Here is a 114,408-nt window from a genome sequence, read left to right on the forward strand (position 1 = left end):
GTCATTGTTGCTAGAAGAGCAAACAAAGAACCTCAAGAAAGGCAGAGGCAGAGCTCCTTCACATCTTCCTTGTGGGGTCATGATTGGGGGAGGCATTTCAGGGGGCCCTTAGTTTTTGATACAGTAGAAATTTGGTCTTCATTTCATGGGACACTCGCAGTACTGAAATTGTGTTTGTGTTTCCATACACATTTCTTCACCAAGTGAAGACACAGAGGGGCAAAAACACACCAGAGAAAGCTTCCCTCAAGTTCTTTCTTCCTGATTTTTTTTGTTTGTTTTACTTATTGTAGGGCTAAATATTGATTTTTCAGCTCTGAAAAACTGAAGACATAGCATCTTCTTCTGCCATGTTCTCAATATGCTTAAAATGAAAAAAGCACTCCATGACCACATTTTTCCCCTACAAAAATGTGAGCAATTAGCACAGCAGGTTCTCAGTTCAATATGTATAATTTATTGCAAAATGTATATAATTGGCTTGGCAGACAGCAAAAGCACCAACACAAGCATAAACCTTTTTATGATTCCATATGTAATACTGGATGTTGATGGATTATTACTATAGCAAGATGTCATGTTAAATAACTGATGCAGATGTACAGTAGCAAATTAGTGGGTTTGCCATTTTCATTAAAAAAAGAAACAAACAGAAAAGAATTCTTCACATCTTCGTTATTTATTGAAGTTGGAGGTTTTTTATGCACTCACTGCTGGATCATCTGGGTGTATTAAACAGCTGAATTCAATATCACATTAAACTAAATTGCCCACAATGGGCAGCTGCCTCATTTCACTCCTCTTAAAAGTCCAAAATGTGTTTTCTGAACCTGAGGCATTTGTCTTCTTGCTGAAGGGGTGTGCTGATTAGCATTTCACCAGAGGGAGAAGCCATGGGGGACGTGTCTTTCTGCTGCTAAGACCCAGGCCAAAACATTCTCAGTGCAGGAGAGAGGACAGGGATAGTAGGAGAGGTCAAAACAGTGCTCCCAGCTTTGTCTTTGTGGACCTGGTTTAAAACCTGGTAGGCAGGGAGCATCACGTGCTGTCACTGTGGGGCTGAGTCTGTGGGTAGAGCCACCCTCCTGGACAAGCTCAGAAGCCTCCTAAGTCCTCTGGCTCCCAAATACCTGTGTGCCATGTAGGGGTGAAGAGCAGCACAGGTTGCAGCCCTCCGGCTTCCTGCTCAGGTCTTGGGTGGCCCCACAGTGTTGGATCATGGCTGGGAGCAGCAGGGTGGTGTAAAGAGGGATGTGTGGGGCCTATGTGTGTGTGCGTCTGGGCAGGGGGATGTGCTGGAGGAGCCACCTGGGTTTGCCTAGCTCACTGCTTGGACCACATCCCTTCCCTGGGCTTCTCAGTCCTGCAGGAAAGCCTGAAGCCCCTCAGGAAAAAGCAGGAGCTCCTGCAGCACCTGTCCAGGCTTGGTCTCTGGGGCACATCCAGCAAGGTGGGCCAGACAAGAGACTCCCCTCCACTCCTTTCCTGCTCCATCTTCCCCTATGTCTTTTTCCATAGAGACCACAAAGGGCTCAGATATTTTCCAGCCTCTCTGGAGGTGTCCATACTCCTCTGGGCATTTCTTCCTGTCATCTGTGAGGCTCAGACCCAGATGTCAAAGCCCCCATGCTGGTGCCTGCCAGACACTACCAGAAATACCTGTGTTTCACACCAATCTTCCTACATCTTCTTCTATATCTTCTACATCTTCTTTGGTGTGTCCTCCTTCTACATCTTCTTCAGCCTCTCTCTCATCCCCAAGTGGATTTTCCACTTCATTTCCCACCTTTTATATCTTCCTCCTCCCTTAGCCCATTTTTCATCATCTCTTTCCAGTTGTCTGTTTTCTTTCTTCTCCTATAATCCTGTACATTTGGATAATTTTCATTTGGACTGTTTAACATAACCACTGAATTTGTGTTTTAGCCTTGTTTAGCAGGTTGGAGGCTCCTTTTTCTGTGTTATGTTCTACATTTTCTTTTCCCTCTTAATATGTCAGCATTAACAGACTGGGACCGAGCTTCATTTCAGTGGGAAATTTCATCAGTGATTTCCATAGGAGAAGAGGGAGAACATTCAAAATGTGAGAGGCTAAACCCAAGTGTCTGGGTTTGTCTGCTGTCAGATTTCCCAAGCTTCTCCATGCTTCCAGCATCTCCCAGCTCCAAAGGGACCTATAAGTAGCAAGAACAATGTTACTGAAAAGCAGGCCACATTTCCTTAAGTTACAGAGATGGAGGCAGCATCCTACCTGGTTTGTGCCAATGTGTCAGAGGAGGAATCTTATCCCCAGCGTGCCGCTGCTCGGCATGGTGCCCAATCCTTCTGCCACATTTACACACATCAGTAGTATACTGGAAAGGAAGGAAGGAGAAAACCTTTTTTTGCCTTCCAACTTCTTTCCAGGAGAAGCTTATAGAGGTCCATACGTTCCAAAAAAGGCAGAAATGTCTCTCCCATCCCCCAGATTACCTGGCTGTGGTGCTGCCCCACAGTAGTGCTCTGAGCATGTGTATCCTGGGACGTGCTGTGGACATCCCTAAACAACAGCTGCGATGGGTGAAGTGATTCATCCACATAGATAATCCAACAAAACAGCCTGTAATGGACATTCAGTGATATGCCAGAAAATACAGTTTTGCTGGCAGGATTTATTCTATGACCCTGCTCTCTTCAGTGAGCAAAGAAGGGAGGGATGTGAGGCATGCCTGCAGGAAGCCTGCACAACCTCTGCATAGCCTAGGATGGCTGCACTGCCAAAGCACTACTAATGCAGCCCTAGGAATAGGCAGCCCAGGTTGCTTTCAGCCTTGGCATGTAGAAAGAGTCCTACATTGTGCTCTGATCCCACTCAGGTGGATTTTATTCTGCAGCTGCAAAACACCTCAGAAAAAGAATCCAAACTGATCTCAGGAGTGAAAGAAAAATAGAAGAGTAGCTGGTTTTGGCTGAGGCTGCTTTATCAAAGGGTGTCTCTTCCAAACCCCTCTGTTCAGGAACGGTCCCACTAGAAAAAGCCTCTCTTTCCAGCTTATCCTTTGTGCAGCTGTCGCTGTGCTGTTCTTTGTTCATGAAGTTACCGGCATCTGTGTCTCTTGATGTGATCTAGAGGCTCCCACTGTTTATTTCAATGTAAATATTTTTTTTGTTGAGAAACAAAAGGGGCTGGAAAAAGGGAGGTTATGGGAATATTCAGGATGAGATAAGGAATCTGAGGCAGAAAAGAACACACCAATTACCTCAGCTCACATGCTCATCTGCCAGATGAAACCAGTTTTACCGGCTGTTGCCCAAAGGCAAAACACCACAGGGCTTCTGATGTCATGTTGGCCTTTGGTTATGAGCCTGGGTAAATGCGTACCTGGCAGAGAGAGAAAAAGGGCTGTGCTGCTTAATGTCAGCTTCATCTATTTATGTTCCTCTAGCATCAATTAAAAATATCTGTCTCATTCTGCCTGCCTGCCTGCTACTGTGGTATTTGTTTTCTTTCCATAGCATTGCAGATTGCCTTGCCTTACAGTTTACAACAGTGAGAGCTGGCACTTGCCTCTGGCAGGTCAGAGGATGAGAAACCATTTCACTTTTCCTCCACTCTGTCTTCGTGTGGAGCAGCAAAGGTGTTTGATGGGATAGTTGTTGTGAAGGGGTGATGTACAAGTCCAGGGCTGTTGTTAATTTGCAGTGCTTCAATAGCATTAGCTTTTTCCTTAGGATTTAAATTTAATTGGTGGCATTGCTGGGACAATATAGTGCTGTAGATCTGAAGTGTGTTCTGGGTACTCATCTATCTTTTTTTCTTTATTATATTAACTTTCTTTTTCTTCCCCCCTTATTTTTTTTTTTTTTTAATATCACCAAGACCCAGTGAAGCAGATTTTATATTGCAATAATTCTGCGTGTTTTGGTTATAAATATCCCAAACCAAAGTTAAGGGTTTTTTCATATAACTACCAAAGCAAGTGTCCGCTTCAGCTCAAATTGAAAGGGACATTTTACACATAGAAGTTCATATGTGGGTGGTAAACAGCTTCTGTCCTAAAACACATTGCAAATATTCTACTGTGGCACAGACCAACAGCTTTGGTGAAACTGGTGATATCTGACCTAGACACAACAGTTCCCTGTGCTAATTGCTATCCCTGGAACTTAACCAGGTTCTGAGCATCCAAGAAATCCCAGGAAAATCAACTCTTTTGCCCACAGCAATATAAAACATGCTTCCAGTTTGTCCTTGCATTCCTAGCTGTGTCTTTGAGAGCAAATAATGCCATGAAGTAATTTAAAAACAGAGGAAGTTAAAATCAGTAACTTCAGCAATAGCAGAACAGACAGTTTCCTCCATCACAATCTCCCATCTAGATTTTCCAAGCAGACTTGCAATTTCAGTGGTTGCCTTGGCAGGTGCCCAGTGTGATACGCCTGAAAGCAGCCAGCCTGTCTGAGAGCAAATGTGCAATGATTTTGAAAAATCAGGGTTCTTCAAAAGTTCTCAAGTTGATTGTCAAAAACTACTAAATATTTCTCATTTCTCTTCCTCAGAATGGCACACTCTCAGAATGGCAAATGCTTCATGATCTGAAGCCAACACAACAGCATTGGTGTATCACTGGCTGGCAACAAGATCTGTTTGAAGGGATGTTTTAAAGCAGTCTGCAGTGCTGGAAGGTGGCTTCTTCTGTACTGCTTCTAGCTAGGATGTGCTGATCTGAGCACTCGCCAGCATAATTTATTTATTAGGACTTCATACTATTTTTTCCCCCCATTGACACAGGATTAAAATTAAACATCCCTAACTGCACAAATGAAAGTCTAGCTTAGCTCACTCAGCTACAACCACATCAGATATGTGTGTAAGTGATTGCTGTCTGCTAGCTTGATCTTGCTTTCGTGTACAGGCAAAACTCCCCCGAGATGACTCCCCTGAGCCAGAGGTTCAGCTGAAATCTGACCGTGCCCAGAGGTGGCAGTGATTGGAACAGACCAGAGCAAACCTTTACAGCATTTGATTCTCCAAAGACTCAGTCAATAGCTGCCATTGATACTAAGGGGGGCTGTCATTAGGACTGAGATCCTTGGGAATGCATTGATTCCTCAGCCCCATCATTTCACTTGCCAAGCACAGTGCTGCACCCACACGCAGTGAAGCTCAGTAAGTCACCTCTTCACAAGCTGCTGGAGAGGAGATGCATTCCCAAGCCATGCAGCTGCCTGGCTGCTAAGTGCTGGAGGCACAAGACAGCCACCACCAGCATGGCCTGTGGTCACTTGGGCTGACTCCACTTCACTTTTAGATTTTGTCCATATCAGTTAGCAAGTCTGAGGCTAAGGGAAATGGTGGTACCTTGCAGTGGTCTTATTCCTTGATGCTGCCTCTCCCAGAGACAGCCCAGGCAAACAGAAAATGTCTGGCTTACAGTCCTGCTGCCAATGCACAGCAACATCTCATAGGGGTGGCACTGTGGGGAGCCAAAATGCTAAGAGCAGCCCCCAAGACCCCCAGGACCCAGAAGAGGAAAAGCATCCCCCACCAAAGGTTCATTGTCAGGGAGGCAGCGCTGGCTGCTGTGGGTGCTGGGAAAAGATCAGGTGCCTGCAAAAACCCAGCTGGCAGGGAAGGCATCAGATGCAGAATAAAAGATCTCTCTGCATCCAGCCACTGCCATGAGGACATGGTTGACCCATCCCTGAAAAACCTTGCTGGGCCAGACCCAGCTCCTGCAAGCAGGCTGCATTCTGCCTCTCTGCCAAAAAAGTTTCTCCTGCTCCATGAAGCACTTTTATGCCAGTATCTGGACTGACAGGCATGAGTTTGGGGTTCCAACAGGGAAAAAGAACCCCAAAAGATACCATCAGCTTTTCAGGGAAGGGGTTTGCCTGCACATCTTCCCTTGGAGTCTCTGCTGCCCTTGCACCTGGGTGAAGAGTGGTGGAAAGTGGTCACCCATGCTAGCCATAGGGCAAGGGACCTGCTGGTCCTTTGGTGGTGAGTGTAGTAAAGAGAAGTCCGAGTCAGGCAGCTGACTTGTGGCATACTAGGAACATGCATAGTTCAGACTTGGTTGAACTGAGTCTGTAAGGGTGTTGTCAGAGATGCAAAGTGTTTTTTCAGGAGAAAAGTGGTGCCTACGAGAGTCCTTAATCTTTGCAAAGCATGGAAGTAAGCACAGTGTGCTGCAAGGAGTGGGATAGACTGTGGTGGACTACTATGCCAGTGCACATGTGGGCTTCCAGGGGAAACAACCCCCAGTGTTATCTAAAAGCTGAATGTTTCCCTGGGAGAGATCATGAAGGAGAGATGAAATATACCTGGAATATCATTGCTGGAAATATCATTGAATGCAGAACTTGTTGCCTTTTACATCACCTGCTTGAAACACAACCTCATCCTGCAAGGTCTGCTGTGTTCTTCAGACTCCCTCCTTTTGTGATAAGCAATACATGTATTACTTTGTCCACTGCTCCCTGTGCGTACATTATGTGGTGACATATGATGTGGTGATGACATTGAAACCACCTGTTGACTGTCCAAGGCTTGAAAAGGTGACCTGGAAATGGAAACTACTGTCACAAAAACCAACACATGGGTTGGTTTCTTGGTTGCTTGGCTGCTTGGTTGCTTGGTGATTACAGACTATGAAGGGATGGGCAAGTTGAGCCTGGGCAGTTTTGCTGCAAACACTGTGGTCCAAAGTTATGCTATAGATGTTGGGGTGTCCTCATTCATGGAGATTAAAGCCCACGATAGGAGAAGCCACCATGTTACTAATGTTTGCAAAAGCACAACGTATATGAAAGTACTTCCAGTGCTTCCATCTCCCCAGAAGTAAACAGAAATTAAAATGTACTCTAAGTTTGCACACACAGAATCATTAACTTTGTATAGTCAGGGACTAGAGAGAGGGAGGGAAGGGGGATTTTTGGTAGGATTTTTTTATTTTTTGCCCTGGGCAAAATTTTCAACATTAACTAATTAATGTTTATAAAGCACTTTGCATATATAGTGCCTTTCATCAGGGGATCTCCAAGTATTAGATTATATTATCTTGAAGGCCTCAGGCCTGTGCATACTAGCCCTATAAAGTATTAGCCTTATAAACTTTAGTAATTCACTTCGGGTTTTTTCCTGGGTTTTTTTTTTTTTTTGGTTGGGTTTTTAATCTTCCCTCTTCTGAAAATGTGCCGAGTATTTTGGCCGTGTATGTAAAAAGTGGTAAAAACTGTGGTGTCAGCCAGAATGACCATATGAAAATTTGGGGCTTTGTAATGAACTTCTCAAATCCTCTAATTGCCACCGTTGAGGAGTACCAACTGTGCCAAACTAAAATTCAACTTTAAACCCCTCTCATCAAGTAGGGCTGAGGAGGAGGCATCATCACTGGTGAGGGAAGCAGCTCTGACATTTGCTCTGGTAATGACAGTGGGGATAGGGAGAAAAGAGGAAGAAAGGGATACCTCTGATCTCCAGCAGCATCAGAAGAAACACCCCTTGCTCCAGCTTGATTGCGAGCTGGTGGCTCTTCTGTATTGCATTAAGTTTCTGTTACTGGTGTCTGGAGGCTGGGAAAGCAAGGATGGGCATGAAACAGCTCATCTGGAGTGTGTTCATTGCTCCCATCCTCCTGGGCAGAGGCAGGAGGTAGGGTACCCCAAAGCCACGACAACAGCAGTGAATGTCCCATGTGCTAAATCTGAAAAGCCTGCTTGGGTGTGGGCTCAGCGGATGACTCAAACAATCACTTAACAATAGCTGCTTGCGTGAGCTGGCAGGGATGAAGCCAGGTTCACAATGGAAAAAATGTGTGGGCATCTTGGCTTTAGCGAAACACACAGGGAACAGACTTGCTGCTGCATGCAGGAACTACCAACAGAGAAAGCAAGGCCTTGGGGAGCAGAAACTTGACAGGGACAAGGCAAAGGATGTCTTTGCCCTTACTTGCACATCTTACAGGTGGAATTCCCCCAGCTGAATTTAGCTGGATAAGGGCTGCTACTCTGAGGGAAAGGCTGAGCAGCAAATCCAGTCTTTTAAGGAGTCAGCGGTATTCAGAACTCCAGAACGGAGCCATCACTTGCGAGGCCATCTTGTCCACACTGAAGTGCTCTTTCATGAGTGAAAGTTCGCAGCAAGGATGGAAATCCCTCCCCTTTCAAAGGAGAGGGAAGTTCAGACTCATGGCACATGTAGCTACAACTAGACAGGTACTTTGTCATAGTAACAACCTGATAGCTCTTCAGAGCCTGCATACAGCGAAGAACATTATGGGGAGCTTGGAACAGGTAAAAGTGCTCACTTGCTGCTGGTGGACTGACATTCCAAAACTCAAAATATCCACTCTGCATGTGACTCCCAAGAGAGAGACAGTCTGGGAGAAGGATACAAGGATGTTGTGGGGAATGGCTCTCCAGACAGGTTGTGGGCGGCATCTGGACATGGGAAAACATATCAGGAAACCTAGCAAGTAGGAAACACTCACTGGGCTTGCAATGTGGATAAGAGCTTAGTATGCTAAGCTTTACACCTTCCACTGTGCACTCCTGGTCCCAAGGAAGAGTGGGAACTCCACAGAGATCCAGAGGGTGATCACTATGTGGATCTAGAGCAGCATTCAGATGGAGATCCAACTGTAGCAGAACTCTTGCTAAGAGGGAGCAAACAGAGACATTTTTGTAGTGTCCACATGCTTGCATCCCTGGAACCAGCGCTGTGGGAGAGCAGGAGGCTCAAGTCTCGCGTTGGTAGATGTCCTAGGAAGCATGGCCCACATAGCTTGCTCTGTTGTTGCAAACAAGAGAGGGTTGTGAGGGCCACCTGTACATTGATAGTGAAAGAGAGAATGAACTTTCCTGCTCTGGAGACACCACAATGAAGAGAGCTGATCTGGGAGCAGCCAAAGGTCCCATCACCTTGCTCCAACCAACAGTGTGGGCTGATGTACTCTATGTGATTACAGTGAGCATTGAGAGGGACTTCTGGTTTTTTCTCTCCCCTTCAGGCAGCCGTGGCTATAGAGAGACTGGGGAAAAGAGGAATCAAAGCAAGAACTACGTTGTGAAATGGCTGGGTCTGTTCTCCTGGGCTCCAACTGTGCTCTTCTCCCAGCATTGCCATGTATGCCGGACATATTTTGTTCTTCCAGCTTCTCCAGCACTTTATGCACTGTGTTTGACCCCTGCTGGCAAGTGTGTATTTATATTGGCAAATGAGTCCATGTACCAGATAAAGGGCCTCTAATGAGGCAAGCAGGCAGAGTTACAAAGGGTTGCTGCCACGAGCTGTCCACGTACACATTAATCTCACATCCTCTTTGATGCAGATGCTTCATTTACAGGTCAGGCTAATATGTCTGGTCCTTCAGGCCAGGATACTCCCATACTTGATATGCAGCAGGAGGAAGTGCTCGGTGCTATTGATATTACCTCCAACCTAGGGCAAGCATGGATTAATCCACACTCATCAACAGGGAGCAAGGCACCTTTTCCCTTTCACTGAACTCAGGAAGCAGACCTGCACGAGCACCTGGGGAGCCCAGAGCTGGGCATGACGACTCACAGGTAATCAGACGGGCTGTGAGTCATTCCTGCCCTGGAAACCGACCAGCTTCTACTCATCAGCTACCATTGCAAGAGCTGCAGCTCCTGTTAGATGTGAGTGGTTTTGCTGCCTGCTGGTTGCTGTCCATCCAGTTGGAAGTCACCGGTACTCCTCTTCCACAGGTGGGTGGTACAAGTGCTTTGGAGCAAAACATGATGCTTGGCTTTGAAGGAGAAAGGCTGTGAGGTTCACCCATTGCAGAGCCGCAACTCCACCCCTCACTGAAGCAGGTGCACTGCCAACTGCAGTCTTCAGCCTCAGCAGATGTGGGAGAACTGGGGCTCTTTGGTTGTTTTTCCCATTTGCATGCAATTCCCTCTAACTCCTGAATCCTCTCCCTGCGACAGGTAATTTGCCTAGCCAACAGGAGCTCAGGAAGAGCCATGCAGTCTGGGATTTCCCCACATTTCACACCAATGAGTCCCGACGAGTACGAGTCGGGATGCAAAGGCAACAAGGAGGCAACACACAAGGATGAGAGTGGCTTCTGTTGAAACAGAAGCGATGTTGGTCCAGCACAGGGAAGCAACACTATCGTGCTGGGCTTGGGTAGACCATCTCAAGGTGTTGTGTAGCCAGTCACCTAGGGAATCCTCTCCCATGGAGGTCATGCTGCTCCTTCAGTGGGGACAGCTGTAGCTGAGCAATTTGTAGCATGACCAAAGAGTTTGCAAGGACCAACATTGTGGCGCTGACAGTAACTGAGGGACTCCAGAGGGAAACAAGAAAGGACTTGCAGCAAAGCTGACTCTGCAAGGCCGAGTTGGGCAACTGCAGTTTAGATCAGTTATAGATCTAGAGGCCCTCAAGTGAGGCAGGAGACAGAGGAAGCTTCTCTCTCCTGCCAGTACATCCTTATTTGGAGGTGTGAGTGAAGGCTGCTCCCTGCCTGGGGGCCCAGGCGCCAACAACTTGGGCCACTTGGTCTAATACAAAGGAAGTTTGCCACAGCACTCTTCTCACGTTTGGGGGGTTTGGGGTAACTTTGGGGGAGGAGCTATTAATTTGTACCCCCCAATAAAAAAGTTTCAGCCTTGTCTTAAAGCAAGCTCCTGCATATTAGGGAAAAGCAATTCATGTCCCTCCAGAACAGGTGTTGCAGGTAACTCTCCCTACCTCGGGCAGTGCTGAGCTGGTTTTATGGCCCTGGCTAGGTACATTTTTGGACTATTCAAAGCTGTGTCTCTCTCTTATTAAAGTCTGAGGACTAAAAAAGGTGCCTCTCCTCACTACCTATCCACAGGGAGGAGAATAACCCTGGTGCAAGCAGCTGTTGCTCCCCACTGTGGCAAGGTGGGCACTGGGGCTTGGCTGTCCTTCCAGGCAGCTCATCAGGGATATGAGGAGTGATGTCCCACAGTCAGGGAGAGCACTGCAACAAGGCAGGCTTGGGGCATTTGGAGGGCATGACAATCATCTCAGGCTCCAGCACAGGGAGGATGGATTTATAAGCATGTGTAAGCCTTAACACCAGCCCACCAACACTCTATCCCCAAGGGAGGGCATACAGCTTCCCCTAGAGCATTGAAAACCAGGAGAGAAATACCCTTCAGGAATTGCCCAGATTTCATATTTGGAATTCAGACCACCAGTCTTGTGATTCCTGGAGATCTGATTCATGCTTTTTGAACGTGTGGGTTTGGCAATCCTGTTCTTACACTTACAGCCATTTCCCAATGCCTTATTTTCCCCAGAGGTGTTCTTATTTTTCCCTTTTTTTACTCTTGTACACATGAAATAAACTGCTTGGGGGTTAGGGGGGTTGTTACTGATAGCAAAACTCATCTATTAAATTCACAGTGAGTTGCTCACTAAATAACACCAAAAAAAATCCCCCATGATTTTATAGTCTAAACCAACCACAGCAGGTTGGAGCGACTCCTCATGGCTTTTGCTTTGCCTTGGGGCAGGATAGACTGGGCAAGGGTTTTTCTCCCCAAGGAGCAGCAGAAAAATGCTGCCCCCCCACTGCAGTCATGCTGGGGATGGCAGGCAAGCCCCGTGCCATCGCGTGGATGTGACCTATCTGTCCCTACACATTTTTGTGGGAAAAGTGAGCTCCTGTCCCCCCCACAGCTGCTCTGGGGAGGGAGGTCTGGGTACATGCAGGCACATAAGCCCCAAGGAGTGCTCTAAGGGCCTTTCCTGGGTTCATGAAAATAGGATGGTTTTGTTCTGGGAGATTTAATGTGAGAGGTTTGGGCCCACATTAATTTGGACCAGCAAAAAATCCATTTTTTCTTCCCATATATTTATTTTGTGCAGTCATAGAAAGGACTGTACCTTTATCACTGTAGATATCAACCAGAGGCATAAATAATATCATAGCTCAAAGAAACAGTATTAATTATCCAAACCGTGGGCTGAGCTCCATTTGTATCCCCTCATCCAGCCTGCTGTTGGCACAATGGAAGGCAAAACCATGAACCTATGGGAGTGGAGACTGTTTTCCATTTTCTCTGAGAGCTCCCTGCCCATCTGAAGACAGAGCAGAATGAGGAAGCAAAAGGATGAGGGAGAGGGTTTGCAAAGTGTCACCCCCAAAGCAGCTCCATACACTTGGAGGTCTTGCAAGATGTGACCTTTCAGTCAGTTTAGGATTCACAGCTAATTTCAGGAAAAGGCTTTGTTGTGGTAAATCTTAGAAAGGTGTAATATAGTGCTGTCCTTGGTCTACATTGCCTCAAGCAATGGTCCACGGACACCCACAGAGGATGGCATATTGGGAAAGGAAACCACCAAAAAATAGTTGGAGGGAAATCCCCAACACATGGTTTCAGCTGCTGAGAAGTGAGTGCTTCCGTCTCATGGCATTCTCTGTGATGCCGCAGAAGCCTAACACCAGCAAGTTTTTATTGGCATCACAGCAAAGCCCAACTTGAACAAGACATCTGAAACACCTTAATAGCCTAAAAGCACTGCAGCTGCCTGGGACAGCGTGCCTTCTTTCTGCAGGAGGTGCACACAGGAATCTAGGGAAGGAAAACTGCTCCACCCTGGCTGTCCTTCCCTGGGGAAAAGGGAACCTGCTTCTCTGATGCCTTGTCAAAAATGATAGCAGAGACTTTTGCAGCCAGCACTCCTCAAGGCTCTCAAGAAGTTACATTCAAGGTTTGGAAACTCTCAAGATCACAAATACCAGAGGACTGACACTGCCTACTCATTAACAAAGATAATGGGAGAGAAAGTAACTGAGCCCTACTTTAGCCCTTTAGTTCAAATTGATTTAATGTCTTGACATGCTCACAGGGACCCTCAAGTGCTCACAATTCCTGCCTGGACAACAGGTTTGCGATAAAGCTTTGTGAGCTCTCAGCTCAGACAAGGGGCAGCTGAGGAGTTGCTTGTGCAGGAGATGTCTCCTATGGAAGGCAATCAAAGCAGCAAACCTAAAGAAGGCTGAGAAGCAATGGTAGTCATCCAAGTGAAACAAATTATTTGAGGGATGGGGAGGAGAATCAGAGCAGCTATGGAAGCTGAAGAGGAAGGCAGGCTTTTGGGCAGAGTGGAGTGTCCAACAGCTGTGGAAGATGAAGGTGGAAGCACCTGGTCGGGGTGTTGGTCCATGAGCATTTCACTTGGGTTTTGACTCAGCACAGAAGTTCAAGTCAGGCTGGAGGGTGCCTGGATGAAGCAGACAGTTCCCTTGCAGTTCAGAATTCATAGAATCATCACAGTGGAGTAGAGGGCTGAATCACCTTCCTTGATCTTCCGACCACCCTGTTTTTGATGCAGCCCAGGATACAGCTGGTTTTCCAGGCTGCAAATACATGTTGCCTGCTCACGTCCAGCGTCTCATCCACCAGCACCACCAAGTCCTTCTCAGCAGTGCTGCTCAGTGACTCTATCTGTACTCGTGTCTGTGGTTGCCCCAACCCAGGTGCAGCACTTACACTTGGTCTTGTTAAACCTCATGAGGTTTCCATGGGCCTACTTCTTGATCTCATCCAGGTCCTTCTGGATAGCATCCTTCAGGTATGTCAGCTGCACCACTCAGCTTGGTGTCATCTGCAAATTTGCTGAAGATGTACTCGATCCTTCTGTCTATGTCATTAATGAAGATATTAAATAACACCAGTCCCAATACGGACCCTGAGGGACATCACTTGTCACTGACATCCTTCAGGGCTCTGAGCCATTGACCATTATCCTCCAGATATGATTTCTTATCCATCTAACAGTTCATCCATCAAATTGGATGGGGTGTTCTCTCTCTAATTTAGAGAGAAGGATGTTGTAGGATATTGTGTCAAAGGCTTTACAAATATTCAGTCAGATGACATCCATAGCCTTTTCCTTATCCTCTGATGTAGTCACTCCATCATAGAAGGCCACTGGGTTGGTCAGGCAGGACTTGCCCTTGGGGAAGCTGTGCTGGCTGTCCCGAATCATGTCCCTGTCCTACACGTGCCTTTGCACAGCTTCTGGGAGGATCTGTTCTATGATCTTCTCAGGCATGAAGCTGAGGCTGACGATGGGTACAATGTTTCCCTTTTTCCAGTCACTAGGGCCTTCATTTGGCATGACTTCTCAAATATCATGGAGAATGGCTTGACAACTACATCAGCCAGTTCTCTCAGGACTCTGGGAGGCATCTCATCGGTTCCCAAAGACTTATGTACATTCAGGTTCCTCAGGTGGTCATGCATGCACAGTACAAAACACTTTGTTCCCCAAGTCCCCATCCTGCTGTCCATCCACTTGAGAGATGTGGAAGAGAGGCTGCCATTGAAGACTGAAGCCAAAATATTGTTGAGTACCTCAGCCCTGTCCTCATCTGCTGTGACCACTATCCCAGCACTGTTTATTAGTTGGGGTACACCTTATATTTTCAAAACATCATTCTCAGTGCTTAAAACACTGAGAAAGGGTAGGGGCTGGGGAAAAGAAGGGAAGGCAGGCAGTGTTACAGCAGGTTTGTGCAAGGCACGAGCAGGGGAGAAAGAGGCAAAACTAAGGCAGCTGTGGGGGTTAAGAACTGGTGGGAAGGAGATCCAACGCCACAGAAAACAGGTGGAGGGGACAAGAGTGGGAAAGAGGAGCAGGGCCACTGCATCTTGGTCAGACATGCCCGGGGATGTTTGTTCCAAGAGCCAGGGAGTGTTTGTGCTGCATCCCGATGTGAGGAACTCGAGCCCCTTACGTATGGCTTAATGCCCATGATACAGACTGGCTTCTCCAGGAGACCTCCTCAAAGAGAGACGTGCCTGAGGAGGCTGGTGCCGTGTCGCATCAAGGAACACCCGGGAATCACGGTTCAGCGAGGGCTCACAGCCCCCAGCCAGGCCTCCCACCCGCCCCCTGGCCGAGAGCCGCCGCCGCACGGAGGGCAGGGCCTTCCCCAGGGGCCGGGCCGGGCGGGGCCGGGCAGGCCCGGCGGCCCCGGAGCGGCAGGGCGGTGCTGGCTCCTCTGGGCCCAGAGCCAAGCCGGAGCTTTCTCAAGGCGGCCTCCGCCAGCGCAGCCTCTCCGCCCTTGCCGGGCTGGGTCCCCGCGCAGGAGCTGCCGGCGGATCAGCGCCAGCTGCCGCCATGATCGCCCCTGTGCCACCCACACTGCCCCGGCCCTGTGCTGATTCGGCTTCTCCCGTGTGCCAGCTGCCGCCCAAGGCGGGTGACAGCTAAACAGGAATTTTAAACCTCTTCTTGATCCCTTCTTTAAGTCATCCGTGTGTTTCTGGGAGAGGGGAAAGAATCACCGAAAGAGGCAGCACCCTACCCCTTCCACTCTGCGAGGGCTGAGTGGCACCTCCCGCGCTTTCTTCCTTGGGGGATGCTGCACCTGGGGTCAGCTCGGCTTCCCCGCTCCCAGAAGAGCCTCAGGACCGCAGAGAGTTGAGCCTGTTAAGGAGAAAACGTCTGAAAAGGCAGACGTCTGGCTCAGGAGGCGGAGGAGCCTCACCCAGGTACAGGGAGGTCTGGAAGAGTCGGGTCGGGTCTCTGCAAACTTCTCATCCCTACAAAGTTTTTACTTGATCAGGACTACAGAGAAGGGAAAAAAAAAAAAAAAAAAAAAAAAAAAAAAAAAAAAAAAGGCTCCTGACTCATTCTCTTCCCAAGACTGCCCTAGCCCAGGGCATTTTCCCTGCCTTGGGAAGTGTTGCAAAATTTGAGCTTGCCCTGGAGGTATCTCACTAATTACTGGATATCCTGGTTTTGTGTAAGGACATAGGCAGGACCTTCCCACATGTTCTTCTTTACCGCATGGGAAAAAAAAACTCGAAACGCTGATTTCTGTTTCAGCATCCCCAGCAGACTCCTGTGAAGGGCTGATTGCACACTTGAGGGGATCTTTTTCTGGAGCCACCCTCCTCAGCTCTAGGGCATCACTCACGAACAGCTTCTAAGAAGTGTGGAATTTCAAAGGCAAAAATGAGCTTACTTTTAATATTTGCCCTCTGTACCTGACGTTTGGGTCACTTTCAATTTTTTTCCCCTGTAATAAAGAAGGGTAAAGCTTTCAAATTTGAAGCAAAGACTGAGCGCTGTGTGAGATGAAGCCTCTCTGAGTTTGCGCCACCCGCCAGGCAGTCTGCAAAGGGCTAAGGGATGGGCTGGTGAAAGGCAGGGTGCAGAAAATTACAGACCTGGCCCTGACAAGAGGTAGCACAAGCCTGATTACCACCTCAGCTTGACGCAAGGCAGATGCTCACATGGGATATAGCTCACATGGGCTATAGGCCACATGGGCTATAGGCCTTCAACCGTGTTTTATTCACATCAGTAGAGAAAAACTGCTTCAGCTACGAGATGCTGAGTAGCCCACACTGTATTTACACACCTCCTGCTACGTCTAATGTAGCTACACATCTTCTGCTTACTCCAGCCTCTTCTTTCAGCACAGGGCCACCATGGACAGCATGTGGCCCACAGCCCAGAGGAGCTCAGTTCTGTGCTGGTGATAGTACTTGCTACTCCTTCAAAGAGAGATGGGGTGATAACAGAGGGGTTTTCCAAATTTTAAGAGACATGAAATTAAAAATGAAAATTACATTGAGCAGGAAGCAATATAAGGATTTCTTCCCCAGTAAGCCTGCTTCATTAAATACACAGCCTGCCTACACATACTCGCCTGTTCTAGAAAGGTCCTTTTCTGTCTTTTCTCTAAAAGAAAGCCTCTGCCAGAATGCATGTAAATGTATCACTGAAGCTACTGAAGAGAGGAGCGAGCCCTGTTTTCGATTCTCTGTATGCATTCTCCTTTTCCTACCCTTCCTTCTTGAGACTTCCCGCTGATCAGCTCTTCAAGGGAGTCTTTATTCTCTGCCCAATTTTGCACAAAGGTATCAAAGGATTTTAACACATTAAAATTTGAAACCTCTTTCAGAAAGAAGATAATTTATCATCTCCTTCCTCCGTCTCTCCTTGTTGCTAAAGTTTCACACCTGGGAGCTGTTATAACTCAGTCTTTACATAAAGTAGAGTATTTCTTTTTAGAAGTTACTCAGCCATCCTTATACACACAGAGTAGATGGATATTCACACATAATTACTTGAAAAAATACTTCTATCCTCCCTTCCAGCTTCTAAGAACAGAAATAAGAAACACCTTAAAATAACTGTAAATAATAAACCCCGTCACACTAAACACTTCAAAGTGGAAGAGCAAATATCTCAAGAAGCTTGGGGAACTACATGTAATTATGAATTAGCGCTCAAAAACAGATAGATATGATCTGTCAGATAATTTTTCATTTCAAATAGATTTAAAAATACTATTCCCTGTGATCTGGTAGAGACAGTAACTGCTTACTGATAACTGCAGAGCAGTTATCAAACAAAGCCTGTGGAGCGAGAGCGTGGCATGCCAAGCTGCTAAGATGGGCTTCATGCCTTAGCAGTACCTATGCAGAAGACCCCACCTTTGCTCTCTCCCACCAGGGCGCAGCCCCAGGGGAGGTAGTCCTTCAGTGACACTGCAAACGGGCAGAACTCCGGTGAAGCACATGCTGGTCACCTCTGGGACCTCAGTGTGGGTCCCGACACCCCTCAGTGTCCACCTGAACCACAAAAAACAGGCTCTGTACCCTTTGCTAGTTCTGAGACAGACACAGGCGGACAATGAGACACATGGAAGAGCTGTGGGACTGAGAGATGGGTTGGGGAAGAGAATGGATGACCATCTCTGATAGGGTGTCCAGCAGGATCTTTGGATGGCTCTGCCAGGGAAACATCCCTTGGAAGATGGGAGGTACCTACTGCTATAAGGACCTTGTAGAAAACCTTTGACTGAAGTAGGTCTTAATGGTGGAAACACCAACTTCCTGCAAGGATCTTCCCATTGCAGAAAGTAGCAGCCTCAGGGCTGTGAGCTGACCTGTGCCACCATCTCCTTCCACTCCAGAATAACCATTAAAGTCCAGGATGAAAAGCCTTCTTTTCCTCCCTTCTTCACAGCAAAAAACCCTTTCAAAACCAGGCTCCTCAGAGGGGAACTGTGAAGCACGGGTTCATGAGGAGAGACTGGGTGGCAAAGTTACCAGCTAACATGCCAGAACAGCTACAGAGCAGGCAGTCAGTGACCAGCTCATGCCTGTAATAGAAGAGGAAAGAAGAGGCCATAGGAACAAGGGCTGATACATCTGAAAGGAAAAGATGGAGTGCATTGCTTATTCCTTCAGTGTTACAAAGCCAAATGGGGTGCTCGACTAGGTTACAGAAGGCTTGCACCAAGTGAAACACTGGCATTGTGGCCTGCAGACAAGGCCTTTGTATCCAATGAGGGAGGGAAAAGCCACTGCCATGTGGTAATGAGCCCAGAACCCAAAGTGGCAAAACAGACAGGTGTGCTGTGCTCTTCAGTCTTGGTACTCAGCTTTGCACCCCTCAAAGGAGTAAAGCTCTCACTACAGATTGTAGTTATTTCCAGAGCTACAGCCGTGGGACCTGGGAAAACAATGGCTACATACAGCTTTCAGAGCATGCGCAGACATCATGTGCTACGTGCACAGGGAAGAGCGTGCAGCGCTTGGCCTCAGAAACCCAGCAGCACTCATTTGAAAAGCTGCTGGGAACAAGCCTGTATCACCAAGTCCAATCACTTGGACTGTCTGCCCCTTCAGGACATCCTCACTTGCTTTAGTCTTTCTCTCTTCACCCCAGTGATTACAAATGAAGAGGAAAGCAAAGAACAGAGCAAAGAGATGAACCTGGAGAACAGCTGACAGCACTTTTGCTCAGCACAGTGCACTCACATGGCAGGACACAGGTGCCTACAAAGAGAGGGGGCCTAGAACAACTTGATGCAAACAGTAGCCTTAAGCTACTTGTGTCAAAGTGTCCAAGAGAGTGCAATGGCTTTGAGGAATCATCCAGCAATGTCTCAGGATCCCCTGCTACCTTCCTCATTAAACCTCGAACAAAGCTGCAGGGTGTGTTAGTGCACTCCAGCTAGGCTTTCCCATGGGGAGAAGGGAAAAGCTGGAGTAAAAGACAGTGCAAAGGGCTGGATTCAGTGCTAAGACTTGAAAATGGCAATAAAAGGAAAAACCAGCAGTTAGAGGAGAAACAGTACAGGCCCCCTTTTGTCACAAAGTAACACACAAAAATTGGCATAGAATGCTGCTGAGACACTAGAGAAGAGCAAGCAAAAACAGCTTCCCCCCACAGCTGTATACCCTTTTTTCTGAAGGATGAGCACTTCAGTGGCAGGAGTAGTTGCCCAGCCAGCTCAGTGCATCAGCCACTAGGGTACCAGGCCAGCTGGAAAGAAGGGGCTGGAGTAAGCTTTAGAGCCCTCCCAGCATCAGTGGCACACAGTTCCCCTAGGTTCCCAAGCTTGAACATGAGCACACTGAGAACTAAAAGGCAAGAGAGCATGAGAGCAGGTTTTGTCCTCATCACCTTATGACTGGGATTTCAGTATTCCCATAAAGGGCAGGGAAAGTGGGAGAAGCATGGAAGTGGACCCCTGGTGATGTCTCCTTTAATTCCTGATGTGGCTGAGCAAAGCCCAGGTATCTCCTAAATGCCACTTTAGAGGACACTTTTCTCAGCAAAGCTGAGCTCAAATGGGAGGCAGGATGAACCCTTGGCAAGGAAACAAGTATTTTCAGTTTTTGCACCAAGGACAAAGCTGTCCTTGTCTGAAATTAGGCCTAAGGACTTGCTGAAAAACCTTTTTGAAACATCTGCTACTCCTTACAGTCTAAAATTTTTGAATTTGAGAGGTCTTTTGAGAGTGGGCTGAGTTTGGACATGACACACGGGGGAAGAGAGCACACAGGGAGAATCTACTGGTGAGACAACTTGCCCTAGCAGCAATAAAAACATGTGATCTGCATCACAGGCAGGCCATAAAGACACCTGAATAATCCCTAATCCTTTAGATGTATCTATTTACCAATTACTTTCTCCAACATATTGCACTTCAGTATTGCACTGGTTTCCAGAGAAAGAGGAAGTGCAATATACAGACACTCTTTGTGGTTCTCCAGTCTGCACTTAATTGTGAGTTGTTTAAAATTTAGGACAGTGCTTCCACAGCACATTGCTGAAGTCTGACACAGTTCATGCTTTGGCTTCTCAGAACATGTGCAAAGCTCTCACCTCTGCCCAGCTGTTAACAAAAACCCCACAACACAGTCTCTGTGCTGACTGAGAGAAGGAAATCAGACATGAGACGTTGCTTTTTCTCCCTGCCCACCCCTCCCTTTCAGCAATGCTTTTCTCTGTCACCTACTTCTGTTTAAAAGCCCTTCAAACAGAGATGTTCATAGTTAATATGTCACGTGAGGTAACCGTGTCAGCTCCTGCAATGGGCAGACAGCTGGGACTCGCTCTCCAAGTCACACCATTAGTCATGGTGCCGACGGATTCAGATGCTGAACCTCTCACATCAGCAAACAAAGTTACCAATTTATTATTTTTAATAAAATAATTAATGCAGTATTTAAAATAATTTTTAACATCTGATCAATAGGATAACAGTACACAAATATGGAAAATGCTGCACTTTACATAAAAAGTAAAGCTAAGCATTTAATTATACAAAACAAATTTGCCCGATGCCATCAATATCTTGCAAACTAGTCAAAGTACTGCTTATATATATATATGCTAAATATACATATATAAATAATTTACACCATTCATTTACTGGATTTTCTTATTACTGTTCCAACAAAAACCAACATAACTGATTCACAACTTTGTGAATTTGGTAACCATCTGCAGTGGTTCTGACAGTGCAGAATAGCTGTGTGAATAGTTGCTTCAAGTTTTGAAGCAGAATGCCAAGTAACCATAGGAAGCTTGTTCTTTCAAAGAAAAGAAATTCAGCAGAAAGTCATTCAATGGTTGGTTAGAGCATGGTGCTAATAATGTTCTGTGTTCAATCCTGTGCAGGCCGTTCACTGAAGAGTTGGACTTGATCCTTGGGGGTTCCCTTCCAACTCAGGATATTCTGTGATTCTGTGAATGCAGTCAGTGCCTTTCCCACTGGTGCACTGGTGCCTAGAGAGGCTACCTGGAACAGAGGCTAGACAGAGTGAAAGGAATAAAGCAGGTATTTATCAAAAGCCTTCAAAGGATACACCTTGGGCAGTATAAGAGCCTGGCTGTGGCTCTGCCCAAGATGGACCCAAGATGGACAAGTGGTCACGAGCTTTCACACTTTTGTACGTTTTACATATTTGGGGTTAATTCTTCAATTACAGCTTCAGGTTATGAAATTCCATCTTCCCAGACTGCTCTCCTCAGTTCACTGTTGTTTATACTTCTTGAAGTCTGAAGCTGCAACAGTGTCCTTGGTTCTCAGGCTGAAAAAGGATTGTTTTGCCTAACTAAACTGTGAGGAACACTTTACATGAAGTTCAGAGTTACATACTAATGCAGACTCTGAAAAATATGAAAGCTAAAACTTAAGGCATCACCACCAGTTCTGGGAAATAGCCATGATATACAGCGCTGTGTCATGGAAGGCAACATGTTTGGAGGCTGGGGAGGAGGGTGACCCAGAGGGCTTTCCTTCCACCACAAGCCAGTCTTTACCAGCAAGTAGATATCTTTGACTCTATTCTAACAGTCTTTATAATCCAGCATCCTCCTTCTCACTGAATGGAAACAAAGCAACTGTCTAAATACGTTCTATTTGAGAAGCTTCCCTGTTACAACACACTAAAGTATTAAAACAATATTCTAAAGCAGTGAATCCTGTGCTTTGCAAACACTGCTCCTCTCCAAGGAGAGTCTTCAGCTCCAGAGTTTCAATGCATCTCAACTTTTCCCTTTTTTGTAGTCAGAAGAGGTTTTTTTAGTATCTTTCCACACCTATGCTCAAGTTCAATGCTATTTTTTGATAAAAAGATATAACTGTTTCTTCTGTTTATCCTCCCTTTTTAGGATCTTTTACTCCTTGTATTTTTAGTAACTTCAAATTTTCCATGACCATCCAAGTATGCCATAACTACACAGTGTGATGTACTTCAATCACAAGAATGACTTATTTGTCCTCCTTCCCTCAGTCACTTTCTCAGAGGAAAGGCTGAGGGCAATTGAGGCAAAGTGTGGGGTAGAAAGGACCCCTCATTCCTTTTGCTTGCTACTTTGATCTCCACAAATGAGCATCCAGTACTAATTCTAAACCCAGAAAATTTAAGATGATGTTGAGTCAGACAGGCAATACATTAGCATGTTTACTGGCTGCTGGTTCATGATTAAATACAGTTGCCATGCTATGCTGTACCATTATAGTGGTATTTTTTTCCCTAAACAAGATTGGGTTGGAAGGTGGCACTACACATGGAACAGATGTTGCAGACTCTGGAGTACTCAAGCGAGTGACATACATAAACTAGGGACACTTATCAAGCCCTCAGAGCTTGTAAGACAGTTAAATGTAAGCAGATAGGTGCTTATTTGTGCAGCTCGGTGTTTTCACTGGTTGACAAACTGATTTAAGCCAAGTATTATTACAAACCTTACAGGTGCTAAGTTAGGTATTTAATAAAAATGTTTATCTGTAAACAAAGAGTTATCCTTACAACGGATCATTTTCCAGAAACTGGAATTTCAAGACAGTGCAACAATGCTTCAGTGTTTTCTTTGGCAGTAGACAGCACGGTGAAATGCAAGATTCAAATCACTTCAGAAGAGCACGGTACAAGTGCAGAGAATGCTTCATCTCCCTCTCTTGTTCCATGCAGAATATCAAGTCCCTGAGACAAACACGGGTTACTCTTGGACAGAGCATCTGCTTCGTAAGGCTAAAACGTGATGATCCAGCAATTCCATTGCCAGTCAAACCCTAAATGGAGGAGAGAGGAAGAAAAACCCATCAGAAACATTAGAATTTCATGTAAACAAGTTTTAACTTAAATGGTTGAATTATACTGCCTACTTGTATAAAACTAGCCCACTGATATTCAGCTTTCCACATGAAAAACCAGCAATCCAAAAATCCTTGCACATTAGATACTGAAAAAGACAAAGCAAGCGCTTGCCAGCTGGTGGTTTATTTCGGTCAAAGCAACCACAAAGTTCTTTCTTCCCTTAAAATTATATTAATATGGTAAGGTAGATAACTGCCATTTCCCTGAAGTCTGCTACACAGACTTGCACTGAGAAAGGATCAGCCAACTACAAAGAAGATACTAACACAGTACCTATGCAGAGCCTCGGGTTGTGCACAGCTCTTACTACGCTTGCTCCATCTCCGTCTCCATCTTGGAAGAGGTTTCCATCTTTTCATGTGGAAAACTGTCAACTATGAGCGCACCCTAGCTTTGGAACATGGCCAGAAGAAACTCTCATTCCAGCCATCCTCTGTGCTCTATCCTTTAAGGGGGCAACAAATACTCAGTGAAAGCATCCAGATATTCAGAACACTATCAGAGCCTATCCTATCAGTCAGCTGCCTTGCTTGGTTATAAAAATACAGTTGGTAGGAGATGATGATATTTAGTAATTTTACATTCAAGCTACTGGAATGAGCAACCCCTGCACTTTCCAAAATGCCTCAAGATTTATTATTAGGGGTAGGGAAGAGGAAGATTACCAACAGCAGCTCAATAGACTGGCTACTTATCTTGGAGCCAATCTGTGCTGCACAGCCAGTCTCCTATCACTACTGGAGGGTTCTTGGTAATGAATGTAATTTGTACAAATACGAGTGCTCAGTCTCTGTAACTTCAGCAAGGCAATGCCTGCCAGCATCAACACCACTTGGAGATGGTGTTGCTTGGATGCAGTGTTAACTATATCAATTCTTACCCTAACACTCTCTGCAAGACTTCAGCAAAATGACTTTGCCCACTTTGCTTAGAGAAATCTGTTTAAACCCCCCCATATATTAGAAATGACTACCAGTGCTGGACTACATATAGCAATAAATGCTACTGTTGTTAGGGTGGAAGCATTGAAATTTATTAAAAATATAAAGAGATTCACCAGAGAGCTCATGCTAGGCACAGAAAACCCAGGGCACGCTGCAGAAATGGAAGCTGTATTTTTTACAAGCAGCATGCAGGGTATTCAGCACCATTTCATTTGCTTTACTGTCAATACTATTAAACACTATGAAATGCCATCATTTGAAACTTTCAGTTTGTTAAATGACTTGGAACAAATGCGTGCGTGGGGAAGACTGCTGGCCACATTGCACAGAGGGCACTGCTGTCCTGGGAAGACACAAAAGGGTCACAGTTCAAGTTTGTCATATGACAACCCTGAAGGATCCAGGGAAAAGAGAGCTCTGCAATGCAGCTGCCAGCACGGGTTGAAAAGGAGGTCAGTCCAACAGGATGCAGCAGAAGGCCCGAGGCAATGTTATAAATGAAACAAACCCCAAGGGTTTTCAGTAACCCAACAGCAATGTCCTTTATAATTCAAAGAACTTTATTGAGGTGAAAGTATTTTCTCTCTAAATAAGTCATTAGACTAGAAGTCTTACGTTTAAAAAGACACCAAACAAAGCCACCTCAATCCTGTTCACTCTTACAGAAAGGAGACAGACGGCACAAATCCCCCAGCCCGCTTTGGAAGCTGTTGTAGCTGCAAGATGCTACAACAGGGCACAAGCACCAAGCTGCCTGAGTTTGAGCCAGAGTTATGGATTTGTTTATCCTTAAATTCTTACCCATCATGCCCAGTGCAGAGGCATAAAGCGATATTATGCTGCAATACCACATCCAAAGTCAGAGCTTATCCTGGGCCCTTGTTTACTAAGACAGCCATTCAGTTTTAAGTTTCCCATAGCATCACTCTCGCTTATCAAAGCTACCGAGCACAGCATTTCAGGGGGCAGGGAGCTCTTTTACAACCAACAGCTCCTACCACAAATTAAAAGAAAGTGTCCTTCTATCAAAGTATGTGATGACTTAAAATTAAAGAAGCAAACAGACAGCCCAGGTCATTCCAGTCCAGATAGGGACCATGCTGGGGAAACCACTTTTAAGTGAATTTATACAGTGGTGAGCACTGTCTCCTGTTAACTATTGTCTTCCACCGCTGTACTGAAACACTGTTTTTTCCTGGTTTTGTTTTGGAACTTGGACCAAGCAGTGGTCCAAGATCTGTCCACCCCAAAGAACCATCACAGATGCCTCTGTTAATGTCCAAGACTTTACTTAAGACATGCCCAACTCAAGCTTTCAAGGGACACTTTAGGGGAGGGTCCTCTGCTGCTCCACTTGAGCCAATTCCTGTTGGGCAGGAAGTCAACCTTGTCTGACCCTAGGCAAATCAATAATCCTCTCCTTTAGATCTCACATACCCCTTCCTCAAAAGCTTTTGAGACCTGAAAAACACCAGCCTGCTCCTTGCTCCCAGACATCTCTTTTATGCTCCTCCCATTTGGGAGCAACCACTTGTGTCTTGCTGTTTTGGGGGATTCTTCACTGCTAGTCTTCAGCAGACCTCAAGACAGCTTTGTCTATTTCTAGGGGAAAAGTGTTGCTTTTCAACCAGGTCACAGACACATACAAAGGTAAGAAAACAGAAAATGCATCCCTGTAGAATCAATTCTAGCAAAGGTAACTGCAATCAGCCTGCATCCCCCTTCTGCAACATCTAATTATTAGTGCTCCAACTAGCAACTTTTTTTCTCACACTTTTTTTTTTGTTTGTTTTGTAACCTTGAGGTTCCTGCCTTTCAGTGAACCCTCACCATGCTGCCTTCCTTCCAAAAGGGAAATGGCACAGAGACGTACAGCCCAGGAGGGCCAACAGCCAGTGCAGATTCTACCAGTCAGCCTGGGTATCACAGCTGACAGACCCTGTTTGTAAGCCAGGTAAGGCACTACAGCAGTGTAACTGCACCACTGTAAACCACCCTTCTTAGTACTGTGACCACAAATGGCTTAAAATCAGCCCCAGGAAGTCACAACAGCAGCAGTTCTGCTTTTGAACTATCCTCAGAATTGAGCCCAATCAGCAACTTTTCCACAGCAGCACACTGTCACCCTTAGAGCCTTTTACACACACCTGACAAAGATCACTTACACTCACTGATCTTGGCAGAAGAACACATCGTGGTGCTCCTGCTGTAGTCCCAAGCTGTTGAACAGCCAGTTTCGTTCAGAGCTTGCTCTGGACACCTGTTCAAGGATCTCTAGAGCTCTCTCCAGTGGCTGGATGGAGAATTAAATACCAATTCTCTGAAACTGGCAAGAGTGAAGTTAATACAGAGCCACCACTACCCCCTTCCTTCTAGTCTGCAGGGTACCTGGAGCTTGGCATCTGCAGGTTTGGATCATGGATACCAACAAGGATTTCAGAACTGCTCAGAGCTGTTCTACAGGCCTGACACAAAGCTCAGACAGGTCTGCAGACATCTTCCTCCCCACCACATTCCAGTCTGGTTCAGTGAGCTGTTCCTGGTGGAGTACATGCTCCCTTCCCAAATTCAATGACTCCCCACCAACCAAATTTTGAAATTTTAAACTCTTGGGAAGGAGACACTTCAGGGAGAAAAGTGTTCAGTCAAATGTTAAAAGTCAAGCCAAGAGTTCTCATTTCAAGTTTTGGTGTGGCATAAACACATCACAGTCCCAGAGCAAAGATCCCAAGAGAGCAAACTGTTATTGCAGTTCTGCTGCACATTATAAAAATACCACCAGCAGAAGGAAGCAAAGTCATGAGACACTTTTCAATGATATCTTCAAACACTGAAAAATGACAGCTGTGTGCAGCAGAGAGGTTGCTGAAAGGTGCTAAGAGCACCTAGTGAATTGAAGCAAAAGCATCCATGTTCAACCCCCATTTTTGTCACGTGTGGTCACACTGAGGTCAGTGATATCTAGTGTATGCTGTACTTGGTTTCCCAGCTGTAAAACACAGAACACGTTCCTGCTTCATAGGAGGAAGCAAGGGTTAAAAAAACCCATTAACCCGTTGTGTTCAAGCACTTAACTGAGTCTCCTCCAGGAGCCAAGGGAGAAAGACCCTATCAAAACTGTGACATTTTTGCTCATACACACAGGTGCCTAATCTAGGCCAGAGAAAACAAAGTGAAAGAAGTTGATAGCAGTTTGGTGGGAAGCCAGCCTACTGATACTGCCTATTCTAACAAACTTCGGTCTGACAGGAATACTCCCACATTCACAACATTAAAATACTACATGATTCAATATTTTTACAATTATTTTTTTGAAATAAAGTTGGTTGTGTTAGGTTGGGGTCTGGGGATTTTATTTTTCTTTAACCTTATAGACCATTAGGGTAGCTCAAGCCAAAGGCTGAAAGACTCAGATCTCTATATCCAGCCTGCTTCTTGTGCAGCTGAAAACAAACATGTATTTATTATATTATCTGCTGCTTACAAAAAAGCCTCACAGAGCTGTCAGGTCTATATGATAGAAAACTCCATTCAATTCCACATTTTTCTTCAGATTTCATTGCAACATTCCTACAAGTTCTTTCAAATGTAGGCAACAACGTGTTTTACATATTGAAACAAATTACTGTGAATGCAATGTCAGTTTATTCACTATTATGCCCAAGATTCATGTACGTGTGTCACTTCGTATGGGTACATCAGATGCTTAATCTGTACCTGGAGGTAATGAATCCTATAGAAATATGTCATGTTAGTTAATAGACAATTATTAAGCTGAAATTTCCTGGCTCTTTGCCACATCATTTTAAGCAATGTATTGTCAACTAAATTATAAATCTCTTGACCCTTCACATGTCATCAACATTTGTGTGTTACCAATATGTTCAGCCTAAAGCTACAATGCAATTAGTCATTTAAATTGCAGATATCTTTCACATATAAGAAGAATAAGTTCATCTCTAGCACAGAGAAGGCACGATATGGGCCAATGCACTGTATTTCTGAAGTGTGTGAATGGCAGTTGAGAATATTTTTGCCTATTTACATGAGGGAAAAATTCAGATGAAGTCTATGGCCCAGACTGACAGGAGCCAGGAAATTCAGCACAGAAACTGAAACTCTTTAACTGACAGAGCTGTGCTTTGTTAGGTCTTGAAACAGATAACTAAGATGCTTAAGACATTTTATAATTGCAGTTAACTTTTAGCTCCCTTCTTCCGCAAAGGTATGACCATGTCATAGACACTTCAGTTGTCCAAGAGCTTAAATAAGAACCAGAAATTGAAATCAAGAGTCTGCATACATTAAGCATATGCAAAATACAAAAAACCCTCACCCTCCAGTATCACTTAATACCTATGGGCTAGGAGAAGGGGTGACAGACAGAAAGAGACACAGAGAAAGTGAGGGAAACCACTGAAGTGTAGAAACAGATTTTGTAGCCTGGTTATGAACACCTACTTCTATATAGGTAGCCCAATTTTAAGTGATTGCTTTTAGATTAATTTTATGCAGCTTCTAAGAAAATACTTTAGCAGATTATCATGTACCTATGCCAAAGACCAGGCAGTGGCCTCACTGCACAGGGAGCTATCATTTGCTACAGAACCAATTCATGCCTTTAAATTCACCCTTAGTCATGTCCTTAATACCAATACTGAAGCGGATGAATTGTGCTAATATCTTCCCTCATCAGAAGAGCTTATGGCCAAAAAGTAGCAGTAGCTTCTACAGTTACAACTTACAAGAGCATAAACTTCTCCTGGAAATGCAAAAAAAAAAAGAAAAAAAAAAGGTGCCACTGGATTGTCACACACCAGAAAACACAAATCATGCCTCTTCCCCAGTCACTTGGAAGAGCTGGGTTTACTTCCATTCTGCAGAAAGGACTTGTTGCTCAAAGGCTTAGTTCTTCCTCAGTCAATCTAAAGAATATTTCCAAAGCTTAAAAAAGCATCGTGTACAGAATATGTTTAATCAACATGCAAACCAGCATCCCAAAATTGTAAAGCAAGAAGGGTAAGCTTAAGTTCTGCTAACAATGATCAGATGTGGCAGACACAAGAGAAGATGACAAGCTCATTTCCTCCACCCACAGTCAATACTAAAAATGGAACAATGACCACTGTGGTAAACAAGGCATTTCTCCCATTTCTGCTTGCCAAACTTCTTTGCAGAAGGAGAATGCAAGTGTGGACTGCTGTATTAGATGTGCACAACCCTGGAAGTATCACATTATTTTAAGTATGTTGGCCAGGGCTAGGAGTTTGACAGAAAGGAAGTATTTAAATGGCTCTGCACTGACCACAGCATATCAGCTCCATGATTTACTTATGTAGCAACTACTTGCAGTAGTTTAAGTTTCCACAGCAAAGCCAGACTACTTGTGACCCACAGGCAAGACCCCACACTTACTAACAGAGCAGCCAGTCTTGGCAGGGGACAGAACAGACACAAGCAGTATCTGGAAGGAGGAATTTCATTTGCCATTAGATCTGGCAAAAAGAAGGAAAAGACATGAGATGTACACCTCTGAGTCAGTCAGTGGAATCAATCCAGAAGAAAGCAAGTGAAGAACTCAGCACCAATAGCAGGGGCAGGAGAGACTGCATCACTTCTAAGTACTTAATGTGTTATCATGGAGCCAGAAAAGTAATGCAAAGCAAGCAGTCTACCCCCCAAAATTACACAAAACTACAAGTACCCTACTAAGTTTCCCTACACAAAGTAGAAGAAGGGGCCAACCACAGTATTCAGATGACGACCGTAAGTGTAACAGCTGGTCTTCTGAGTCTGCTTTCAGAAATGTCTGTAGACTTTCTTACCCCTTGTTGCATGATTCTGCACAAATACACGGCTCTCGGTTCAAGGCCAAAGATGACCTTGCACACAAGACACCTCTGAATAGAAGGAAAGAAAGTTTAAGGATTTGGAATTGTAGTGTTCAAGTTTCCAAGATTCCAGTTACAGTGGGAATGAGACAAAGCTGTTTCCAAAATGGCTTTGTCAACAGAAAAGCAGTAAAACTTAATAAAAAAAAATCCTTGACTATTTATCAGCATTGAAAACATTATGGGGCATGTTGCCAACCAGTAAAAGCTATGAAACAGAACAAAGAATTGGGAAAATGAGTCTGTGGTTTCAAGTTTACTTTTTTCTCATTTGTTTTAGAAGTGTCCTCCCTTCCCAAGATGAGTTAGTTTTCAATTCTTCCTACCCTTTAATTCATTACTGTTTACCACATGCCCTCAAACGAGGGGAGGAGGAGAGGTGGGTAACAAATGCACAAACCCCAAGGCACAAATAAATCAAATCCAAAGGCCTCTCTTCTTCATTGTATCCAGAAGTGTCCAGAGGGATAAGAATGAGAGAGTTGAAGATATTGCCACCTCTGGATTACAAGTAGCACCAATTAACACATTTTCACAATAGAGGGATTTTCTTACCAGGGTTTTCTCAAATTACTCTTTCTGAACAATACCATTCAAATGTTAAGTTGCAGTGAAGAGAACATGCAAAACTACCCAAACTAGTGTTTCCAACAAGAAAGGAAAAAGAATTCCCATTATACTGATGCCTTTTCTTTCTTTTTTTTTTTTAAATTAGGCCTAGAGCATTAGCCTTATTTTTTCATTCCATGACCATCATGGACTTGTCCCTACTGCTATTTCAACTTTAGAGATACATAAGCAATCATGGCAATATATAGATTATTCTTTTTATATTGCTTTTAGGTCCAAATTAGTTGTCAGGCACTCCTCTGGACAAGAGCCTCCTTCTGTACTTGTTACACTATGAGGTGATGAGGCTGCTGGCAAGCAGGATTCTGGCTGGAAAGCACATGCTTGTGTCATCACATGTTCTAGTTACCACATTAAAATGGAAGACTTCGAAAGACCAAGTAAAGCACAATTTCAGACATCAAAATAAGATGAACGTGCAGGAATCAGTGCTCAACTATTTTGGGAAAATGACTTTTCAGAAGAGGAGCAAAGCCCAGTGCTGGAGTATGGAGAAATAGAAAACCTTGGGCTGAAGAATCATCCCAGTTAAACACATATACTCATTTGTGGATAAGTTAGCATACCATGCTACTTAAAATGCTGGTTTGAGCCCTTCACATTTACTGCAACAGTAGATAGCAGATCCAACCAACCCAGTCTGCTAAACTGAACTTTCCCAGTGTCCATTACGTTTTGGTACTGAATAAAGAAAGGCAAATATACGATAAATTTGCTTACAGAGTTTCATTTTTTTAAATACATACTGTAACAGATTATTTCTTCTCTGTCTGCCCAAATACCTTAGGGCTTCAGTTTGCGTCAATAATTGCTTGAAACAATTCCTTTCCTTTAATTATTGCAGGAGGCAACCATAAAAAGAAGCTGTACAGAGCTGATATGGCCATAGGAGACACAATTGTACAAAGAACAGCATCCAACAAAAGTTGAAGTCATAGTTAAAAATATGAATCCGGTTAGCATCAGTGATTTCATTCAATAATGTTAAATATCATTCATATTTAGGAATAACTTCTTCTATCGTACCTGTCTACCACGTTATTAGGCTTTAAAAATAACAATAATAATAATCATAAGTAGTCACAGGAGTATTATGCACAGATTTGTTTGCCATTTCACAGTCTAGAAGATCTGACATTTAAGGTTATCTGAGAATAATGTGTCTGTATTTTGTCAGTATTTGCAATTTGAAATGAGAAATCGCATCCTGCCTGTTTAAGTTATTCTCAGACAGGTTGCCCAAAAAGATGATTTTAAAGATGCCCAAATGTGTATCCGCCTAAGGCCATATTGTATTTGCTTTCAGTTTCAAAGACCTCCTTTCATCTCTGAAGAATGGAATGTTGTTTACTGCTCAGGATGTTTTGCCATGTTATCATGAATGTCTTACAAATGTTCTGCTTCTTGAACTAGAGAGTGTTTGTCAAAACCATTCTTAATTCTACATGAGAAGTCTTAAGCCTTTCATAAATCCTGCTCAGATATATTGGGACACTTAAAAACATTTAAATCTAAACATCCTTCTCAAGGATTGCTATCCTATTTTTCACAGAATAGAAAAAAACAAATGGTCTGCAGAGAAATGCTTTCCAGTAGCATGAAGCATAAGAACTAGGCACTGGAATGCAAGCTTGCATGCAAGAAACAAAAATAGTTTCACTGTCAGGATTAGTTTCACCTACTGCCCTTACAAATCAGTCTAGTATGGCAACCTATATGAGCAGCTGCTTAAAATACAGCAGGTAAACTTGTGACAATGGAATGTTATCAAGGCTTATGGTCAGCTTTAGGTGTGTCACGTCCACATTCTTTTAAAGTGGCAAAGTAAATAATGGATCACCAGCTTTCAACAGCAACACTGTTATCTGTCTCACTTTGACATAATCTCATGAAGCTTTTAATAAAGCAGACATACCACAGATGATGAGAAATAACTGAAAAGTACTTAACAGGCAGACTTGTTAAATATTCAGAAACAAATCCGGCAATAATTACAGAAAACCACTAGGAAGAACAGGAATAGTTACCTGATAGAAGCTTGGGGGAAGATGACAAAAGGATGGGGAAAACTGCTCCTGTGCTAGACTGATTTTTTCAAGTTTTTCCAGTGGTATTATAAAAAAAAATTAACCATACACTTAGCTTCATGTGAAAGTGCATTAAAAAACTTCAAAGAAGAGAAGAAAAGCTTCTCAAAATCTGTGAACGCCGCTTTCTGCAGCTTGTTTAGAGACAGATTGCTTCCTTTCACTTGTGGTTAACAGGGAGTATTCAAAGATCTAATTCTGCATCCATGTCAGGGAAAAAATAAGTTAAAAATTCACTGAAACAAGACTATCTCACCTGCTTAGCAAGGCCTCTTGTCACAGTCTAGATGAAGAAAAAACTACATGACAGATACCACTACTGTCTCAGCCACACTGCAAATAACTCAAGGTCCTCCCAGTCTCCGCTATGCAAAATGACAGACTGTTTTCAATTCTACCATCTATTTAAGCTTCCCAGACAACAAAAATGAGAAAGACTTAAGGTTTGTCAGACAGGACAACTGTACCACCACTGCCTCCACACAAGAGTTACTGTCCAGGCTCCTGCTCAATGTGATTATGTCAGGCCAACCAGCCTTTCACTTGAGCAATACCGAGGACTCATGATAGAGGGGCAAAACTGGCGTAACACTGATTTCTCCCATCTCCAGCAAAGATGATGACCTTTAACAGAACTCAGCTGTCAGTATCCTCAGAAAGGACTTCTGCAGCCACAAAAGCTTCCCACGTACCGGGAACAGTTACTCTTCAGCACATTAAGAGATTTGCTCAGAAAAGATTTGTTAAAAGCACTTTCAGTATTCAGCATGAGCCACAGACAACAATTTGGCTTATTGCAGGAAGTGAATGGTCTAGCTTTACTGACCTATTTATTGCTTTTTGGGAGAACCCAGCCAAGGAGAGCTCACAGAATATTTGAGAAGACTCCCTATGCATTGTGCCTGGATAAATGTCCACAGTCAAATGTCCAATTAAGAGCCATTTCAAAAGCCATCCAAACCAGGCACTTTCAATTCAACTGAGGGGGCATGACAACTACCCACTGTGGAAAGGCCACAACAGCTTGGTTTACCCCTCCACCATAGATGGGAATTTCTCTGAGTCATCATGTCATTCAGTCCATTACACACAGCGCTCTTATGCACAGTCCTTCCTTTAACAGACAGTTACACACTCCCATCAAATTTACTAGAAACAATCTTTTCAAGCACCTAACACACAAATTAGGTTTCTTATAGGATGCATCAAACCATTTTGTGTGAGAGCATTCTCACTTCTCCCCACAGGGAAAGATAAATGTAGCTCAGTATGAAGATGTAAGACCATGCAAGTCATTGCAAACCACACCTGTACCTCAAGCCCAGATCCAATGTTTGATGAATCCAATGTTCTTTTCTTCCTTGGTCCAATGGCTGCCAAAGCTGTGAGGTTGGCTTCTCTTTGTTGCATCTGTGCTAATTCCAACTGTTGCATCTAATTTAAAAAGAAAACATCTACATTAATTATGATACACATTATGTTGAAGGTTCTTTTTATAACAGTTTCAGACAGCTCTGCAGCTCCTACAGAAACAATGTGTTTTACAGCGTCTTTCCCCTCTTTCTGGTCACTTTTGACAAATTCCAGTACTCAGTCATGCTTGGAGCCCTATGGAAGAACTGTGTAAATAACACCTTTTATGGAGATCACACTGTGGTATCAATGCATCCTGAACAGGAGCCTTGCAGCTGCTTCCTTATCTCATAAGGTTTGTTGTTTCTGGTAAACACAAAATCTTGTTCTGAACTGGTTTATGAAGCTGGATTAGTATCAAAAATTAAAGTTACCAGATTAAGTGACCTGTGTTTATTCTCATTTCAAAATCTCAATTCCTGACTGCACAAGCAAGATACCCAGTTTCCTCTATCACCTGAACCCAGCATTTAATATTGCCATTGTGAAACACTGTACTATCCAATTTAACAGGATGCTGCCAGTTGACTGCTAGTCTTTCTTTTCCTAGTACATATTTAAATGTTCAGGAACATCTGAAGCAAGTTAGAGATACATTGCATGTTTATTTTCGCTCAACTCCACAACTGTTGGACACTAAAAAAATCATTAGAAATGACTTTCACCTGGGTTAGGTAAACTTGGGATGGGATGGAAATCCACAGTAAAGAGGACTAAAATTAAAAAAAAAAGAAGTTTTATTCTTGTATTAGAATGTATGTAGATGCATTCTATTTAATAATTATCAATGCCAGCTGCTCTGGATGTCAATCTAGTCAAGTTTGCTGACAGACTGTCTTAGATCAGCCACCTTGCTAATACAACCACACCGCTTCCAGATCCACTAGCTCTCCAACTTGGAGCATGGGTGGAGAAGGAAGGCTTTCCAAACATAAACCCTGATGTCAGCCCTGGGATGATCTGACCTGCAACTAGCATAGCTCTGTAGCCCACATCCTCCCCATTCCCAGGACTTAGAAGATCATTCAGATGGGGATTCTCTGCATGGATGTGTGTGCATGTCTAAAAAAAATTAAAGTACAACCATACTATGGTTAGGAAAGCATCCAAATCTTCTCCCCTCCCCCATCATAAACCAAATAAACTTTCTGGACTTCCTCACCCAGTCAACACAGATAACTTTCTTACCAAGCTTGCAACACTCTATGATTTTGCTTGCTTTTCAGCTCTCAGAGATCCCACTTGGAGAGAAGAGCAGCTGATAACAAATGAGCTTGCAGCACCTACATGATATAAGTGCCCTACTTGCTACCCTTTATTTAAAGATGAATCCACAACAAAGAAATACTCTGGGGTTCAAGGAGAGTGTTTTGGGGAAGAGAGCTTTTGGCTGGGTGGTCTCTGGGTGGGTGTTGTTACAAGCCTTATTTTACTTCATGTAAGTAGACTTTAGTGATGGTGGCAGCTTCACATCAAGTACTGCAGTAACTAGGCTATTTAAATAAAAACAGTATTTGTGGGCAAGATTCCTAAAAGGACAATGTTCCCTGAAAGACAAACTGCTCAAGGTTTTTCAGCAGAAATCAGGGAAAGCAAGATTTTAACAAATATGTTGAGAATAGTTTTATCGGGTTTTGTATGTTTCAGTTTTGAAAACAGCACTATTTGCAAATCATCTTTGTTCATCCTATGTAGGCTTTTATTGTAGTAGTACTTGTTCAATGCTAGATACCATCATTCACTTACCACACACACTAGTCTTGCTTTTGTGTGTAGTGTACATGATTAAAACCTTATTTATCAAAATTTGCTCAGTTCAGGCAGCTTGTTTTTTATCCAAATATACAGGATTGCTTTCAAGAATACTTTACAGACTATAAACTTTCAAACTACTAGTATTTTGCAATTGTCTGAGGTTAACTCCAGGCAGCCTACTAGCATAAAATGTTTAAGATAAACTTTCTTTTAATCTCATCTACAGATTGAATCCTGTATCTTTATATTCAGTAACACACTCCAACCAATCAGAGATGGGGGAAAGTGAAAATAAATTTAAAAATTTTGAACTTTGCAAACTGTGAAAGATTGAGCCTTAGAAACCACTTAAGCAGGAGCAATAAAGTGCTTAGAATAAGCGTTAAATCTCAGCAATAAAATGCTGAGATTTTTTTGGCAGAGGCAGGTGCTGACTTCCAGCCTCAGCTGCCCAGGCCTCCAACACCTGGAGCCACCCCTCCTTACAGGCAGCTATGGAGCATCCCTGCAGAAGCAAAGCACTCCTTCCTGCCACCAGTGTAGTTCAGTCACCACCATGGTCACACGTACATCAGTCTTCTTGCCATGAGAAGGGGCATGGCAACATGCCATGCACGCAGCACTCCTCTGGGGAAAGATTAAACTCCTAAAGGCTCCAGTGAAAAAGAAAACCAGAAGGGGAAAGATGATTTGCTTTAATTTAGGCACCATTACACTCAAAGTAAAATGACTTTTAAAACTATTAAACGTAAGACAAAGCAATACAAACCAAAAGCCTTTATTAGTCTAACTGCGTGCTTCCATCCCTGGGAATCACTGGAAAACATAACCCCCTTCTCTATCAACCCTACAGAACACACACCAACCAGTTCTACTGTGGTTAGACTTGTCAAAAGCGTGTGGCTGCTGAACACCTCTGGCTTCAAGGAGCATTGAAATAAGCCCCTCTCTCCTTTTTACAGCTGCTGTTGAAGGGCAGCCATGGTCAAGAGTGAGGACAAAAGGCAGAGCTATGAATTAAATACCAAGAGGGTTTTGGGTTGGCATCAGCATGGGCTGGAGGGGACTGGGTGGGTTGAGGCTCTCATGGTGGAGCATCAGGATGCTGCTCTGGTTGAGGAGTGGGCAGTGCCTTGGCACCATCACCATTTATTTACCCTATGAAATTCAAGAGGACCAAGAGTGCTGCTGGCACAGACACACTGCAGGAGGGAGCAATGCTGCTGGAGGGCAGTGCTGGCAGAGGTAACAAAGGAGAGGATGACACTTGGGGGATGGTGTAAAAAAGATGCACTTTCTAGAAACATAACTGATGCATCTTCGACCAGGCAATTCCCAAGACAATGCTGGAATCACACGTCATTACCAACATCTGCTCTCTCCAATACATTTTCCACCTCCTAGCTAGTCAATGGATTTTTCAAATGATACAGGATCTCACCAGGGGTTTGGAGCAAAAAGAAAAAAATCACAGTCTTGTTGCATTCTACACATCTCAGGGATTTTTCTGAGAATATAATTAAGACAAATGAATTTATACACTTAATTTCTATAATGGACTCAACAGATCCTCATTAAGCAATATGGGCAGGCACCCAAATTACCCTGCTGAAGCCAGCAAAATCATCTTTTCATCAAGTTTTGTTCCACTAAAAATTGCAGATTAAGTGTCTAAACATTGTGTGAGCAGTTAAAAGCACAGAATAAGGAGAAGACAGGCATATAATGTCAAGGGATACCCGATGATACTGGCTGGCTAACTACTGCCAGATTTCCTAAACAAGATTAGGAAAGAGCAAGAGGTGACTATGCAGAGTCACATCTTTCTTTAACAGCTAGTTTTGTAGCAAGTAAGTTAGGGAAGAAAGATCACTGCAGTAAGGGACAGTACAAGTAGTATATACACTTTATTAAAATGTAGCATACAGAAGCTGCATGGTTTCCCTTCTAGAGGTCAGTTTGATTAACACTGGTGTCTTTGAGTACGATAGGATACAAAGAGAACTGTCACACCCAGGTGAAATCATACCATCATACTCATCCTGACAGCAGATTAATCTTTTTTCTTTGAAGACAGAAGTGTGTGATGGCAATTCCAGAGGAGTAGGGGGAAGCTGCACCATACATCAGAACCCCCAAACTAGCAGGCTGCCCCTGAACCTGACCTACTTCATCTGCTGCAAGATGCTGCTCTTCCATCACAACACAAGACCCCAACACACGCTCTATTCAAAATTCCTTCCCCAGGAAGGGCATTAAGAGGGGATGGGTTCCAGGTAAATGGCAAATGAATGTTCATGCTTCTTTCCCCTCCACTTTCTGGTTTTCACATGTGCTAAGAATTGCAGTACAAGAAGTTCTAAAACACTGTGTATAAAGATCAAATTGCTATGAAAACGTCTCAGAACTCGTAAAATAGTCTTTGTTGCTGCTGGCTTTTTTAATAATAAAAATAGGGTTTAAAGTCTGGTCTAGCAGCAAGCAGGAATCTCTGGGGTGACACAATAACCATTTTAGTTAATCTGACCTGCAGCAGAAATCAGGAAATAAGGTATGTTTTAAAGTCCTTCCTTATAGTGAAATGGCATTTGCAGCATGGCTGTAATCACACAAAATGAAAGGTTTTAAAATTGACCTCTCTGTTCTTCACTCAATCCTCTGAGAAAAATATTTCTTTTCCTGCTCACAGAAATTCTCTCATTTATGTCTCGTACCCCACATTTCAGAAAATACACAAAATCTATTTTTACCATTACACCAACAACATTTTTGAGGCACTTTATTATTAAAAAATAAATTTCAAGTTGCATAAGAAGACAAGAAGTACTTCAGCTATGAGATGCTGAAACTTTTACTTAAAGCAATACTGCAGATTGGTTTTAAACTCTTTTGGTTATGAAGTACATGACAATGTGATCAGAGTACCTGATCAGAGCTTCCACAATGCAAGTTATGCAAATCTCGAGGCTTGCCCTAAAGAGGAAGGATCCCTTAAACACAACTGATGAGAAGTATACACTGCTACAAATAAAGTCAACTAATTCACAGCAGCTAATTCATGATGTGTACAGCAGAAGGTACCTGTATTATCAAAGGTGAGGGGAAAAAAGAGTGTTATCTAGCTGAATTCAAGTTCACCTCAGAAAAGGAGTAAATTAAAGCCTTTGTGTCCGGTCACAGGTATTTGGCATAAGCTTTCATAGAAGACAAAGTACATGAAACATTTACTCTCTAGAGCCTCAAAACACGGTTTTACCAGGGAAGGTTTTTCTACAGGTAGAGTTGAGATCACCTGTCTTAGCCAGGGCTCACAGAGCAGTAGCAGGACTGAGGTTAAAGAAAAGACAGACAGGCAGACCTTGTCCAGCAGACAACATGCCAGCATCGTGCTGGCATGAGAAATTCATACCACTGTCTGCTTCTGCAGGCTCTCCAATATACAAACTACTAAGAAAAAAAACTGAGGAGCAGAGAAAAGATAGCTCTCTCTTCATCTTAACACTAAGAACTTATGCCTGGGAAAGAAAAAAAAAGCCAAAAAATTGTCTTAGCAATGCAATAACAAATAAATACATCCCCATGGATGTAAATGAGCTCAGAAGAAATGCTGGCAAGACAGATGTGGCTAAACACCACAATTCTGGACTTGGTTATAATTAATATAAGAGAAAGACTTAAAAATGTATATAAAAGATATTGGCTTTAATATTAAGTAAAAAGTGAGGATGTCTCCACATATGACATTACAAGCAGACAGAGTACAGGACAGATTAAATAAATATTTAAACTAACAGAAGAACTGGCAGGAAAGGAAACCAGGGAAGGCTGAAGACAACTTAATGTATGCCTAAGGGTTATGTGTGCTATCCAGCAATAAGTACATCAGGAGTAATAAAAGCACTAAAGTAGATGAACAAGAATTTGCAGGGGAAAAAAAAGAAATATAGGCATACAAAAGAGACAGAAGTTCCCAATCCTATCAACTTCCACAACAAAGAAACTAAACAATAAATTAAAAAATAGTAAAATTCAACCTAAGTCAAAGAAACCGTGATCAAATTTCAATGCCTTCCTTTTTCTAGCTCACATCTGTGAAAGAGAAACCTCAGGACCTATCTGAGCCTTTTACTGGCCTTTATTGTGTATTTTTAAATAACTAAATACAGAGGTACCTTTTTAGTGGGTCCATTTATCCCACTGAAATGACTTTTCTCTTTTTTGTATCCATTCTCTCTTTTTGACCAGCTTTTTCAAGCAAGGTTTCACTGGGTTTCATTATGTCCTCTATTTAGTGCTTTGAAAGTTGTCTACTGCTCTCAGTCACTTCTCTCTTCATTGTCTTTGGAAGAAAGAACTGCAATTTTTTTTTCACATTCCCTTTAAGCATTTTAAGGAACTTGAGAAGAAAATGAAAAATAAACCTTAAAATCTGCTTTCAATCCCAAGCCTCTCACACTGGTTGTCATAAAGCTCAATGAGCATTACTGCCTCCAGCCTCTACCTTTCCTATACAAAATTTTCTGCCCTACAGGTTGAATGCAGCTGAATAGCAGGCTTCTCATATGGGGGACATTCTCTGAGGAAAACTGACACTTGGAGGCTGCATATTTAAACATTTACCATCCTCTCCTCTTGCCTATAATGCAATTTCTTTTCTTGCAATTGCTTCCTTTCAAACTGTTTTAATTAGCCATACAATTAGTTTCCACTGACTTTTCCCTCTGTTGTAATTTAGATTTAACAGCAGAAAGGCAGAATAGCATGCACTGGTTTGAAATGCAGTCCTGACTTATAATAGAGCTGTATGTAATCCTGTAGGGTTTTTTTCAGGTTAATATCCCATAGTGGCAGAAAAGGCCCTACTACCATGGCTGTGTGCCCCAAGACCAGGTGCTTTGTCTGTATAAAAGGGTGCAATAAAATGATTGGGAGAACAACAGAACATTTTTCCAGGATAGCCATAAAGTAATCTACCCATAGGAGGAGGGGGAAAAAATGGTATTTTGAGTTGATATTTCCTAATATATAATTAACTCCATTCAAGGAAAAAAATCAAGGGCACAGTGACTTCCTGACTCCTTCTTTTGCCCACACTTGGTAAGAATTTCCTATGTGTTGGAGTGTGTATTTCCTTTTACCAGTTTTTTGGTTTGCTTAACCATTATCGATATATTTCGGTGCTTTCTAGGACACTTGGAACATGATTTCCCCTGTGCAGTCCCATCAGCTTGCCTCACTTGGAGGCCCAGGGAAGTTCTTGGGTATCTGGCATCCAGCATCAAGCTCTCTATGTACTTTCAGACACTGCTTAGCTCAATTTTGCTGCAAGAACAAGAAACAGACTACAGCACTCACACCAATGCAATGTATTCAGCAGGTTTTGTTTCAGATGCTATCATTTAGGAGAGGACTGTTCAATGACCATCAGCAGGCAGGTTTCTCCATCTCATCATGCAGTCCACCCAGCATTTCTTGGCAGACAACTCTCCAGATTTTCATTATCATTTTCTTTTTGTACTTTCAGCCCTACCTCTATTAGCAAATTTCTAATCTAAGGCCATACTTACAACTGGTTATATGTCCATTCTCTGTCTCTGAGAGAAACTGAGAAAAGGCTATTTGCAAATCCAAGAACACACTTAATGGAGTTCGGGGGGGGGGCTGTTTTTCACTAAAGATAGTTATTATCATCTTTCAGGCAGATGGTTTTAGGGTATTCGATGCAATGTCTCAGCTGCTCTTTTCTCACATTCCTTCAAAACACCAATATGAGTGTCACAAACAGACGTGGTTCACTTTGTAGCTCACCAAATAATCTAACACATCGTGGAATTTCTGCTCCTGACTTTCTACAAGACTTGTAACACACAACATCTCTGATGATTGCCCTTTGTAATTTGTAAGGCAACATTGCAGCTACTAAAATTTATGTCTTTGATTATCATGGGTTGCTTTTTTGCTTTTCAAAACATGCACAAGCAGTGGAAACACTACAGAACAATACAGATAATATAAATCAGGTAATGAAGCAGAAGGTCTTAGGATGTCACTGAAGGTTCATAAAAAAGCCAGCTGATCACAATGAGGTCTTGTTTTGCTTGCAGCATTCTGTACTTGCTTTTTTGAGAGGTTATAGTTAACTTCTACCCTGCCCCAAGAGTGGTCTTAAATAATTTGAACCATTGGGTCAAGAAGACTAGACAGAGAAGCAGCACAAAAGGAAAAAGAAGACCAGCAGCTTGAAAATGTGAGTTGGAGGCAGTAGGGCAAGCAGCAAAGAATCAAGTTACAGTAACTTGTTACCTGAGAATGTTAGAGGAAATAAGGGAGCTAGAAGGTTGTATGAAACAGAAAAAAAGATGGGAACTGCTGAGAAGATACTACAGAACAACTAGAATTCAGTCATTACCATGTAAGGCCAAGAACGCACTGGAATCATGATGGCTCTTTGTTTGATGTTTTCTATAGGGGTTGTTTCGTCTCTACAAAAACCCTAGGGTTTTGCCATTTTCCTCCCAGTCAGTTGATAGTAAAGGTATTGAATTTTCTCAGCATCTCATCTACTGCCGTCTTGTATCTGTGTCAAAAAATGCACGAGTGCGTCAAGCAGGCAGGAAAAAGGGAGTGGGAAGATCTGTGCAGTCACAAGTGAGCAGAGCTGCTGAGAGAGCAAGAAACAGGGCAGGCAAATCTGCTGTCCATCAGGTGCTTGCTCCACACACTCCTTCCCCTAGCTCAAGATGCAGCTGCTCCCCTTAATGCACTGACAGACGTGGCAAGGTGACACAAGGTAAGAAGAGGGATAAAGGTGGAAATAAGCAAAAATGCTCTCAGTAAAATATCTGTTCACCTGCTCAACCCCAAGCAGGTATCGTGCCCAGATATATTCTGAAAGGTCTGCCCAGGCTCAGCCTTAAGCTGCTTGAAGCCATTTTACAAAACACTCACTTTTGAAGAGGATGGACAGAAACACAAAGGAATTGGGAAAAACTCCTTCACCAAAAGGGTTGTCAAGCATTTGACCAGGCTGTCCTAGGAAGTAGCTGAGTCACCATCCTTGGAGGGATTTAAAAAGTATTTAGATGTGGTACTTAGGGACACTGTTTAGCGATGGTCCAAGACTTGGCAGTGCTGGTTTAACAGTTGGGCCCAATGATCTTAGAGGTCTTTTCCAACCTAAATGATTCTAAGGGATCAAAGTTTATATTTAGAATTATAGTACACACTGTTTAATACTGACATTTTTACAGGTCTTCTGGGATGAACTGTTCATATGGCTGGCTTGCACATTTGACAGTATCCTACATCTACTCAATTTAGGAAAGCTCATTTCAGGAAAGAGGATGAAAGCTCAGAAACTATAAATACAGCAACAAGAATCACATTGAGTGAACATTTTCTTTGTAACTGAAAGCACTGTAGAAAGTAGAACAGGAAATAGCAGAAATCACCTAAAAAAACTTATGGTTTAATAGTGCAAACATCAGGGACAATGAGAGGACTGCATCCTGTCAGTTTGAAGAGGCAGATAAGGCAGAATGAAAAACAGGGGTAATTTACCCAGACTGCAGGAACGCCACTGCACAAAGAGCTGGTCCGTGAGGAGAGCAAGGACAAAATTCTTGAGTGCACAAAGCAGCAGCTTGGAGCAAGCCTTGCAGCTGTCTCAGAAGGAATGTGCACTTTCCATAGGTATTAAAATCTGCTGAAACAGGTGAAAGAGGGAAATGAATACAGACTTAATTCATGGCAAGCTACATAGGCTAAGAATATAGGAAAGGAAATGACTTAGCACAGGGGAAGTTTGAGGCAATAGGTCATGCAAAAAGGATGAAAAGGTCACAGCAATTATGTATAGCCTTTTGGATAAAAGAATCCACTGCAGAGTCTCTGGATGTACTTCCAGCAATGTTAAGATGTTGCTTCCAGCTACTGGATGACAGCACATCCTGGATTTATAAGTATTCATTGTCAGGATGTACAGCCTGCATTTTGGGAAACTTTGCTTCAGAACATTCTACAGTGCCATTGCTCCACACGGTCTCCCCTCTCCCAGGGGGTCACCATCAACATATAAAAGACAGCTTTGAGGAAGGGAGGTCCAGATTAATTCTTAAAGAATTATAAGCAGACAATCAGATCAGGCTTTCCAGCAGATACTTGACTGGAGCGACCTGGAAAGGATCTGATTCCAGCTGACAGAGGAATCAAAGTTTCCAAGTTCGGTTCCTTAGGAGCAAACTATAACCACATGACAAGACAGACAGACAAGAGTAAGCCATTTCAAGCCTTTATCCCACTGTACATCATGCTTCTGTGTTACCAGTTTTAGTCTTGGGATATTTGTTGATTTTTATTTTGCTCTTATTCCAGTCCTATTCATGCTGGCATTTTTTCAATGCAAATGTGCGCTGACCAGTTTTCTCCAAACTGTCAATAAAGTGCTAATTTTTTCCAGCTGCATTTGCTCTCATTTCCACTCAATCTTAAGATGGTCTCAGATGAAAAAGCACCACTGGCACAGAAGGTGGGCGTCCCCCTTCTCCATGTGAAGCTTGAAGAACCTTCTGGCTGCCTCATTCTCTGGAGAACAAAGCAGCAGGACAGAGGGCAAGTGAATACCAACACAAAGATCTGTGTTGCCCCAAGAGGCACATCTGTCTCCTTTTCTTTTGGTGGAGCAGTTGGAGACTGTCACTCTGGGAGTGGCACAGCATGGAGAAACACACAGTACAAAGAGTGATGCAGGTTGTGTTAGTCTGGCACAAGACGAGATGCACTGAAGGAGGGGAACTCAACATGTATTAGAACACCAAGCACTAAACTTAGATGCCTTCTCTGCTCTGTTGGCTCCTTTTTATGTACACTACTATGCCACTTTTTAAAAGAGATTTCATGAAAAATATCAGTGAATCCAACCTAACCTTCTTTGTGTTCTAAATATGCAAAACACAGAATATTTTTCATGATCTTACACATTATTGTTCAGAAAACGAGAAAAGAAGCTGCATAAATTAATTACTTTGCAGTCTTTATTAAAAGAAAGTACATCTAGAAATGATCAGATGATGGAGAGGTAAAGTCACCTACAAAACAAGACAGATTAGCATCACCCACTGACTGTTGATCCTGGTGGCACTAGAGGCAAACTGGGAAAGGCTTTAGGGCAACTTTGTACTCACAAATTGCAGGAATGAAGAAAGAGTGGTAAGCAGAAATAAAGAATTAAAAGATAGATAGTAAAGCAAGTTCCTTCTCTCTCATTTTACAAATTTCATCTACTGTGGTGCAAATCCAGAGCATTGATTCAAATACTATTTTACTGGATTTCCATTTGTTTTGCCTGGGCTCCTACATTAATCCAAACAATAAGGGCCTTTAAAGCATTCATAAATAACCTGCTGCTGCTGCTGCTGGCACCTAGGAGCCAAGTGCAGCAATGTTAAGCAACAACAAATTTCATAGTTCAAGAGGCACAGTTAAGGAAAAAGGTTGCTCAGAAAATCACTCTCATTTAGCACAAAGATCCTTAAAAATTGCATGAAATCAGTCAAGTAACTATAGAAACCGATTTCTTCAGCTCTGTATCACACGTCTCACACCTCAATTGTCTTTATTATCGTCTGCTGTCAGATCCTTAATCAGAAATGTGAACAGGCTTGATGATTTATTCAGCAGGGACAAGAATCTGTAGGTCAAGTGAAAAATTTCACACACACATACACACGCACACACATCTTCAACCTTAGGTACTTTCATTTCATTCTGTTCCCAGTAGCTCTGGGGGCAACTCCAGTGAGATCCAATATTAAGGCTCAATTAAAATAAGCTCCAATTAGTGGAGCTTTTTTCTCTCAGGCTAGAAAAGTCAGGAAATGGATATTGGGAAATGTAAAAAGTCAGCTACTGAGAGGAGGCTGCAGACATAAATGAACTTATTTGTTGATTTCTACAGTTGCTATGCAGAGGCCTCTGGGAGTAAAAGCTTAACCAGTCTAAGCTATAAACTAAAACCCCTGCAGCTAAACATGAACTGTGTGAAACAAGGGCTCCATTCCAGAACAGAAAACTGCTGGGCCCAGAAAATTAAAAGCCAGAGGCGTTTTCCATTTAAAACTAAATCCCAGTACCGCCTCCCAGCCAAAGAATTATAAGCAGTATCAGATTTACAAAACGAACAATTACCCTGGAAAAATGTAGCCTATTGTACAGTCCCAGATGCTAAATCTCAAAGTTTCTTTTTTTTTTTTTTTCTAATCCCACATTATATTCCTACCAAGTGTACTGCTGCAGTTTACAAAGGACTGTTTCGAGACAGGACTGAAACTGCAAAAATAAAATGTTAAAAAAAAAAAAAGAGAGCTCATAATTCATTGACCTCATTTGAAGCACTGCCCTTGCCTGTGGCAGTTCCTGTCCTTCCCCAAGGCCTCTGCAAATGGTATGCAGCAGCAAAATAAACCCTGACCTAATTGCCAGGACAGGGCTGCCAACCTTCTCTCAACACACAAAGGCAAGCATGGTAACTGGAATGTCCTACCTCTTTCGCTTTCTGCTTTAACCGCAGTTGCTCTGGATCCTCTTTATTGGAACGGCTCTACCAAAGGGAGAGGAAAAAGATTGAACAGAAATTACAAACACCATCCTATCTGTTAAATATTTAATAAATGACAGTTTTCTCTGGTGACTGAAAGATTTAGCTCCAGGGGGGAATGCCTCAATCCAGACTGGCTTCCATCCCCCTCCATGCACATACGTGCACACCCCTCCTCATCTGGGCCGGCTGCCTCTGCTCTAGCCAGAGGCAAGATTAAGCTGAAAATGATGCTAACGCTGTCAGTCAGGTCCAGTCTAGGCATGATGTTGTTCATGTCAGCATCAGACACTTAAAAAGGACAAGAAGTATAGGAAAGAAAGGGAGTTGTACTCATGCAAGCACAACACAGTTTGTTCAACTCTAGATTAGCTTTCCACCCAAGTGGCTCCAGAATTAAGCATGAAACGAAACCAAAAGAAAAGAATAAACAGAAGATGGCCAAGTCACAGCTGATGAAGCAACATCTACAGTTGCAGGGTTTTTTTTCTCCTCTTCTTTAGGGAAGTGAAGAGAGAAGAAACTTATTCTATACTAGCAACAGCTCCATCAGGGTTTCATGGATGCTGTGGTACCAGCTCCAAGGTTAGCCCTCTAAACTTGTCTACAGAAAACAAATACACCAGCAAGGCTGGTAGATCTCACCAGGCTTCTGTTTCAGAGGGAAAAAGAGATACAGCAAGGACATTTTTAGATTTTTACTTCACTTTGACCAGTAGGAGTAATCTCAAAAGAGGAGTTCACTCCATCACACATTTCAAAGAAATCTTGTGGAATTTTTTAAAAACCTAAATATGTTAAATCCTTTTCTGTATAGCCTCAATTGTCATCAACATCATAGATTTTCAGTGACAGGGTTAATGGTTACTATGTTTAAAGCAGAAGTAGGAGAAACCTGAGGATGGTCACCAGTCTAGAGGACATGACTACTTCCTTGGAAAACTAGAGTCTTACCTTGGCTGCTCGAAGCAACATTTCACGTTCCTCTTCATCTTTTCTCTGCTTTTCTAGGTGATCGAGCTTCTCAAGAAATCTCAGTTGGGCTCTGGTGTCACTACATACGATGTACTTATCACAGCCCTGAAAAAAGAAGCTTGTTATACACAACCAGGAGCTAATAAACCTAGTGGGAACAATCTGAAAAGAACAACACTGTTTTTCAAAGCTGAAAAGTGTGGGCTGTTTCAGAAAGACTTCAGGTGGTAGGCAGTCATTTACACATCTCCTGTCTACTGCAGCATGTTTCCAGGTGTCTGTGACTAGTAAGAGGCTATTGAAAAAGTGGCATCAACAACATCCAGTCTATACTGACTATAACAGAAGTCTTCCCTAGCCTTAGACTAAAGACTGAAATTTTGTTTTAAACCACCAACTTCATATCCAGTAAACATGTTAGAAAAAAAAAAAGGAATTGTAAAGCAGCAGGGCATAATATCTTTTCTCCTTCGAAGAGAAAAAAAATTAGAATTTGACATTTTAAGTTTCTAGTGGTTTGTGTTCTAGTTTCAGCCATTTAATGCAGAAGTTGAAACATGCATCACCTGGTGTTTCCAAAAAGATGTTTTATTTATTGGAGGGGTGGTTTAGAACCAGTTATAAAGAATCTTAGAAGTGAAGAAGGTAAAATACATTATATACAGTTTATTATAGATTTAAGAATACATATTTTTGCTTCAGTGAATGCTTTCAAGTCCCAGGATGGTTTATGTTGAATGGTAACCTAGGGAAAGCATCTGGTCTAGCCACCTGTACAAAGCTGGGCCAGTGAATACTAATGATTAGTATTAGTCCAACAATCACTGGACACACAGGCATGGAAAGAGAGCTGAGGTCCTTTTGGACCTTGGTCCTTTTGTTTCTAAAGAACAGCAATCACTAGTTTATTTTACATTCTATTTTTGCCCCCACTAGCAAGCCTGAGTTGACATTTAGTCTAGCTCAGAAAGGCTAGACTAAATGTCTAAAGAAAGATCCAAAACATGGTCAACTGGCAATGAAAAGCTTGGTTTTATTACTCTGCTCTTGCAAAGACAGGCTTCTTGAGCCACACGTTGGCCAGAGGGCATTTAGGCAACACAAGACAAGGAGCCCACTCTAGACGAGGCGTGTCTGTGCCACCTGTCTGTACCACTTTTTAGTGCACATCCTACAGTTGTCTGCTTTCTGTTACTTTGTGAATTTGTTGGGGTTTTTTTTTCCTGAGAAATTTATCCTGGGGCTTTTATCAGCCAAACATACTATGTACTTTCAGCAACTCTTCCTTCTATCTTACCCCAATCTCACATTGTAACGAAACAACTCTGACATACAACTATTCTAAAAAAAGCACAGGATATTTTACAGCTGTACTTCAGGCAAGGTTATATGTTAAGTATATGGACTATCAGTGACTTCAGTTACTCAATTTGTAGTTTTCAAAGATAATAAGACTCTTCTTCTCACACGCAGTCATGCACTATGGAAAGACAGAATGAAAGTAAAAGTTTTCTTGCGGAGCACTGCTGTCTCCTAATCTGAATTTTCACAACTGAGTCAGCACATGAAATTAGTCCCTTTTCTGGTATTAGGTTTGGTCCTTTTCAATGAGCCACCTCAACTGTGGCTCAAAACACACCATATGCTGCAACCAGAGACTTTCCCAAGCAGTGCTCTGCAAAAAACTCCAACAAGCCTTTTCCTCCTCTTTTCTCTCACTGCTCAAGTGGGGTTTTTTTAACTGGTCCCCACAAAGCATATGCTATTTTTGAGTCACTCTCAGTACATCAGTGCAACTTGTTTTGAAGCAGCAGTTTATAATAATCCACCACCATGCCACAATCCTTTTAAAAGGACAAAGAAGAAAGCTGTAGTACCAGAAGATTATTTTTTCAAAAGTTTAGAAGTGTTTCGCTTTGGAATAGCCAGATATTTACACATTTCCATGACCCTATACCAAGCAGCAATGTAAGTCTCTCAACCAGAAGCTCCCCAATGCACTACCATGAGCTTATATGGGACAAGAGAGGTAGATCTGTAAGAGTATTTCAGCTCATCACCTGTTTTAAGATAGCTTATTTCAGCAATTTTTAAAAGAGGAAGACCTGCAGTTATATTTTGTCCTGCTCAATAAACTTGTCTGTGGTCATTTAGCAGGCAATTGCTGAGACAGAAAACATTACTTTGTACCCCTGTTCTTGACTTGTGGCCAGTGCTGCTATGATGAAGCATTATCACCCACATCCTATGGCCCTACAGATAACGCAGTTTAGTGTTGTGGCGTTTCAGTGCTACTGCATGAGGGGAAAAAGTTGTCATGGAGCATCATTTATAGCTCAGCACCACACCAGGCCTCTCAGAGCCATGAGCTCAGGGGCTCCAACCATAGGAATATGGCAGCTCCTTTCTGCTGGGATGAATCCACATAAAAACCCTTCCCTTTATGGTCTTCCAAAGGCTCTGAACAAGCACTGCAACAAGAGCTGCATCACAGACAGCAGCTCCCAACCATCTGAAAGACTATTTCTACTTCACATAAAGAGACCACCATCATAGTTTTATCCCAGTTAAGTCAGTGACTTTCAATTTTTTTTTCTTAAATTTAGGAAAAAAAGGGACAAAAGTTGACAAGTCTACACGAGGCATAGCATGAAGCTTTTATCCTGCCAATTCACTCTCTCTGCAGGGCTATCTATCATATGAAATCTGCTAGGCATGAGCTGAGCAAACTGGGAAAAGAGCTTCTTGAGTACAATCCCATGAATTACTGGCCTTTTTATACCAACTCCTACCCTAACAATAGTTACTCTGGTTTCACCACAACTCCACCTATTACTGTCTTTTTGTAATGAAGATAGGCCAATACAAAGCCTTATGGAGCAACCACCCAACCCTCCTGGAAAGGCTCTGGGAATTTATCTGACATAGATGTAGCCCACATTGTGCAGGGGTACCAATCAAAAGCCATGAGGGAAAAGAGAACAGGGGTTAAGCACCTCTGGGTGCAGATGGAATACAGGGCCGTATAAATACCTGTATTAATACATAACGGGATTCCAGCACTCTGCAGTGTTCTCCTCTTGAACTTAAGATTTCTAAAAGCCTGTCAGCATCTCTCACAATAACATTACTCACAAAGGTAATCCTGTAGGACACTCCTCTGTCACGTAATACCATCTTCCTAACAAAAGAGGGTATCTGTGCCTCCAAGATTACTGTGCCCGCTACTTCTGATTTTTTTGTTTGTTTTGCTTTTGAGAAAAGAGGAAAAGAAAGCCAGCTTATTGCAATCTTATAATCTTATCATTGCTTCTGGCAATTCAATCAGACAAAAACCTATCTGTTTCTCTATTGCTTTAGTTCAATGATAAAGAAACCAGCCCTATCCAGCCTACTGTCCAGAAAACATTTCCTTCTGTTCTTGGTGTCTGCAAGACACTAAGTTCTACTGGTTACTCAGGATTTCAGCTTCCTCCTCACTTTTGCTCACAAGCTCAATTGTACCTCCCACTTTGGAGAAAACAACATACATTATAAGCAGATTTCTGAAGTCTTTTCATACAAAACTCTGTACTTGTTCTGTATTGATTTTCTTTTCTATTACATCTTCTTCTGGCAAGGAACAGAATACTACAGCTGCTCCAGACAACACTCTAAATACTCAGAAGTTTCCAAATAGTTGCTCCTCTTTACTATTGCTGCTCCAGTCCTGAAAAGCCCATGAAAAGTGCTCAGTACAAAAATAACTCCTATTCCATCAGTTGGTTGCTCTTGTTAAATTTCATTAAGTATAAAGTTCTTGTAAAAAAACTCAAACCTGAACAAACAGGAAACTAAGAGTTGACAGATACATTTGCTTCTCACTTCTTTTTTTTCTAAAACAGCTTCACATTGAAAGAAGTAAGGATTGTTGCTATTGAATGGCAAAAGAAAAAAATGAAAGAGCTGGTTTGGCCAGTAAATCATCACTTCCCTTTTGCACCATACAAGCCTCTTAAGGGATACTAGCTCACTGGGACACAATACACTTTATACTGAATGAAGCTAAAAAAACTTAAGATGAAAAAAGTCTTATGATGAAAATGGCCTCTTGCCTTCATGGAGCACTTTGTAAAAGTAAAGCAATCAATTCAGTTTCCCAAGGCTTTTTACTGAGCCAATACTGCAATTCCACCAACAGTAAATACATATGGAAAAACTCAGGCCCCTAAATCAACCCATCATCAGAGCATTCAAATTTAGATTTCCATTTACCACGTAAGAGACTTTGCAGAACAGCCATCCCTGCTATGGAAGAGAAGAAACACATGCATTTAGTCTTATGCTGGGTTTTAAGAGCATGTGTCCAACAAGTCAGATGGAACAGTTATATGCTGGGCTAGACACAGCTGAAACCAGCCTTTGGTAGATACTGAGAACCCAAATGTTGCCTGTGATGTGCCCACACTTGGAAGAGGTTTACCTTCAAGGCTGCAAAGCAGGAAAACTTTGTGCAAAACTTGCTAATGATTTCCTTTACCTTGTGGGTTGATACTCTGTGCCGAGCAATTACAGTTAGTTTTTCTAGGAGCACTCGTAATCTCTCCTGTGTAGCGCAGGAGATCAAGTTCACAACATCAGAGTTAAGTTCCATAATGTCATGCCTTTTACCTGTGGAAGCAGAGAAAATCCATTACGTGTTTTAGTAGTAGCTGATAATTGAAATAATTAGCACAGCAGGTATTCTGTTCCCCCTGGAAGTCATACCCATTATGAATAAAGGTTTGGAGATTATGATTTTCCTGGTAAAGTCACAACTTCAAAGATCTTAGACATTACATTAATAAAACTTAGCCTGGAGCTTCAGAAAATATAGACATTGTTTCACTTAGCCTCCAGAACCACTCTCCTTGCAAGGTCATTTATAGGACAAAGTTAATAAGAACACAAATCAAGCTTCATGTTCAGGGAGGGAGAGAAGAGGTAGCTGTAGAAATTAGTGCCATATTTTGTTAATTCCAGTAATTAAAAAAATACAGAATTACATTTTGCCCTGCTTGACACCGTGCTTGTTAACAACTCATGACATTTATTTGACGAGCAGGAACAGGTTTAGCAGCGCACTCCAGGCACTCACTCGAGACCCTCCAAACTGCCTTGAGTGACCGACACGGGGCAGACAGACCCAGCCAGGGCAGAGCAGCCGCTTGGACAGCGCGGATTCCAGCCCAGCCGGGGTCATCCTGCCACCACCTTCAACCTTTTCTCTCGGGCTGCCGCCGATTCTCCACGTCTCAGCAGCTGCGACCGAGGCTGGTGGCAGCTCCAGGCACGGCTGTGCTGGCCCTGCACCCAGAGCTGGGCATCACCTCTGTGACCTTCCCGCGGCCGCAGGCTGCCGTCGGAGAAGCCTTCCTGTGGCTGACACCATCCATCACTCAGCGCGGCTCCATCGAGACACCTGGGCGGCAGCGGCTTTTCCCTGGTAGGCACGGCAGGCTGCAGCTCCACATGCCTCATACGCTGTACCTGTCAGAAGCACTTTTGCTTGCCCTACACTGCGTTTACAGCAGCTGTAATACTTTATGATGCAATATACAGCACGCCTTCAAAACCCATTTCAGTATTTACTGCCAAGTGAAGTGTTAAGAATGGATAAACAGCGCACTGTAAAAAAACTAATCACCTATTTCATTTGCTTTCGCTACTGTAACTGAAAATAAATGACAATCTCACAAGACAGGGAGAACCTAGAATGCTTTCCCAGATACAATCAAAGTATTCCCGTTTGATCAGTAAGCACTGGCCTGTAACTTCACTGAGTGCAAGCACTTTTAAATACTTCCTCTGCAGCTTCTCACTTGACTATCAGATTACCAAAACACCAACTAAAGACAAAATAAAATCCCCTCAAACCTCAAGACCTCCCTGCACACACATTTCTTAATCCAAAGATGGCTCAGTTCAAAAGCAGACATGGTAACTTTCTGAATTGCTATACTCCCTGGAAGCATTTCTTTCCTTGCTAACAAGCACTTATCATTTATGACATGAATTACTGCTATTATTATTATTATTATTAATTTAGAAAAACTACCATTCTAGCTGTGAAATAGCTAGTCTTCTATTTTCCATCTTTCAATGCATTGTTTTTACACCCACAACCAGCAAACTGTTCAATAAATACTCTCTATTTTTGCAGAGCTCTTTATTTTTCCTTATATCCACTTCCCACTAATGACTGACTAATCTCCTACTGAATTTTGAGAACATCTTCTAGGCACCAGGTCTGATGTGTATTTTCCCTTTGCCACTACTAACCCAGCATTCACTATGCCCCATACAGCTGGAGATGACACATCTGTCTGACCAGGGCAGGAGCACCAAGGTCACAGGTAGCACTTGCAGGTTACGTGCTTGTCACCGGCTAGCTGCTCACTCTGGACTAAGAACCAGTTGTGTGTGGAAACAGAAAGACATCGTGAACACGTGGTTAAGCCACTGTGACAGAATTGTGACTGCACATTCAGGCTTTCCTGGATGCTCAGCTGGAAAACTCAGTGTTCCAGTACAGCATGTACCGGGCAGAGGGCACGAGCAAGGAGCTGAGCAACATGCATCGAGTTTGCTGTCAACAGCAGCGGGACCAGCCAGTGTGTTGCTACCCAAATGTATGCTCCCTGCTTTGACACAATACAACACTGCTAAGCAACACTTAATATTTTGCCCAGAAGGTAACAGCTGAAACGATACCTACACTAGAAACTTCCTGTAACAGAGGCATTCAATGAACATTCCACAGCATTATTCACTATACAGACAAACAGATTCGACATTTCTTTTTGTATAAAATCAACAGACATTTTTTCCATAGAGGGAGTCATAAACAAAGCTGTGTGTATTGGAAGTTTGAAACTACTTCCTAATGTGAGTCAACAGAGTGCATATACCTGAACAGGCTGAGGAATGCAAAACTGTGAGGGAAGTATAATGCATCAAGTTAGAAGCTGCCAGATAGAAAAGCACATTGAAGTCTTTTGACATTAGCACCTTTACGCTTGTTACATGTTGTATTAGGTTTAAGAGTAAGAAAGTTGCTCATTCCTCCCATGTTAAAGTGGCATAACTTTCTTTTTTCTGGTTGTGCTTCAGACTGTTTCCATGTAAAGAAAACCTTAAAGGACAGTTGTTTCCTAGAAGGGGAAGTGAAAACTCAATATTGTTTGGTAGAAACACATGAATTGAGATGGCAGACATAAATGATTCCAGGTCCTTCTTCAGAGATTGGAGGCTGGCTGAGGAAAGAGGCAAGGAAACACTACATCTATATATATCTGCTATGTGTGCTTTGTTCTCACCTATGTTCAAGATCTTACTCTGAAGAGCTTCCAAAGACAGAAATGGTTCATCTGAGCAAGAGTGAATCACTGTACCAATGAGCTCAGAGTTTGCTGCCAAAATGCAGGCATTCTCCTCACGGAAATTAACCCCAGCCATAGAAGTCACATCATTTAGGTCATCTTCATCTCTGCAAAAGAGGAGACCAACATGTTATGGTTTGCCCAGAATAGACACAAGGAAAAACTCTTGACTATCAACAAGCAGCCACATTCACGTATCCCATATACAACAGATGTTTAGTGTGGGTGCAGGCAGGGAGCTCCTAAAAGCTCCCACTTCTGCAAAGTGCCTCTGAAACATTAATTTGGCTAATGCCTCAGTTGTTAGGCATGCAAATCCTTTACATGAAACTGAAATTTTGAGCCAGCTTGGAAACCTAGGACTCAGTTAAACCCAGATTAAAAGTTCCCACAATTCCTAACCCTACACCACCACTCTCGCAGACTGAAATTTGTTCTAAAACTAATTCACCAGGTAGAACCAAGTGTGTAATGGAGTTGAATGTTGACTCATTGGACTATAAATAAGCCTATATTCTAACCAAGATGCATATCTTGCAAACTGAGGCTTAAAGCACAGGCTTATTAGCACAAACCTGATCTTCAGTTTTCTTTAGCAAGTTCCCTTAAAAAACAGGATACAAACAATCCTTGATTACATACTAGAACCAATCCAGACCTTGTACTTTTGATCAGTCCTACTATACTTATGTACACAGTGGGGAAGATGCCAGTGCTTCTGAAGCACCATGCCAGAGCTCTAGCTGGTAACATCATTAGCTGGATTCTCACACAGCAGCTTTGGAAAATAAAAACTCAAATCTAGCATACTTAGGGTGAACATCACTCAGACTAGCTATAATAGCCTGTGTGCTTCAGCCTAATGGGTTTTTTTAGAGATCATTTAAGTTAAAATACTGAATGAATCTTATATGCAAAAGGTTTTGATGCCATTTTGGCAGTGAAACAAACCAAGTTATTATCAAATAAGTTAAGATCATCAAGAGAAAGTATTTTTACTTCATAATGTGACAAAGGCTCTAATGGTGGCTTCAGGGATTTAGGACAAATCCAAAACAGACATCCACAGTATTAGGACAGATAAGTAAAATCACTCAATCTGAATGTCTTTTTATTTGAAAAATATAGAAAACAAAACCAACACACACATCCCTCTTGGAAAGTATTCTCTGCCAAGATTAGATAAAGTTCACCTTCAGAAAACACTGTGCGCCCTCAATAACTCTTGAACAAGGGGTTAGCCAGAAATTTGCCATTCTGAGGTGAAATGATATTTCTTGGAGGCTATCCTTTGACTGACTAGAGGTAGAAGCTAAAGTTATTAGAACATGAGTTGGGGTTGAGGTTAAGCAATACTCAAAAGACACAAGAAAATGTTAGGATATTTTTCTCAAACTATAGATGTATTTTCTCCTTTGGGTGTCAGTGTGTTTCTGTGACACAATTCTTCTGCAAACTTCCAGCAAGAGATACGGCCAGAAAAGGAGTCCAGCCTTGAGTCCAGTCTTCTACTCCTCCTTCCATTTGTGTGCCCTCATTGCTGGCAGTTCCTATGTGTGTGTGTTCAGGGAAAAGGAGACCAAATAGATTCTCAAACGAGCTCCAGCTTTTTATGTCTAACTAGACACAAGGGCTTCCCAGCCAAATCCATCATGCTAAGGAAAGTGTTAAATCCCAGGACTGTCAGAACAGTTAGATGTCCACAGCTACAATTTAAACCCGAAGCCAACAGTGCCAGAAGAGCTTCCCTCCTCCCACCCCCTCTCAACCAGCAACTGAGCAGCTCCACATGTATACTCAGGCTCTATCAGCCTAACAGAGACTCTGAACTTTCCACAAGCATGTCAATGAAGCTTCACGGGATGATAATTGAGTGCTAACTGATCTTTGAAAGTACATTCTGGTTTCCTCTTCTCAGTGACCACTACAGAGAAGTCTTTGCTGATGGCAGAGACAAGAATCCCACCGAAGCACAGCGAGTGCCACAGATCTGCTGACAAAATCAGCCCAACCAGCACCAGGAACACACATCACAAGCTATCGATGATGGAACCCAACATTACTCTAGTGGAACTGTTTGTAGAATCCCAGGAAGGATGCTTGCATCCCAGGTACAACTGCATAGCATGCAGTTTCAGGAAATAATTTCTGCTTTTAATCTGGCCACATACTCAAAATGCTCAAGCAAAGAACAGATAAACTTCTATAATGTACATCTATCCATTTTTCTACATAGAGAAGTTTCATTTCTCTATAACCTGCCTTTACGAGGTTACTATTTTCTTGATTATTCCCATGCATACAGTGTCTGTAGTGTGTACAAGCATACAAGAGTTTATATGCAAGCAGACATATCTATCTGTACTGGTCTTTAGTACAAATTCTAACTTTTTCACTGTAAGACACAAGTTTGCATTAAGTCAATGAGCCATTAGCTTTGACAAAATATATGAAAACACTGTTGCACTTATTTTACTTAACCCAAGGAAATTACCATTTATTTCCCTAGAAACGTGCTCACTAAAGATTAATGAAGTTTCAGAAGCTATGGTAAGTTCATACCTTTTACTACGCTTTTTTCTTTGTTCAAACAAACTTCAGTTATTTTAAGTAAGGTATCATGTACTTTGAGTAAGCTGTAGAAATCATTCTATTAAGGTGATCAATTAAAAATATTAGAGAGAGTAAGTGAAGGTGTTTGATGGATATTGACTTGCTTTCACTTTCAGCAATCCCACCATAAAGCCCCTTTTCTGCATCACTTCCTCTAATGGTCTTTGATCATGTCACACTGAGAAATGAACAGGAAAATGTCACCTAGCTGATCTAAGTCTCCAGTGATTTAAGCTTACTAGGACAAGGTGGAAAACAGAACTCAAGAATTCTAAGCAATACACCACATGAAGTCAGCTTTGACATTTATACTGGATATTCACTGCAAAAGGAGCCCAAGCGATGCAGATGCACCTCATCCATGAATTTGCCTGTCGTCTGAAAAGTGAGTCTGTGGCACCCTCTGGTGTCTGACGACTGCACCGGCCTTCTGAATCCCGCTATCTTTACTCCATTTTATCCCAGAGTCAAAGGGAAAACTAGAAAGACACACTGAACCCAAACCTCAGTGCACCATCCCTGACAACTACACAGGCCAGAACCACTCCAGCCAAGCCAGAAAGTTGCATGTACTTTGGAGAGAAATTCGATTATACAATATATATTCAAAACAAATATTTGAAAATGAAATATGCAACATTATTTTTCAGAGTGCTCTAGCATATACTTTACAGAAAAGTGTAGATCAGTCTATAATAATCTTGATTTTTTAAGAACAGACTATCTCTATGACATGCCATGGTGCAATGTCCATGCGTAGCTGAAATAACATCTAAAGGTTGGAATCCTTTGTGTTTCGTTGGGGATTTTTTCTGTTTGTCTGCTTGGGGGACAGGAAATCACCGCTCTTTCTACTGCCTATATCTCAGGCAACTTAAACCAGCCTGTTAAAGAACAGATAAGGTCAAATTGCAGCTAATTAAGTACAGCTTAATGAGTAGAATGCCCTAAAATCCTAACCTAGCCTAGTCACACAATGGCAGAGGGAGTCAGGCTCGATGACACATTGCACAGGAAGAGCACTCTCATTAGTGCCACATGTACAGCCTCATCCATTACAAGACACTCTCTGCTTGTAACAAATTTCATCACAAAACCTGAAAGCAGGCCATGGTGCCTCTCTGCCTCACACATGATCAGCACCTGATGGATCATAGGTCAGAAAGTTTAATTAGAGCAGTGAATACAAGGAATATCAAAGGGTGTATCCAACGACAAATTCTTCAGAGGCAAGAGACTCTACAAAGAAAATTTAAGTTGAGTTAGAGATTTCCTATCTAAATTCTCATGGACCTATGCTACTTTGAAGATCACAATCCAAAAGCAAGAAGAGGAATCTCTATTGAATCACACTGTAAAGGCAGTTTTCTTCCTACACTATGAATTTAACAATTCAGGGAACAACTTCCAAGAATTCAATTTTTTCATGTAAGACAGCTAATATATTCCATTTGGAAGATCACAGAAAAAAAATTTGGTTTTGTTTTCAGGTTTTTTTTTGGTTGGTTGGTTGGTTTTTTGTTGTTTTGTGTGTGTGTGTATGAGTTTGCTGTTACTTTTTTTAAATACAATATTATGAAGGAGGTCTTTTCTGAACATCACTATCCAAAATTACATCCCACATTATATTGTAAACTATAGTTAATAATACCTTGAGGCAGACAAACAGAGCTACTGATTTAACATGAGCTTTTCATTTCAACTTCTGGCAACCACTGTTTTTAAGTGTTCACTGTATACTGTATGCTACTGTAAATAGCAGCAGCTCTGTGTCTATACCAGTGCATTGAAAGCTGCAGCTTTCAAGAGATGATAAGTCAACTGGTCAGCAAGACAGAGGTGTCGTCATGTTTGCTTTTTTCCCCCCTGGAAGAGCAATGTCGAACTTGCCCTGAAGTGGTAAGACTAATAATGCTTATGGCACTCTGTACCTCTGCTCCAACATCACATTTCACAGCTGTAAAAATAATTTCTGCTTTTGAAAAGTTAATCAGTTGCCAGAACTAAAGCTTTAAGCACTCTTAAGCAATCTAAAGGCCTAGAGAATATGTTAGAAATCACAATTAGAGATGTAGTCGAAGACTTTCACCTGTACACACAGAAACAAGCTTGCAAGAGGAGCTAACAAAAGATTCTGAAATGCAGCACACAGCTTTAGACAGGTTACAAGCCAGTCCAAGTAACAGTTCAATGCTATCAGACTCTATGCAAAAACAGAGGTTCTATCTGCTTGAATCCTGTTGAGAGACTTTAATAGAAGACAACTACATTAGTAATTGTATTCATGGGATGGAAAACATGTCTGTGAAAAACTGACACAAAACCCAGCCTCACCAGGACAGTTTTCTTACACTAAGAATAATGAACATCTGCGTAGAAGTTTTAAAGGTTACCCATTGCTAATGAGTATTATAATGTGAAAAGCATGTATCAGAAAAAGGCTTCTGAAGAAAGTTGCTTTTATTTGGGCTCCATTCCCACCTCTATATTTGTCTCTTCCTTTTGTTAATTTCTGTACTTAACTTCTGATATTATTCATTTTTACCTGAAGGATGTTGCGCCATTCTCTTTCATTTTCACTTTCTGAACAGTAGATGCTTGAAGTGACAGAATTTTATTTCTTGGCAAGGTAATTTGCTTCAGAATGGAACCTAAAACAAAGAACATGCTGTAGTAGAAAGCAAAATGCTAAGACAAATGTTTAGTCAGTTCATTCTTCTAGGTAAGGGTACTGCAGATTCAGTAACAACTAATTGGGTCCATCTGAAAACCAGACACTCTAGAATCTTACACTCTACAAGTTCTGTATGGCCCAAAGCCTCACACACTTTCAGCAAAGACCCTCCCTTCTGTGCTGACCAGGTAGATGTCTCAGTGAAAACTGACTGTCTGAGACAAACTATTATTGTGCATCAACCTGAACCTGTTGAAGGAAAAAGCAAGGTCTCATGAAACAACTCTCAAAATCATCAGCCTAGAGGAAGTTCACTGCAAGGAGCTCAGTCATAGTATTTTAACAAATACGAATATTTGATTGACATGCTCTTAACAAGTGCCAGACGTAGATGTGACACTGACTTTCTCATCAGAGCTCCAGACAGTGAAGATGTTCAACTTAAGGCACAGAGCTGGTTGCTCCCGACAGACAGCCACCTTCTTGCATTCCTACAATCTACCAACAGCCTCCACTTTACTTCTATACCTCAGCATTCCTCCCCCTTCTCCATGCAAGAGATTCCTGCACGTTACCTGCAGGAAACTGGTTGGTTTGAACAAGTGTATTCAGAGGCATCTTCTTCTCAGCAGGTGTCTGTAGGCTGAGCACTGAGGGCTGTGGGAGTGTGGATACTTGCTTGACAATAGTTCCCGATGGTTGTTGGACTACCTAGAAGTGGAATATCCAGTATCAAGAGTGAGAAGAGCTACAAATACAGAGAACTAAACAATATCAAAGTTTCCATTTAGTCAGAAGTGCCACTGGGCAAGTGTGCTTGTCTAGTTTTCAGTTTAAAGCAAACAGCATGCTCAGAAAAAACTTTTCTTTTTAACTTCATGTCAAGAAACCTGAACAAGTGGTAGTGAGCTTTAAGCTCATTCAGTGAGCTCTAACAGACACTTCAGCCCTATTATCTACTGATAACTCTATTAGACAAGTTTCACTATCTATCACACAAGCCACTACACTGAGAGATTTTCCTCTTTGTAAGTCTTGCTCAGCAGACTAATATATTAAAGAGTCTGCCTGCCAATAGCTTCAAAAAGGTAGGTATCACAAACACCTAGTCAAAAAGGGAGGACACCAAAACAACTGAAATCTTGCACAAAATACCTGCGAAAAATCAAAGAGTACATGCTATAAAATTACTGACGTGTTTTTGGAATTGCAACATCAATCGTAAATTGAGACGCTGAGTTTCAAAGTGTTAAGCTAAAGTACACTGAACACTTTGCTTATCAGGAACACGAAGTACTAAATAGCAACACCTACAGCAAGTAGAGCCTCTACACAAAGGCATCAGTACACAGCTGAAGGGTAAAAAAGAAGGCAGTTCATGGTTTTGTTTAAAGAGAGTCTTCAAAGAAAGAAAACCAGACAGTAGGATGTCATCACAACACAGACCTACAGGCACAGTCCATAAATACTAACCCTCCTCTTCAGGGACAGCTATTAAAATGCAAGAAAGTAATAAAATTGCAGCATCCCTAAAAATCTCACTTCTAAGCCTTCTAGCTAGCAGAACGTGGGCTTCAGCTTTGATACATCTTTTAAAAAGTTCTTGATTAAGGCAGTAGGAAGATGTTACTTCACCAAAGCATAAAATCAACATGTTCAGACTGAATCTTATTTTTTTAGCAGCAAAAAACTAACATAAAGAAAATGTCAGGGTCAAGAAGCCATTTTTCTCTTCTACATCTTTTATTCTTACTTCAGAAGGTCCAAAGAGTGCTTGTACAGCAAGACTGCACAATTAAAGAATTGACATTTACAATACTTCAGAAATTAGGCTTTCTCCTGTCATCTAACTTCCTCTCTATTAATAAGTATCATCAACATGAACATCACACATTCCCAAAAAGAGGAACATTGTGTATCCAAGAGTCAAGATAATCACTCCACCATCTCGGGATTGATAGCACTAAGGCTTGGCTTAGCTGCAGCAGTAGAATAACTGATCTGAAAGCGGTACCTGAAAACCTGAGAGACAGTTAACATTAAGATCCAGAGGAGGAAAGAACTACAGGAATACAGGGACACTATGGACAGAGATGAGGCTTCCATATGCATCACTTCCTCCTGGAGCTGAAGAGATGCTAACGTTTACTTCTGTGTATTTTTCCCAAAGCTCAGCTTGATCTCTCAGAAAGATCCAGCTTTCAAAACTGCAAGTTGTGAATAACATTTGCAGCATCTTTTGTGAGTTCAGGTAACTGATGAGGAGCCAACCAGCTTGGACACACTACTCACAGGCTCCACTAGCACTAACACACACCTAGAGAGCCTCCTTCCACCAGGAAGAACAGGCTTCATCTTCAGCATGCAGAACACTAGAACAGCACAGGAGGAAACATCAGCATTCCAGACTGAGGTTCAGCAGACAAAGAACAGAGATAGCAGCGTTACAACAACGGTCTAAGCAGAGAATAGGATGTAAGTCAAGTAACCAAGGAGGCGACATTGCCAAGAAACAGAAAGGATGTGTTGGTAGTAGAGCTCATTTTCTATTTGCCATTCTAGCTCTAGACTAACAAAAGCTGGAAGTCCTTGGGAGTTGCAATGGGAGAGAACAGCAACACTGGAAACTTCAACACGGATCCAATGCCAGAACGAAGCATTACCAATATCGGTAGTATCTGTGAGAAGGAGTTATTGTCTCTTTTCTTCAGGTTAGCAGCAAGAAATAATAAAGAAAAGGGACTCTTCCTTTGTGCCCTGTTAAGCAGGTTGACACAGACATCAGAATAAAATTACTGATGTTCTAAAATTAAAAAAAAAATGCAATACAATTCAAAAAAATGCAATGCAATGCAATTCAGGTGACAAGGAAGAGACAGCTACCTGAGACTTTGACTAGCCTCACTGAACCTGTTTTACATTCATAAAGTTTGGAGATCAGCAGAGGGATGCTGACGTATCATCACACACAAGCAGTATTGCTTCATGAAGGAAGCCTCACTAATGGAATGCAAAAGCAACAACCAGGACAAAAAAAATAATGGAGAAGATTGTTCATGAAAGCTCAGCTCCGAGGGGACTTGACACTAACAGCTCACTAAGAACAGGAAGCTGCAACAGCATGAACACTTCACTACTTGGTTCAATCGTTAAAAATCTCCAGGCAGTGTCTCACTGGTAACTGTGGGGACTACACCATAAACCCCTAGCTGGTTATACCTGACACAAAGCTGAAACCTCACAGCAGCTTTCTCACCAATGGATGCCAGCATCTGGTAATGTAAATTTTCATTTATTGTGCTTTAACAAGAGACAAAGCAATACTAGAGCTAGACAAACTTTATTTACAAGATAAAACTTCTTTGTAAGCCAACACCCTTAAATGAGGTGGTGTTAAGAAAACCATAGGAAAAAATCCTTCAAAATGTGCAACTCTCACAGCACAGGAGTGCAATCAATCCCAACAGCATCCCAGAGGAACAGGTCCCACAGTGTCCACACAGAGTTTTGATAATAATGCTACAGAAATGAAAAGTTTCATGTTGCATCACTCCAGTCACAAATTTGATATTAAAATACAGCAGTGCTGCATTCTTGAGCACCACCAACATTATAATGGAGCTGGCACGTGGAAGTTCAAATTCTCCCAAGCACAAAAGGCCAAAATTAGAAAGGAGAAGGCAGAGGGAATGTATGGCATCACACATCCCTGTGGGCTGAAAAGGGAAAAAAATGCTGGCAGCATTGTATAGACAGATTTGCACAGCTGGCAATGTGCTTCCTTTTTCAGCTGGCACTAGTACTCTTCTGTTTAGGGAGGGCAGGTCCAGATTTGTTTTCTTACAGGAGAAAATAGACCCTCTGCCCTTTCAAGAAAAGGCATCAGGGAAGCTGTAGGAGATACAGCCACTTCTACTAACCTGCCCTTTGTGCTAGTAAGTTGTCTGAACAAACACCAAGCTCCTGATACGGCTCAGCTGTGAAGCAGTCAAGTCAGTCCTTTGACTGTATCTGAGAAGAGCAAGTATTTTAATCACTGTGCCTGGCATCTACCCAAATGAGGATAAAAACATGTTTTGTATGCAATTCAGTATATGTAAGGCACAGCAATAAAAAGCAATTGCAGCAGACTGCCACACTGCAGCAGTGTAGAGGCAGAAGCCATTTCTTGAGTTCACCAATATCAAATTCAAGAAGCGTTTTGACTCCCTTGTGTGGAGCTAAGCTTCCTTGCCTATTTGTACAGATGGTCAACCTTTCCCCTGGATTACAAGACTTGCTGTGTAGCCAACAAACTGCTCTCCTGCCCTAGTACTACCTAAGAAATTCTCCTTTTCCTCTGGCTGGAATTTCAAACTTAGTCCTCAAAGACAATATAAGTACCAACTCCTTTTTCAATTGGACTGTAGCTACTACTAGCCAAGACTGTCAGTGCATATGCTTAATAACTCTTCTTTGGAGTTCTGGGGTTGAGGGTATCTTGCCTTTTTTTTTTTTTTTTTTTTTTTTTTAACGAATCTACTCAGAAAATGGAGTCTCCATGCACCCCATACACTTGAGTGTTTTGTTCTTTTTAAGCAAGTCTGGAAAGGTGAAAAGCTCATGCTTATGGTAGTTTATGCTACCACAGCATGAACTCTTTATTTAGAATGCAGGATTCTTGTATTACATCTACCTTATGCCCTATGAAAGGAAGGAAAATAAAAAAGCAAAACATTTTAGGGATCTGAACATTGTTAAACCAAGTATACACAATATCCAAGCTAAAAGGGAAACCGACACAGAAGATGTCCTACTACACCTATGGAAAGTAGATCTAGTTTCCCAGTAAGTCTAATGGTTTTCCCTCTTTTTAAAGAAAAATAATCTTTACAAGGAATGCCTTTGCAAGAATTGAGTTATTTACCTGCCAAAGGGAGGCTAATTCTCTTAAAACACTTGAGCATTACTTACAGGTAGACCAGCTAGACACCATGCTACTTGGTGTCTTAAACACCTATAAGCCAGACCTAATTTATTTCACGAAGTTGCTCTTTCGGGTGATCCACAGTTTCTTGGTATTTAATATTAACATTAGCAAGAAGTTAACCTGTGCCAAGAATAAAAAACGTTAGCACATTGCTTTTGAGGGTATTGTTTTAATAAGATAGTTATTCCTCCTGGAATTCGTTAGCTAATGAGGCCTGATAGAAAAAACTCATTTTTGGACTTGGTAATTAACATGTCTTAGTAAACGTGGAGGTCAGAACTCAGCTCGGAAAAGCTCCTTGAGGTAGTTCGTACATTTCAGATAACATCATTGAGCCACCTGTGCCCACCAAGTACCCAGGGCAGGAACTACCAGGGGAGAGAGACTGGCATCCCTGGTGGCTAGCTGAGGCACAGCCCCAACAGGGCACCCAAGGGCAATTAATGCAAGTATCCCATCAGCAGTTTCTGTTTCTGACACTTGCATTTCCTGCCTTTCCTTCCAGGTGCCAACCTAGCCTGGCTGTGTGCGTAGTGGAGGTTAGACCTCGTATCCCCTTGTGTCTCAAGGTGGACGTTTAGTCTGGTGAAATGGTGGTCTTGCAAGAGACCAAGCTGACAGTCTGGCTTTAGATTCACCTTTCCAGCAAGGGCTCAGTATCTCTGAACTATGACAAACATAACTGATGAACTCAAGACAGACTAGCTTCATATATTCTTCATAAAAGAAAAACCAAGAAAACAACTAAAGGTCCAAATTGGTATCCTCTTTACTAAACAGTAAGAGTTGAAGTAAAGGAGCCTGGTTCATTACAGAGAAGCAGAGAATTTGTCTTACCAGCTGTTTCACTTTAACCACCTGCTGAGCACCCACGGACTGCGACACCACGGAGCTGGGCTGTGAGATTTTAATACCAACTGGGGCTCCAATGCCTTGTTTCAGAGGCTGGAGAGGGGTTGTTGCTGAAGATGCCACCGTGGAGACCAGCAGCGGCTTTGCAGACTGCAGCGAGGCCGCTGGCAGGGCAGAGGTGAAGACCAGCTTGCCGGGCTGGACAGCAGCGGGCCCGCACGACGGCGCGGCTGCGGTGCGGACGGACGCTGCGGGCCCGAGCGGCGCCGCAGGGGAAGGAACGGCCCTCACGGCCTGCAGAGGAGCTGCTGCCGCCGTGCTGCCAGGGGCTGCTGTGAGGAGAACTGGAGGGGCTGCAGCTGCCACAGAGGCAGGCGCGGGTTTTACAGCTGCCAGAGCAGTTGTTGCTACAGCCGAGGTCGCCACCGCTGCCGAAGGAGCTGGTACTGCAGAGGTACAAGTGGAAACCACTTCTTGGATTGGAGCTGGCTGCTCCATACACTGCTGGATAAAGCTCTGGGGATTGGGCATTAGTTGCCGTAAGGCAAGCATGCTTTTCTAAAAGAAAAATGAAAAAACACTGGGTGTAGTAGCAGCAGAGTTTTCCACAACAATGATACTTGTGTAGCTGAATCCTCTTCTTCATTTTCCAATTAATTTTTTCATGAGACAATAAACAGCAAACAACTTTTGCTGAATTTCAGGCACCCTTAAATTGATGACTATCCTGTTCAGTGAAGAAACACCAACACCATCTGAGCAAAGGTCACCCATTACCACAGCTACACTACAGGTAGTAAATCCCATCTATGGGGAAACTCGCATATAACTTTGTTCTTCTGTTCAGATTTTTCAATTTGGAATTTATGTTTCAGAGTAAGATGATTTCAACTGCTTTATTACCTCAAAGAATTTTTTTTGTCAAAACCCCCTGCTATATTGGAACAGCTGTGTTTATTTCATGGAGCCTGACAGGGAGCTACAAATTATCCAATAAAGTCAGAAACAAGCTCTGAAGACAGGAACACTTTTATACCAATACAGCTGTATCTACACTAGGGGGGGATACCACTTTAATAATGTCTGTAGAGCTGCAGCAACACAACTTCAGCCAGCTACTTCTCTGCAACACGAGAACAAAAGTAAAGGAATCTGGCAACATCTCATTTTTACTACAGCTGTGTTTGAGAAGGTTAATGGACAGAATAATCTTCAAACTCTCTACAGATTTTTCTCCTTCACTGTTTATGATTATAAATGGCTCTGAACCAGGGGAATTCAGTTCTGCAGCTACCTGTATACTCTTGAAAACCCTTGTATTTTTTCTTCCTCTCTTAACAGTTGCTAAAGTTTGTAAGAGCTCCTAACACTGTGTGGCCGTTTCAGACTTCATGCAAAAGGAGCATGTCTCATGCCAACATACCAAGTAATCATATTGTTTGCACAACTGGACCCTTTGCAACCCATCTGTTTTTTAACATTCTCTTCTTTTTCTTTTAAAAAGCTGCTTAGCTCCTGATGCAATTTATGTACCAAAAGCATCCAGCAGACATGAAAATCAAGCAGGCTTCACAGCCAAAGCCAGTGTACTTTTTCCACCTCTTGGAACAGACAAAACAAAACACACGCACAACTTCATCAAAAACCTGCAGCTCAAAGATAAGAGCTGACTCCAGAGAGCCCTCCCTAAAATTCCACTTCACTAGCTAAAAGTGGATTGGCAAAAAGCCGTATCACATTTCTTTCCAGACTCAAGCTGCAAACATTTCCCCCACAAATAAGGCCAGCACTGATCCTCTTAGCACCTTAGAGGACTGCTCCTGAAGTCATCCTCCATTTGGCACTCAGTCCTGTCACAGCTGCTCAGAGTTACAGATCAACCTAATTGTGTGTATCAACCACACATCCTTACAGTGTTTCAGGAAAAGGCAATCTGGGTGCAAGATGTTTTAAAGGATTGGCAACACTGCAAAGTCAGCTAACTCTCACCATGTATGAACAACACTTCTGAAGTCACAATATATGTTTGTTAATATAGCATGCAACAGGGCTCAGAGAGCACCATGCCAAGGACTATGTGGTATGGACACTGCCCAAATCAGAGCAGTCTCTAGACAATGCCAGTACCTGGCAGTGTGCTGCAGAAGAAGCACACAGCAGCAGGTCAGGGTCTGATCCACGCTGATGAACCCAATTTAACCCCTGCAGAACTGCCTTGAGTTCTCTGCATCAAGTGTAGCAGCCTTTCACATCATTGCATGGCTTCTTATGACAGCTGAGCACTTCTGTGAGTGCCAGCCATGCTGAGCCTGTACTCACAGCTTGGTCCTTCTGCAGCCAGAGCCACACTGGATGCAGAAAATCCATTATCTGAGCTGTTTATTTTTCTTGCTTTTGCATGGGCATTTAAGAAACCGCCAGGAAATTAAACAAGTAATAAATGACCAATTAGAAAATTTTATGTATACAGAATCATCAAGGTTGGAAGACACTTTATACCCTTAACAAAATGAAGTCCAACCCTCAGCCCAGCACTACCTAAACCACTAGATCTCATCATCCAGTACCAGATCCAGATCCTATTAAACACCTCCAGGGATGGCAACTGCACCACCTTCCTGGGCAACCTAATCCAATGCCTGACCATCCTCACAGTGAATTTTTTTTTCTAATATCAAATCTGAATCTCCCATCTCAACTTAAGGTACTGCAGAGATGACTGCAGCCTTTCAGACTCATGGCAAACTTTTAGCAAGGCATTTAAAAGTTGCCCCTGTAAGAAAATTTTTTATCCCATATTTGAGCTGATTAACACCAGCCATCTAGAGCAGTATCAACATTATCGCATGCATCGTTATGTGGCCTGTCAAATACTAAGGAAAAGGGCAAACTCCAGAAAACCTCTGTCCCAGCTTTACCACGGATGTACAGATCTAACAAGCTGTCTTGGGTTGCAATGCAAGATGTAACCAAAAGTATGCATTCTATTGCCATCTGTTGAAACTAGCTGGGGAGGTGTTTTCTTTCTCTCTTCTATGACCCATCCCTCATAGCTCTGGGGGATCTTCTGTAAATGGAACAGCTGTTAAAACCAGGTGGGGCAGTGTTCTTTATCTCTTCCATGACCCATCCCCCCTTCAGGGGGATATCTTCTGTTAATGGGCCATTAAGGCTCAGTGTATGACTGATAAAGTTACAACACCCCATTGTGAGATGCTCCACCCAGTGGGAAGAGCCAAGCATTCCTACTTGGATAAAACCTGAGATTCAGAACACAAGGACACACTGCTTCCACTGGATTCCCAGAGGAAGACCTAACCCATCTCACCACCACTGGACCTTTGGAGGAAAACTACACCCTTGTACAAGACCATCTCTGCTCCAACAGAACCACATCTGTCACTCCAGGAGGACTTAATTGGACTACTACCAGCACCCTGACCAACAGGGTGTCAAGGTTGTATTCTGACTCTGTCAGTGGTTTTTTCTTTTTTTTGTTTGCTTTTTTTTGAACTACTACATTTTTACTTTTAATATTCCTAGCAAAGAACTGTTATTCCTATTCCCGTATCTTTGCCTGAAAGCCTCTTAATTTCAAAATTATCATGATTTGGAGGAAGAGGGTTTACATTCTCCATTCCAAGGGAGGCTCCAGCCTTCCCTGGCAGACACCTGTCTTTCCAAACCGAGACACAAGGCTAAAAGTATGGTGTACATTGAAATTTAGTATATTTAACATAATTTTTCATGTTTTTCGCTGAGATTTAATGCTTGGTGTATAATAATTTTTATTTTGTTAATATCATTCTATCATATGATTATAAAAGTCTCAAGGAAGCTTTTTTGCCTTTATATCATTATTTTCTTGAATAGAAGTAGAGTTCCTGGGATTCTTTCCCTAAGCTGTAGTAGTCTTGTCAGACTCTTTCTGGAGAAAGGGGTAGAGATTTTTTTCTGGATCCAGCTAAACACAGACCAACAGAAGATGAACAGCTTTATGAAGAATCTTTTTATCTTTAACATGGCATAAGCTGTGCATCACCACTGTTGTCAGCTTCTGAGTCAGTACTCAGAATTGCTACAATTTTGATGAGAAAGTAAAAGGTCATCTTAACATAGCTGCTCTACTGTAGACAGATGCAGAACTTCTGAAACACTAGTCTCCACTAACACCTAGAGGGCAATTACTCTACAACATTAAGAATACAGCATAAATTACTCCTCAAAAATTCCCCTTCCCCTTTAGAATTGCCTTTCCAAGCACCACAGTCACACATGCTAAGCACCATTCTTCAACTGACCTGAACAAATATATTTTGAATGACCCAAAACTTTTCTTTTCTGGTCCTCCTCCCTTCCCTCTTTAAAAACTACATATCCATAATCAGACACTTACCTTGAGAAAAGGAACTAAATATGGTTGTGGGGATGACTTAAGCTCTATATACAGCTTTTTTGTAAATTCTTCTGGCTCAATTTTTGCTTCCTAAGAGGAAAATATAATTACAACAGTAAGTTATAACTGAATCCACCCACTTTTTTCCCAAGATGTATCAAAAGATCATGGAAACTTATATTATCACGGCATTATTCAATTTCAGTACTCAAATGCTTTTTTCCTGCCTTATTTAAAAAAGAAAAAAAAAAGAGGAGTTAGGATAGAATAATGTTGTAATGTTCATACAGCATTATCTAAGTTGTCTAGCCTTTTTCAGCTACAGACAGTTAACATACTTAGGGATAGGTGTTCACACCCAGTCACTGAAGTGAAGGGATAGAAACAAGTTTATAAGCAGCACTGATCCTTTTGAGTATCCCATTGTAATGCAGATGTATTTTAAATCAACTACTAGTACTTCTTTCAGTAAAGATAGTTTATCTGCATAAAAATAAACTTAGAGGCATTGAATACTAATGTCAACTTAGCAGTTTTTGGTATGATAATTCTAGACTAATGCACATACAGCATAATAAAACAAAATACCTATCATAGTCTTTCCAAAAGCAATCAAAACATTTCTGCATACCCCCAAAGTAACAGTCCTTTGAATTACAGAGTACTGTTTCCTTTCTTAATGCTTTCCACCCTGTGCCAACACAAATACCTGACTCAAGGGCTTGTGAGGGTTAGGAAGCTGCAGCAAACTTCTGAGACCCCTCACTTGTACACAGGGCTAAACTCCAGACTCTGCTGCCCTTCCTCACCCTCTCATAGTCATCAAGAACATTACCTCCTTCAAGAAGATACAGACACACAAAGAGCAGCACCAATCTCCATTTCTGCTGAGAAATTACTCCTCTCACCCATATCCACCTCTGAAGCAACTGTTCCAAGTTGCTACATAACCAGAATAGGGATTTTAAAGACTGTGTATTTGCTGACAGAGCTTCCAGCAGCTCTTCCATTTAGCCACTTGATCTGTTGCCTGTTAGGTATCACTGAGATGCAGACATGGGCCACAAGGTCTCACTGATACAGATGCAAGTGGTTTGGCACACTAAGGCTCAGGGTGCTAGATATCCACTTCATGAAACATTGCCTTAAGGATCATTTTGCCGCCCAGCTGCAATTTACTGCTTTTTGTCATACACACAAAATGTCACCTTATTTTGCATTTAAATAATACAAATACCAAATGGCGTATTTTTTAACTACTACAGAAAGCAAACAAGTGTGCAATTAACAATGTATTAACATCTAACAATTTCTGTTAAAAAAAAAGTACTGTAAGCACAAGAAAGAACAACTCTATTTTTCCCACAGAAGGAAGGTGTATAGTCCAGCAGGGACAGAAGCTAAGGAATCAAATTTTTGCAAGGCTGCATCTTCAAACAATCTGCTCTCTGAAATTACGCCTGTCTGCATCACACCTTCCTAGACTGAAAAGCCCTTTGGTACCACTAGCAAAGCCACCCCCCTCCACCAGCACACAGCCTTCTGCTACAGTGGAACAACAGCACAGCAGCAGCGGTCAAATGCCATGACAAGGAGTGGCAGGAGAAATCGTTACCAGGAAAACCCAGCTGTGCTGGGATACAGCACGAAGCACCATACGGAACACACCTGCAAGGAGAGAGAGCCTGGCAGCCACCACATTGTTTGCTCCATCCTACTGTTTTAAGCTATTGATAATGTCATTCTTGTTCCACTACTCAGTTCTGTCTTGGAGTAAAGCAGTAGTATGGACTCAGCCCTGCACTGCAACCTCCACACCAGATTCTTGCTACTGAGGACTCAAAACCACACTAACATGAAAAAAAGCCCCAAGAAGCTGTGTTAAAACCACCAGCTCCTCTTGCTATCAGTTATCTGTGTGGATAAAATGAAGCAGAAATGTGAGAGGAGGAAATGACACGATATGGGATTCAGTTAAAATAAGATTTATAACCCAAGACTTAACATAAGAGGGTCAGATGTCCTGAGCTGTTACAAAAAAAAAAAAAGCTACAAAATAACAGGAACAAAACTATGATAAAGTAAATGTCAAAAATCTATACAAAAATGATGCAGACTTTGTTTCGGGAAAAAAAAAGCCTCACCAGCAGATTTTGCACCAGATTCTTCACATTCTGCCCCATCTCAGGGGCCTGAGGTCCACTAGACGCCAATTTTATTAGCGTAGCAAGAAAATTCTTGCATTTCTTCACATTCTCTAGCATCTCCTAGCGTGGAAATAAAGAGAAGACTGTTAGATGTTGCACTGTCTCTTCAACCTCTGATGAACATACAGAATGTTAATTTTTAATTAAAAACTTTTTTTTTCCTTACCTTAGAAGCGCTGGTCTGTGCTACTGTTGTGCCCTCTGCTTTCACAGAGACTGCCTTTTGGGAGATAGCTTGTGCAGGTGGTCCTGTAACTGGAAGTTTTACAGGTGTTCCAGTACTCAAAGGCTTTACAGCAGTAACTGTAGTAACACTAGCTGTTGCAGCTGCTGGCTGAAGAGAAAAATTAACACTTTTTAATCAAGGAACAACGTGACAAACATACTGGATTCAACTAGCACATAAGGTGGCAACCTCCCTTCACACTGCTATTTGAAACACAAAGAAACAATTCTCCTTTGTTTTTAGAGTTTAGATTCATTTGTTTTGAGAGGCTCTATTTAATACAGTAAGTGACAGCCACAACCATCATTCTATTTACAAATCAAGGGTGGGGGAAGAAATTACAAAGGTACATCCTGACCAAAGCACTGCCTGCAACTTTGAAGGAAGAGAGAAAGGTTAAACTGTCTTGAAGAAACCAATATATTAACTTTGCCAGGCTTCTACAGTCTAAGACTAATGGATTTTGGACAATGCTAAGCCAGGTGATACCGTTCTGAAGACAAGCAGAACCATAAGTGATGATTTATCTTCCAGTCTTGCCTTGAAACTCCTCTCCCAATTGCAACACCTCTTGCTTTTCCTATCATACACAGAGTAGGCAAAAGACATCACATCCACTTTGGAAGGATGCAAGTGCCAGCAGAAGCAGCCAGCTCAGCGAACAGACCTAACAATTTCTTCTTTCCTTTTCCTTGTGGACAACAATTTGGATCTCCTCCTCTGCCCTGACAGAAACCCTCACAAAATTCAGTTATTTTGAGACCTCTTTTTAAAAGCTCATTATAATTTACCAACAGACCCAGAAGCTTCAGCAACAAGAGAATAATTAAGGTTTAGGAAAAAATACCTCCCTTCTTTGCAAACTGGGCTAAATCTAAAACCCACTGAACTGGAGTATTTCTACTTCAGATTTTAAAGAGAACAAACAAACCATACCCAAAAAACCAACACAGTTCATTTGATACAACAGAATACATTATGAATAAAAGACTGCCCAGGCAAAAAAACACGACTTTAGATTTCTCAGCTTAAAAACTGAAAAGTCAGAGGGCACCCACAGGTAGAGTTCCAGGTTAACATTTGAAACCTAAAGTTTGGTGTCATATTTCCACACCTGTGAAGAGGAAGGGAAAGTCTGGTTTTGTAGTCCAAAATCTAGGTTCAGATCTGCACAATGTAATGGTTTTCACTGACTCTTAACACATTTAAGCACCTCAGCTTATCAAACAGGCACAATTAATACTTGCTAATTGCATCAAACATAAGACAGACAGGAGTCTAACTTACACTACCATGGATAAAACAAAAACTAATCAAAAGTGGGACAGACATCATATAGAATATCAGTCTTTCAGGATAGAGAAAATTAATGAGGAAACACTTAAAGCTAAAGCAAAACCGTAACACTTTTGTCATCTATTTAAAATTTTGGGTTTTTTTTTTTCCTGGGTGGGTGTCCTCCCCTCCCCAAGTTGCTGTCAGCTTGACATGAAAGCAGCAGGCAGCTACCAGAAAGCTTTCTAGCTTAGGCTCTCGCTGTTGGTAACACTTTAATAGCTCTCTGCAGGATATTTGCCACCACCACTGCCTCTTCCAAGGTTGAGGCTCAACAGCTCTAAGACCACAGGGAGGCAAACTGGGCACAAGAATCCCACAAACAGATGGGCAGGAAGAAGACGAAGGGGACACTGTGCAGATCTGCCAAGTTGCAATGCCCTGGGCTTTTAAAAGTCAAAAACAGGAGCTGATCTCTTGCAAATTCCAGCATGCTTACACATCAAGACTAGAACAGCATTTTATCAGCTGAGGGAGAAAACAACAGGAAGTCTGCTGGACCCTTTTCCCAGGAAAATGAATATATGGGAATTAACTTCTGTTGTCCGCCGTCAACCTTTTTCACTACTGACAATTCTCATTCTCACTTTGAGCAACCGAGAAACAGTCACCACAAAAAAAATGGCATTAATCCTGCATATTTTGAAGTCATTTCAAGAGAAGAAATGCTCCGCATCTAAATGAAAGTGCCTCAGCATGATGCTAATTAGACACTTTGCAGCTTTGTTACCCCATCTGGGAAGCAGGTAAAAAATAAGAATGTGCAGGTAATTTTGTCTAACCTCAGAGCTTAAACACTCAGGAATGTCAAAAAAGGGGATTATTTTTGTTGATATGGAGGAGAATAATCCTGCAGTCAGTACCTACAGTGTTTTGCAGAGAGTGTTCCAAGTTGTATAGCACACAAGACTGAAGATGCACAACCAAACCAAGGATTATTTCCTCTCCACCACTTTCTGTGATGACATCATACTTGCACACCAACACTCCTCTCCCGTGACCTCAAAAAATTGTTGAGACTAAGATCAGGAAGTTATTTTAAGACTGATGAACGAATTGCTGCCAAAGAAATCAGACTCAAGGGCTCTGCCATCCTTTCCCCAGATGGTTCCATCAACTTTCCGCACTGACTTCCTTTTCACCACTCTCCTCTTGTCCACCACAGGGTGAGGAGCAATGCGACCATGTGATGCCAAGATGTACCCACATTGCATCTATTTACTCTTCATTGTACAAGGAGCTGGTACGGAGGGCTTTGCAATCCTCTGCAAAACAGAGGGGCTTCAAGGAAGCCACTCCAAACAAAACAGCTCTATTAATTTTTCCTAGAGTCATTATTTAAATCCATGATGTTAAATCCATCCTGCTGGTTAAATCCAGCCCTACAGTTCATTACAAATGTTTCCGTTTCTACAGTGCAGGAGGGGGGAACACAGCTTACAAAAAATACTCCATGTCTATGTCTTTAAATATCTCAGAAGAACACAAGTTCAATAGACTACAACAAAACTGAATTAAATACAGAAAAACCAAGCCAAAGGCAGATATAAGTTTAAAAAAAGAGGAGAAGTTAATAGTGTGATGAATCTCAGTGTTTATCCACATGAGAGTGTGAGGGTGCAAGTGACTTCATCCATCAGATGATGGATGACCTTCATGTCTTTTCCCCAGTGCAAAGGTAGCACAGATAACTACTGTTTTTATATCCTAAAGACCTCTATGCAGAGATCACAAACACAGGATTTGCAAGCTGGTATTCCAAAATAAAAGTAAGGAATATCCGTAACTGTATTTAGATGCAAAGCATACAGTGTTTTCATTCTAAGCAAAATAGAAAATGTATTAAGAGAGGCCTCTGGGTTTTTCCATTTTAGCCCCAACATTATCCATCTGTAGTGAGAGGGAAGTGAAAGAAGAGCACAGAGTGTGAGTAGTGCTCAGTTGCTGATGCAGAAGAACAGCAGAAGGATGAACTTGTTAGTCAGACTGTTACCACTGTCAACAAACACATCCCCCAATCCTTCAAACACCCTCAAGGTCAAGAACATACATCCAGCATGTTTTTTTTGAATGACTGATCCTGCTCACTATTTTGTCAACTGCTACAGCTGACTCTCCTTCAAACTCTAGTCACAAAATATAGGTAACAAGCTAGACTTCTTCATGATTTCTCCCCCAGATTATGAGAACAGAACACATTATCTGGAGAAAAATATAGTTTTCTTTTCATTCCATATGCTTATCCAGAAGTCAAATCACCAAGAACGGAGGATGAACCACACATAGGAAAAATCTCACACTCTGCAGGTGATAACAGCCTCTTCAGAAGAGGACTACAACATTTTTCTCTAGAAAAAGCAAAATAAGACCGAGGAAATAAGACAAAAATACTACCTAAAAATAATGAGGCATTTTCAACCACTGCCTATTTACAGCTGTACCTGTGGAACCCATCTGCCACAGTCAATTAGAGAACAGGTCTTCAGCTATGACCTTCCCTCAGTTTATAATGAGGGGGAAAAATCACAGACATAAAAAACAGCTTGATTGGTGCAGACAGCTCATTCTTTCCTCCATATCATCTCAGGAATACCTTTTGCCCACTAAGGAATCAGGGAAACCCAACAGGAGCATGTACCCCAGAAAAGATTTAGCAAGAGATTGAAGGAGCTCTCTCACGGCATACAAAAGCACTGGAAATGACTCTCTGAACTATTTATTTTATTCGTTGTTCATGTGCTTTCTACTGTAGTGAGATAAGATTATCTGAGACACACTGACAGAAGCCTAATTAAATTATGCATTCAAAAAAAAGATTTGGGAAATAATGTGTTTTGGCAAATGAGGGCAAAGGTTACCAAGCTTACTGAAAACCAGATTACAGTTAGAAATAACAAGAATGCATCCATATTTTCTCCAGTTCTTTCTGTCATTTATTCTACCATACTATAAAGCTTGCAAAGTACCTGTATTACAGCAGGTGTCTGACCAGTAGAAACCACAGCATTTGTTGTTTGAGATAACGTTTTCACAGGAGCAGCTGCTATTTTCTTTACTAACTGTGTGCCAGAATTCTTTGAAAAAATAAAAACAAAAGAATAATTACACATGGGCAGAGAACAGTTGTCACACAAGTCAATGACAAAACAGACATTGAAGTTGGGGTCAGATACAAACCGAGACACATCCTCTTACAGTAACAATACAGGCACCATTCACACAGTCCATACAGTTTAAACACTGCTCAACAAAGCTCTTTGTCTACCAGTTTAATATTCAATAACAGATTCCCAGACATTTAGAGAAAATGCATAATCAGAATAAAATGGTTAAAGAAAGACATAAATTGTTACTTTTCTGTACCTCCTTACTCTTGTATGCTGACCACACTACAAGAGATGGAAACAAAAAGCCAGCAGAGTTCAGGGAAGGAGGAACATTCTAGGGACATGGGAAAGGTCCTCAGCTTTACTCAGCTTTGGAAAAATATCCCAACAGAGGATCACAAGGTTTTAAATACTAGCAGTAACAATTTAGGCAGTTTTGGCTGGCATTTTTTTCTTAAAATGGTTTACATCATCAGCAGCAGCAGCGAGGAGTTCACTAATTTGACCTTTACCATATGTAACAGCTTACAAGTTTTTTTCCCAAAGAAGAAAGCAAAGCACATAGTGATGTTTATTGGTGTAAAACCAAACACCATCACCCCATTCAGAAAGGATTCAAACACTTATTTAACCCTCCACAACTTATTTGCAAACCCTGTTATAACTGCACAACATACAGCTACGTCAAACTAAAGTTATGAGAGAAGTTACCTGCACAGCACATATTCTGATTGCAGGTGTGCTGGTCGGCACAGATGGTCTCACACTTGTGTTATTTTGTGTCTGGTTCTGTGCTCCTGCTATTGCCTGTTGAGATACCAGCATTAGGTGGCCATTACTGCTTCTGATAAGAACAGTTCCTGTTGAAAACAACCACATTCAGACTGTTAGAAATTAACATTTAATTTGGCTTTCCTGTATTTCTGTGGAAGAAATAACTAGACCACACTGATAATGTAATATTGAGTTTAGTACTCCAAAGAACAGCTGCCAAGAAATATAAGAATTAAGTGCACATCAGCTTTACTATGCATCTTATGACAGAAAAGAATTCCTAAATTCAACAGAAAAACTTAACCACCAGCCACACTGAAACACTGTGTGCATAGAAGATGCAGATTGCAAAGCAGTTCACCATTTGATTCCAAAAGATATTTTGAACATTAAAAAGACAGACACACAAAATATACACACACCCTGGGATTACTTTAACACTAATTTTAAGCAGTTCTTCGACCTGCAAAATTCATCACCACTATCACACTTGGCTGCCTCTTCAGTTTCTGAACATTTAGGCACATACTTAGAGGTGTAAACACAGCTCAGAAAAAACTGCAGTGGGAACTGAAGTCTGACTAGTATGACCTCACCTACCTGTATCAAGACCATCCTCTCCAACCAAGTGGGCAGTGGTCTCCCATGAAAATCAAGGTCATTGAGATATTTGAAGCTGTCCCTCTGTCAAGGTGTGTCCAAAAGCATTAAAACCCAGGGTTTTATTGAAGCAGTTTGAAGTCAAATAGGGAGATTCCAGTGGGAAAGAATTAAAAACAAAAGAGAAAGGGGAGAAAAAAAGACCATTCAGCTACCAAAGCCTCCTCTCTCCTCCCCTAAGGGCTCATCTCTGAAAAATTCAGAGGATTCAAAACAATCACAAATACAAAGTGCCACCTGGTGTGTACCACTCAGATCAAGGGAGCTACAGAGGACCCTGCCTTTGTGGTGTCTCACCTCCTCTGCCTTCAACAGCAGCTGCTGCAAAGTCCGCCACTGAAAACATCATCCTCAACATCCTCACTTAACACCAACCCTTCAAATAAAAGGAAGCAGGAGGTACAGGAGAATCCAGATACGCAAGTAAGACTACCTCAGTGTAGGACTGGAGGACTGCATTAAACTTTCTTGCAAGTTATCCAATATCTGAAACCCAGATCTTCTATGCACACTTACGATCTTTCCTAGTGTAAAACAAGACAGCAATAAAAGTCTTTTTACTACTTGGTTAGTCTGAAAGCTGTCTAAATGCTACCATACAATACAGCCTAAAACACTGCTTCTGTCTGAGTTTAAATGCATACAACAGAAAAAGCCACAAGCTCCATGAGTTGGATTTTGTCGGGTATGTTTTGGGGTTTTTTAAAAAAACAATCAAGCTATAACTACATGCTTAGAAACAGCTTTTCATCTTCCACATATAAAAGCATAAGAGGATATTGCAAGACAACACAAAACCTGGTATAAAATTCTGTAACATCAACATATTGCCATTTACATAGCAGACACAAACTGAGAACTGCAAGAGCAGCATCTACATGATCCTCTCCTTTCTCAAGCAGCTTTTACTACATGGGGCAGATGCACAAGGCAGTTGCATATTCAGATAAACACTGTTAGCTCCATCTGACAACTTAGCTTTCTCCTCCTCCACTGATGACTTGACTGTAATTATATTTAGGTACAGATGGATCATTTAATTTAATCAATGAATAACCGGAATTATAGAAAACATATTAGATTTCTCATTTTATTTTCATGCCATCTTATTTAGACAGTGATTCATGGCAAATAATTTATCATCAGCCAGAAAAAGGGGTTTTTTTTCCTTGTTTGCATCACATGCTTACGCAGATTTCACTGAAAGAAAGAAAGCTGACCACATTTTGCTAGCAATAGCATTTCTCTCTGCTCTAGGTCTACATTCAGAATGGCAAAAGGGTTGTTACTGGAGATTTTAGGCTTTTCTTTTATAAGCCTGGTTTAAAACATCACTGACAGCTCTACTCTTTGAGAAGGCACATATAAACTTATAATTTTATTCCTTTAGAGGTTTGAAATGCATGAAGAGTTAGTTTCCATGTACTTGGATATTTTGTCACTACTCATTACATTTGTCTGCTAAGTCAAATTATCAGAAGTGCATTTTCTACTTCTGCATTTGAGAAACCACATTGACACCAGTCAACCTGATTACAGGGCTAGGACTGGTTTTGCACTCCTGTTCTGCATTTTCAGTTGGCATCCACCAGTGATGGAGACCCTGCTGGAAAAGTATCCCACCCTCCTGTCACCTGAATGGGGTGAGTTTCCAGCACAATCTACTTGCTTGACAGGAAATTACCTTAAGAGCGACAGAGCTAGAAAATGTATGCAAATACAATATGTTCATATGTAAATTCATTAACAACTCCAAAAAAGGTAAACAAAAACAACCACGACAACTATCAACAAGTCAAAGTAGCCCCTTTACATCTGAGCAAGATAGCAGTGATCCCAAAAAGGATGTAACCTGAAACATAAAGCAACTTTCCCTCTAGAAACAGGATTAGGCAACACAAGGACATCCATGCAGGAATCAGAACACTGTAAAATAACTTGGTGAGAGCATCCACAGAAGAAGCTACTAAGGCCATTCCAGTGGCCCTGAATGGAACATTCAACTATGATAGTGCTTTTTACTTGCATGTAAGTTAAAGTAAGAAATTATTACCCTCGGAACACACAATTTCCCTATCTTTGTTCCATTTGGCAGAATTTTTAATAAAGCATGGTAACCTTTCCATGGCAGCAGTTCTTTGTGACACTGGCAAAATTATAACTCCAAACCAGTATTTTGATAATCTGCTATCTACTGCTTCTGTAGACTTAATGCTATTGATGCCTGATGCTAGCACAGATCAAGCTGAAGGTAAATTTGAAACAGCTGTTAGAGCTATAGTTCCACACACTGAAGAGCCACATCTTGTCCAAGCATACGAGACAGTTCTGGGCAGTTACAACCTAATGTCACAAAGGGACAGTAAACTGACACATGAATTGCCTGAAACACTTTGAAAGCTATTGAGAACAGCACTTATTTTTTACCTCTGGTTGCTACAATTTAATTACACTTTTTCACAACTTTGATAACTCCCTTTCTGCCTGGAAACAAAAGCAATAATCCCATACTGCAGCCAATAACAGACTCCAAGAGATGGCACAGGAGGTCTCTTATGCCAGAAGAAGAGGTTCCATGGCTCTCAAAACCAGTGCCTGAAGTCTCATACACTTTATACAAGCTGCACAAGTGTGAAATGAGTGAACAGCAGGTGATGGTAACCTTGAGGCTCTCAGCAGAAAAGTCATGTAAACAGACTCGTGCAGCTACCAAGATGCTACTATCAAAAACAAAAATAAATGCAAGAATCCACATTCTTCACTTGGCCAGGGGGGAAGATAGTACCTCTTATCAAGAGCTGTTTTCACACTCACTAGAAGGCAAATACTAACAAAATAAATGTGAAAACAGATCATGTCTTGCAGTCACTGCAACTCCACAAGAAAATGGGGGGAAGAAAGAGACAACACACGAAACAACACAGGATGGCTGAACAGCTGAAGCATGAAGTTTCAGCCAACATCTCTCAGAACTGCATTTAAAAACAGAAAAGGTTCAGAAAAGGCAATCTGAGCAAAACACCAGCACCAATGGTAGAACACGATGAACAATGAAGCATTCTCATAACACTAGAGATGCCCTCTTTCGGGCTGCACTTCCAAGAACACTGTTTGACAGTTTTACTGGAATTGTTTCAGAGAACAGGAACAATTTGCTCGCGCTTTGATAGTAAGAGCAAGGCACAATCCCTTTGGGGCTACAAAGCTGTTCCTATTTTCAAACCGAAGTTACCAGTTACAATCAGGGATTATTTCTTACATTCTTCACTGGAGGACTCAGACGTCTCTTGCAGATTAAAAAAAACCAACAAAACGTTTTTGCAATGAATTGAGACTTTTGTCCTTATTCTGCCTGTCCTGCCAAAACACACTTTGGAAAGTTATTTGGTTTTCCTACACTGGAAGAGAAGGCAGTTAAAACATAATCAGCCATTTCAGCCATTTGTTCTCTGCACTCCTTTCTTCAGCTGCAACCCTATGAGGAGGGCTGGAGGGGAAGTACGTGACAACCAAAATGCAACTCAGTGTCCTCCAAAGCTACACAGAAGGAGCCACACTATATCTTCTCACCTTAAAGAGGTCTCATTGAGATCTACACCCAGTGCCCTGCCTCCTCCTGGAACCAGGGCTGCAGGTATCCTGCCTTCAGGAGGAGTGCCGGCAACGCTCCTGCACAGTCCTCCGGCAGCCACCACCCAGATCAGCCTCTGCCTAGAGATGCCAGCACTGGAAGCGATGGAAAATCACAGGGGTTCTAATTAAATTTCATTTCGCAAACTTGAGATCCCTCTGCAACAAATTTTCACTGTCCCAACACCGTAGGTGAAGGAAGCCCAGCTTATTCTGAACTTGGTGTAGCACCCAACCCAGGAACCAAGAAACACAGGTTAGCAGGAGGAGCAGCTTCCAGGTATCTCTGCGTTTTAACTAGAAAGCACCAAAACCTCACTGGAGACATGAGCAAGAAGCTGTGGGATAACAGCAGAGATCTGTTCATGCCACTGTATGTAATGCCACCTGCATGGGCTTCACTGTATTTCTGGGAACAGTGTCAAGGAAACCACAAAGTTGTTAACCTAAACCTGTGCTGCCAACTGAAGCTCTGGGCTTCATGCAGCAGCACTGAACACCAATGTGCTACAAGCATCCCAGCCTAAGGGCAACTTCCACCACGCAAGACAAGGCTGAGACCATTTCTGAGGGGAATTTCACCCAGGAGTTTCTTGAGATGAACCAGCTGGCATTTGTGCTCCAGTGGAGGTACACCTTATGCTGTTACTACACGTGAAGCTGAAGTTGTCAAGCCACCACTTTGATTACAAGGTTTTGCTGAACTAAACAGCTCTTGGGAACTGCTGGCTAGGGAATAACGTGAGGAAATGAAAAGAAGTCTTTTGCTCCTAAAATAAAATACAAGCAAGAATCAACCACAATGAGACCAAACTCATTTAGGAGAACACAAGCCACAAAAGCTGCTTTCACAGGAGGGTAAATTTAGCTTATTTCAAAACAAGGAGTGTCTGCATCAGGTATGTTGCCAATCTTAGTAAAGTACACTTTAACCCAATTATAAAAACAAGGCTAAATGGGGACTTCCAGGTCCCAAATCAGTAACTGAACAAAAAAAATGTTTTAAAACAACAGTAATGTGACAGAGCTCTCTGTTCCTAAACAAATCCCATTCTTTCACTGAGCTACTTAAAACAAAATGATAGCTTTTAAGGCAGTTATTTCAAGCTAAGACCAAGCTTTAAAGGGGATGCTTTAATAGGCAACTGAGTGGCAATTAAAAAGGAACATTGGTTTTAAGTTTCTTTGACTATTTAGGAATATTTAGGATAATTCAAAATAAAATACCAAACACTACTAATCCATGCAACAGGTCTGAATGCAGTTTTTCTCTCCATAGCCATCCTTTAGGAAAAAAAGCCTGTTTTTTCCTCTTCAATTCCATTGATTGAGCCCCACAGAATAGGACACTTAAAAGTTTTTAAAAATACATTACAAAATAAGACAGACCAAAAAAGGGCATTATTAGGGATGTAGACTGTTCCAGCAGTGATTGTATCAAGCTGCATCATGTCATAGGTTAGCTGAAAAAGACTGCTTGGGTTAGCTGAAAAAGAGTGCTAAAGAGGCACAAAGTGTTAATGAAATACTGTGAAAGACAGTAACTTAATTTCTACACGATTTACATAATCCTTCTAATATGATGGGGCTGTAATGTTTTCAGATGGTCTGTAGTGCATGCAGGAGAACTACCTACTCCCTATGAACTTCACTCAGTAGTTGAGTTTTCCCAGATGTCTACTGCAAACTTCTGTAATGGAGATGAAGAAACAAGGACAACAGCCCAGCTTGGACGCAACATCTAGCTGTGCTTTTCACTGTTTTAGGAATGAAGTTACAACAATTTAGGAATGAAGTGATCTAGAGGCTACACCAAGTTACCTCACAACAGGCTCTCAATAATGTTATAAACGCCAGGACAAATTTATTGCCAAATTCAATAGTTTGGTTTATTAACATCTAAATCACAAAATTTAGAATCAAATTATAACAATTTCAAACAATAAAAACAAAACAATACGAACCCTACGAACAGCAAACTTACTTGACCGAAGTTCTCCCGGGAAAAGTAGAGCCAAGGGTGACCCCAGAGACACAGGACTTGGCAGCCTTGTCTCTAGCTGGGTTCACAAACTTGCCCACCTAAAGACCCAACTTAAATACACTTAGTTTCCCCCTCGGCAACTTTTTTCCCATTGTTTCTCTAATCATCGACCATTAACTTTATTTACATTAATTCCTGAAAGGGTCCCCGGGCACATTCAAATGCTAATGTCCAGAGTTAGTCCTTGCTTTGAGTAACTGTCGTAGAGGTGTGTGATGACCGGTGTAAGTCCTCGCTGGCACGTCTTTGCTGGCACGTAGCGTTTGACCTGTTGCGAGTCCCAATGAGTTGAGCTGCACGTAGGCAGGGGCAAGTCGTTCTCACCTTCCATTTTTGGAACCCGGAAGATCAGGGAGGTGCTTTACAGAAATTCATACAATATATATCACAGTTCCCAATCTATAATTATTTATAAAACATGAATTAAATAACCATATTTCCCACAAATAATCTCTAACTTCTATTTTTAAATGCAGTTGACTTCAGAGAACAGATCTTTTGTGAAGTCACAAAGATTGCCTGTTTTAGGCTTTTCTTGGGAAAAACACCTGTGATTGTTCTCATATTTCCCAGATAAACAGGGCAGAGGGCTCATGTACACTACATAGGGTCAAGGTAAGTTGTTCAGCATCTACACTACACCCACATTTTACTCCACACAACAAATCATTCCAACCTTTGGAAGTCGATTCTAGCTGATGTAAGAAGAATTCAGCAATGCCCAACTCACAGTCAAGCACTGCTATTGCAGCAACCAGAATCACTCACCACACATCCAGGCCTTCAACCAATTAATTCCATTCACATTTTGTTTCACAAACTAAATAATTACATATCTCAGAAATCACCCTCTGTGCTCTTTCTCTTTGTTCCAGGGAAGCTTCTAAACTAATGGGTCTTTATAGCAATGGCTCAGGACCAGTGACTAGCATGTAGATATTGCAGAGTCACAATGAAATGTCAGATTTTGAATTCCAATGAAAGACACCTTGTTTTGCCCATGGATATGGAAATCATTAATTTCCAATATTAATATCATTAATATCCAATGTCAGGAGAAAAATTCAAAGGGCATAATCCCCACATTCTTTCATGCTACTACAGAACACAGTCTATATAAAATGCAACATAATGTTATATCTGAAAGTTCTTTAAAGATGTTGATGCCATCTTTTCCAACTGCACAAACTGCACTGCAGATTCATGTAGACTCTGGCCTACAACTTCCAAGGCTGATGTCTGACATCTCACCTTTTCAAAGCCAGTGACCAGCTTTCCTTGCAGACCTCACTGTCCAGCTGACAGCACAGCTCCACCAGCATAAATGTTTCCCAGACCATCTGGGTTGCTGTGAGCAGTGTTTTAAACAAACACCATGTACACACTAACAGCTCAAGGGGTTTACAGTCCCAGCAAAGGCTGCTGCCTCCAGTAACTCCAACCATCCCCAGCTAAGCACCTTTCTGTGCTAACAGCAGGCACAGATCCTGAAATACCCAGTACAGACAAGGGCTTTCCAAGCGTAGGGAGCCAGGAAAGGGATGATGCTATCTCTTCTAGGCAGGATGCAGCAGACTCTTCTATCCTATTCTTTAAAACAGCCTGGAATAATGGACACCACACATCCTACTCAAGAGTGTAAACAAAGTCCCCTCTCCCTCCCTTTCTTCAGAAACTAGAGTTCGAATACAAGTGCTAAAACTGCAAAAATCTGAAGCCAAGTTTCATGCAGTGCTCAACCAGCAAGTTTTATCCAAGCTGTTGGAGACTAGCTGCTCATCAATGCATTTTGGTGCCCAGATGGGTATCTGTTTAACAGTCTAGCAACTGGGCCCCCATATTCTTCACATTTTCTGATGCCTTTTCACAGAATACAGGCCCACATCATTTCAGTATTAAAAGAGTTCTCCTCGACTGCACATACAGTTGAGCTTCTTTCCTTAAGAATACATTTCAATACACATAATTTTACAGTTATAGTAGAACTCTTAAGCAAAAGTATAACTGTACCAGTTGCAAGGGTAGTCAACCTTTTTTTTTTTTATAACAAGCAACAGATGTCCATACCAAACACCTAAAGAAAATCTGGACATTGCATTGGTACTTGGAGGGGATGCAAACACCAACAGGTTTTCTGGGCATAGTTAAAAAATGGCACTACCGTTTCTATTTGGATTCAGAGTGTATTTATTATATTTGAATCCCAAGAGGTGTTGCTTTTATTGTGTGTAGGCATCGGGGATTCCCAGCCAATGCTGTGTACCGCAAGGCAGAGCCTTATTTGATATCGTGATAACATCTAGCTCTTGTTCTTGGGCTATGCCTCTGTGCAACTGGGACCATTTCCCATCAGCATTTCCCCATTGCATCTTTGTGGTTTGCAACTTTGCACCTTGAGGCTTGGTTACTTTCCTGTCTGAATAATCAGACAGTTCTAGGATTGTCTACAGCTAAGATGATCTGACTTGAGCATTCTCCAGGACCCAAATTACCTCCTACAGGAGCTTCAAATATTTGTTGGGGACTCAGCTGACGGCAGTGACACAGTATTTCAACACAGCAAAGTGACACTTCCTTACTCTCAAGACAATTCCTATTGCACTGAAAGAAGCATTGAGTCTCTACACCACATCCTCTTGTGTCCTCCTGGTATTCACTGGGGTGAAATTCTTCAAATAGCAAGTTACATGCTTGGCAGACTGCAGCCACATATATATACAGCACACAGCTTTCTAAGGACCAGAAAGTATGCCAACACCCTGCACTTACCATTTCTGGAACAGCCATTTAGCTGTTACAGAGAAATCTGAAGCTGAAATGTTGGACCACAAATCTTAACTTTAAACCAAGAGCTGTTGAAAACATTACTGGTGTCTGGGTAGGACAAGATCAGTCCCCTTTAAATCTCTGTCTCCTTGAAATAAGAGAATCAAGTCAGTTAATTCAGATTAATTTTACAATGGGACATTAGTTTTCTCATTGTTTACTTGGGGACCAGAAGAAAGTCGAATCCCACTTCTGAAAGTGCAAATTCACTCCTCAGCTGGATGGTTTTTCATTTGCAAACAAGGGATCAACACTGAATTTTAACACTGCTCACCACCTTGCTCTAAGTGTGATGGAGCAAACAAAAATCATTGCAGAAAACAGCAAAACCTTCATGGGAAGCATTAACTTCTGTCTGCGCAGATATAGTGGAAACTGTCATCAGAACTGTGTGATATTTGTCAAGTGCCTAGTGTGTAAGCCATGTATAAAGGTGTTCTGACTGCACTAATCCCCTTCAACAGAAAGCACTGGCTGCCCCACGGAGACTGCCTGGTAATGCACCACCCATCAGTCAGCTGGACCTGGCTTCCAGGGCTCCCTCCACTGGGACTGGGTGCCACCTGTCACTGGGCAAGCTGCCAGGGAAAGTCTTCGGGTGCTGTGCCAGCCAGGGCATGCTGCTTCACCCAACTGCTAATCTAGCCTGGACTAGCAGCCAGTACTAATGAAAGCATCTCCTCTGCCTCCACCAAACTGGAAGAGTGCACTGGAAGAAGCCTGCAAGCATAAGCTATGAAAATTAAGTGTTACCATATCATCAGATTGTTCTTACAGCACAGTAAGATCACTGAGCTTCACCAGCTCTCCAGCCTTAACAGAGGCGAGATCTGCTCTTTAGCAACAAGGATCTTTCATTTATTGCTGTTTTTACCCCACTTCAGCTGCAATCAGAGACTATTTGCTCAAGACACTGGTGGAAAATACCTGTTAGTGGACTTTGCTCTAAAGGTGATTCAGATGGCAGAACAGACCTTAATCCTGACAATCTGAATAGTAAGGCACTTAAAAACATCTACGGTGATTTTTTCCAGTTTGCAAATTATATCTGCTTTTCTTCTGGCATCATCTGTTTTCAGAAAAGTAGCTTCAAGCAAAGAGAATTCTAAATAAAGTATTCGTCTTTTGCTTTTGTCTAAATGGCCAAGGCAGTACTAATTATTCATCTTTGATAGTTATCAGAAGTGTTGCAATTCACACCAAAACTCCCACATACATGTATCTGTAAATACAATCCTACCCACTGGGCACAGAACCAATTCCAATCAAGTGGCATCACAAATACCTGGTTCTCTAAAATGACTTTAAAAAAATGGTATAATTACTCAAAATAACAACACATGAGCTTACCTAGGTCTTACCAGCATCTTTGGAAAAAAGAATACTGAAACATAATTAGTGCTTCTTCCAGCTGTCACTTGTGTGTGGATGAGACTATTTTTACTGCTACAAGCTGAAAGGTCCTTTAAATACTGCAAAACCAACACAAGTCAGGCTCACATTCTCTCTCTTCTAAGGATTAAAATAGGTTTACGATTCACCAAACTGTAGCTGTAATTCTTTGCAATACACTCCAATTGACTGTAAAATCTGAACAGCATTTAATTTTACTGAGCATCACATTTCTGTGCTTCAGTATTCAGAATGCATCTATTTTTTTTTTCCGTGTTGGAAAACCATAAATCTAAACATTAGCTTTACATCTTCTGCCAAGATTTAAATCTTAATTCCCACATGGCTGTGCATTTAATCATATGAAGGCATTATTTTGCTAGACACAGTCCTGAGAGCAAAGTCAAGTCCTATAGTGCAGCTGAAATTTCAGCTGGTTACAGCACAAGACATTTCCTCACCATTATCTAAGTTTGACTTAGTTCTTCAAGCCTGCCAAAGCTTTTTTCACCTTTCCTCAGGGAAAAAAAAAAAAAGTTGATCAGTGTCACCTAATGTGAAGAGAGAAGTCTGCAGAGAATCCATGCCCAGAAGCCTGCTAAACAGAGGATGTTATTGGGATACAAAAAGTTACAAGCACTGATTATTTAGCCCCTACTGGTCTAAGCACAAGTACTATGCTCACACTTCATGGGATTATCAACATCCAGAAACTGCATACTTTAAAGGAATTTCTACAGTTCTCTGCCTGTTGAAACAAGAAATCTTCAAACAACCTACTCCTACTCAAACATAATATAAATTAAAAAGTATTTTAAAATCAGCATTTCTTCCTAAAGCAGCAGACCAGATACAAATATGGAAATATTTAATTCCTCATATGGTTTTACTACTGAAAAACAACAACTAGAACATGACAAGGGAGATTCACAGCACTCTGCACGAGACGTATTAGGTCAGCTTCGAAAGCAGAAGGCAGCAGCATCCAGATGTTTATCAGCCCTTACCTCTTCAGGTTACCTACCTACCTTAGGTTTTACAGACCATTAAGAGAAACTCGACAAGACCAGGCTCCACACCATCCCACTGCAGTTTTGGAATACCCACACTGGTTCTCCCCTTCCCACCCACAGGAGCCCACATGCTGCCTGCCTGCTTCACGCTGCACAGCCCAGCCACCTGACACAAACAGTGGCTGTGCTTTCTGAAGTTACCCACCATCAGCCAAGACAAGCTGCAGACAGTGGAAAACCTGCCACACACAAGGCAAAACATCCAAGCGAAGACAACTGAGCTGCAAACCGAAACCAAGAAGCTGAACTTGCTGCTGTTCCCCTCTAAGGCAGGTGCAAAGGAAACCTAACACGGAGACCATGCCTTGCCCCACATTACCAGTGAAATTGCAGCACACTCAGGGCAACTTCATTTTGCTGACACCGTGCTTGCTCAAGCCCACTGGTGTTAATAGTAATGGAAAGCATAAAAGAGAAATACACATATGAGAGGCAGCCAAAGCTACAGCAAAGAGTGATGGCAGCTGCTGCCACAGCCCTGTAGCCAGCAACAGTGGCATGAGGTGAGGTTTATGAAGAGTTTTCCTGCTGTAAGCAGATTCAAGGTAACAATGGAGGATCCCTGGCATCTGGTTCAGTTCTGTCCTTTTTCATCCCATCAGCAGAGAAGCAGATTTATCTACTAATTGTCCTTTCAACATCTGCTTGTAATGAGCATTCCAGGGCTAGAGATAGACTGAAAGTAGACACAGAAGTGACAAAAACCCAAGTTCAAGAAAGGTAAACAAACCCAAGAAACAACATTCTTTTCATTGTTTTTATGCCCTTTTTCTACCCTTTACTTCTCCAAAGCAGTGTGGGACTCAAAGACACTAAGGTGAACTATACACATTTGTCACGGCCCTTGTCTCTCCTTCCCCTTTCCCAATTACTTCCTCCCATTTAATAGCACAGCCCATCCATTTCTCCCCCCATTAAGCTCAGGTTAACCAAGGACACAATTTCTTGTTAAGCAGATGGTCCATGACATGAGACTTTTGCAGGTTTGTACGCATCAGCACAGGCCACACGGAGCTCAGGACTGAGGCAGCACTGCCCTCACCACGCTGCTCCGCTCTCTGCAGACCCAGACCGCTACGTGCAAAGCCTTCTGAAATGCTGTGAGCCTTCTTGTTCTTGACAGCAAAGAGGGCAACTGAGCAAAAGCCGCTCTGCTAGATCAAATCCCCTTCATTTGGGAGGACACAGCCCAGCCAATCAGTCTAAGAGTCGATAGTATGCACGACCAAACCCAAACCCTGAAGTTAGACTAGCTGAAGTTCAGTGGTGGTCAGCCAGGGATGGACCAGTGCAGGAGGATGGCCTTGGGTATCAGCAGCCCTGCCCTGACAGCTGGCTGCTCCACCAAAAACCAGCACTTTTTAGAGCAAATCATAGGAAGGAGATGGAAAGTCCTTGTTACCCATGAGCAAGTCTGAGTCCCTCAAGACCAAGAGAACTTGTAAAACTCATTGATCTTTCCTGGGCAACCAGACAAAAAGAGGCACTTGGCAGACGGGCAATCTGTGCTCAGAGACATGAGGGGTCAGGCATTATCTAGTCATCTGCCTTTCCCAACTCCTGGCTTTATTCTGAGCAAGAGGAAGGGGGAGGTAGAGACGGAAGAGAAAGAACAGCGTAAATCCCAAATTCCACTGGTGCCCTTCCTTCCCCAGACTGCAGTGCTGTGGAAGCAATGCCCACTGCGGGCCACGAGCAGTTCATGAGTAACTCAGCATGACCAGCAAGGGCAGTGCTGTCCAGCCTTCCTCAGAACAAGCCACCTCAAATATTCCCCTTTGAAACTCAAGGGAAGGATGTTTTCCTCATGCATTTTTCTTAACTGGTGCCGCAAAAGTTGAATGCCATGATTTTAAACCTAAGTGCATTCTCCCTTCTGTATTTTATCCTGTATGGCTACATTTGGCAGTTTATTTGAAATAAAAACTTTTCAAGCCTAGGAATTTGGTTTGTTCCACTTTCTTTTTTAATGTTGCTAACACTTGTAGCTTTAATGCTATCCATCTTGCATTTTTTATTATTAATTAAAAATTGAATCCATCTAGAAGACAGAGGTAAATTACTAGCACTTTTTCAAGATGGAATGCATTTTTATATAACATTGCAACAATTACATAAACAACTTTCCCTGGAAACATTGATTCATTTGAAATCTGAAAAGGTCTAGTTTCTTCTGAAGAACTGAAGTCCGTAAAGTTATTTTAATTTATAATGCTGCACAGTACCAGCACCTCTGAACTTCTGATACAAAGACTGTATTGTCCCAGGAGCAAGGAAAACAAGCTGATGCAACTGAGGGGTAATACTACTTTGGGACATCTGCCTTAATACAAGTCAGATGACCTTCAACAGTATACCTGGATGCAATCAAACTTAAGTCACTGCAAAAACCCCCTAAATTTTGCTAACTTGTAGTTCACAAACCACAGGCAACTTTGCATGAGCATCCAGCTTTGCAGAAAGGTGTTTAACTGAATGTCAATACATACCAGAAAGCAAATATATTAGATACAAAACCTGAATACCTGCGAAGTCCTGCTACAAGAAGTTAATATATTTCCATCATGGTTCATTTCAGAGGAGAGTTGACAAGGATTTAGAGTCATCCTTGACTGCTGACTACCCAGACATTACAGCATCATGAGTGATGGGAAATCTACAGTGAAACTGACTGACTAAAGACTTTTTTTTTTAAATTAGTATTATATATTTCTTTGGGAGGTGCATGCCTTTGATAAAGACGTTTGGATTTAAAAAAAAAAAGAGCAAAGGAAAAAAAGCAAATATCCACTACCAGCACAGGGATTACTGTAAAGCCAGTCATCCTTTTCAGCAATATCCAACCTGAAAGTAATTGCAACAGATGCTCCAACAACAGAACTGTCCTGGCAGGAAATAATTATACCATCAAATAGCATAAATTCATTACATATCTTGGGGTCTCAACAGAGCGAGACCAAAAACAGTGGAAGCAAAGTCACTTTTTTATTAAAAAAAATGCATTTAAATACAGCCCAACAGGGAGAAGAGGGAAGTTCAGAACCAACGTTCTTTCTCTTAAGAGAAAGTGCAGGTGGAAGCCCTGGCTAATCCTCTGTTGCTATCCGAAGTATTAAGATGTCTGTATCAGCACTGTGCAATTCCTACGTTAATACTTTCACTACTGCTATAGGAAGCGCATCTGTAAGGGCGATATCTCTCCGAAGCCTTATGTTTCCCACAGAGGGTTTACAGAAAAAAAGAAAAGCATTTCAAGGAGCAACACGTAATGAACTTTCAGCTCTGCCCTCCTTAGGCACGGCAGTATTTTGTCCCATGAACAGTCGCATCGGCCGGGTCGTGCCAGTGACAAGAATTCCCGCGGGACCGCGCGGCCGGAGGGGAGCGCGGGCAACCGGACCGCTCCCAAAATGACAGAGCCGCTCTGCCGCCGCCGACCCACGCTCACATCCCCCTCCCCGAGATACTCCTTCATCCAAGTTCCACTAAAGCCTCGAGCAGTCGTTTTCAAGTCATATGTTATGGTAACTCGGCCGCTGAGTTTTTGGTTACTTCTGCTCGTCGTGCTAGCCAGCAAAGTAAGAAGTTGCCTTTATCCAGAGACTTCCAGATCCATCCTTCAGACAGGCTGTAAGCATCCCCAGCGCTACCCGAGTGGACTCAGTCTTAGTGCCAATGCCCTGCCAGGCAGACGCACACGCTGCTTCCCAGAAGTTTGGGGCAGACACCCGGTCCGAAGCACACACCTCTGCTGCCATCCCCAGCACCCCGCCGCCCTGCCCGTCCTTCGCCACGGCTCCTCTCCAGCAGCAAGGGCAGCGCGGCCGGCTCCCTCCTGCCCCCGGCAGCGACGACCGCGACATGCCGGCTAAGTCGCGACACGGGACGTGCCCGCAGCTGGGCAGCCCGGGAGAAATCACTCACCTTGGGGCAGCTGCAAGTTGGCCGGCAACTGGAGGGTGGCCGTGGGCGGCCCCTTGGGCGCCATCGGCCGCGGGGCCCCGGGAGCGGCCCCCTGCACCGCCGGGGTCCCCGCGGGGGCGGCCGGGCACCGCGGCGGGGCGGCAGCGGGCGCGGGGCCGCCGGGCACAGCGGCGGCGGGGCCGCCCCGGCCGGGCGCCGCGCCCGCGGCTGGGGCGCAGGCGGCCGCCTGCTCCGGGTGCCCGCCGGGCATCAGCCTGACGGGGGCCGCCGAGGTGCTCATGGAGGAGGAGGCGGCGAGGGGACAGGGGCGGCCGCGTCGCGCAGAGCCCCGCGGCGCCCCGCAGCATCGCGGGCGGGGGCCGCTCAGGCGGTGCCCCGGCCGGCGGCGCGCCCGCGGGAACACATGGCAGCGCCGCTCCGCCGGCTCCCGGGCGCCGCGCACGTGGGCCCCGCCGGCCCGGCCTCCCCTGCCGGCGGCGGGAGGGCAGGGCAAGGGGAGGGAGGAGGGAAGAAGGGCGGTGCAACGCTGCCAGCGCGTCCTACTGCGGCGGCGCCCGGCCCGGCCCCGCCGCCCCTTGGAGCCCGCCCGTGTTTATGGAGCCATGCGGAGTCCAGCGCCTGTGCCGCGGTGAAGTTGGCGGCGGCGCAGGGAGTCCGGGCCGCCCGAGGGGGACGCGCCCGGAGCCCGGGCCGGGGTGACGCGCGGGTGGCCACGGCGGAGCCGCGGAGCTGCTCCTCCCGCCGGGCCGGCCTCCGGCCCGCCCACCTGCGCCAGAGCAGCCCCGGCCGTACCTGGGCTGCAGGTGCCCTTGGGGCTTCCAGTCAAAACAAAAGCAGCGCCGGCAAGGGTGAGAGATCGTCGTGTCGCGATGGGAACTTGCTGACAGGCCGAGATGGCGAAAACAGCACGGACCTGTAAGGATGAAGGGGACAAAGTTGTCCCGTTTGACCTTCATGCCCGGGGCTCGACTTGAAGAAAGGCTGAGGAAGGACGTGGAACTCGGTCCCCCTTGCAAAGCAAGTGTGGTCCTGACAGAATACACACAACGCAGCTCTAAAAACAAATTTCAGAATACAACTGAAAGTTTTTGCACGTGTGATAGGGAACTCAGCATGACCTTCAGTAGTTCTGCTTTGAGGTCCTTGTGTAGTGTAGCCAAGTCTGGGTTAAATTTCAATACATTCTGAAGCATGTTGATGCACGTGCTTTATTTTATGCATAAAATTTAAGGGGTATTGCTTATAACTACCCAAATTGAGCACAACATAAGCAATTAGAAAATACAGGGCCTTTTGTATGGTTCATTAAAGTGGTACAAAAGGCTCAAAGTCCAAAAAATGTTAGGAGAAGAAAAATAATTACTGTTTTATAAAACTTTCCTTGCAACTATGTTTTTCAGATAGAAATGTAGACCAGAAAGGGAAACATTCCTCTTTTCAGCCATTTTGGGTAACAACTTTGCTTGATTCCACAGTCTAGTGCTTTATATTGCTGTCAGCAGCAACAGAAAGAGTTAGAGAAGAGAAATTGCTCACCTCTTGCCATGCCTATTCTATTCCAGAGCAAATCAGCCCAAAATGTCAAATAGGTGGCAGCAGCAATGGTCGCAGTTTCCAAGTGGCAGAGCAAGCTAAGATGATGAAAGAGAAAAGAGGTAACACAGGGAGGAACATTCTCTGTACCTCTTACAGCTCTGCCAAGTCTGACCAAATTACATAATTTCTTATGCATATGAAGCTGTGTTATACACAGAAAATAAAAAGAGGGTACAGTGAGTTACCTCCAACTTGCCAAAGAGTACACAGAGACCAGGAGAGAGAGATGCTTCACTTTCACCAAAGCCCACCACTGACTGATGACAGAAGGGAAGAGGATGCAAAGCAAGGCATCATGTCTATTATTCTTGGATTTCAGCAAGAATGGAGTTGGCTTCTTAGTTAAAGCCAGGTTTTTATTTCTTGCAGCCATTGAACTTTAGAGGGAATCTCTGAGACCCACATGCAAATGCTTAAGAGTGAAAGTGTATCTGAAAGAGGCAAAAAGAAACATCTAAAGACAACAGAAGTGTGTGCACCAACACTGGAAAGCACAGCAGTGTGTGAAAATGGGTAGTAGAAAATACAGCATAGTGAGAGAAAGAAATACACAAATCAAGGAGTGAAGGAAGCAATGTGAAATGCATTATAAGAAAAGGCATAGCACAATTACAATAAAGAGATGAAAAAAAACCATACCCAGAAGATTTAGAAATATGCATATCTTAAAAAGAAGAAAAAAAGTTAAAGTGCCATAAGTGGCTTCTCCAAACAAAGTAGAGGCACCCATCATTGTATGAAACTACACAGGAAATAAAAGGAAGAGTCCTTTTCCCAGATTGGAAAAATGTGTTATGTACAGTATGCACTCTTTATTGGCAAACTTAAGGGAATTCAGAATAAAAGTCATTCAGAATAAAAAGGAACAAAGAATCTGGAACTTGAGAGCTATTTTCATAACTGAAGAGGTTACAGCACATGTGATGAAGTTACTTTTGTCATCACCTGGAGTCTGGGTTTTTTAAATATCTTTATTCTCTTGGTAAATGCCACCATGAACCCCCCCCCATACATTGAAAAACTCTGAATTAAGTCACCATTCTTGTCTATACTCTTTTTTTGCCCCAAGACCTTGTCTGGGGGATAGTGCTAAACGTGGTAATTGCTTTTCAAAGTCAGCTGAAGATGCATCTAACCATGTAACTGTTCTTCCGTGAACACCCGGCCTTGGCAAACTGACCTGTTCTACTGCTTCCAATAACCCATGAATGGGTGCATCTGACATTCATATAGAAGTCCCTTCTTTACTTTCCAGGCATAGGAAAGCATTACAGCAAACAGCTGCTCAGATTTCCTTTCCAGGAGCTGTTAGGTTAGATAGATACTGTAGTTTGCTCTGCACAACCTGTTTCCTTCACAGAGCACATTGAAGCAGTCTGTGCTGTTCTAAGCTTTCTGGAGGCTTTCAAATAGCATATTTAAAACACAAACTCCAGAAAACCACTCACCCTCCAAAATTTCTGTCCACACAGCAGGCCTTAACTCTTCCAAAGATGGACGTTTTTAAGTCCTTAGGTCTTAAGCCAGTTTCACATACAACAATGGTTTCAGCTTCCTATAATCCTATAAAATCTAGTATGCTTCAAGGGTATTAATCTGCCAATGATCTTTTTTACAAAAGTTTTATATTCTCTTAGTTGGAAATGCAGGAATAGAATACAGGAGCAAAAAGTAATGGGATTCAAAGCTGTAAATGTGTATCTATTTACTAATGAAAACAACCAGGTAGAATCACAGAAAGCTATTTAATATCATCAGTAAACATACCTGCATTTTGGTTGCAATTTCAGTAGATTTTTTAGTTTGTTTGTGCTATAATCAGAGATACAGACTGCCCTGTTTTTTCTGTCTTGACTGATCTTTTTATGGAGGTGATCTCTTTACTGCTCTCTTTGTTTCAGATATTCAGGTCACAATGTATATACAGATTTGCATAAGTCAAAGTCTTTATTCCATGAGGTAAAATACCCTGCAGCTTTAAAACCTTACAAAACATTTGAAAATACAACAGGAACGTGTAATAAAAAATTGGGCATATACTTTTAAACTGTTATGTGACATAAAGCTTGGTTGACTATACCGAGCTACGAATAGCCAGAGAGCTAACAGTGAGCCATGTGAAGTCCCAGCAGAGGAGTTCCTGTCTGGCTGTGCACCTCCAGTGCCAGCTGATTTGAGGAACCCCAAGCTACATCACAGAGTCATAGAAACATTTATGTTGGAGAACCACCAAGATCTTCAAGTCCAACCATTACCCTGCACTGCCAAGTCCATCCCTAAAGCTTGTCCCTCAGTACCACACATACAGATATTTTAAATACCTCCAGGGATTGTCACTTAACTACTTCCCTTGGCCGCCTGTTCCAATGCTCAGCAGCCCTTTCAGTGAAGGATTTTTTCCTAATCTCCAATCTAAATTTCCCCTGGCACAATCTGAGGCCATTTCCTCTTGTCCCATCACTTGTTACTTGGGAGAAGAGACCAACTCCCAGCTGGCTACAGCCTTCTTTCAGGTAGTTGTAGAGAGTGATAAGGGCATCAGCTGCCTCCCAGCTAAACACCCCAACTCCCGTAGTCATTCCCCAAACAAGCTGTGCTCCAGACCCCTCCCCAGGTCTGTTTCCTTTCTCTGGACATGCTCCAGCCCCTCAATGTCCTTCTTGTCGTGAGGCACCCAGAACCGAGCACAGGATTTGAGGTGCAGCCTCACCAGTGCAGAGTACAGAGGGGCAATCCCTGCCCTGGTCCTGCTGGCCACACTATTTCTGACACAGGCCAGGATGCTTCTTGGCCACCTGGGCACAGCTGGCTCATGTTCAGCTGGAAGTGACCTGGTGAGTGGGAAGGTCTGGAAAGCACACGCACCTCACAAGCTTGGCTCTAAGTGAGAAAGATCAGAAAAAGAAGTGAACAAAGGAAGAAACAAGGAGGAATGGGGACGAGCAATAGCCACAAGTAGCTGAAAATATACAGTAACAGGAAACAAGTACAGTAAAAATGCCTCTACAAAAGAGATCTAGAGTATTAAAGCTTAGCCATTGGGCAGAAATATATTCTCAACAGAAGAATAAAACCAGTTGATCTCAAACTTAATATGTTAAGAATTACAGATGAATTTATACTATGAAGCTATACTGGATGCCACTTGCTATCCAGTAAAACTCAGTAAAACAAAAGAGTTTTATCACTGAAGCTGCAGTGGCCTTTAATAATACAATATTATGTAAAGTGACATTGCTGTTTTATTTATTGATTGATATTGCTCATGAATAATGTACAGTATTGAAACACTTAGTAAATGAAACAGAACACAAGTAAGATCTTTACTGGACTCATAGTACCACTGAGTAGTAATTAGCCTACTGGCAAAAATTACAATAAAAAAGGAGGAAAAAAGAGGTTCTGACAGATTTTACATATCCTGTACCACCACTAACCCAGGCCTATCATCAGCTTACGTCAGTAATTTTTTGTGGCAAATACATGTGTGAGGGCGAAAAAAGCCTCTTTTTACACAGCTCAAGCATATTGGAAGTAGCACAACTCTAGTTCCATCATGTTTCAGGAAAACCACAAATTCAGCTTAGAAACAAGTTCATTCAGCAACTCTGTGCACTGTGGACAATTACTGCCACTTAGAGATTCAGAAACATTATGCTGTCATAATTGTTCTGTGACTTAGATCTTTTTCCCTTCTGTGCCTCTGTAACTTGCATTTCAGTATCTTTTGCATTAAAAATCCGGTAAAACAAAATGATTAATTCCACGGATTTCCAATTGTGATGCTCCAATCTATTTTTCTTTTATCCTCACAAGTATCACATTGTAGAAAACTACTGCTGGAGTGGTGTGTTAAATTTCTACCTCCCTCTGCTTGCATATCATCTTAGATGAAGTAGGTGTATGTTTTTTAGCTGAACTGCTGGTCGTCCACTGGGAATTCATAACTTGATTCACCCTTAATACACCAAGCAAAAAAGCATAGAATTTCTGAACCTGGAACTGCAATCTTGTTTCCTTATTTTTGTCTCATGGATAATTCAAAGAAACTGGTTTACTTGATCAAAAAGTGCCTGCAAAGAATACCTGGATTTACCTTATTTTCTTTTGATCATTAATAAAAAAACAGGGTTTTTTTTTCCCCACCTCTTCCTTCCTTCACACTGTTCTCATACTTGAAGGGGGGAAAAAGGGTATTTTAAACTTCGAACAAATGTTAAAACTGAAAAATTAGTCTAATTTCAAAAGTATTAATGCAAAGCAAATTGTTTCCCCTATTTACACATTTGGGAAAATGCATTTACATATTGTTCCCTCCCTTTTTTTTTTGTGCTGTTTCCAAAACATCCATATCACAGTCACCTACTGTACTATCATGTTGGGAGAGAGGAAATGAATACTGAATTTCAAAGTACACACTCGTTAAAATTTGTTATTCAAGCTGAATGCCTAGACACAGGCCACAACCTCAGGTGTTCCATCACCCTCATTGTAAAAAAAACTAAAAAAAAAAAAAAAAATCCTGATGTTCAGCACAACTTCCTGTGTTTCAGTTTGAGCCTGTTACCTCCAGTCTTGTCACTGAACACCACTGGCCTCTTTACACACTCCCATCAGGTATTTATAGACATTGACTTTATCTCCCTGAGCCTTCTCTTCTCCAGGCTGAGCAGTCCCAACACTCTCAACCTTTCCTCACAGGTGAGATGCTCCAGTCCTTTCATCATCCTTGGGCCCTTTGCTGGACTCTCTCAAGAACATCCATGTCTCTCTTGTACTGGGGAGCCCAGAATGGAGTACAGCACTCCAGGTGTGGCCTCGCCAGTGCTGAGCAGAGAGGAAACTACCTGCTAGCAGTACTGTATAGAGGTAGTATTACAGTTACTAGTACAAAAAATGAGGATACCGCATTCTGATAATATTTTAATGCAATTTTTTTATACACTATAAAGCCTGTATCTTCCACTTGTGATGGAAACAGAAGCTATTAAGCTACAAAGGAACAACAACATGTCAGAAACACTGGGATACGGATCACTCCAGGATAAAACACTGCTATAATTGTCATCATTTTCAAAGACAATGATAATGTCTTATACAACCCACACAAGCAGCATGTTGCCATACACCTTCCTACACTGCTTCCTGCATGAAATGTTCCCAACAGTGTCTTACACTACTATAAATCAGCAGCAACCATTCTAGCTCCCAGCACTATCAATCTACAGAGACACTACAAAAGTCACCTAACATTGTACCACCAGATGTTAGGGGAGATGTCATACATCAAGTTGAATGCACAGGTGTCACTTGGAATAATTTTTGTGAGAAGATTTTGCATACCATTTATATAATTGTTTCCTATAGAGTCATTAATACATACCTGGGATGGCTGGCTTCTCCTTATAGCAAATTCAATGTTTTTTCCACCAGATTTCACACTGTAGCATACAATGAAATCATTAAAACAGGTATATTTACCAAGTATTTTGCATTTGCATGAAGGAAAGAGGCACAGGCTTTTCTTGAAGGTTTTAGCATGCACTTAGTACTGGATGACTTAGCTAATTTGACAGCAAAGAAGTTGCAAACCTCGCCACAACACACATGAACTTACCTGCTAAAATTGATCTGATAAAGGCTCACATAGATTTTGTGAAGGGACTCCCTCACAGTCACTATGCAACATGCAGTGCACAACTTTCCTGTCTGCCAGGTCAACCATTTCCCCTTGTAGCTTGTAGTTAGACTCTGCTAATGTTCCAGTACTTCATCTTAGGATATCTAGGAACATAAACATTTGAGAGCAGCAGTTCTCAGCTATTTTTATGCCACATGTCGTTTTCTTTATTTTCTGGTGACTCTTGTTTGCCAAAACCTCTTCTGATCAACAACTATGGAAAGCACAAAACACTTTAACACACTTTAACACACTCCTGTGACCAACAGTTGAAGGAATTCAAATTCTGTCCATGGTGGAAGCATTCTAGAATGCCTTGGTTGAGTTAGGCAAGGTTGTTTTGCAAACACAGCCAAGAAGCTCCATTTGAAAGAGTTTGCCAAAGTTTGGCACATACTTCTTTACATCAGAGAAGGAAAAAAAGGACATGCAGAGGGTTTCTCTCAAATGGAATTCCAAACTCTTTCCAGTTTCAGTGGCATCTGAATCTCTATAAACTTCCCAGTGAATTGAAGATTGTCCACATGGTCTTGTGCAAGACTAGCTTCTAGTGCTGTGTTTTCTTTCCTTATGTTATCTAGAGAATAAATATTTGTAGTGATTCAATGATTATCTTTCCCTCCCTGAAGTTTATAATAATAAAAATTATTCTAATATAATGAAAAATTTTAAAAGAAACCCCAGTAGCATTTGTTCATTTAGAAGAGATGCAGAAGGCGGGAAGAAGTTTCACCTGGGTTTACTGAAGAGCTGATTAGGACCGTTTTCACCTGTGCCATGACTTTGTCAATAAATGGTATCCCTGGTGGTCCAGCTGCCAACACATGTTCACCAGTCCTGAAGACAAGGACCATCCATCAGCATTTTCTTGAAATTAAAATGAGAATAGCAAGAAAGGTGTTCTGCACTGCTTACAGTGAAAAAAATAAGCATATTCAAAGGATGGGAAAAGCTGATGGGGACAAGGGCTTCCCTGCTTTTTCTCTTTTGGGAATCAAACAGAGAACGTGAACAGTAATCAAATGAACTAAGCTCTTGAGGCAAAAACTGGGGAAAAAGAGGCAAGTACAGGCAGGTCCCAGTAGGACAGGAAGCCAAGAAGGTGTGATCAGAGTACAGAACAGTAGAAGAGTGCAAAGTTAAACACCACCACTTGCGTTGGTAAGTAACTGCTACTCTGTGCTCACCTTGGGAAAAATAAAACCACACAAACAAACATGCAATACTTAAAAAGGGAAAAAAGAAGGAATTAGGACTCCTCATTACCTTTTGTCCATAACCTTCAAATTAAGAGCCCATATCTCTCAGCAAAAAGGAATTGTGGGGGAGATAATGGTAACAGCAAGAATGCCTACTACCTGGCAAATTATCAGAAAGCAACTTTCCCCATCAAGGCTCTTAGGTAGAGACAAGACAGTGTGTACTTACTTACCAGTTCTAGCAACTACTACAAAGCATCAATACCTTTAAGAGGTTAAAGAAAATTGGCCAAAATATCAAGTTGTTAAAACTAGCATTTACAGTACCAACACAGTAATGAGAAATATTTATACAATCAAACTACCCACTTAGAAATAAAGACAGGTCAATACAGAAGTGATTATCACAATTCAACTTCAAATTTTTTATTTCATTGGTGGGCAAAAGCACAGAAATTCATAAAATACATAGAACATGCAGAAAATTAGTGTAAGCCTTTAAAAGATATTTATGTCCTTCAGTCCTTTGCCTCAAAGCCAGTGTGATACTTGATTTTGCCTTCACCAAGGCACCACATACTCTTACAGGTCTGGGAGAGTTTTAATTCTACAGAAAAAATTGTTCCAATTTACTCACAATCGAAGTATGGAAGCAATTACAAAACATGCTGATGCATTATTTTCCTCCCTCCTCTTCTCCTACAAAGCCTTACCAAAGAGAACTAATTAAAACTGAGGAGTGAAGGTGGACACAACTCCTGTTGGGCATTGGGGAGACAAATCCAGTGCAGCAACTTCCAGCTGCCTTAGCTATACCTATGCCAGAACAGAAAGGTCATCAGACACAGGAGCATGCTCATGTCTGTTGCTACAATGGTCTCTGGCACATGCTGGGAACCTGCTGCCGGGCACAGCTGGTCTGTTCTGGAGGCAAGGAGACTCTGGTTTGAACACGGTCTTGAGGACAAAACGTGGTCTTCAGCAGTTTTGTTCACCAGTGAAGAGGTATCCCATCAGCTCATGCACCCTAAGTGCTTTCAGAAGCCACTGAGCACAAACTCAGCCATGAAATTACTCCACTAGATTATAGTGGTAAATACTTCATGGACTGAGTACAAAGTATGGACAACAGTAGCTGCTGTCAGGTGTGACTGTTCCTTTAGCCAGAGGATTTCCTCACCCAGCTTCCATACCTCTTCATGATCCTATGAACCGACACTTTTAAGCAGAAACCTGAAAGTGTCAAACCACTTATCTGCTGAAGGTGCAACGCAGTGTGTGATGTGTTCTGCTGTGGCTGGACCCTCAAGAGCCAGTCTGTGGTGCTTTAAATCACTGTCGTGGCACCAGCAGTCAGGTCTGCATAATCACAATGATCATCACAATCACAATAATCACAAAGTCATCACAAGAAGTCCTTCATTAGCTAACAACAAATTATTATTCAAGAAGAAGGAAACCATTGCAACTCTTTTTTTTAAGTCAAAAACTGCTAAGAGAGCAATGTAGGTGAAAACAGATTTAAATTTAAAACCAGACACCGAAGTAACTTTACTCTGAGAAATAGCAATTTCAAGTAAATTTCAGACCATAACAGTTTTTAAGTTTACAGAAAGTTATCTTGCATAATTAAATATGGATTTAGCCACTCCAAAAACACATATAAGAAGTACCTTCTTCCCTAGTGTACCACACATCATGGTTTTGGTATTGTACCACTCCCACCAACCACAGTACCAGGAAATGGGGGTTGCCAGCAGCATAATTGTGTGTAAGAAGAGAGAGCTACTGAGGTACATCCTTCTTCTTCTTCATTACAAGATACTGTAGAAAATCCAAAGCACAGTACCACATTACAACTTTCCTTATGGTAAAGCCAGTTAAGTTCCTTACTTCCCAGTTTCCTAGGAAATTATTTGCTCTCTGGTGTACTTTATTCTCCCATTCTCCCACAAATTCACCTGCTTGTGAGGCCAGTGAAAACATGAAGTTTCCAAAAGTATGATTATTTTTTATTAAGTTGGATCTTTCTGATGAGCTGTTTGCTATGAAAAGCTGAAAATTTTCTTTGATCACTTGGACTCCCCTTCTTGGGGAGCAGTTCCATGCTCAGCATCAGCCAATCTAAGAGGCCACTGCTGTGAAAGACAAGGTTCTCCTCTCTCCTGCCCCTCACTGCATATTTTGATTCTCTCCCTATTTTAAGATGAGCAGTTCTACAGATGTTAAGTCAGACCTGTGTGTTGATCCAACTCAAAACTAAATCCTTTTGACAAGCTGAATTTTGTTTTCTGAAAGCCCACAAAGAAGATAGTTTCACCTCCTGATAGCATAACCTAAATGGAGATTGCCACAAAATACAGCAATTCTGTTCTTCCCAACCATTTCCACAGACATTCCTGCAGCTTTCCTTGAACTGGATTTAACAATCACACAGCTTTGTGGCAACTCACCAAAAGAAGAACTCACTTTGCATCAGATGCATGAGTTTAGCACTGTTATCTTCGGTAGCAGCCTTCATGCACAGTTGGTTAGGTGTAATATCAAATTCCATCCTCAGTGGGTGACATTAATAGTCTGACCCCCAAAAAAGGACAGTTACATCTCCTCCCCCAACTTCCTCCATCACTCCCCCTTTCCCTCACAGGTATGGGATTCATATGGCTGCTCACTGAATCAATGCAACAAGCCAGTGCTGGTTTTTTTTTCCGGGAGGTTGGTGAACTGAGTCAATTCCAAAGCAACATCAGACAGGGCACGAGGGAGAAGATGACAGTGCATAGGACAGAGTGGGACAGAGCAGAGGCAGGAAGAAGTGCCACCACCCAGTAGCACACACTAATGGGAGAGTTCAGACTGTTCTAAGTTGGTGCTGTGGCTTTGCTCTTTGAAGTTCTTCCTCTTCTTTTGAGTCTGCTGGCTCTCACCTGGCCAGGGTGAGACACTGCAAGAAACCTTCTCTGGTTTTCCTGGCTTATCTCTCTGCCCTGCAGGGCTTTCAGCCTGGTTTACCACACCCCAGCTAGGCAGCAAAGCCAGCACTGAAGTGACGGTGGGAGAGCACAGCCTTGGGTAAGACCTTTGCCTTGGGGTGCCAGGTAGGTTTAGGGGTCCCATGGGACTTTACAGGGGGATGATATGTATGCTCTAGGCAGCTCTGCTAACCATCTGCTGAGCTTCCATGCAGTTTTGCATTTATTCGGTCCTCACCAGAATATTCCTTGTGAAGGCAAATGTTCAAAAGTGTTTGCTTATGTATGTTTGGAAGAGGGGTCTCTTTTATGAGTTTGACATATCAAAAGGTAGCATCTAGGCCAAGGGAGGTGGACAGCAGCAGATATTTAAGCCTAAAGTTGTTTTTCAAGTCTCTAGAAATATTTCCAGTATCATCCTCATTTGTTTTGATGAACTTGATTTGTAGGTTAGTCTTTCTTGTCCCTTTCTGTCTGCCTGTTGCTTTTGGAGTTAGTAAAGAGCAACTTCTGCTGTCCAAGTGGCTTGTTCCTAATAACCAGATGCAAACAGACACCTAAAAGATGATTTTAAAGAAACCCAAAACCCACTGTTTTTGAAAAATCAAAGTGATTCCCACTGGTCCCATAATAATCTCTTAGTTATATTCAAAACAGTTGTGTAGAAGCCTTCATGTCCTAGTACCAGTCTCCCAAACCATAATGTCTATCTTCACAATATTCTTCATAATTCATAGTTATTTAATTATCTTCATAAATTCAATTTTAAAGATCTCCTATGCATCATATACTTGCAAGGCAATGTATTGTGGTGCAATAACTGGTACAATCCCTACAAAAGCCAAACAGAGGTGATCAACCAGTACATACATTCTCCTCACTGTTCTTTTCTCTTGAAGCTTGGTGACATTTTTGTTTTTGTACACCCAACACAGCTGTATCCAGCCCTCGAATTCCATCCTGTTAAGTAAAGATAATTTTTTCTTATCCTCAATATTTATTTATGTTTTGCAGAGGAGATGTTATAATAATAAGTTTTTTCACAAGGACATTGCCAAACAGTTATGTGGAGGCTGTGTCATCCCCTCCAAATTGGAAATAATAATAATAATGTCTGACACCTGTTAAGAAGGAAAAATTCTAAGGTATGGTAAACATCACAGCAAAAAGTTTTGAAGTTGCAAAAGTTGTGGTTTTCAAATACAGTACAGATAGGCAGCCCCTGGACAAAAGGCTTATAACCAAGTAGGAAAGAAAGGAAATAGGGTGGTTACAGACATGGCAGCCCAGGCAGATAGCAAGTCACCACAGATCAATGTGGTAAGTACTATTCTCAGTATAGTCACTGTTTATAACTGCAGTCAGGACTACAATCTTGTAAAAGTTAATAGCTGACAAGAAAGGGTAAAGCTGCTCCACTCTTCTGCCCTGTGAATCATCTTCCCTTGCTTTGATATTGAAACTCATCTGCTTCCAATCTGAAAGTGAACAGGCAGAGAGGTGCTTTTAAAGAAAAGCAATTGTTTTTTTGCCAATTTAGCTTCTTTAAACATCTCACTACATGATCAGACAAGTAAAAGTGATGGCACAGGAGACAAAGTGGGAACACAAGTGAGTGTAGAGGGGACTGAAGGAAAAACATGGATTTTAGTAACAGCTAGCTGTGAGGTTTACTTAGCTGGTAAGATAATGCCAGACTGCAACTTAAACGCTGTCACTGGTTTCATAAGTATTTTGGTGGGGATGAGTTTTGAAGGCAAACGCACTACATACATTTATGAGAAGCTTCTTTTAGAGAGAGAGAGAGAGAGAGAGAGAGAGAGAGAGAGAGAGAGAAAAGAAAGAAAGAAAGAAAGAAAGAAAGAAAGAAAGAAAGAAAGAAAGAAAGAAAGAAAGAAAGAAAGAAAGAAAGAAAGAAAGAAAGAAAGAAAGAAAGAAAGAAAGAAAGAAAGAAAGAAAGAAAGAAAGAAAGAAAGAAAGAAAGAAAGAAAGAAAGAAAGAAAGAAAGAAAGAAAGAAAGAAAGAAAGAAAGAAAGAAAGAAAGAAAGAAAGAGAAAGAAAGAAAAAGAGAGAAAGAAAGAAAGAAAGATGAAGACTGCTACTTTGAAAACTTCTGAGAGAGGCTAATGGAACAAATGTTAGAGTCAACAGTTAGATAAGAAGATAAGAACTTTGTTGCTTTCTCAGTTTTTGGAAACTCAGCACTTCTTTTTCTTAGAAGATGCAAATAAAGGGAAAAAGAAAAGAAAACTGACCAGCACTATGTCAGATCTGAGAATGGACTGAAGAAATGAAATGAATGATAGGATCAGTGATAAATAAACAAGGATTTTGAGCTAAACATCTCAAGCATGCTTGAAATACAACATAAGCAATCCCTCCCTTGCTTAGTCAGTCTTTAAAGATGCTCTCCTACCAACACTAGAAATTGACGTAAAAGAGGGCTTACAGGAACACATAGTCCTTTCCTTGGAGAAATATATCTTCTTATCCAGCACTCATGAGAGAAAAGCTCTTTTAGTACACTACATACAAAACTCATCCTTTTTTTACACAACTTTATGATAAATATTCTCTTTACCATTTACCTAGGACCAGAGCTTTGGCACCTCACAACTAACATCAAACTTCAGTTTCTGTTTTATATTTAGCACAAAATGCTGAATATAAAACAGGATAAAATATTACATGCAAAAAATTTAGAACACTGTATAATATTTTAAAAGAAATAAGCTGGTCATTTAGGAAGAATAGCAGACTATGATTCCATATTTCAAATATAAAATGTTTGCTCTTTTCAAAAGTCCAAGCCAACAGGCACATACAATTTAGCCATCAATTCTACTTTTTCCAGAGCTCATAAAACTTCCATGTTAAATTATGCAAATGAAAGTTTTCATAGACAATTTCATGTCACATTGTCAATCATTAAAATTTTGTTCTCTGTTCTAGCCTTATAACTCATTACTTTGCTTATAAAAATTTGTCTGAACGAATAAATATCAATAAACACAGGACGTTTAATCTGCTTCTCTTCCCCAGATTTGGCCACTCTCTCTTCCACTTGGCTCTCCTTGTCATAATTTAGGATGAATTTATGTTTTTTTGTTTCCTTTCTCCAGAGAGCAAAATTACTTAAATTCTTCATTCTTGGGTTATAATTTATTTCCCTTGACTGTACCTAATCAACTTTCCAAGTTGATGCTGACCAAGTGACTATGAGGAATTCTGAGAAGGACAAAGAAAAGTAAAATCCATGCTTACTATTTTCAGTAGATACATAAATGTTGAATTCTACAAAAGATAATTATTCCAAACTGAATTATTCTCAGCAGCTGTATCAGCAGTGTAAAATGATGCATCATGGGTGGCAGAATCAAAGGCTCACTTGGAATGACAAAAAAAGAATAGAGCATTTAGAAAACGGCATAATGAATTGATTTGAGCAATAGTACCTTATTCCTTCAAAAATATATACATGCTAATAGCTAGACTGTGAATGCATTTAGAAAATTAGACACAACCACATTTTGTCATTACTAGAAGCCTAGTAGTATTTAATAATGACGATTATAGTCTAGGAAAAAACCTCTTTTCTTGTTCCTATAGAATCAACATAAAAGAGGCATAAGTATTATTATAGCCCACATTCCCATCAGGAAGACTCCTAATTAGTCTTTTAACTTAAGAATTTGTCTTACTGATACCAAGAGCAAACTTAACTTGATTTTCAGGCTGACTTAATAATAAGATACATTGCTATTTGGCTTGGAAAAGAATATATTGCAATTATAGGATAACACTTTTTAAAACTATCTTTTTGTATGAGAGGCATGCTTTAAAATTTCATGCTGAATAAAAGGAAAAGAGAGTGGTAAAAAGCATTGCTACATCCTTAAAATAAATACTAGAAATCAACATAGTTAATATTTTTTCTGTGTTTTCTCCTGTTTTTCACAGCAGACCTTCTCTGCCTTGGGACCCTCTTCTTACAGATTGTGCTCATACAAAGCATCTTCCTTCTCCTCCTTTTTGTTCCTTCTTGAAAAGAAACATGCATGAATAGATGCAAGGTGTCTGCACAGATGAACATGAGCAAGGAGCTACTCATAAAACCCAAACACAAAAATGCAGCATACAAGAGGTGGAAGCAAGGACAGGCAATCTGGAGAAATACTACAGAAACACTGCCTGAGCAGAGAGGGGATATTTTAAAAGTCTCAACTTTAGTTAAGTCTTTAGACATTATCTCCCTCAGCAGTCTCATAGGCAAGCTGACGGAGCACAAATTAAACAAGAGTACAGCGAGGTATACTGAACATTAGCAGAACAGTCAGTCCTACAGAGGTGTGATCAGCAGGCAGGGAGTCCAGCTGGGGGCCAGTCAACAGTGATACATCTCAGGAGTCACTGCTGGCGTCAGTGCTGTTCAACCTCTTCATTACTGACCTGGATGACAGCAGGGAACTGGACCCTCAGCAAGTTCACAGATGTTCCAAGAGTGAGAGCTGTTGATACACATCGTTCTTGGATGACCTCAGGGGATTGAAGAAAGTCAGACATGAACCATATGAAGTTCAACAAATGGGAGAGCAAAGTCCAGTACCTGAGGAGAACCAACCCCCTGCACCAGCTCATGTTGAGGGATGACTTTGCAAAAAGTACCTGAGAGTCCTGGTGGACAAGGTGGTTGTAACCAGCAACGTGCCCACAAAGGGCAAGAGCATCTTGGACAGCACTGGGAGGAGCACTGCCAGCAGAATGAGCGCGGTCTTCTTTACCTCATGGGATCAGACTCCCTGAAAGGAAATCGCACTTGACATAATTTGCACTTTCTATTTTCCCTCAGGAAGTTGATTGGAATTGTGGCAAGGTGGAAGTACTGCCCTGTCTTGGGTTATGTAACAAAAAAAAAAGTATTTAGTTTCATCTGTTGAAACCAGTTGGGGAGAGGTTTTTTTTTTTTCCTTTTTCTCTTGTAACTCCAGGAGGGCGAATGCCTTCTGATAATAGGGCAGCTGTTAAAACCAGGTGGGGCAGTGTTTCCTATCTCTGCCACCACTGTCCACCCTCCCGGGGATATCTTCTGTTAATGGGCCATTAAGGCCCACCAATGACATGACACATTACATCATCCCATTGTGAGATGCTCCACCCAGTGAGGGGGAAGCCAACCATTTCCACCAAGATAAAAACTGAGATGTAGGAACACCAAGCATCCTCTTTTCCATTGGATTCTCAGAGGAAGACCAGACTCATCTCACCACCACTACAGGATCATCTCTACTCTGACAGAACAACATCTGTCACTCCAGGAGAACTTATTTGGACTGCTTCCAAAACCTGGCTGACAGGGTGTCAGGTCATATTCCTGACTCTGTCAGGGTTTGTTTGTTTATTTGGTTTTTTGTTTATTTGTTTGTTTTGTGTTACCGCATTTGCATTTTTAATATTCCTAGTAAAGAAATGTTACTCCTATTCCCATATGTTTGCCTGAAAACTCCTAATTGCAAAATTGTAATAATTTGGAGGGAGTGGGTTTTACATTCTCCATTCCAAGGGAAACTCCAGTTTTCTCTGACAGATACCCGTCTTTCCAAACTAAGACATGCCCTGTAGTTGTTCAGTCATCTCCTCTATCCTTTATGGTCATGAGTCTTCAGAATGCAGATGCTGGAGATGATGCAGGTGATGCAGAAGTGAGAGTCTCCAGAAGAACAGTATGCCTCTCCGCTGCAAATGTGTTGCCTTTCACCAGATATGAAAGTTCAGTAATCATCAAGATCATTGTTGCCTTTTCTTCAGCATGGCTTGGCAGTGCCTTCTCATGTTTGTCTTTTCTGCTTTGCTTTCAACATTCAAAAACTGAACAAGTTAGTGAACTGTAGCACTTTGCTTCTCTGCCCTAAAATAAAATATTAACCTCTAAGAATACTTGAGGAATTTTCAGCTCTAAGGAGGCTTAGATTAGATGTTCTGCTATTTTTTATTTATGGCATATGTTCCTAGTAGCTGGAGATTGCCTTTTGAAGAATAAAATCAGGACCTGGAAAGATTTTCTCACCGCAGATATTGCACTTACTCCCATTAGTGCAAACTGCTGAGCCTGCTGTGAGCTTCTTTATTCTAAATATTTATATTTGCACACTAAAATGACAGGTAGTAGAATAAGAGTTTAGCATCCCAATTATTTTTTTCTGGGTTCGTTACTGCCCCTCTGGAATATGGCAGAGCCACCAATATCCTTGTAGAGTGCAGTGCTGCTTGAGTACTTCATTTTATACTGGAACATACAGGCTTGCATTTCAGGGGCTACATTTTATTACTATTCCATACAATAGCCAATGCAGAATAGAAATTACAAAACTCTGCAAGAAACAACAAAAAAAAAAAAACCCACAACAGCCAGGAAGCTGGCAGAATAAATTCAAGATAAATATGTTCTGTTAGCATCGTCCCTTTCAGGAAGCAAAAAGCACCATTTACCTTAAAATCCACTATGATATTGTTGTATATTTTGATGACAAGATGCTGGGTTTTAAATAAACAGAATTTGAACATCAACCATTCACACAGGCAGACATTCAGGTGCAAGCTTCATTTTGCCATAAGATGAATTAACATAGAGACTGGACATGTAGAAAATCCCCCAAAAATTATGAAATCACCGAGTTCAGTTGGTAAAGAAATACTACATGAAAAAATGGCATTTTTTCCTTTTGCCATCTTCCTTTTTCATCTGCCAGGAGACCCTTCTTCCTTGAGATCTGCTCTGTTACCTGATGGTATTGTTGATGTTACAAAACACCAGCATAAACACCCTTTTTTTTTTTTTTTTAATTTCAAGATGAAAAAGTAGTCCACCCTGAAAAAGAGGCTGAAATTCACCACTGTCCTATCTACTAGCAGTAGATCCTGAGCTATCATCCTTACTACAGCAAAGAAAGTGGGTGGGTTGATTTCAGTTGGAGTGAGTACACAAAATAAGGTGCTCTCACCAAAAAAGATGTTAAAAGCTTTGTCTAAGAAACACCTGACTCATAGGAAGAATACTTAGTTTCATACCAAGACATGTTGTCATGAAGGTTTTTAAGCAAGTGGTACTACCATAAAATTCATTGCTGTCCCTTTCTTGCATATTTAGCTTCCTAAATACTACGTTTAGTTTTTTTACATTTTAAATGTACATTTGAAAATGTTAATGAATCAGCGTTCTGTATTTTCCTTCTTGTGGATGGAAATGTCCATGACCCTGTGGAAATTCAGGTAATATAAGTGGCAAAAAAAAAAAAAAAGTTACTAAGAAAGTTGGAATCATAGGAAAAAGTCTTTCAGAAAAGGACTGATCCTCCTCTGTTTGAATTCTTCTCTCTCCAAAACACACGACATACTCAAATGCACATCAACAAAAAAGAAAGACTACACTGACAAAAGTTGGAATAGAGGTGGAAGGAAGATCTCATTGAAACATATTTACATTTGAAATTCTTGATGATGACTGAGATTTATGCATCTGAATTACAATTAAATAATGTTAAGGTTGTGAGTAACTCACAAGAGCAAAGAAATGTGCAATTAAAGGGAAAATATACCATATGTCCTTTGATATCTCGACATATTGCAGTGCATTAAGGAAGTCATAAAAGAGACACCCTGTTGTGGTTATGTGTTCTGAGACATGTGGCACATTTCCATTGTAGCTATCTATTTCCCTGCTTGTATGCGTCTGTGCCATTATTTAAATGTTGATTTTGAATGTGAATTTCCCTTTGCATGGTAAAAAACCCCAGAGCTTCAGACTCCCTATTATCAATGTTTCTTTAGATCTGTTGCTATTTATGAATGTGAGTCCAAAATGTTAACAAACATGAATGAAAAAATATCCCAAATGGCAAAAAAATGGATTTAATTTAATCCTCAGAAAAGATGAGGCAAAGTAGATAGTTTTAACAACTATGAATGAATGATGTTATATCTTCTCTCCAGAAACTGATAGAGTTGAATTTCAGACACTGTTCTTCTGTATTTTGCATGGAAATAAGAATGTACTAAAAAATGAAACTAAACTGAATTAAATTACACTAAAAACTAAACATATTTAGTTTGGACTCTTTGGGGAAATAAAATGGGAAAGTACTCCTTTTATTTTAAGGTTCCTCACCTGTGGCATCTCACAAGCCTATCTGTTTTTCCTCAACTCAAAAGCCAACTTGAAAGTGTGGAAAAAAAATTGGAACATTCAAATCCTAAGAGCAGTGTTTATGTGGCTGACATCTAACCCACATTTCTCAAACACTGTGAACATCAAGACACCCTAGTGCAAAATAGTTTATATGCAGGGGTTGGGTAACCAGAGCGTGACATCTGGATGTCACATTTGTGGAAAAAGAAAGACATTTTGTGGCATTCCCAGTGTTCAGTGTATTTCATGGGAACATGTTTGCTATACCTGCAGCCTTGGTACACTTTCAGACACCTCACCAGTTCCCAGGGAAAAGTATATAATAGAAATAAAACTTCTTAATTCTGTTACTGAGTAGGAGATGGTTGGTCCTGGTTACACACAGATTTGATCATGGCCATCATGTATGCTTCATTCATAGGGTTCTTTGCTGCTGTTTGTACTAACTAAAAAAGAACTAATTTGAACACACAGGTACTGCAATAGTTTATCTCTGAGTTCCATCCGAAACCATGTAATAATAACCATGGATCACCACGAAGTGTATCCACTTTAGAAAAGTACAGTTTCTTCAAACCTTCCTTTTTTATTTTTGGTTTCCCACAAGTATTATAATAGTGATGATCATGATGATGATGATAAAGTGTGTAGCAGACAAAAAACTCGACCAAAATAGTTAAAAAAAAGGGCCACAGTGATGAGTGAAATTGTTAGAAACACAAAGTAATGGACACACTGGCATTGCTCCATTTTAGCATAATCCACAGCACAAGCACTGAGCCACAGATATTTCCTGGAGAAAAGCAAGCCAGATTAGCATCACATCAACTCTGGGTCCTGTATAATCTGAAGAGACATGGCAGAAGAAGTGTCATTCTGGTAACAGTGCATCAAGCTCAGGTGGCGAGCCCTTGGGGAGCGGGATGCTGTAGGAATGCAGCAACAGCTTGCAGTCAGCAGCCCGGGAACTGGTTGCCAAGGGAAAAAAGCAGGGGGTGATGGGCAGTCGCAGCACATCCCCGGACAGCAAAGCCAGCAAGAGTAATCGTCGTGGGGCTGGGGACAGGAGCCAGCCTGGACCCGGTCTGAGGAGAGGGCATGCCAGCTGGGAAGCAGCTGCACAGCCACGGGGCGGCCGTGGCTGCCACTGACAAATGTGAGCTGTGACCAAAGGGCCGGCTAGGGCTAGAGGGAAGAGCCAGGGCCTTCTGCCAGCAACAGCTGAGAAACGGAGCAAGCAAGTAGGGATGAAGATTCACATCTTGTGGATGGGCTGTGGTGTCCTGCCAGCCACGGAAGCACACACACCGCGGCCAGCTCAGCTGGCCAAAGGCAAGGAATTCTGTCCCCACAGCCTGTAGTGCGGCACTGGAATGCTCACGGGCTGAGCGGTGGATGCGCCCAGGAACAAGCAGGTTTAAAATGCTTTGGTTTGGGACTTTCAATGTCCCTGTACCAATTGCCCGTT

General features: G+C 42.1%; 1 protein-coding gene and 1 long non-coding RNA gene across 2 annotated transcripts; both read right to left on the reverse strand.

The window, feature by feature from the left end:
• Nucleotides 1-486: 486 nt before the first annotated feature.
• LOC134562312 (uncharacterized) lies at nt 487-16,266 on the reverse strand. Its single transcript, XR_010083139.1, has 3 exons — nt 15,309-16,266; nt 3,240-3,361; nt 487-2,174 (listed from the first exon to the last, which is right to left on the reverse strand). It is a non-coding gene; the product is annotated as an uncharacterized LOC134562312 (long non-coding RNA).
• Nucleotides 16,267-20,479: 4,213 nt separating this feature from the next.
• Nucleotides 20,480-93,778, reverse strand: TAF4B (TATA-box binding protein associated factor 4b). The gene is made up of 15 exons (XM_063395151.1): nt 93,312-93,778; nt 77,700-77,848; nt 76,848-76,955; nt 72,487-72,654; nt 72,258-72,380; nt 70,114-70,203; nt 65,703-66,275; nt 60,472-60,607; nt 59,768-59,873; nt 54,547-54,716; nt 51,729-51,859; nt 47,189-47,314; nt 46,181-46,237; nt 33,787-33,906; nt 20,480-22,835 (listed from the first exon to the last, which is right to left on the reverse strand). Exons 1-15 carry the CDS (start codon nt 93,589-93,591, stop codon nt 22,671-22,673), a joined length of 2,502 nt encoding a protein of 833 aa, XP_063251221.1. The 5' UTR covers nt 93,592-93,778; the 3' UTR covers nt 20,480-22,670.
• Nucleotides 93,779-114,408: the final 20,630 nt, after the last annotated feature.

This window comes from Prinia subflava, chromosome 1 (assembly GCF_021018805.1).
Source record: "Prinia subflava isolate CZ2003 ecotype Zambia chromosome 1, Cam_Psub_1.2, whole genome shotgun sequence".
In the NCBI taxonomy this organism is placed as follows: Eukaryota; Metazoa; Chordata; class Aves; order Passeriformes; family Cisticolidae; genus Prinia; species Prinia subflava.

Bases quoted from the DNA above. Each gene is read 5' to 3' on its own strand.
- TAF4B (XM_063395151.1), bottom strand. From the start codon at position 93,591: ATGAGCACCTCGGCGGCCCCCGTCAGGCTGATGCCCGGCGGGCACCCG. The intron at 72,655-76,847 runs GTACTTTGCAAG...TTTTCTCTTCAG, and splicing joins AGACACCTGCTGTAATACAG to CCAGCAGCTGCAACAGCTAG. The intron at 54,717-59,767 runs GTAAAAATGAAT...CCTCTTTTGCAG, and splicing joins AATGGCGCAACATCCTTCAG to AGATGAAGATGACCTAAATG.